Source organism: Trachemys scripta, chromosome 1 (genome assembly GCF_013100865.1).
Source record: "Trachemys scripta elegans isolate TJP31775 chromosome 1, CAS_Tse_1.0, whole genome shotgun sequence".
Lineage (NCBI taxonomy): Eukaryota > Metazoa > Chordata > Testudines > Emydidae > Trachemys > Trachemys scripta.
This window is the reverse complement of record NC_048298.1, coordinates 292,389,783-292,533,961: the sequence shown is the minus strand read 5'-3', so window position 1 is coordinate 292,533,961 and position 144,179 is coordinate 292,389,783. Positions and strand designations below refer to the sequence as shown.

The following is a 144,179-nucleotide window of genomic DNA, read 5'->3' as shown; positions in this document are numbered from 1 at the left end:
CCCTGCGGATCAGTGCCTCCCCCTCCTCCCCGCCGCCGGCCTGCCGATCAGCTCCTTCTCTTCCCTTCCTCCCTCCCAGCACCTCCCACCAGCCACAGAAGGCACTGGGGGGGCAGTGGGAGGAGCGGGGTCAGGAAGAGGTTGGGGGAGGGGGTGGGAAGAGGCGGAGCAGAGGCAGGAAGACGTGGGGCTAGGGTGGGGGCTTGGGGAAGGGGTGGAGCGGGGCTGGGGCAGAGTGGGGGTGGGAAGAGGCAGGGCGGGGTGGAGACTTGGAGGAAGGGGTGGAGTGGGGGTGGGGCCGAGGGCACAGCAGGCATCAAGCATCCCCTGGGATCTAAGTAAGTCAGCACCTATGCACACCACAACCATTATTTGTGAGAAACAACTGACCCGGCTTCTGGACAGGGTTCACAGCTGTGAATCCCTACTGGAGGAAAGTGTCTGCCCCCAGTCCAGAGTTAGGTGCCTAACTCCCTTTGAGGGGTGGGGCTTACGCCACACCTTTCTCCTGAGCATTTCCTACTGGCTAGCTTAGAAGGCTCCCTGCTCAACTCGCTGGCTTTTGTGAATCCCATTCTTAGGTGCCTAACTCTCTCCATGAATAGGGACCCTGGGTGCCAACTTGGGGTGGATTTCACTAGGCAGCAGGGCAGCTAAACATTAGTCATTGCAATGCTGAGTCTAAGTCCCCTTTGTGGCTCTAGCCCTAGAAGCATGCAAAGCTTGTTTCAGCCGGGCCTCACTCATATATCTTTAAGAATAAAGGACCCAAGCCTGTTAAGTGCTGAGGTCCATTAGTTTCCACTGACTCAGTAAGGCTTCAGCATAAAGGCAGTGTAGTCCAGTGGAGCAGGCACAGACCTCTAACTCAGGAGAAGCGCGCTCTGTTCCCAGTTCTGCCACGAAGTCACTGCACACGCTTGCAGTGTATGTCTCTATCCAACCTATTTTACAGCTGGGGAAACTGTTGCCTTCCTTTGAGATCTACAGAGGAAACAGCGCTAGGTAAGTGCTAAGTATCGGTAAGTATTGGTTGAGGGAGAGTGGCCCTTCACAATAGGCACCACCCCTGCACTGTGTTGTCCATCAGCAATCAGGGACCAAGATCAGTATGAAAAGGTAATACTGTTTCTTTCAGTCAGTGAAATAGTCCTAATTGAAAACTGCACTTGACCAGATGACATGAGATGGAGAGAATCTGTTTCAAATGCTAGATAAAAATCAAATGTCACCAGCATTAAACAACTCATCCAATTTTAAATCTGGGTGCAGTGAAATTATAGCCCTCACTGGTCATGCCTGCGATAATAGGTAATCTAACAAAACAGTTTCCATCATAATCCCCTTAATTAAAGGCTGCTGTGTTTAAAAAGATGGGTCTGGATTTAACAAAGGAATGACCATTTGACAATTACATACAGAGTGTGTGCAAGAGAAAAATCATCTCATATCAACAGGTATGCACTTAAAAATACAGGTTCTGCACAGCTAGTTGAGTGTGCACTTACTGAAGCCAACAGAGTTCTGTCCAGGTATGCCAATGACAAATTTGCCCCATTATGCAAGTGTGTATACAGTGTACCACTGTTCAATTCTGTGCAAAACACAAATGCTCATATAGCAGGTGCATAAGGGTAAAGGTGTGGCAGGGAATTACAAGTGGGTCATTATAATGACTAAGTAACTGAGTGACCTTTTTATAAATTCTAAGTAATTTATTTTTCCCTGGAACCATTGCAATGAAGCCATAGTTAGGAGCAAATCAGGAAACAGAGTGCGCCGTTCTGTAGCTATCATAGGCAGAATTTATGAAAAGTCCTCAGACCTCACCACATGCCTGCTGAGATTGACTGTTTAAAGCTAGAATTGCATTACATCCTTTAGCCAAAAAAACAAAAGAAGGACCTGCCTAAGTGGGCGCCACACAAAACGTCTGTTATCCACCTAACTATGGGCCTAATTCCACAAGCCCTGACTTATATATGCAATTCCATTAAAGTCAAAGAGACTATTTTTGTTAGGACTACTCATGGAACTAAGGATTTTGCAGGATTGGGACATAGTTGGATGTGGACCCAATTCTTCCATCCTCTCTCATTTACTTACTTACAAGAGTACTGATAACTCAGGGGGACTATACTCATAAGTACTATTCAAAGTGAACAGGAGTGACAGAAGAGACCCCTGGATTAGCAGAAAAAGGCTTCGAATGGACCAATCACAACAACAGATTTTGGCATCCTTTTTAGCCCAAGTTTGAACAGACAGGTAGAACTAAGGATCCTCCAATCCCCACAGGCTGTTTTTCCTGGTTTGGTCTGAGACTCATTAACAAGGCAGTCTTGGAAAGCTGGCACTGCTTGTGGGCACAAAGGGCCAGATTTAGGCACTTTGAGATACAGATAGGCAGCTAGCGAGATTTCCCCATTGGAAGTTGGGCACCTAGACCGTTTGGAAAATCCCAGCAGGAGCTAAAAAAGGTGCACAGTCTCCCCATGGGGCTAAAAGAGGGATTCACAGAAGCCAGTATACTGAGACTTCTGAACTAGCCCATAGAAAATGCTGAGGAGAGGGGTGGGGCCTACGTTCCTAAGTCGAGGCCAGAGGATTCACAGCTGTGACCCTTGTCTGGAAGTTAGGTGCCTCAGCCAGGTCAGTCCTGTCTCAAGAAAAATTGAGGGGGTTCTGCTGTTCCCACCCCCTTTACCAACTACCCCAGTGGTCACAACACTTACTTGGGATTTGGGAGACCCACATTCAAATCTCTCCTCCACCTGACAGGGTGCAGAGATTTGAGGCCACATTTCCCATATTCTAGGGCAGTACCAGGCTGTTGGCTATGTTGGGATGTTAAACTCAGTCTCTGCTCCTGGAACTGTTTCACTTGGTGTAACTATTGATTGAGTCAATGGGGGAGGGTGTGGAACCAAATGTTAGATTTAGGCCCCTTATTCCCCCTTGTAAGCTCTACCTGCATCTTTAGGTGCCTACATACTTTTGAAAATCTGGCTCAGAGAGGACTACATTCTGTGGGGCTGACATCTTTCACAAGAACGGCATTCATGTTCATTTTAAAAGTAAGTAATTCATTACTTCTTACCTTTGATGGGGAGTGTTATCTCTTCAAAAATGTCTCTTAACATACAGCAATACAGCAGTGTCTCTATAATTTTCCTTGCATTGTACAAAAATCTGACAACAGGATTTCAAAGCCTTCAGGATTTTTCTTTAACCACAGCCCATCAATTAACTTTGTGTACGTATATGCAGTTCAGAAGCAACTGAAGCAAGTTTTAACTGAACATTATTGAATCCATTGTGTTATTTTCTAAATGAGAGAGAAGCAAACACTGTAATTTGGACCTAATGTGCCTTTCCAGACTTCCTTGACAGCTCCAGACAAAAGAAAACAAACATTTTGCTGATGGTTCCCTCTCACAAGTGGACGGGTACTTTTAACATTTTCATGAAAAACTAAAGAGTGGGATTTTCAATAGCACTCAGCACTGGCCTTACTCTGCTCCTGCTGTAGTCAGTGGGAGCTCCTAAAGAGCAGGAGGGATACTGCTGATTTCAATAGGAGCAGATTTAGGCCAATGCTGAGTGCCATTGAAAATCTAACCCTTACACCCTGGTTCTCCAACTGCCTCTGTGCAGATGGTCACCTGCATGGCTGCGTGACAGCTCGGCACAGACAGGCAGGAGGCATTTGCAGACTCAGGGCCTAAAGGGTGCATTTGAAAGGTACCTATGTAGCATATGCAGTAAATCCTTAAAGCTGTGCCTTTAGGAACAGCCTTGAGCAAGAGGAAACGTGTCCTCTGAGGCACAATTCCCTCCTTGCTTACAGGGTAGCAATTTCCTGCTGGCTCTGACCATTCCCTGCCCCCACTCTGAGCTGGAAGGAGTATGCATATGTACTGCTTAATCCTGTGTGCCTACGCCCAAGGTTATTCACAGTCCAATACAATATGAAGACCAGGAGCAATGACTTGAAGCTGGTGAAGGAGACATTTAGGAAACAACTAGATATTAGGAAAATGTTATTAAGGGCAATTGAGCAGGGGAATAGATGGCGGAGTTTCCATCACCCCAGGTATTCAAGAATAGGTTAGATAACAGGCGTGTGGGAGTGAGCAATCCTGTAAAAGTGCAGGTAGTCAGACTGGATGACCAAAGTGGTTTTATCCTAGACTTAGTATTTATTGAGATATGAAAGCACAGGTTCTATGGCCACCAGGGAATTCAGACAATAGCTTTCTGAGTCTTCAGTTTCATCTTCCTTAAAATCCCTTGCTGATTAATTGAAATGCTGGGACTATACACACCAGAATGTTGGCAAGCCAATATATTATTGTATGCATTGATACAACTTCAGTGCACTTCTGAGAAGTGCAAGACATCCTTGGGACCCGCTCGTTCTCATGGGAAATGCATAAAACTATGAAAGGAATTCTCAGTATGTTTATAAATATTCAGAAACTCTATCCTAAAGATTGCAAACCCTCCTCTTTTACCACACTGACATGCCCACAGCCCTCGGAGAGAATGTGTGTAACCACTACATTCTAATCATAGGGAAATCTCTAAATCTAAAAGGCAAAGCTGAATTTTCCACAAGGAAAATAAGCAACATGTACAATCATGAAAAATAATGCAACCAGGGCACCAATTCAAATCACCCATTTGGAGTAAAGGGGCTGTTTGAAAGGGATATAGAAAAATCAGAAGAGGTAACCAACAGACAATGTATTTCTTCGTTTTTCCTAGTAACTACCGGTAATTATTAAAAATACTTGTATAGCTAACATAATATTGGATGTTATTATTTTTAAAACTACCTTTTTTTAAAGCAAGAGTTTGCAACTGCTTAGCGCATGGGCTAATTAGATATTACTTATTGATTCTAATATATCAATATGATGCATTAAAGATACCTGATTGTCATCCCAAGAAAAAGAAGCCTTTTATCCGCAGAAAAGCTATACCATGGGCAGTAGCAGTAAAAATCTTCCCTACCACATTGCCAGGAAGGGTCTTGTTATACAGACACTTGTTCATGGAACTGAAATTGCTACTCATTTTACATAGGCCGTCAATCAGCCTTCAGATAGCTTCAGCCTTGTCACTACCAATCTGGGATGGATTCAGACTAGTGACTTGGTTAAACATTTTGTAGCTCAGAGCCATCTAACCCACATAGGGATGGAGCCACTGTCCACTGAAGTCAATAGAAGGAGTCCCACTGATTTCAGCTGGCATTGATTGGGCCCCATATATTGCAAAAATTGTTAGGAATATCTAACAAAATCCACCATGTGTGTAATTACCATATGGTACTGAGTTCAGTGCCAATTACTTTCTGTAGAGAGATGGGAGAGCAAAATATTTAGGCATGTTCACTGTTGGCAGATCTTTAATTGAAACCTGAAGCGGTAACATCATATTTTCAATAAGGTACTTGGAAGAAAATTAATCTAAGCAGCACTTTGTTTTTCAGGAGTTTCAGCCTCAGTTTCTAAGGCCGAGATCCACAAAGAGACTTAGGGATTGCAACATTTTGTTAGGCCATCTGTAAGTGTGTACAGAGGCCATGATCCAAAACCCATTGAAGGCTCAGACTAAAGGTATATCCCAAATCAGAAAAGACAATAAGAGGACCAAAAGAATGCCACCGTCCCTAAACAGCAGAGGGCTGTTAGAGGCAAAAAGACATCCTCCTGGGACTGTCAACAAGGGAATCAGAAAGATAAGGTTTGTGAGGAAATACCTTTTATTGGACCAACACCTGCTGGTGAAACAGACAAGCTTTTGAGCTAAACAAAGCTCTTTTTTAGGTCTGGAAGTGTCCAGTGTCACTCAAAAGCTTGTCTCTTTCACCAATAGAAGTCGGTCCAATAAAAAAATATTGCCTCACCCACCTTGTTTCCCTCATATTCTGGGACCAACACAGATACAGCAACTCTACAGACAAGGAAATCATACCGATGACATCTTTTGATTGATGAGGTCTTCTGATTGTTTTGACACTGCCCTTCTGGGATCTGAAAGAGACCACCAGTTTTTTTCCCCCCCACAGACACAAGATTGGCGAAGATTTTCATTTCAATGAAGTGAGAAGACTATTTATCCTTCTGTTGTGATCCATCCACCACACCGGGAGGAAAAACTGTCTTTGTCCATTGAAGTGTTGGACGCAAATAGCGTTGTTTATAATTTTGACGACCTGCTTCTCTTTAAATGTTAATCACAGAAATCTCAGAGCAAGTCCCACAGCTGGTGTAAATCCACATAGCATAATTGTCATGGAGCTATGTCCATTTACACCAATCAAGGATCAGACCCTCTGACTTTACCATCCACCAGTGTCACCTCCCTTTTCTTCACAGCTCTCCAGCAGTAAATGTCCCATTCCACAAACAGTTTGGTCTTTCAGTCTGTTACATAGAGAAGCAAATCCCAAAAGATGCCAAGCACCAGCAATTCACATTGACTTTGATATGGGTTGCTGGTGCCTAGGACCTCTCAGGGAACAGGTCATATCCCAGAGATCCAGGTACCATTTAAATCTTCCATTGTCTCCTGTCAATCCTATTTCTCATATACCATGTTGGCCCCATTAGCCAGCACCAGCTACAAAGGAAGTCACAGGGATAAATAAGGGCTTCCCGCACCAGAGCCAGAGGGATCCTCTTTAATCATTGGGCCCAGTGGCCCTCTATTTTTTTCTCAGCTAATGAGTGGCCTCATTCCTAGATGTGTGGGCCCAGCTTCCCTGTGTTCCCAGTGGGCTTTGAGCACTAATTTCCCTGTGTTCTTTCCTTCCAATACTTTATCTTGCTTCATCAACCTTAAGTCACTATTTCCTTTTTACCTTTTGTTTTAATATCCAGGTCTTGTACTTCCAGAATCAAAATAGGCTCTGTAGCTGGACTGAATGATCCCAAGCCAAATTTCACAACATCTATTGTTTGCAACAGAGAGGGGGGAGGGAAAATTAACATTTCTGATAAGCATCATTTTCTTACAGCAACAGTTTTCTTAATGACTGAGTGCCCATTGTAACATAGTCTAGCAGTCAGTAGATCCCATTAGCTCTGTGATTCAAAACTGTGTCATTCACAGCTGCAGATATGCACTGTTGACTCCCCTTGCATGAGTTCAACTGTCTGAATGGTGCAAAGAAATTAAGCATATCTAGCCAAAGCTCTTAATAGCCACTGATGCAGAGTCTGAGCCATAAGTGTTGGGGAATTTCCCTTCACGCTAGAAACACCTGTTATTGTGGCATCCCGCACATGACATATAGGATGTTTTGAACAGTGTGTGTCAGAGGGGAAACTAAGCAATACAAATGTAATTCTACATGACCAAATTAACAACACTAATGACTCATACTAATGAATCTGGTACTATAACTAGTGTCCTATTAAAACACTTTCTTTTCAACTATTTCACAAAATATAGACTATAAACAACCAAAATGCGTTCCCTAGTTCATACCAAGGTGTGTATACGGTAGCAGGCAAAGCTTCCTGAAAATTAGACTTTATAGGACAGATCCTGATCCTCCAGCTTAACCTGCCATCTGAGGTCTCCCTAAAGCAGATGTACAAATTTGGAAGATGGAATTCAGACAGCCAGTTTTGAAGAGTTAGCTCCCAGAGTATAAGCATGACTAAGAACTAAGAAAACTACACCACCACCAAGCTTGGTACTCACTACATTTACAGTTTAAAAGGCATCTTTTTTTCTACTAGCCTACACAGTCTATGGTTTACAGTTAGACAAAAATGTAGGGCATCTTTTCTATTGTCTCCAAAACACAGTGGAAACATACATTGCTGCGTAGACACACACACACACACCCAGCATGTCTTGACTAAGTCCAGGGTCACAGCATGAAAAGCTCAGAATTTTTTTAAAATATAAATATGAAAGAAAATGGCATGAAAATGTTAACTCCTCATTACCAGGGACAGAAAACGTATGCAACTGCACACCATCAATTAAAAAAAAAAAAAAAAAATCAGTGCTAAGAGTGAGTTCAGCCCATATCGTTTTAGAAGATTTAAAATCACAGACCACCAAGAACAAAGACACATCATAAAACACACTAGAAGCCCTCCCCCACAAAAAATTAGACCTAACATTTTTAAAAGCTAACATTTCCTCTTCCTAATCAATACTTAGCAAGCAAAATGGAGTCATGGAACAATTTTAAAATCAAGACTGGATGTTTTTCTAAAGGAATTTTTTCCGGAGAAATTCTACGGCCTGTGCTATACAGAAGGTCAGACTGATAACACTGGTCCCTTCTGGACTTGGAATCTATTTTCTCAAAATTCTTGGAAAGCCCTTTATTCTATAAACAGCCAATAGCAAACAAGCATCAAGGGCATATATCCATTTCTGGACTGCCAGGTTTGTTTCTTTCCTCCACTAGTACATATTGCAGTTCCTAGCTACTGATAAAGCAACTCATAAACATGTGGTTTTACATCTGACTAGTAGAAAATGTAATGAAAGCACAGTGGTGGCAGAAAGCTCCTTAAGAGTAGGGAAAGTCAATTAAATTCATCCCTGGTGTCATTCTTCTAAAGCCAAACAAAAAACCTATACTCAGTAGCACTTCATCACTTTTAAAATGTAGCGTGCAAAGAGACTAACCACAAAGAACTTGGAAGAGAACCTACAGCCAGGCTTAATGCAACTGGCTGAAGAGGTGCAATGAAGTCCATGGTACCCAACACCCACTTGGGATAAATCCAGCCTATACTTTCTGGGCGTGAATGCATTATAGAGACCGCTCCCACTCCCAGTCATGTCAATTGTAATACGTCCAATATATCCACAGCCAAAATCCTCTTTCAGTTCCCGCAAACATCAGATGGAAAGAATCTCAAGAGGCATTATCAGAAAGAATTCACATTGAAATAAACACTTTGTTCTTCCATTTGTTTTCATTCAGACACCTTGCCATTAATAATTATGACAGGGGATGTGATAAATGTCTGCTCAACACTTGTAAGAACAATATACTTTACCAAACACCAGAACACACAGGAAAAACCTTATAATAAACTAATTCTTTCTTTCACTAGTCACTATTGCTGTGAGTCACTACAGCTTTGAATTGCATTACGCTGATTCCTCCAGGAAAGGAGTACGCTAACTCTACTTTGTTTCTTTTAGGTTGATGGAATATTTCATTTTCCAACTTCAACACTATGTTGAAATACCACTCCCTTTAAGTTCTTTCCAAGCTGCATGAAGCTACCTTTTAATAGCCAATAGCAGCTAAGATACCAGAATTACACAAACCAATCCACTCTACGGATGAAATCCTGAGAGTGTTGATTTCATTGAGTCTCATGGGCTCAGCATTTTTCTTGATTTAGTCCCAAGTGCAACAATCTAGATTTAGAGAAAATATAATTCCTGATCCTGCAAGATGCTGAGCATGTTTGGTGTGATGTTGAGTTCCCTCAACTCCTATTGGCTTTGTAGGAAAGGAAATATTCTGAGAACCACAGAGGAGGAGATCAGGAGGATGCAGGATTGAGCCCTTGAAAGAAATCTAAATTCATGATTTCATGGGTAGAAAACTCAGGGACACAGGTCTGTAATTTAATAAATGTACATTAGAGGTTCTGAGGTATTATGGTATCTAAAGGAGGAAAAGCAAATAAGCAGGAGCAGCAAATCTGGGGAAACTCAGGCAGATGATTTAACAATTTGCTCTTAATGAACTGCACAATATGACACTTATATAGCAATTTGGGGTTATTGTCAACAACCCTATCTCCTTGGAGACTGACTTATGCCGCAGAGAAATATTAGATGGGAAATTAAGGTTAACAAAGAGTTTCCTACTGTTGTTCCTGGTAATATGAGCACTTTCCACATGAGTTCTAATTCTGTTTAAATGAGAAAGAGGAAGTGGGGGGGAATCCAAACAAAGGACCTGATTGTGCATCAGGATCAGCATTCACGGGGAACCCTAGTAAAGTCAGACACACACACACACACACACACAGGTGCATGCTAGTGAATCCCGGTGCAGGGTTGGGACCATAAACTAGTTTCCTTTTTCTTTTTCAATGAACATTTTTGACTCTTTTAACAAGCCTCCTGAACGTAATTATTTTTAAGTTTCCTGTGTGTGCCAGAGCTACCTTAACTCAACTGCAATAACTGATTTTCAGCAAGGTCCTGTTTTTACCCAACTGGAAGGGTAAGTTGTTGATGTCCTTGTGCCTCAAACATGTTACTTACCCAAAGTTGCATTGGGCCTGACCTTGACAGGCCACAAGCCCCTAGATCTCCCTTTGCAGACAACGTGATATATAGGTCTTCAGCACCTCTCAGCATGGGGGCCAATGAGAACAGAATGGTTCTGTCAGATATAAACTTAGCTCTCCTGAGATGCCTATCCTTTTCACGTCATCTTTCACAATCCCCCACAGTGTCCTAATGTGAAGCAGCTTAGGCAGTCAGATGAGACGAAACTTAGCAAGAATCACCATTTTTCTTTTAAAAAACGTATCCATCGTCTTCAGCAACAATCATTATTATTATTCCAAACTATAGGAACATTTTGTGCCAGCCTGCGCTAAGAAAACAACAAAGATACTAAGGGTCAATGCTGCAAACCTCTATTCATACAAGAAGTCAATTTGTCATATGAATATGGCTGCTCCAGGAAAGATACAGCACTAAATCCCGGATTAACAAACTCCTCGGTGGGACCCCAGGAGCAAGGTAGAGTTTGCAGGATCAAAACCATACTTTGAAAGTAATGATTGCTCTACTTCTAGGTCAACAAGGGAAATAAAACAAACAAGCATAAAGCAGTCAGACACTCATATTTGGCCAGAGTCAAACAGAACTCAAACCTCTAGTGTATTGAGCGATGGTACAGAGTTCCATCAGAAAATGCTGATCTGGTGGAATTGAAACAGTCCAATGACAGCAGGAATCTTGGGTTTCATTCCAGGCACTGGAGGGGAGTGTGCTCCAGCGGGCAAAGACTCCTCTGCCCATTTTCCAAAAGCTTGACCCCTTTTGCCTCTTTCCCTCAAACCTGTTCCTGTCCCAAGCCTGTCTCTTTTCCAATCCTGGCTTCTTGTTCCAAGTCCCATTCTACTTTTCTACCCAGTCCCAGCCTCCACTCCTCAGGCTTCTCAAACCAGTTCAAGCCTCCTTGCCCAGCCAGTTCTCATCTCTCCCCTCTTCCCCCACTCCTTGGCTCCAGTCACCTTGCCCAGCCAGGCCCAGTTCCTCTTTCCTGGCTCCTCATCTGATCTGTCTCTCCCCTCTCACCCCCTGGCTCCCACTCACAAGGCTCCTCATCCAATCTCAGTCAGCCCCTGCCCTCTCTCAGCTCCTTGACCCAGTCTTTGTCCAGCCAGTCCCAGTTCTACCTCCAAACCCCAGATCCTTGTCAAATCTGTCTCTCCTCCCTGTTTTTCCCCACAGCCAATCCATTTCCCTCACAAGGTCACAAATTCTAGTCTCCTTGACCAATCAGGCCCAGCCTCCCCACCCATCTTGCTGTTTCAGTCTCCTCACCCAACCAATCCCACTCTCCCCACTCCAACTCACTGCCCCAATTTCTTTCCCAACCCATTTCTTTTCCTCCCCTCTGCATTTGATTCAGGTGGCTTCCTTCCTCCTCCATACTGCCAGGGAACCAGCAGGGGGGAGGCGGTCATCAAGATCACAGGAGAGAAAGGTTCCCTGCTCTCCTTCCAGTGCCCAGCCCCAGCCTGGCCTGGAGCAGCAATTACCGGGAAAGTCCTTCTGAGCCATCATAATCCTGATATGGAACATGCTCAATCGCTCTGTGGGGATGGTGCATACACAGCCTGGTTAGCACTAGGAGCTGAGAGAGGGTTGAGCATGCTCATTGAGAATGGAATCTATTTTAGCTATTAAGCTCTAGCAAGTCTTTGCTGAGCATGTGCAAACTGCTTTCAAAGACGTGGCCAAATATAGGCGGATTTTCATGGGGCTAGCAAAAGGCACATCCCTGACACAAAGGCCGTAACCCCTGCCAAAGTTCAAGTCCCTGCTCAAAGTATTGCGGGCACTAGAGCGTTTCAAAGAAAAAGTCACCGGAAGTTTTTAAGCTGGGCAAAATGTATTTTTCCCTAGCCTCCTTCATGGAAATGACACAGCTATTTTAGTTAATGTTTTCCAGAAAAAAATTCAGCCTGAGGCATGGAAAAATTCAGCTCAAATTATTAAAATTTGGCAAAAATTATAAGCAAAACAGGGTCTTATCATGGGGAGTGTGAGGAAACCTTAATAATAGTATCTGCTATCAGCCCGGCCAATAATAAGAATAATAATTTTTAAAGAATGGAAATAGCCTAAAAATTTCAAGCGCATTCATAATAATCTTTGCTACACGTCTCTTTCTTTCTGCTACTCTCTTCCCCAGCCTCTTCCTTCCCTGGTCCCATCGTATTATTAAAAGACTGAAGGCAGACTGGATGCTGCGTTTGTTTGTTTTGTAGGACATGCACTCAAGTAGTTTCCACTACAGCTGGTAGTTTTGTACTACTGCACATTACACAATAACACAGCATTATTCTCAACAGTTCTTTAGTGTTCTATTCTTTCTGAAACAGCCCAAGAGTTTATCGAAATCCATGTGAGAACACAGGAAACTGTGTTTCCCCAACCCCTGAAATATCTCCCTGAGGAAGGAAGGTATATTGTCTTTTTGGTGCTTCGGTTTTGCTTGTGAGCTGGTTCAGTGAGCCTGTTTTTGCACTACGAAAGCAGACCAATTCAAATCTTCTTTGAAAATGCCATGTCGGCAAGACAATGTTTGTGTCCTTTTAATTCATGAAAATGGCTGGGTTTCCAGATTCAATTTAGCATTTCCAAAGACCGTGCAAACATGAGAGCTATGCTGATTTACACTAGCAGAGAATCTGGCCCATAATAAGGACCGAGCAACCTGAAAATGGTTTGTAAAACCCAGATCATCATCTAACTTTATTTTGAGACAGGGAAATGTACTTTCTGCAATTTTTTTTGCCCCGGGACAAAAAAACAGTAAGCTTTTTTCCCAGCATGTAGAAAAATAATATCAACATTCAAATATCTGTGATCAGGTGGTTCTTATAATCTTCAAAACTCTGAAAGTGAAACGGAACTAATGATGATAAAAATGGGCTAAATCTTGAAATCCTGACTCCTTTTTTACTCAGACCCTTTTCCAGTCATTAGGAATTTTGCCTGAGTAAGACACAAGTAAAAAAGGAGTAAAGATATCAAGATTTGGCCCAATAAATAAGATAACTCTTAACAGTTATAAAGTGGTTTACATGATGAAACTTTAATATGTACGTCACCATAACTTCTCCATAGAATTATAGCCTCATTAAGTCAAAATGAGCCTTTTTTTTTAATACCATAAAAATGCTTTTAAAAATTCTTCTCCCCTCCCCTCGTTCTCTTCTGCTCCTCTCCGTCCTCTGCAAACACAAAGGCCGCAATTCAGGAAAGCACGTAAGCACATGCTTAACTGTAAGCATACGATTAAGAGCTTTCCCAAACTAGGGCCAGAGTGTCTCCTTTTGAATCACTCCCTTAGTGGGTTGAAGAGTCCTCCTCTCTCCTTCCTGTCCCACAAGCAGCTCCCTCCGACATTTCCATTCCCAATTTACGTTAGGTACCAAAGACCCAATCCTGCAAGCGCTTATGTATTTGCTTAACTTTAGGTCCAGGAGTTGTCCCATTGACTTCAGACTTTCTCAACAGATCATTGATTTCTCACATCCAAGAAGCTAAGCATGTAAGTGTTTGCAGGATCAGGACCTTAGTCCAGTGTTGTCATTGGGATCTTCCTGTTGACTTCAATGAACTTTGAAATATGGCATAAATTTTTGACAGTGAGAATAATTAACCCATGAAACAACTGACCAAGGATTGTGGTGGATTCTCCAACACTGAATTTTTAAATCAATATTGGATGTTTTCTAAAATTATTATGGGAAGTTCTCTGCCCTGTGTCATACAGGAGATCAAACTAGATAATCATAATGGTCCTTCCTGGCCTTGGAATGTATAAATCAAACCCTCAAAGAATTTTTTTAAGAGCTAAGCCAGTTTGGAGAAAGTTGTCAGGAAAAGCTCAGAGCTTCATCTTGAGAGTTGCCAAAGCCCTTCATTTCCTGATAAAGCTAATGGGTGTTAAAGATGCTCAGCGCTCCATATGAGCCAGCTCTCTGGGTGAAATGTCCTGCTGTGCAGAAGGGGGAAATGACACCTCAGCCTCATACTGGCCCTCGGCACGGAAGGGAATTTCATCCTCCTCCTGTATAAAGTTCTCAATGTTTGGTGACTCCTGAGACTTGGCATGTTCCAGCCTGCTCAATGAGGAAAAGAGAGCACTTAAAAAAGGTGATTTCAGCGTTCCCTTCCTCTCTCTGCAATTCATATAATGGGACACTTTCAGGAGGGCAAGACATGCATCAAGTTCACAGGATGCCTTCTCCATTTACTGACTCAAATCTTAAACAGGATAGATACTTCCCAGCAACAAAACAAAGACTCCATTCCCAGTGGGCTTTTGTACTGAAGATAGCTTGTTATTCTCTCTTTTAGTTTAGATAGATGATAGCATATTTTGAAAATTACATGCAATCAGCTTTGTATTCCCCGTTCAACCTCAGAATACTATAGGGCATGAAAATGTGATGCATTGTTCCAATGCTCAGGACCGGCTCCAGGCACCAGGTTAACAAGCAGGTGCTTGGGGCAGGCAAGGGAGAGGGGCGGCACCTGTGGCAATTTGGGGGCGGCAGGTCCCTCACTCCCTCTAGGACCGAAGGACCTGCCGCTGAACTGCCACCGCCAATCGCGGCTTTTTTTTTTTTCTTTTTCCAATTACCACTGCCGATCACAGATTTTTTTTTTTTCCCTTGGGGCGGCAGAAATGCTGAAGCCGGCCCTGCCAATGCTTATGAAAAAGAATAACCTTTTTAAAGAAAAAAATTAAATACAGGACTTTAGAGTAGGTCCATTATCACTTCAAACTCTCTCCTCTACCCTTTCTGCAAAGGCAAAAAATATACTTTAAAAGCTGCAGAATAAAGGGTGTAGGGGCACTAGTTCAAGACCCCTAGATACATTTTTTTTATACTCTAACAGGGATACAGTTGTACTTTTTAATCCAGTGTCTCTGCTGTCCAATTATCTGAATGCAATTTAGTCTTGGGTGGATTATAATAAGTTCTGCTTGAATGCAGCCAAGATAGAATCATCGTCGTTTGGTATAAGGCCAACAGTTAGGGAGTGGCAGCTTGCTGAAGTAGAATTCTCAGGGTCATTTTGGATTCTAAGCTTCCTACAGTATGTCCAATCTAAGCATGTAATCTAAGCTTTTACCACTCCAAGAATACTGCCAGGATATAGCAGTCACTGTAGGAATTCTTATTTGCTTGCTTATTTTGAAGTAATTCTAATGCCACAAAAGATGCACAGATAAGAAATTATTGGTACACCTGCTGCATAGGACCTATAGCTATTTCATATTCACTAGTTCTCCAGTTTTCAGAGAATCTTCCAGGCTAGATATGATGGTCTTGTCCCATCAGCTTCTTGATTTTGTTGTAAATCATAAAGTGAAGTGCACACAAGTAAGCAGAAGTTCTGCCTTTTTTTTCTCTTTCTTTTTTTCCTTTTTTTTTTTTTTTTTTAATAAACTTTGCCATGTGGAAGATCCTGCCGTAGGCTTTCAGAAAAGGACTCTCTTTTAGTGCTTTTTAAACAGCAATGATAAACTCTGCAATTTAACCAGAATGACACACTCTTTATTATGTGCCTTGGAATATGTGCCTAAGGAGGTGTGAGTTAAAGGGGTAGGAACTCGCTTTTTACAGGGTATTATACCACGAACTTCTATGTAATTTTCACATATGACTTCCTGTAATACCATCAAGTCTCTATTGTCTTCTCCGGAACAAAGTCTGCTACTTTCCTCATTTTTAAAATATACTTGACATTTAAAATACCATCAAAAGCTTTGAGGTTTTCTGGCAGAAGCTCTAAAAGCCTTGCTTCCTGTTACTTCTACTCTACAAGCAGACACACAACACACACACACACACAGAAATTCACAACATTGCCTCACACCCTCCAGCTAGCCTGGATTTTTAGTGGGTGGGAGGGAAGTGACTCTTTTCACTTTCTCTCTCCAAAAATTACATCAATTCCTAACCTCTTTTTTAAAAAGAATAAGTCTTAAAGACAACCTTATTTTGCCTCTCTTGAGGTCCCTATTGCTAGCTGTCAAATGTTGACACAGTTTATGAACTAAATTCTTTGGTTCACTAAATCTACTCAGACCTAACACACATTCTATTTTGGCCAGTTGTCTCCTGTTTTTAGCCACTTTCTAAAGTTCTCCTGCCTAGGAGTCTCCTGAGTTGGAGAGCTGAGGAGAGATTCTAAACTGCACATTGATGGGGGGGGTCCTCCATTGTTAAAGTCATCGTGAGGGTACAGCAAGGAGTTCCCTTGCTAGTGTTTGCGCTCTCTTGACATTTCTGAACTGCTTCTCTTCACAGGGCGCTAAACAGGGCTGTTATGCTGCTAAATTCATGCATGGGATTGATAACCACTTTCAATGGCTACATCCTCAAAGGCCCAGGCTTCAAGCCCCCAATTTATAGAGCAACTTGTTGTAGGTGGGAGGGTGTTCCAGACCTTAGTCCTGGCTTCTATTCTCACAGACATCAAACTTCTCTTGTAGAGTGCCCCAGTAGTCCCCAACACAATACTGGACACTGAATATTCCATTCACAGCCTCCTAAACTCTTCTGAATGACCCATTGTGCCAGAGGCTGATAGTGAAATAACTCCTGGATTACAACCCAGTTTGCTGGAGTGCCTCTCCCCAGAGCTCCGAGTATGTTGATCCTGTGAATAATGGAAGGATCTTGGCAATAGCTTCCACCGGATAATATCCATTTCCTCCCACATAAGAACTCCACTTCCAGCATGAAATATCCTTAGAAGGATATTTTCATTTAGGTAGGTATTCTGCCTTCACAATCAGACCGTCAGATAGGTCCTTAGCCTTCCTCCTTTGTCTTAAAAAGTACTGTGTCCTGGTACACACTAATGGTGAAGACATTCAAGTGGTCATCCAATATTCATAACAGCATTAACCCCCTTTGCAAAGGCTTTGACTGTAAGACAGCCTATCAACTGCATTAATTCACGAATACTGATGAGTCCCTCTGCTCCTACTGTCTGGCCTATGGCAATGGTTGTACCTCGCTGAAACGGATCACTGACATTTTAGATGCCATCTTCCTTACTTCTCTAAACATCTAGCAACATGTTCTGGTCAGTCTCATTTCTTACCACAGACAGCAGCACACTTCAAAACCTTTGCCCTGTCTGGTGCTGCTCATGGCTAGTCTCAGATAAGTAGGCTTGATTTGTGGAATGTCCACCTGCTGCAGGGAGCTAATGTTATGCTTTACTCCTTCCTCTTCAGAGCTCATCGTCTAAGTCCCAGGGCTGTCAAACGCAAACATTTTATACAAATTTTAGTTCCATGAGTTAATGATACAAAAAAAGCTATGTAAATGTTAAGTTTTTGCCAAACTTACTTATCCTCATAGCCATCCAGGTGAACAACGTTTTGTCAATATTCGAGTTCCAGTTCTCAGAGGAGTAGAATCCTTTTCAGTGGGTTTGCGGGTCAAGCGTTTATGGGTAACGGCTACATTTTCTACATTAGAAGAGGCAATTCTGTGAGATATGGGAAATGGGTTAGATTTAGACTAAGATGTTCTAACAGATTCACAAATGCTTATGTTTACAGAAACCATAGTCTGCCGTATACAAAATAGCTACAGTCAGAACATTATTGCTTTTCACAGTTAATAGGGCTGGATCCCCCCCATTCTCTTTTCCCCTTTAACTGTGTCTTCATGTATGACGTTCACTAATTCTGAAAAGACAGTTCCTAGAGATATTAAAAGCAGAACTGCCTCACTACACTTGGCTAGGTTTCTGGTAATGTATCTTTAATTCTGCACATACTGGTAATACATTTATTTATACTGTATATTGTGGATTTGCTATTCTACAGAGAAGGCAATACCATACCTGGTAGAAACAGAAGTAAAGCAACCTTTCAAATTCTTCCTTGCAAATGCTGGATCTTAAGCAGCAATGTGTGAATGCTCCAACCTGGTACATTGGAAACAAGCGCTTGGCCTGCTTGATAAGCTAGCAGCACTCACTTCAGCCTAACAGTATTCCAGCAATAGATCTGCAACTGCAAATACTTTTGAGTTTCTTGACTTACAGTTAAAGACGAAGGGATAGGTTTTATTTACACTAGGGCAACATTTCTCAAACTGGTGTCCCCAGGGAGTCCATGAGGGTACTCCAGGGGGTCCGTGGGCCCAACTGATCAACTCCTCCCGCTCCCTCCCAGCGCCTCCTGCACACAAGGGAATTGCTGTTCAGAGGTGTGCAGAAGGCACTGGGAGGGAGAGGGAAGAGCAGAGACAAGGCACATTCAGGGGAGGGGGTGGAAAGAGGCAGGGAAAGGAGGGGCAGCGGTAGAGTGAAAGCAGGAAGAGGTGGGGTGGGGATGGGGCCTTAGGGGAAGGGGTGGAACGGGGAGCTTGGGGGCCCGCAACATTTTTTAAATCAAAATGGGGGGGCAGGAGGGAACCACTCCACTAGAGAATGTATTTACTATTTATTTTACACTGTCTTACCGGTGAAATGATGACACTCTGCCTCACAATGGAGTTTTATGAGCTGCACAGGCTGATTCCAAGAAGTATCTTTGGGAAACTATTCAAAAAGCTTCAGAAGCATTGATGTTCTACACTCACTAGCTAGAAAAGGCACACCCAGAGGGAGATAAGGTCTTGCCGGTGTTTCTGTCCATGCTCCTGGTAAAACAGAGATTTTAAAGAGGATACCTACCAGGAATGGATTTTTTAAACATTCACTCAGGTTACTTCTCAGCTCTCGAGATTCCATCTCAGTAAGAAACTGAAGGAGAACGAGAAAGAGAAGTTAGATCGGTTATTTTACTTGTCTTAACGTGACTCTATGGAAGGAAACATTCACTGTTACTATTGTAAATTAGGGAGAACAATCCAATTGTTTCACCTGGGTTGAAATGCCACAGAATTACACCTCCGCATTCTAAAACTAGTCTAAAGGCTATTAAAGTTCCATGGCTGACCAAAAGACAAATGTAAGTTTATCTGGTCTCCAGAACACTTTAGGAAGAGGATACTGAAGCAGTAAGAGACCCAAGGAATGAAGATGTAGTTTAAAAGGTATGAAAAAACAGAAGTACCCTAAAGAGATTACATGATTATTTTCAAACAACTATGTGAAATATATTGTGCATTATACCACATAACTCAAAGAACTTGGATCACCATTATATCATCTAAGAGCAGCCGCCAGCCAAGAATCCAATCCACTAACAAGTGGCTGAGCTGCCACATAAAAGCCGCCATAGGAATAGGACACTGTTACTAAGAAAAGTTGCTAGGAACAGAAGACTTCTGGCTGCTTTCTGTACCTCCTGGTGACAGAAAATTGTAGCTTGTGATCAGCTGAGCTAAGTCATTACATGATGTTTCAACCAGTTTTTTCCTTTCACTGCTCACAGGCAGAGGACAGGCTGAACCCAGAATTCCTGAGTGGCAAATAAGCACTACATTTGTCAGTTTAACTTCTGAAAAAAAATATCTTATCAATTGGCTGATCGGCTCCTTCAGTTCTCCTGTCTGAAAAACTTGTACCAAACAGACCTACTCTCCATTGTCTTCACAGAGATGAGAGGGGAAACGTTGGCATTTCAAATAAGAGGGCCTTTGTAATAATAATTTGCACAAACATACTTTTCATCCAAAAATCTCAAAGCTCCTTACAAATGTCTAAAACAAATTAATTAAACTTCCAACCCCTTCTATGAAGGAGATAGCCACAGTCTCTGTAGGAAAACTACGTGGATTCTTTAAAAACATATTTCGGTTGGAAATGAATTGGCTAGAAACTAAATAAATGCTGAATTTGATACCTTAAAACTAGAGCGTTAATGGATTTAGCATCTTGAATTTTTCCAACAAATGCAGTATTATAGCTTAAACTCTCCAAGGCTGTAAATCCCAGACCCAAGATATCAGGCTTAACCTAAGCACAAAGGTCCCCTCAGCATCGGATATACTTCTCACAGGTGCTGAGTTTTATTTTTCTAACCAGCCAGTTCAAATTGAGGACAGTTTAATAAAACAGAGCAAAATATCCCAACAGTGACCTAGTCAAAGTATCATGTGTTGTGGGCATGATCACGCCTTACCACAAAACTATGTTTGAACTGGTCATTAGACAGGAAACTATAACTTGCTGCACCTGGCCACATACCACTTGACTGTTGTGCTGAAGGCTGATTCTCTGAAAATGACATCTAGTGCACAGCAAGCATAGTCCGAGTGACAACACTGTTAGAGGTTCATCAGGTAGGAGGGGTGGCAAAGAAAATTAGGATGGTGTAAAAAAAAAAATCAAAAACTCTCACCCTCCTGGAAGCCGAGTTTTTATCCCGAAAAGAGAGACGTGCCAGAGCCTCCAAAAAGACCAGTAGGGACTTTGTTATTGATATTGAATTATGTAAGTGTAACGCTGACAGACCCTGCTTGTCGGCAGGCAGGACCAAATCTGGGATCTCTGGAGCTAAATGCATGTGCCTCTACCGCATGGCTATTAGCTAAGGCTGTAGAGCAGACTCATTAATCTCTCTCTCTAAGTGGTCTCGGTGCCACTAGACGGGACAGAGCACCACACCCAGGAGGTGTGTGGGTTACATAAGCATGATACGAATTTTCTGAGGTGCCAGTTAGATGTGAAAGCTGAAATCTACCAAATGAGATTTGCCAATTGGATAAGCATTATCACCAGTATCTGACTGGAATTTCATTAGGAAATCTCTTTGTATTGAATCCAGGGCACATTACTTTACTAATTTTACCACTAGGTTCTTTCCCGGTCCACTTTATCTTGGAGAGTATTTTTCAAATCAGGCCACTTAGTTAATCTTAACCAATCTACAAATGTATTTATTCACCAACGATCACATAAGTATATAATCCATAGTTTTATAGATCAAGTGCAGATACACCAAACATCCTAGGCACGTACCGAACGCAAAATACACATGCAGTTTTGTAAGAGATTAAATAGATCAGTGTTGGAGCCCAGCAGCTCTACCCAGTTCTTTAGTACTTCTAATACAGTTATCACACTTCACATAATTCTCCAAAATTTCTAATGCACGCTCTCTTCACCACACACAAATAGGGTGTGATCCATTGTTTATTTTTGTTCTGATCCATTTTTCAAAATACTTCTCTACGTATCACTGGGTCAAACTGCCAACATAACAATTTCTCCTCATTAATCTAATAGCCAGAACACTGCCCAGATTCTGCTGCATATTCCAAACATCCGCTTGTTGAAGTCTGTGACTGAAGCAATTATTTTTAAAATCTGCATCTTGTCCTACTGTCATTGGGCATGGAGAACAATTGATCACCATCCTCTTTATAACAGCTCTTCCCATGTTTGAAAATTATCAGTTCCCCCTCATGCTTTTTTCCTCAAAACTAAACATGTCCAGTTGTTTTAACCTTTCTTTATAGGTCAGGTTTTCCATATCTTTTCCTTATATCATTTTTTTTGTTCTGCTCTGGACTCTGTCCATATCCTTAAAAGGAGACACGCAAAACTGGACACAATATTCCATCTGACACCTCACCAATGCAGAGTAGAGCTGGACAATTTCCTCCTGTGTCTTACAGATGACATTCTTGTTAATACAGCCCAAACTGATATTAGCCTTTTTTGCAACTGCATCACAGCATTGGCTCAGATTCAATTTGTGGTCCACTATAACCCCCAGATCCTTTTCTGCAGTACTACTGCCGAGCCAGTTATTTCCCATTTTGTATTTGTGCATTTGATTTTTCTTTCCGATGTGTCGTACTTTGCACTTGTCTTCATTAAATGTCATCTTATTGATTTCAGACCAATTCTCCAATTTATCAAGGTCATTTGAATTCCGATCCTGTCCTCCAAAAGGCTGGCAACCTCACCCAGCTTAGTGTCATCTGTGAATTTTATAAGCATACTCTCCACTCCATTATCCAAAGCATTACTGAAAATATTGAACAGTACTGGACCCAGGACTGACCCCTGCGGGATCCCACTAGACATGTCCTCTCAGTGAAACATTGCTAACTACTCTTTGAGTATGGTTTTACAACCAGTTTTGCACCCACCTTCTAGTAATTTCATCTTCACCACATTTCCCTAATCAGCTTATGAGCATATTATATGGGACACTGTCTAAAGACTTACTAAAATCAAGATATATCATATCTACGGCTTCCCGCCCCCTCCAGGAACCCAATCAAAGAAGGAAATTAGGTTGGGTTGGTATGATTTGTTCTTGACAAATCCATGTTTGGTATTCCTTATCACCGTATTATCCTTTAGGTGCTTACAAATTGATTGTTTAATAATGTGTCCCAGCATCTTTCCAGGAATTGAAGTTAGGTTGACTGGTCTGTTATTATCCAGGTCTTCTTTGTTCTCCCTTTTTAAAGATAAATACTATATTTCCTCTTCTGCAGTTTTTTGGGGCCTCACTCTTCCTGCATGAGCTCTCAAAGATAATCGCTAAGGGTTCTAAGATTGCTTTCAGCTACTTCTTTGAGTAACCAAGGGTGAATTTTGTCGGGCCTTGCTGACTTGAATACATCTAACATATCAAAATATCCTTTAACCTGTTCTTGCCTGTATTCCCTCCTCTTTGCTGTTAATGCCAATTGTATTAAGCATCCATCCACAGTTAACTTTTTAAGTGAAGACTGACAAAGTAGCCATTAAACACTTCTGCTTTCTTGGTGTTGTCTATCATTAGCTCTCCTTCCCCACTAAATGGTGGATTTATACTTTCCTTTGTCTTTCTGTTGCCCTTCATATATTTATAGAACCTATTCTTATTGCCTTTTATACTCTTGCTATGTGCAACTAGTTTTGTGTCTTCGCCTTTCTGATTTTGTCCTTTCATGCTTGGGTCATTCTTTTGAACTTATCCTTAATTTGTCCATTTCCACTTTTTGTAAGCTTCCTTTTTGATTTTCAGCTCATTAAAGAGCTCCTGATGCATCCACATCAAACCGCCAGAAGCAAAAACCTTGCTTCATTTCTCATTTTAGCTCAGTTATTATAGATATACTGGCATGAATTCTAACTTGAGCATTAACTAAGCATTTTGACACATTATATATAAACCTTGATCCTAAAGCCATGCTTCTGAGAACCTCATAAGAACAGCCGTATGGGTCAGACCAAAGGTCCATTTAGCCCAATATCCTGTCTACCGACAGTGGCCAATCCCAGGTGCCCCAGAGGGAGTGAACCTAACAGGTAATGATCAAGTGATCTCTCTCCTGCCATCCATCTCCACCCTCTGACAAACAGAGTCTAGGGACACCATTCCTTACCCATCCTGGCTAATAGCCATTAATGGACTTAACCTCCATGAATTTATCCAGTTCTCTTTTAAACACTGTTCTAGTCCTAACCTTCACAACCTCCTCAGGTAAGGAGTTCCACAAGTTGACTGTGCGCTGTGTGAAGAAAAACTTCCTTTTATTTGTTTTAAATCTGCTGCCTATTAATTTTATTTGGTGACCCCTAGTTCTTGTATTATGGAATAAGTAAATAACTTTTCCTTATTCACTTTCTCCACATCACCTCAAAAACCATTCCTACAGGAATTAGGTTTCTCTTAAGAAAGCTGGCTGTCATTTCACTAGTTTTACCGCGTAAAAAGGAAGCCTGCCCCTAGTAAAGATGGCTGCCATCACCCAATAGTTCAAATGGCACTAATGCCATCAACTACCCTCAGGAAAGATGACCACTGTTTCACTAAGGGCTAGATTCACAAAGAGAACTTAGGTATTGCAACACCCAATGCCTGGCTGCCCTGCCACCCAGGGGAATTCACAGTCCTGAGTTAAAGAGTAGCAGCCGCCTGTTAGTCTGTATCTGCAAAAAGAACAGGAGTACTTGTCGCACCTTAGAGACTAACACATTTGAGCCTAAGCTTTCACGGGCTACAGCCCACTTCTTCGGATGCATAGAATGGAACATATAGTAAGAAGATATATATACATACAGAGAACATGAAAAAGTGGAAGTAGCCATATCAACTCTAAGAGGCTAATTAATTAAGGTGAGCTATTATCAGCAAGAGGAAAAAAACTTTTGTAGTGATAATCAAGATAGCCCATTTCAGACACTGGACAAGAGGTGTAGGGTACTTAGCATGGGGAAATATATTCAATCTGTGTAATGACTCATCCTGGCTTGCCCTGCATTGGATGGGGAGAGTTAGGCACCTAAGAAAAGGATTCTTAGAAGTCAGCATGCTGAATGGGGAGCCACTTAAGTGAGCCAAGACAGAAATGCAGAGGAAAGAGGTGAGGCTTAGGGCCCAGATCCACAAAGGTAGTTAGTAGGGCTGTCGATTAATCGCAGTTAACTCAAGCGATTAACTCAAAAAAATTAATCGCGATTAATTGCAGTTTTAATTGCACTGTTGAATAGAATACCAATTGAAATTTATTAAATATTTTGGATGTATTTCTACATTTTCATGTATATTGTATTCCGTATTGTAATTGAAATCAAAGTATATATTATTTTTATTACAAATATTTGCACTGTAAAAATGATAAACAAAAGAAATAGTATTTTTCAATTCACCTCATACAAGTACTGTAGTGCAATCTCTTTGTCGTGAAAGTGAAACTTACAAATGTAGATTTTTTTTTGTTACGTAACTGCACTCAAAAACAACACAATGCAAAACTTCAGAGCCTGCAGGTCCACTCAGTCCTACTTCTTGTTCAGCCAATCGCTAAGACAAACAAGTTTGTTTACATTTAAGGAAGATAATGCTGCCTGCTTCTTATTTATAATGTCACCTGAAAGTAAGAACAGGCGTTTGCATGGCACTTTTGTAGCTGGCATTGCAAGGTATTTACATGCTAGATATGCTGAATATCCATATGCCCCTTCATGCTTCAGCCACCATTCCAGAGGACATACTTCCATGCTGATGATGCTCATTAAAAAAATAAGCATTAATTAAATTTCTGACTGAACTTCTTGAGGCAGAATTGTATGTCCCCTGTTCTGTTTTACCCGCGCATTTTGTCATATATTTCCTGTTGTAGCAGTCTCAGATGATGACATGTTGTTCATTTTAAGAACACTTTCACTGCAGATTTGGCTAAACAAGAAGTAGGACTGAGTGGACTTGCAGGCTCCAAAATTTTACAATGTTTTATTTTTGAATGCAGTTTTTTTTTCCATAATTCTACATTTGTAAGTTCAACTTTCATGATAAAGAGATGGCATTACGGTACTTGTATTAGGTGAATTGAAAAATACTATTTCTTTTGTTTTTTTACAATGCAAATACTTACAATCAAAAAATAAATATGAAGTGAGCACTGTATACTTTGTATTCTGTGTTGTCATTGAAATCAATACATTTGAAAATTTAGAAAACATCCAAAAATATTTAAATAAATGGTATTCTATTATTGTTTAACAGTGCGATTAATTTTTTTAATCGCTTGACAGCCCTAGTAGTTAGGTGTCTAATTCCCATTGACAGGGCCATAAATACCTATCTTCACTCAGGAGTCTCAGCCATGAACCTTCTCCTGAAGTTAGGCACCTAAGCCAGGTTGTGCCTCTCTCATAAAAAACCCACAGAAATAGAGCTGCTGCCTCATTATACCCAAAAGCCAAGTGGGTAGAGCAATCACCTGGGATGTGGAAAACCTGTTTATATATCCTTAGACCAAATAAAGAGTGATGCTATAGCCCATTGGCTAGGGTACTCCCCAGGGATATGGGAGAGCTGAGTTCAAATCCCTGTTCCAAACCAAGAAGAAGAGGGTTTAAACCCAAGTCTTCTTCCTCTCAGGTGAGCAGTTAACCACTAGATTGTGACTCATACATTCCCTGTGTGGACCTACTTATCCCAGTCACCTTTTGACCATGCCTACAAAAGCAGGTACCACAGGTGAGATAGGTGGGGGAACACAGAGTTTGAGAATCTTGCTGGGGCTTAAGCATGACGGAGGGCTCAGAGCAGCTTATTAGCTGTGAGGTAGCATCAGGATTTCATCAGTTTTGCCCACATCTTCCAGAAGAAACGTAGGCACCTAAGGGGAATTTAGGAGCCTACAGGGTGAAGCAGCAGCTAAACAGTTGTTTTCAGAATGTCAGTGGCATCTAAATGTTGGACTTAGGCACTGAAGAGGCAGTTAGATGTCTTCATCCTTTTGTGAATCTAGCCATTCCCATCATACCTCTCAACCTTCAAGCCCGCTTATGAGTAACAACCATTCACAATGTGTGATAAGTGACTGAAATGTGACCCGTCTGTTTTGTTGTGTGTCACTCATAACTGACCGATTATGATGTTTTAAAACTGTAACACTTGTTTTAAAGGATATTTTCCCTCTTTGGAAGTCAAATAATTATTTCATAAAGAAAACTGGATAAAATCAGAAATTCCGTCACATGCAACTACACATTCCCATCAGGAGGATCTGAACACAGACTGCTACCAATTGAACAAAAGGAGTAACTATTAGTTTCTTTGTTGTGCAGCCTTTAGGGGTAGATGTGGCACACACTTTGCTAGTGGGTTAGATCACTATTTGTTAGACAGGAGTAACTTATGTGGGTGGGAGTTATGTTCTAGTGGTTACACTTAGCAGCGCCAAGCCTGTCAATATGGTACATTCATTCTGAAAGGCAATGTGATGAGTACTCAGAGCCAATGGTACTAGTCCCATCTCTGCCAGCTATGACTTTGCACAACCTCTCAGTTAACTTACCTATAAAAAGGTTGAAGAGGGTTGATACTCAACTGCTGCTTAAGTGAGGGTATAGGAGGCTTTGCTCAATAAGAATTAGGAACCGCACAGAAATAGAAATAGCAGCGAAAGATGTTGCACATCAGCTCCTGGTTTCCAGCTCAGTATTTGCCTAGACTAAAAGTATAGTCAGATGCCTGATGCATCTGAAAGGTGGTACACATGCAAGCTCTGTAAAACTGGGAGGAAACAGATATACCCTACCCCCCCAAACTTCACAAGGGATACACAAGCATTGTGGACTGTAAACCCTTTTAGGAAAATATTTTCTATGATGTTTGGAAATGCCTAGCACAATGAAGACACTCCTAGAAACGAACAGCAACAAATAATAAAATATTGGAGGTTCTAAAATTTACACACCATGTTTCCAGCTGCCAAGACTCTAACTTTCCACCTTCGGTAATAAAGAAAGATATATCTAAGGAAAGTACCTTTCACAAGCATATTGCTCTTGGGGTTATAGAGCATGGACTGATGAAATTTAAAAATATATGAAAATCCTTTCTGTGTTTTTAAGCAAGAGCCAGCATTGATCAGCTATCACATCCAAGGGTACATCTACACTACAGGGGGGAGTCTATTTAAGATACGCAAATTCAGCTACGTGAATAGCATAGCTGAATTCGACGTATCGCAGCCGACTTACCCTGCTGTGAGGACGGCGGCAAAATCGACTTCTGCGGCTTTCTGTCGGCGGCGCTTACTCCCACCTCCGCTGGTGGAGTAAGAGCGCCGATTTGGGGATCGATTGTCGCGTCCCAACGGGACGCGATAAATCGATCCCCGAGAGGTCGATTTCTACCCGCCGATTCAGGCGGGTAGTGTAGACCTAGCCTCAGAGTAGTGGAAATGCCTCAGAGGAAGCAGCACTGGGCAGAGATCTGGGCAAAGAAAGCCAAGTTTGCAATATATGCAGGAGTTCATTAGCACTGTATTTCCCCCCCCTTTAGTGAGGTCTTGTGGTTTCCTGTGCATAGGCCTGGTGAGTGACAGTGCAGGTTTAGTCCCAGCAGCATTGATTACCGTTAGAGTCCAAGAGTCAGGTCTGATCTTTCTTCAGTAGTTCCTCACACTTTAAATTTCATGACAGGCTAAGGACTGGATAATGGGGCTTTTCCCCCCTTGTGTCTTTATTTCAGTATTTATCAACCAGCTGGTTCAGCTCCAGCATGATCTTGTTAAAATACAAGGGGAAGGGCTTGAACAAAGGATCCAAAAAAATCAAACTCCATCCCATCCTTCATGCATCCACATCATTAAAACGCTTAGGAAGAGTTAAAATTGCTTAGTTCATTGTCCTGAAGACTCTGCTCTTGCTGAGGTGAACTATCAGTGCTATGGGAGCTGCCACCACAGACATACAACTAACTCCAAAACTTCTCTCACCAGCTAACTGTTCAGTAGCTTGGATCACATTCTTTCCAAGGCCCCAGTATATCTGAGACAGTGACTTTAACATCCTGCAAGATGTCAGAGCCATATGCTCTTCACCACGCTTTTTGATATGTAAAATGTGGAACTCCATCACCTCACTGTACCCATTGTATCCTTGGTACAGCTAGTTAGAAAAACAAATACTTCCTTTCTCCTACCCTTTGTTTGTCTTGGCTGTTTAGATATAAATTTGGGGGGGGGGGGCAGGAACTGGTTTTTACTATGTGTTTTTTTAAAGTGCCTTCTACCACAATGGGATTCTGATCTCAAGCGGTACCTCTAGCAACAAATGAAATACAAAACGTAAGAGTTCACCATCACGGCCTGAAAATTGGAGAGAAGACTTGAGGCTCTATCAGTATGTCTCAAATGATTTGTGGCAAACAGCTCTGGCTATGTCCATTCCCCACTCTATAAAAAATGAATAAAAGTAGTGCTGCCAATTTGACCGTTTGTGTCCACACTCTAGAATCACTAAAAGAAAGACAGGCAGATACTTGAGGATTCTAAAGACTATAGTGCTGTAGCTCTTACTGTGTCCACCCTGGAAACAAGTAACCCACATTGGATGCATTTTTACCATCAATGCATAATGGAGGGGGGTGACTGCATTAAACAAACACCTTCTTAATACCTTAGTGTGGAAGTTCCTTCAATGCAAGACTGCAAGATTAATAGGGGTGATTTTTTTGAGGGGGGGGGAGATAGGGAAAGGAGTGTTTGAGAGAGGTCTAACACCTTCAGTTACTAAACCCACTAAACCAACTGTCTGACTGTGTAACTCACACACCTCCTGGGTATGGTGTTCTGTCCCCTCTAGTGGTACGGAGACCACTTAGCGATTAATGAGTCTGCTACAGCCTTAGCTAAGAGGCATGTGGCTTTTAGCTCCTGCAGTAGAAACTCATGCATTTAGCTCCAGAGGTTCCCAGGTTCAATCCCGCCCACCGACAACCAGGATCTGTCAGCGTTACACCTGGCAATAGCAAGAGTTGTGGGGTTGTAAGCATCTTTTTGCACAGGTTCTCAAATGAGAACTACTTGATAGGAACCCACACGGAAAGGATCATGGATCAATAGCCTTTCCCACCTCAAAGAGATTCCCTTGGAATCCTCATTGGAATGGAATGACTGAGGGGTTTCTGGCTTACACCTCTAATGAATTAAAAGCTCACTCAACGGGGAAAATAACCTTTAAATGTTGACCGTCCCATTTAAGGCCCTAAAAGAACCTGGCATGCTTTCAACCAGCTGCTGTTGCAGCTCTGTCCAGAGTCTTCTTTTTCCAGATCTGACTTTCATTATTAGGAAGCAGAATCCTGTGTATAAATGTAATTAAGGAGTTATGTAGCTCCTCCGAATATTTATCTTTTGTCCAAAGCCCCTCACATGTCACCTTGCTCTACAAAAATGGCAATTTTCCTGCCATCTTCCAGCTTATCTGCTCAGCATCTGGGCTTCCTTCTTCATGTCTGTTTTTCCGTGTTCCACAAGAAGTTTGGTGGGTTATCAATTCCTACCCTTAAAAGGGCACAGAAGGCAATCTGACAGGCCATTTCATGATTCAACTTACCAAGTACCATAACTTGCCCAACAAGGCCATCTCTGAAAAGGCATCTGAAGCACTCTATCTTGAATGGGCCAGCAGGAGGTGGTAACTTATTTAGGCTCGTAAGCTGAGAATTCAACTCCTGCAGGGTCTAGTAGCTCCTCCTGGTAACCATCTTCTGCTGGCAGGCCACCTAGGCAGCAAACAGCTCCTGCACAGCTTAGGACATTGTGCCATAGCAAAAGGCAGCTGCCACATGCAACTTTAAAATCTAACAGAAGGTAAGTTCTGCTCTGGCTTAGTTCTGCCTCCCCCAAAAGAGCTAAAGCCCTTTTTGATCCTCAAGCTGTTGCTTGCCTTGATTTCCCAGCCAGCCACAGACCAAAAAGGCTCCCCCCCGCACAGCATGTTTAGTCCTAAAAGGGTGAGAACCTTGTTACTGTGCAAAGACATCCATTTTTGTAATATATTTTCATTTTGCTATACCCTCCTAAGCTTTCAGTACAACTGAAGCTTGTGGAATGATTTCATAAGCAATTTATACATTGCCATGCAATGCCTGAGTGGCATCAAAGTTCAGTGAAACTCATCCCGATGCTTTGGGCAGACAGTGCATGCCCCGTCACGTAACTTGTCTACTGTGAAGAGTAAACATGACTGTTTGGAGGGGACACCTTCTTCGTGGGCTGAAGGGGGTATTACAGATCAGTGTTTGTCATCCTTTTTGATACCAGGGACCAGCATGCTACTTTCCTAAACTGTGTCTGGAAGATCTTGGGGACCGGCACCAGTCCACAGACTGGCTGTTGAGAAACACTGCATAGATGACCATGGAAAAAGGAACTTCGAAAGTTCACAGCCAACTTATGAATGAGCTCTTTGTAAGAACTGAGGTCAGGAGTTGGGGCTGGAACCACTAGATATTTCTTCACAAAGGAAGGAAAACTAATTTCTTCCTCACGCAGATGGAATTCCTCAGGCAGACAGAGGTTGGAGTGTGTCCAAGCCGCTCCAGAGATGGAGCTAGACTCTCCTTGACCACTCAGTAGGGAAAGACACAGGAATAAGCACAAAAGGGACTTGAGGTGCAATCGAAGAGGCAGAGAGATACTGAACCCCCCACTCAGGGAAATAAAGAACCACAGAGGGGGAGAGAGAGAGAGAGAGAGAGAGAGTGTAAGACCCAGACAGCCCATCAATGCCAACTGGCAGAGGGCACACCATCTCATAACTCCCAGCAGCCCTGGCACATTCATGACCCCAACTCGCTGTTGTCATCATCTGTATTTAAAAGGTGTCGTGTCAGGTGTCATATGCAAACTGGTAACACACTGGTCATTAACATTATTGTGTGGTGCACATATGGGAGGTGTACAAAGAATTATAGATGTGTGCCTAAGCCCAGTCGGTCCTACACAAAGCAACACTGGTTTGCAGGCTTGACTGTGTCTCCAGTGTAATTAGACATGGTGAGACCAAAGCCAAGAAAAAGCACATTTACACAGAAGGTAAACAAAGCAATCAGGCGAGCAAGGGGGAGAAAATGGCGAGTTAAGAATTTTGACCAGGGCTGGAGACTGCACCCCCCAGGAAGCCTTTCTGCCTCTTTAGACAGAGTCAGTGAACTTTAGAAAGATACAAGCAAAGGCAAAAAGCCATTTTATTATCCATCCCTGAGGGGACAATAGGCACAGCACTCTTCAAGCCCTGTGAAAGTTGGGTCCCCAGGTCTGGAGGATTAAGGATGCTGATAACTTGGTGTAAGTAAGGAAACTGCTTTAGCAGAGATTGTAACTTGCTAGAATTAAGTTTGAGGCACTAGAAAATGTGTTTTGTTTGTAACCATTCTTTTTCTTTCACTCTCACTGCAAATCACTTGAACCTATGTTCTTTATTAGCAAACTTATTCTTGCTTTATTACAAATGGCTGTGTCACTGTGTAGGTCTTCAGCAAAACTAAGAGGCTGGTGTGCATTCTGGCTCTTTGGAGGCAGTGAACATGATAACTGCTGTGAGGATCCAGTGAGAGGGACTGGATGCTGCAGGGGAGGTGGTTTGGCAGAGACTTGGGTTGGGAGGGGCTGTAGTGCCACCCTGCAAGAAGTAACCAGGGCTCTGAGCCAAAGTTGCACAGCACAGACAGATCCAGGCTTAGAGGAGGCACAACCCCTTACTTGTCTGGATGAACCCCCAAAGAACCACAATGTGTCAAGGCCAACTGTGGGAGATTGTATCAGAGGAAGATGATTAACTCAACAGAGGTACATATGAAGTGGAAGAAGTTTATCAAAGCATTTCTGACCTGTGGGGATGGGGAGAAGTGAAAAGATGGAAATGAAGAGGAAGGAGAGGGAGAGATAAGAGTAGGGAAAAACAGGATCAATAGTTTTTTTTGTTTTTTTTAATTCTTCAGCAGGGAAATTTGAATAAACAAACATTTAAGCATAGCAGAGATTTGAAGCTGTTCACCTGGAACCACCATGTCCCAGGCTAATAAACTTGAGATCTTTGGCTTCAGAAAATTGCTACAAACACCTCTTCTTCCATTTCAGAATTTATTCAGCCACGTGGGTTATTTCTGGATTAAGTACCCTCAAATTAGATTGTGTTCCATTTTTTTTAAAAAAGGTTCTGCTGCCACCCCACTCAGACCCCCTCCCATGATTTTAGGATCTAATCTGTAACGTGCTAATTTAAGAGTAATTCCTTCCTGTGGTTTTATGTAAGTTTTTGTTTCACATTTTCTAAATGTATTACATAATGTTCTAGTACATTAATCACCATCTCATGTCATAGCAATTTTATTAAAAGCTTATACTTACAAATATGCATTCTGAAGGGATTTCAGGAATTTTTGCAATTTTCTCTGAATGAGGCTTGTTGAACCAATGGCAACAACGCTTGAGCTGTGTAAAGCAGCTTCCAGCAACCAAGTCTCTCTACACAATATATCTTGTCAATTCAGGCATGGATTCTTCTTGTGTTTAGTCCCAAAGAGTTATAAACAAGTTAGTTTTATCACAATATGTTGTGATAAAATACTTAACACAGCCCTATTAAGTTACTGTACCTGATACAATTCCAATTCCAGAAGAAATTCCGAAAGATAATTCCCCTTACATGAAGTACTGGAAAATCTGTTAGCTATTTTGCAGTTAGTGTTTGCTTATTAATATGGTATCATCTTGCTGAACTCCAAGACTTGGTACCATGAGGTATTTTTCCACATAAAGTTGCTAATGCCAACAAGATTGTCAAAATGGGATTATCATTATTGAAAATATTAGGCAGTAAGGAATGTAATTACTAGAGTGTTTGAATAGGATAACTGCTAATCACAAGTAGAATCCTGGTACAAATCTCATTTCCAGTATACAAGAAAGGACACAAAACCTTTTTAACATAATTTATATACATTTATGGCTTTATACAATAACAGTAAAGGATTGTTCTTGTGTCTGTAGGTACATCAGGCACTTCTCTGAAAATATCCAAATATGAACTTTAATTCTGCGATGTTACTGAATAAGAGCAGTGGAACACAGAAGTGCTGTTACACCACCCACAAGTAAAATTAGCCATATTTACAAGCCATTCTCTGGTGATATTGCTGGTTTGTGGAACAACCCTCAAAAAGGAGGCTAGTTTTAATGCCAAGTTTTTTTGTTTGTTTGCATAAACCACGCTGCATTTTTACGTAATGATTACAAAAAAACATGACAACATCTTATCTAAAATCAGTTATAAATTAAGAATCCTAGCAATTTCATAATGAAAATATGAACTTCAAATCAGTAAAAAAATAAAAAAGTACTAACATACATCCAGTGGTTTAACAAGTGCAAATTTTATACTATTTTAGAATTGGTCCAATTTTAAGTTCTCTCCTCTTCTTAGGGATGCTCTGTTGACTTAAGCCAATAATAAGCAGTACAACTTTTGCTTATAAATGTAGGCAATTTGTCAGTTTATCCAAGCAGAGCTTTCCAATTAATGCATCTACTACCTAAACACATATCATATAGCTATATTATGGAAACAATACATCTTTATATTTAAAATATCTGAACAGCTCTATAATACAATATACTTTTAAAAACAGTACAAACCAGAGAAAAGTCAAAACCAAAGCTGCATAGGTAAGATCATCTGCACAATTCACAAAGCAATCATTTACAATAATTCTGACAAACTAATTTACTCCAAAAGTTCGGTACTTTTACTTAAAAGAATTTATTACTAGAGGTCACATAATGTTTGCTTTCAAGACAGACAACCTACCCTTCATTAGATTTCACAGTATCCCACAGTTACAAGCAAAAATATTAGAACTTTGACACACAAACAAAATAAAAAGAAAATGCAGAACCAAAATTCCGAACATCTATAAGTATCTATTCTGATAATAATCAAACAGGACTTCCTGCAGCCTATTTTAATTAAGGAACGGTTGCATTCAAGTTCATCATAGCTATAAAAGAAAGAATATATTTGTAAGTTATACAGTAGCAATAAAATTATAAGAGGTAAATTGTTAAATGTAGCATGTTCAGCTCCTGCGCCAGAGGGTCAAATTTCAAAGGGTCTCTCTTTTTGCACACAAAATTGGCACATAAAGGTCAAATAATTATATGTAAGTACTTCACTTACTCTAGTCAATTGCCATTGGAGAGCAAAAATTTTGCACATGCACCAAAAAGGAGGCTCTTTTGAAACTGGTCCCACGGAGTCTTCTGCTCATGCCAGGGCCAAGAGCTGTGGTCACATTTCAGATATCATTAATTTGATAGGGAAGATATTAGACAAATGCAGGCTGTTTTAGTGAACTGCCAGCACTGAGCAAACACTGTAATTAATATCATAGACTTTGTTATGTTTTGTTAATCTTCTCTCTCCTGGCACGTCCCACAAATGATCATGGAGAAGATGGGAGCTAAAATGGGATTATAATCACTTTCCAGTTATGGATCACTTGAAAATAGTACAGCAGAAAAATTCATTTCCATCCCTGGAACGATCGTAAAATTTGCAAATATTGTAAGTGCAAAATAAAAATCCTCAGTTTTTTGGTTTGTTTTTGGTTTTTTTAATATAAACGATGTGCAGTAATCAGTGGCAGGCAGGCAGGCTTACCTTCCCATTCATCCCTCAAAACACAATTTAACTATGTAAATAAAGCAAATATTTACCAAGTAAAGGCCCAATCCTGGAAACCCTCAAATAGCTGTCAATGGGCCTAATCACCTAAAGGTAAAGGTTTGCAGGACCAAAGCCTTAGTAACTAAAGCTATCCCTTCTCCTTAAAACTCTTGTGTTTCTGTAACTTTGCTATTTCACTAATCTTCCCCACTCCCAGAAATGGAGAACAAATATGTCCTTCCCTGAAATGTTATATAATGGACGTTTTATCCCTCATGTAGTTTTATAGTAGCACTTTCAACCCCCCTAAAATAGGGTGTGATGATAAAAATGCTGACAGACCCTAAAACTAATGCTAAATACAAATGGAAATTCTGTCATTTACTTTATCAAAATGTGAACGTTCTTAAAACAAAGATCCTGCTTTTGAGTCCACAAACATTATGAGACCTCCATGAAATAAATACAACATGAAGCACTGTACAAGCATCTAACAATGAATACTTAACACTTTGTGGTAGTCAGGGTTAAAATGGTAATAGAAGCTGATGAAGTTTCTAAAAATGCATATACAAAACCGATTAAATATTTCCTAAACATGAAACGGAAAGTGTCTGTCTATACACATCACTCTTCTGCCAAAAAATATGGGACAGAAATGTTTTGTATTCAAGGTTTTCTCTTTCTTTAGTAGCACTCTAAGGTGCTAAGCACATATCTAAAAATGTTCACTTCATCCAGTTAAAATACTGTATAAATGAAGGTTATGAACGCTGCCAGATTTTAGATTCTGTAAATTTTTAGGTAGGCTATATAGCAAAGTAGACTTTAATTATAAGAACAAAATAGCTTTATAACTATTTCAAATATTCTCTCAAGTCCAACAATAACATTCATTAATCTGGAAATCAGATCCACAAATATCTTTGCATAAATTTACATAATAAAAATATCAGTAACATACCAATTGCCATTTAATCTATTGTTTGTTTTGAACATTTGACTATTCAATGAGCTTAGCTGGATCTTATTTACCAGGCCTCTCTTTTCTCATATGAAATGTGTATCAATTTTAACAAATACAAGGCAGTTCATATAGCTGCAAAACAAAGTCCACATTTATCTCAAATCATCAGTTCAGCAGATGTTAACTTCAATAAAAGTTAAACTTACTTAGGGCATGAGACCACCACAGTATTACAAAAAGTTTATAGTTTTTTTGGACCAAACAGATATTTAAAAAAAAACAATTCTCCATCTACAGCTCATACTGTACAAAAACCGAAAGCACAACATGATGCAAAAGTATTTTCTGTGATTATATGGTGTAGTGAATTTGGCACTTCAGAGTAATGAAATTTCCAATGGCACAGTTCTTATCTACAGCAGCACATAACCTGCAAACACTGGGCAAACATCCTGTACAGGAAAAGTCTGTTTGCTGCCAATTCTGACAAAAGGAAAAAATGAGAACAGTTTTATCAAGAAAACTAAAAGAAGGGCGAAGGACATCTTTGGACTACTTTTCTCAGTTCCTGTTGTCAGACAAGTCTGAAGAGCTTTAAACTGTAGCCTAGGAAAAAAACAGAAAAAACACAATGAAACAAAATACAAAAGTCATCTTCACAAAAAAGATATAGAATACGTGCTCCAAATAGCTCTAAGTCAGACAATAATGAAAACTACCACTTTGTTATTTTATATATTTATTTATTTTACTACTACTGGCTAGATGTCCAAAACTACTACTCTACCTGTCCAAATAAATGCTAGAAGTCTGTATTTGGTATCCTCATTGCATATGTATAAGTCTAATGTCATTTGCAACCCATTAAAAAAGCTAGCAAGTTAGACAACAAAGTGATGGTAGATGCAGGCACATGACACTGGAAACCATTAAAGCTTTAAGCATTTCCAAATCTGTTAAAGCCTGTACTTTTCCTTTAAACTCATTTTCAGATTATTATTTTTAAAATAGTATGAGAATTTACCTTGCACTAACTCCTAGCCCGACACCCAGCTGTGTGTGGTAGTCTTTACACTGTGTGGAAAACTTTGGTTAGGCAACACACTGTCAAAGTTAAAATCTAATGTTTCTCCATCCATAAGGTCATTACGAATAATTGACTCCATGTCACAGTCCAACCGTTCAATTAACATGTCATCTAAGTCACTGGGAAGCTTCTCCTGATGGAGAGAAACAATTCCCACTCTTCCATAGCCATTGCAACTGTTAACAGCAGCATAAGGGTTCATTGTATTCATATGCATTGGGTGACTCATAGGCACTTGTAATGAAGTTTTCACCGTGGACAAACGATTTAAACCTGAAGTATGTGACATGGTGTTCACTGTGTGTGACAAGGCACGACCATTAACTGCAACTGTTGGCTGATTACGTCCTTGGTGTGGGTGGGCACTGGGAGTCATCATTTTGTTGTGGGATGGTTGGTTACCATATGTTGACATCACTGAATCTGTGACCATCAGCACATTTTGGCCCAATACTCTACCACTAGGTTGAGAAACACCAGTATCTACTGATGTCAAGATATCATTGTGCGGCGGAGAATCAGAAGTTAGTAATTCCTTCAGGAGTCCTGCAGGACAGTTATATTGGCTGATCGTTCCATAGCTTGATTTACTGTCTTGAAGAGTTTGCATAGGCATCTGGGGCAAAGAGTTCATGCTAGCTTGAGCATATGTAAATTTTCGGTAGTCTGGATTTGGTGAACCTATACTTGTGGTTGGTGATGCAAATGAATAACCTGGTGTTTGCTGCATCATTGTAGCTGGTGAAGACTGGGTTGATACGGTCAGTGATGTACTAGGTGACAAGAGGTTGAGATTATCCAAAAGATTCTCCATATTTTCAGAATTGCTCATCTCTGAAAGGCTGGGTAGAGTAGAAGCCATTTTGGTAGCTGATGAAGGATATACCATAGAGTGCACATCCCCATCTCCAAGGTCATCTTGTTCTGTCAAGATTGGAGAAAGCCTTCCACTAATTGTACTAGCATTAGAGCTAGTTCTAGGTCTAAAGGTACTCCAGTTATCAAAGTCATCATTACTGTGTGAGCTGGGGCTTGCAGGCCACTTTGAAAACTGTGATCCGGGGCTGTCTCCATTTCCTTCTTGGCCTGACTGAAGGGCTGCCTTTTTCTTGGCAGCTCTTCCTCTGCTTTTCGCGAACTTGCTGTTGTTGTCCATGGACGCTGCTCTTCTCCTAGGTGACTTTCCACTCTTTCCTCCTTCAGGGTTGAGCATCCACCAAGAACTTTTTCCTGTTCCTTCATTCTGCACCCTGATAAACTTGCTGTGCAGCGACAGGTTATGACGAATTGAATTCTGAAAGATAAAATATGGGATAAGAAACGGGCCAGTTCTCTTTATCTCAACATGTAACACTTAAATGAGCAGGCCATTCTAACGCTACTTGTGTGAAAGAGGCTATAAAAATAACTGACTGAATTACTGTACAAAACTGAAGTTTCCAAAACACCAAACTTTTAATGGCTGTACCCAGTATTTTTTTTTTTAGAAAAGGAATATTTTGCTTAATACCCTTAACGTAACCTATATTTCAAAACATTTTTGTGCATCAAAACTCCTTAAAACACAGCCAGTGGCACTACTAGCAGGTTCTGCTAGAAATCCTTATTTACCTGATTTTAACTCCTCCATAGGAGAAAAGAAAAATCCCTTCAATGTTTCATTTAGTTTGAAAACATAAGTGTAATGGTAAAGCTTGGAAGGGTGCTAGTTTAGAAATATACGTATTGGTTCAAAACTGGCTTAAACGAGTTAGCCATGCTTTGTCATATAATTTATCATATGGTTTAATTGTATGTGACATGATAAAAAGAAGAAGAAATTGGCATGTGCCAAAGGCATCAATTTGAAACATGATAAGGACACCAAAATAAGAAAAATTCACTGAAGAACTGGTTCTCAACTTGATTGTACGAGTCCCTGCTAATGCATAGCCTGCATTTAGGCAATTTTATTAAACAAACGTATTTTTTAACCCAGTACATGAGCAACTGTTTCATTTCTATCTATCTATCCATCTCATCACACATACTACCTGGCAGTAATATCACAGCTTCAGGAGGGTTACTGCTAAACAAAGAAAATTTGAATAATTATACTTTTGTGACAAAATATGTATTAACACAACAAACAGTTTATTCACTGGTTCAAAAATTTACCCTTTACAAAAACGCCTAAAAATGCAGGGCCTCATATGAGACTGGATTCATTACAATCAAGTTGTAAAAATGTATTTTTCTGTAATATTTCTTTATTTTAAATAAAACTCAAAAATTATGCTAGAAACATGGGATTGCTGTAAGACAGCAACTACAAGGAAATCCAGAGTTTATTAATATCAATGTTGTGGATAGCACTTTAAAGCTAAAGCATGACCCAGCCTCAACCATACAATCATGTAAGCCCCAACCTGCAAACACACACAAGTAGTTAAACTCTCAGAGTCTATTCACATGCATAAGTAATTTCAGGATAAGGTCTCAAGTTAAACAGATAAAAATTGCAATTGCTAAACAATGAGGCAAGAGGGAAGACAAACAGCAGAAAGGAAACATGACTCATGGAGAGTTAAACTTCATCCTTAAAACCATCTTTTTCTCCTTCAACATTTTAGTATATGAAATTAACCATTCTAATACCCAAAGGCACAAGAGTTAAAGGATGACTGCTCAAATCTTCAACAGAGCCACTGGAGCTTCTAGTCACCTCCTGAGACATGAATGGCTTCAGAAAAGCCACTGACCCCAGGAGATCCAGTGTGTTCTCTGTCTGGCTGTGAAATCTCATGCCATTGATAAGCAATTTTGCTTAGCCTTGCCCAAGGCCCCCATTCCTGCTGAAGGTAAGAAAGGGGTAGCGTGTCTACCTAAATGTTCCTGGTATTCTTCCTCAAATACATGAGCCAAGATCAAGGGGGGGATGAAGCATCAGGTAGGAACCCAATAACTGAGGATGCCACATGAAGAATAGGGGACCACATTCCCAAAAGACCATCCTCATGCTAAGGCCATCTGGCAGCTGGACACTGATAGGTGGAGGACAGACAAGTCTCCAGCTGCACTTTCTCCAGTCCTGACCAACCCAGGGACTTTTTCCCCCTCCATATGCTGCTGCAGGGCCACAGCCCTGTTACAATTGTGGTCAAGCGGGCCTACCCCCAGTTGTGAGCTCAATGGCCAGAAACTGGGTAAAAGCTCAAAATGTTACACCACCTACAACAGTGAGTATTGACAGAAAGGGTATGAAGAGATGCAGAAAGACTGGATTAGTGCAAATTAGAGGGCCTATCAATCAGACCCAAGAACGGTCGTGACTTTTAAACAGGAGAATGTAACTGGAAAAGAATGGATCAAAATTGGTGTGCTGGAAATTAGGCCTAATTGGTGGGCAAAATAAGATCTGAGAAGATGGTTGATTCCACCCATCACCCCCTTTTGAGGTACTTATAGAGAGACTTTAGGGATTAAAATGGCAAAATGGACTCCTTGGGGATTCCTCAGGAAAGGCTGGCAGGTCTCCACTTCACTGCAGGGATTGTGGCCTTCGCTGGTGAGCCGCAAGGGTCCTTTTGACACTCAGACCTCAAGACACCAATTGGGACACCTGACCACCACTGCTGGACCAGCGAGAACCACAGATTGATATATGTGAGATTCTGCTCTGTCCTTCCTTCCCTTGTGTGTTCCTTCCTGTCCTCCTATCTTCTCTCCCCCCCAGCTTTTCAACTGCACCAGCACAATGGAATAAGATGGCCCATCCAGCCCTGCCCAGCCTGAGACAGTCTGGTGAAAGAGGCACCTGACCGAGGCAGCCAGATGATATCCCACAGCAGGGAAGCAAGCCAGGGTCTAGAGCAAGAGTTGTCGTGAGTGGCCTGACAGCTCAAAGCATCTGCCTGTGACTGACCAGCCACCTCGAGACAGGAGAACATCAACAAAAAGTCACATTCCTCCACCTTTACTATCTCTTCTTTTCCCCTTGTTTCTGGTTTGTCAAAGGCAGGAAAAGTAACCACCAGTCACAGGGTCAACTCAAAATTTTACAGGAGAACTAACCCTATCTTCCCCACAAAGGATTATTTCACAAAATAAGAGAATAACCAGTATCGTCTCTCTAAAAACGGAACTTTTAATCACAATTAATCACACTGAGTGGTTAAGCCAAACAACTTCATTTCCAAAATGCTTTATGTTTAGTTTTTTATTCTCTCTCTCTCGTGTATTCCAATCAATACATTTCTAAATTCTGGCGTGACATTTCTAATGTGTTTGCCAGGAGACTAACCAGACCGAGGTCTATGTACTCAAAACCCTGAGACAATTTAAAGTGCTTAGTGTTATACACTGACAGCGCCACGTTAACATTTTGTCTCTTTGGGCCCACTTAGTCCTCTGAAATTAAGACAATCCCCGTTTTCTCAAAGTTACCATTACTCAGCTAATGAGTAAATCTCACTGCCTGTAGCACCACCCAGATGGAAGAGGTTAGCTTGCTGACTTGGTTGAGACCACAGAAGGCAACTTGAGTATTGTCTCTCAACCATCTGAAATCTCTAGCTGCTATGGGACCAGTCAGAGAATTCTTTTTGTGGGGAGGGGGCTCTGCCACATGTTAAGAGCAAATATTGATGTCCCAGCTCTTCAACGCCAATCTCTTTTTATTCAGCTCCTGGGGCCAAAGAAAACAGTTTAAGGAGGGTGGCCTGTTTTCTTGTTGTCTGAAGGAGAAAGACAGAAGCCAGCAAGGGCAGCAATACCTTCCTGGCAATGGCTCTAGCAACTTGGAGCATCTCAAGAGACACACTGCCCCTCTTTTTCCATGCAACGGTGGCAGAGACAGACCTACACGCAGGTGGAGGTACAAAATGCTGCCAGCGAGTCAGCAGTGGCAAGCTCCTCTCCCACACTAACTGCTGGAGATGCTTTCAGGGTCAGTTACACTGAAGACCTTCAAGATTTCAAAACAAAGCTAGCAGTAAGCTGCCAAAGGCTCTGCTGCAAACGTGAGCCGCCTCACTGCTGCAGGGAATCTAGAAGAATTTTAGAAACAAAAAAAGTTTAAATTGTTTTTTTAAAAAGTAAAAAGTAATCCAATTAAAAATACATATCAATATTAATGCCAGAATTTCCACCCTCCATTGTGAAGGGGATGTTTTTGTTCGTTTTAAACAGGCTCTCTAATACGAAATAGTTAGAATGGGGATATGCCCTTCTTTGGCACACTACTTCTTTCATCTCTGATCTGAGGATATGTACTCTAGTTAGAACAGTGGGGATCACCATTTTTTATTCTCATATAAGGGCCCAACCCTGCTAGTGATAATACTGCCTGTCGATGCTGTGTACCTCTTAACCACCATCATCTTTGCTGGGAGTTTAGGGCTCTCAGCACCTTGCTGGACCCAGACTGAATGCCCTTCTCTTTACCACACCTGGCATCTCATCTACTGGCTATAAGCCAATGAGGGCCAAACAACTCCTTTGGCAGTCCAAATGTCACTTTTTGGTTGACCATAAATTTCACTGTTGCCCCTGCAACAGGCTGAACTCACTGTAGATCAGAATATTCAACCAAGGTCTCCCATGTGGCAACAGAGAGTCAATCATTTCAAGTATCTGGATCTCCTAGAAAATCCAGACAAACTCAGTCCTTTGTTACCACTTTTGAGATGTAGCTGAATTAAAGGCTGATAAAATTACAGATTTAGAAATGTTAAAAGAAAATTATTCTGCAAGGCTGTTGATTAAAAGCCTCCTGCACTAGCTCATTTTTATTGCATTTTGTAAACATACTCCATCTTGGCACAGATATAGTGTTTACTATAAAAAAAAGCATCAAACACATAAAACACTAGGCCATAGAAATGCAGCAACATTTAACTCCTCCTTCCCTAAAAAAAAAAAAAAAAAAAGTGTTAAATATTTAAGAAATTACTGCAATTCCTTAGTCATCAAAAATGTTATAAACTGGTATTATTGTACTGAGGACATTTGAGGTCACTCTGAGTAACAGAGCTGTCTCCTAACTTTGCCAACAATAAAAAATTTTTTCCTAACAGGAAAAAGTTTGCAGCACAGAGCTTGTTACATAAATTCCTGTTTTTCACACAGCCAGCAGGACATTAAAGAAGCTATGATTTACTAACTTGGAAAAAGTGTTGAAGAGGTAAAGCTTGTGAAAATATGCACTGCTGTTAAATGATGTTGTGTCTACAGACCTTTGCCAGACACAAACATGACTGATAAAAGTATAGTTTCAGCAATGGAACTTGGCAGCAAGATGAGCAAGTGTGGTTGTCAAGATTCAGAGGCATTCATTTCTGAACCACCAGCCAAGCTCCTATGAATAGCTATTTTGCTGCAGATCACTTTAAAACTGTTTTTTAAAATTTAATTTGAAGTCAAACCTTTAAACTTGATTTGAAAAACATGAAATGCAAATTGTATTTAAACTGATTTTATGTGCAAAAGCTAAGTATGCAAGTTAAATTTCAAAGCATACGAACTGGAATTTTATCAAAAGCTAATTATGAATATGGTAGGACTGCTGCCACCTGTGGGGTGCTCCTTGGGATTGATTCTATATCTGTGACCCTAAAAGAAAGTTAATGAAGTCTTCAGTTCTATTTGACCTTTGGGGGAAAATAAATAAATAAATAAATAAACCTGGCTCCGCTGTATTTCAGTATAGACTATGGTTTATGACTGTGCTTACCATTATTTACTTATTTGAGAGTCAAAGTGTACAACTGTAATTAACAAATACAGTACTGACTTTGTAATTAGCAAATAGCAGCTAATAAAATGTAGGAGGACCCGTGGAAGCTATTTGTTTCTGTCAGTGAACACATTTTTTCAGCTATAATTTACTTCAACTAATTTTAAAATGAGGTAAAAATCTCTCAATCTCCCCTCCCCTTTCCCCTGTGACACAGTGAGTTCAGCTGCTAATATACTGAATTTAAGGCAAGGATACGAATGTGTTAAAAAAACAAGCAATCCAAAATTAATTGGCAGATGCCTGAAAACTATACCTTTCCTCATTTTCCAGACTTCTCTAAAGGGAGAATACGCCCTCTCCCCACCCACCCCCCTTTTTTTGGGTTAGATTTCACATTGTTTGCAAAGTAAACTGTTCTCTGAAGTCATATTTTTTGTTAACTGGGTGGAGCAAGGGACATTTGAGAAAACATCTCCACTGCAGTATATCCGGATTAATAAATATGGACAAGCCTACAAGCTTAAGAGAAATATGTACAATTAGGTTGGTTTTATTTTCTCCCTACTGAAAGATGATGCAAACATGGGACTGAGAAGTAGGAAAGATAGGTAACTTACCCAACAAGAACTATGGTTCAAGGTGTTATCAATGTGCATCTCACTATAACCACGCGTGCACCTTATGTGCATAAGATCGAAGTGTTTTGAATAGCACTGGCCATTAGAGCTGTGCATGCATCCTCTGCCTCCTCATTGTATCTTACAAGTCCATAAACGGTGGGGCAGCCACAATCCTTCCTCAGTTCCCCTCACAACCGTCAGTAGCCTGACCTAGACAGGAATGTCTCTGGGGAGAGTGATCTCTTCCTGTTCCTAGAGTGCACTGGAGATCGGCTGCTAGAAGAATGTGAAGGGCAAATCCCAATACATCCTGTAAGGCCCCAGCAACATGCCATAAGGATGCGGCAGACTTGTTTGATATTAGCTAGTTGACGCCATTCCTGATGGAGCAGCAACAGAGCCCCTTAGGGAGACCCCATGGGTCTTTCAGTGATGCCACCTATGGATCTCAGATGAGAGGGTTATTTGCCCAAAGGAGGTGAGTACATATGCCTTGGTGATCAAAGGAAAGAATAGATTTCCTTTTGAGGTGGCACTAAGGTATATGGTGCTCTCAGTACCAGGATCTTCACTGGTACCAGTAAGTGCCTACGTATCAAAACAGAATCCTGGTTCTTGTAGGAGCATATCAAGTAGCCTTGGTTCAGGTGTAGGCGCTGATGCTGCATCCTTGGATCACTGACACTGGGGTTGGTGTTGGAGGCATTTTTCTGTCCCGCAGACCACTCTATCACCAGCTCTCCATGCCACCCAGTGCTTAGTAGTTCTCTCCCGTGAGGCCTTAAGAAGACTGACCATGTGTGAAGGCACTGAGCGACACCTGGATTCTCTGCTTCGGTGTTCAGTGGCCTCTCTTGGTGCTGGACTTCAGTAGTGGAGATATCAGCATCTGTTTGGTGCTGGTGTGGTCTTCTCTGCTGGTGGGTTCTGCTTTGGTGCTGGTATCAGTGCTAATGCTGGTCTTCGGTGTCATGTTTGCCAGATGGGAAGCTAGACAAAGCTGGTTTGTCCAGTACCAAACCTCTGGTGACTTTCTCTTCTCCATGTGAAGAAACCTCATAAATTGTTCCAGGAGATTAAGTTTTTGGTGGCACTGGAACAATTTTTTATAGTGATTGTGCTGAGAGCCATTGAACCAAACTGTAAACCCTGCATACAATGGAAACCACTTCAAGTCAGGGCGTGCTGCCGCCATCACCCCGAGTTCCAGCAGCCTTGTGTCAACCTCACATCTTGTGACTTACACGTTCTCACTATGAACAACAGGCATACTGAGCATCTACTCATTATATGGGATGCTCCTGGACAAAACAGGCATCTGCTGAGCTCATTTTTCAGTGGGATTAATCTGTCACAGGAAGGCAGGGCTTGGAGCCCACATGCTCACCATTTGCCATGTTGAGGTGTCTTATACAGAAAGTCTTATGGTAGAGTAGGGGAGCCTGACCACCTAATTTTTAGTCCAGACAGATCAAATTCATTCGCAGCAGTTCTTCATAGATGAAACAAAAGAGTTTTGAAGGAGTTTGGGAAGACGTAGTTGAGGCTACAGGCTAGCAAGTTGGACACTCGCTCGCGTCTGTGTGGCTGCCGTGGTTAGTAAGAAGGAACTGAGGGTCACAGCTGCCCTGTCCATTAGGCCCTCCCACAGAAATACAAGGAGGCAGAGAGCGCATGAAAACCCCCAATGGGCATGGCTCTTCAAAACACTGATCTCGCATGCACGTGCACCTACCGCAGGATCCACACTGACACTCTACAAAGAGCTTCAGATTTCTAATTCCACATCTGCCACTAACTCACTGGGGGGTCGTTGAGCAGGTAACATAGAAACCTCACTATCTCCAGTTTTCCAATTTGTAAAACTGGGTTGATAACATTTTCCTATTTGTCTCACAGGGGATGAGGAAAGGATCAATGCAAACACGCTAGAACTGTAAAACATTATATAAGCATTAAGTATAACAGTAACGATATAGAATGTACACACATGCAAATACAGAGAAAGGAACAGTAATGCATCCATTCCAAACTCATGCCGATATAATCCTGCTATCATGTCATACTTACTTATTTCTATAGTGATTTATGTAGATCATCCAAATTAGTGCAAATTAAACCTTTATAACTACTCTTTGTATAAAAAGGATTCCCAGCTTCATACTGAGTGTAATATGAATATATTGTACACTATGTACATGAATATTTGCTAATATATCGTTTTACTTTTAATGAGAATAAGATTGTGCTGGAGGGAATGTAACATAGGACAATCAGAATTATTTGCGGTAAAGGCACAGTAATGATCGCTAGAGACATTTGTGAGATATAGAAAGGCAGTCCCCTCCATTAAAAAAACTCAGCCTACATTAAGATTTAAAATTAAATTTTGTGCAAGCTTTATAACAGCTACCATCAACACAACTACATGGGGAAAATACCAACAAATACTACAGAGTGGTGAATGCTGAAGATTCAATTAAAGAAAATTAATCTTTGATTATATAAAGTATCCAGTTAAGATACTGCATCCAAACAGACTTTGCTTAGAATTGAGATTCATAAAATATTGAATTAGGATATAAATAAAAACAGACTACAAAAGATTCGGAGATTTGCAGAATAGCTGTGAAGGATGACACTATATATTAATAAAGTAGCAGAATAATGATCCAGTGCGAGAATCCCTAGAAATCATTTTAAAATATTGTTCCACAACTATTATGGGAGACTAATGGGTGTGGCTTTTTTGTTTTGTTTCTCCAGACGGCAGGAATGATTATGATCACTCAGACAAAAATGTTAATCACTAATTTCCTGTTTAACAGACAGCCTATTTCACCTTTGCCACTCTCTCCAGTTACACCCAAGTCATCACAAATAGAGAGTGTGGCACTGTTTACAGAAAACTTTTTTTTTTTTTTTTAAGGCAGCTTCACTGAAGTGTTTTAGCTCCAATTAACATGCAGAAGTTCTCATGTGAACTAAATATATCAATTCTATTTGACTACAGAGGACTCTTAAAATACTAGAAACACCCTCCAACCCAGAAGATGCAAGAGAGTGGGAGTCTAATCTTAATGTATGCCTATAAAATGAGAAACATATTGAAAACTGAAAATAAAATGTCATTACTTTGTCTTTATTATGTTAGGCTAAGTTAACACTGGGAGGGCTTTCGGGAAAGGAAAATCATAGGGTTTAAAAAATAGGCCATCACATTAGGGCTTTGGGAGTAAACTCCCAGAAAAATACAAGTTTTTGTTTAGGCGCCCGTATTAGGTGAAAGGTAACTACCCGGGAGAAAGACTGATGTAGTAGCTTGTCATCTCTCTCTGTAGAGATAGAGGCTGTCCCCAGTTGGGGTCTTCTTTAGGCTACTTTGGTTGAAAGTCAAACATTTTGCTTTGAGGTCAATGCAGACTGACCTGAAAATTCTCCTTTATTGGAGAATCAGGCACTCCTGGGCCTGGTACCATCTGCCTCTGGAATTGGTTTTCCCTTCTGCTGTACCTTGTGGAGAAAGAACTATGAAAAGACTCTTTGATCTTATAAAGCAGCTGGTGCTCCCTCCTGTGCTGCCTAGAGGAGGAGAGTGTCTTTTTATTCTTGTTGGAGGACTCTGCCATTACCATGTCCATTGACTCACCAAGCAACTTTCTTGTCAGTGTATTTTCCTGACTGTCATAGTTCCATGTATGGAGCCATATACACCTACAAGATACCATGTGGTACCCTACCACTCTAGACAAAAAGCAAGGAGTCTCTATGGATGCATCTGATGTATGAGACAGCAAATAATTGTCTGAGTGGGTCTCAGTCTGTGGGTCTTCTCACCTTGTAGAAACAATACATCCAGTAGCACCTATCTCCATGCTAGAACCTCTCTGCAAAGCATGTGGATGCCGATGATGCTCTTGAGGCCGCTAACGTGGACCCAGCTTCCTCTCAGGGATGAGTCCCCCCTATCCTGCCTGTGGAGTCCTTCGGAAGGAAATCTCCTTCATTAGGAATTGCTGTTTCCTTTACTAACGATGATAAGGTTCCTTAGGTAGGGTGACCAAATGTGAGGTTACATTGGTGAACACTGCGGATCCTTTGTAGCCTGTCTACTGCAGCATTCAGATTACTGAGAGGCATAGTTGCCGACTACATGGGTGCTCCGGGGCTGGAGCACCCACGGGGCAAAATTAGTGGGTGCTCCACAACCACCAGCAGCCAAGCTCCCCCCTCCTCGCCTCCTTCTCCCCTCCCAGTGCGTCCTCCCCTCTCCCCGCTGCCCAACAGCTGTTTGGCAGCACTTAGGACTTTCTGGGAGGGAGGGGGAGGAACGGAGACAAGGTAGGCTCAGGGGAGGAGGTGGAGAAGAGGCGGGGCAGGGACTTGGGGGAAAGGGGTGGAATGGGGGTGGGAAAAGGTGGGGCAAGGCAGGAGCAGGGGAGGGTCGAGCACCCACCAGGCAGAGGGGAAGTCAGCACCTCTGCTGAGAGGTTCCCACTGTGATCAGATGGTATCCTCCAAAGCCAAGTGGATAGGACAACAAAAGTCCTAGTCTGACAAAGCATTTCCTCATTTTGTGCCTGCCTTCTCTCCAGAGCCAGGTCTCCAAGTGATCTGGGGTACAAGAGAACCAAAGGCACAAGAGATGATGTGCAGGATAAACTGAGTCAGATAGTTAGCCCTCTTCCCACACAGTCTTTCAGTTAAGGCTTTTTTGGGGGAGGGGGGTTAATACGTGGGTACTTCAGTGCTTGGAATGGGTGGAATTTGCAGATTTGGAAGATGGATTCATGGTTGTTGTTTTTCTATTTAGCCATTAGGCCCTGGGTAGCACCTCTGAACTCTTAGATTTTCCTAAAATGATGGTAAGGAAAAGGGCTGTGACTCAGATTGAGATGGCCTACAAATATTCTTTGGAGGCTTATGTGTTTTTCCCCATAGAATGTGGCACTTTACGTTGGGCCCACTGTGGAGCTGTTATAGGGGAGAAGGGGACAGATTTAAGATGCACCCAATGATCTGTTAGGGGATCCCTCCATGTCTCAGACTTGGCCATTTCATCCTCTCTGGGGCTTTTCAGCACAGGCTCTCTGGACAGTACCTAGTCCTGAAAGAGAATGGGCTGTCTCCCCTGTGGTCAGAGATATAGAAGGGGCAGTCCCTGAAAGGATTAGACTCCAGATTTAGAAAACTGCCTGATTGGTGGGAAAGCTGGTCCGCAAGATGAAACATCCAGGGAAAAAACAGATGGGCCTAACCAGGGTACGTGTGTTGGGTGCCTCCTGGTCTCATCACAGCTTTGTTAGGGTGGGACTGATGCTAGGATCTGGCAGACCTGCAGTCTACAGCAGTGGCTGATCATGCCATCCCTGTAGGCTTCACAAGATCCTTCAATCCTTTGTCCATCCTCAGAGCACTGTTTTCCCTACACCAAGTCAGCCACATTCTGCTGTTGCCTGTGAACTCCCTTGTTGAAAGGGACTGTGTTCACTGTGCCTTGGCCAGGATCGCAGAAGCACAAATATCCACTCTATTACTGGAGAAGTGCAAGAAGAGCAGATTTTTTTCCCTTGAGCATGTTAGCTAAGCATACGAAGCCAGATTATACTACCAGTATTCTGGGCAACAACCAGGTATGCTGATGCAATTGTAGTTTGGATTGTCAGAGTCCTATACTTGTCTTAAGTGGACACAGAACTGATGGTTGATAGCTATGCATCTTAATATTGCTGCCATCATCTTTGAAACGGCCTTTGAGATGTGTTTAGTTTTCAGTTCTCCTGTGTGAGAAACATTAACTTCCATCACTGCTTGTTTTTATGACATCTGTTTGTATAACACTGTGATGCTCTGTAAGCCTTGTGGAAAAAAGTGTTTATATCATTGACTCTAAACAACGTTACTCTAAAGCATGTTTGTAAGGGTTCAATGGACCTTATTCAAAGGAGACAGAATATTATTTGTCAAAGCTAGCCGTGGCAAGCAAGCAGAGGGCAGAAAAACTAGTAGATATTGTTTTTTCTCCCTATCCCAATTCTGGAGAAGGTGGAATCTCATGACTTCATTAATGTAGGTTATACAGCACGTAGTAAATGGGAAACAAATTTACTGGTTTAACTCAAATTCCACATTAACACAGAAGTGCCTCTGCAAGCAGAGATCACTTTTAACTTTAGTTTTTGGTTTTACTTTCCCTCCTTCTCCCACAACCGTTTACCTTTTACCCACCACAAAACACACAAAAAAAACAACCTTTCCGTTTAAAAAATTGTTACTGTGAGAATTTAAATACAGAAAGTCAGGACGCTCAAGGATCTCACAAAGTTAATTAAAATGCAACTTAACTGATAAAAGTATTCATAATTGCAAACGATAACATAAAATACTATGGGCACTCAAGCTGGACAAAGCTAATGTGGCCTGGATTCCTTTACTTTTGCATTTCTTGAATGTGTGCCTACAGGTGCAGGAGAACAGTACACACATGCACACGTCACACACACACGCACACAGATATCACTTCACCCACCTCTGGAACGAAATGCAACTATGGCAGCTGTTGAACAGCCTATAGCAACACTAGGCCTACCAAAAAAATCTTGACAATGGTGTGCTGTGACCACTGCTTTTCATGCTGACCAGTGCTGTCTCGTTATTTCCTTATGCTCCCCTTGTCCATTTGTTGTATCTATCTATTTTCTTTTATCTTGTACTTAGATTGTCATCTCCTCAGAGCAGGCGCTGTGTTTCTGTTGCATTTGTACAGTGCCTAGCACAGTGGGGCCCTGGTCTAAGACTGGGTATCCTAGACACTGTTGGACCACCACCACCTCATTCTAAGACAGGAAGAGAACACTGCTTTATGCAACTGAATCTGCAAGAGGAAATAGACTGAACAGAAACAGGTATATAACCAGGACACAGGCCAACACCCTATTCTTGCAAAAACCACCACAGCATGTTTAATATCCGGAGGTAGTCAGGATATCAGTCGTCAGCTTCATCTAAAAGAAAGCATCTCCAACGGTGCAGAATCCAACACCCAACTGGAGCAGTGATTCAAAGCAAAGACAACCACCTTACTCGAAACACCAACACTGCAACCTGCAGCTTTGTGCATTTCTCTTGAAGGTCTCCCATAAAGTTACTGACTGGGCCCAATCCCAAGGTGGTATGGATACAAAACATGGATATTCTTTCAGCCCAAAGTACCCAGTTGTTAAATCTATGCCTTTTTCTGTTTACCTATTTAAAACTTATACATGACAACATTCTAACTTTTAAAACAAATTGTGAACTTTGCTGTAAGATTCATATTCCAACTGCCACGTTTGAGCCTTGAGCAAAATATTTTCCCCTTACCGTTTAAACCAGCAAATTATACATTTCTGAAACAGTTTCAATGGAAATACTGACAGACAGTTAAAAGGCATCCTAACGACCCAAAAGACTAGTTGGTTTTTTTTGTTTTGTTTTTTTGTTTTTTTTAAGTATAAAAGCACAAGTGTCAAGGCCTTACAACTATTCATCTCCTTCTGGCAGCTATTTATTTTAAGGATTCCAATTTTGTTTTTCTCTTTTGTATATTTAAGCTAGATATTTAATACAGAGTTTAAAAGACAGCCAAATGGTGACACATAAGATCTCTTCAAAGAGACAATTCACACACTGATTTGTTTGGAATGGGATACACTCATTTTTAAAAATGTAGAACTTCAGATTATCACAATGTTATCTATGAGAACTGCCATTTGCAACAGCTTCCCAGGATATTTTAAGGCCTAGATGAGTATCCTAAAAATAAACTTGAAAGAAAAAAAAGGAATGCAAGTTTTCTGTAGGTTTTGTTTTTAATATTATTTAAACAATCACATCTAAAGGTAAACTGCTCTTTATAGAGTTACTGTAGCAATTTTCCACTACTGTATCATTAGTTTACCCCTGCACAATGTTTACAAACACGTTCATATCCAAGCATTCATTGAACAGCTGGAAGAAAAAGGGCCATAGATTATGGTCCATGCTTTGCTTATTTTATTATTTTTAGTTTCAAAGATTTGGGGAATGTTTCCAAATTTGTCTTGCTTTAAAAATAAAAAAAGAAAAAGTTCCCCCCAGGAACGCAGAGTGTTTTCAAACATTTTGTTTGTTGATCATTCATACATTCATAAATTATTCACAGTATTTGGCAGGCCATACACCTTTTCTGTTTTAAAATGTTTATTTTTGTTCCTTTAGGTTATTGTTTAGGCCTGGTCATAACATCTCTGAGGTTGTTTTGAACAGCAAAAAAGGAAATAAGCAATATCTGAATGTTTTTACAGTGGGATATAACCTAGCGGCTAAGCAGCAATACAATGCCTATTCAACAGAAACAAGGGTGAAGATAGTAATATTAACTAGAAAGTGACAGTTTGTAACACTAAGAAGGCAGAGTTCTAAGAAATATTTTAATACACAGTACACACACAGAATATATGTATGCATGCATCTACACATACTGCATATGTACCTTTAAGAATGTTCAAGTCGGTGAAGTCATTGTCTTAATGCAATGCTGCTTTGCAGACACGTCTCCACTCTACTTCCCACTACCTTCGTTTGCAACAACTAAACACAGTTTAAAGCCATTTGTTTTTTATTACTTGGCTCCCAAAGATGGTATTATAATAACAGGCACTTTTTATTAACACCGGAGAACAAACTAATTATGTACTCTAGATCTGTTTTAAAAAAAAATCAAAGTACAAAAATGCAATTGGATATAGCTGAGTAAACTGTGCTTTTGTATCACTGGAAATAAATATCTTCTTATTGGTCAAGTTGGAATTGATAGGTATGCCTACCAGTATACTATTCCTAAAGTTATGGTGTTCACACCCAATGCTGCTAAATACTTGTTCATACTACAGAAAATCTGTAGATCAGTTTTAGGGCAAAAATATCAATTGCATATGGGTTTAAGTGTGGATTTGCAGAATAAAGAGCTTTCCCAATTTAGTTACTATTTTCAAGGATAAACATTCGAATCATTCATGTAGGTAAATCCAGCTAGACAAGCCATCAAGATGGCAGTCTAAAAACTCCATGGGTCGGACTTTTTGTGGGTTGTTTAAGGGAAGGAGACACTGATAGGTTTCCAGCTTTTTCTGCAGTTTGATTATGAAACAACAAGAGGGACAAAGACTGGCAAATCATCAATGAAGAGAGGGATAGCCTTCCATTCTAAAGAGAGTCAGATTTACAACCTCGTTCAAAAACATGAGAGAGTTCCACCCCACCCTGTCACCCCTCCAAGCAGACCAGTCAAGAGAATACAAAATAATGGGGAAGAACCCTCCAATTTCATTAACTGCTTTGCTTTAGTCAGTTTTGAGGGAAGCAAGATTTCTCCAGAACTCAAAGGAATCAGTTCCAAAATAAGTTTAAAACAATCATCACTTAAGAGGCCACACAGCCAGAAGAATGCAAGACATTAGTTTCATCTAAGGTATAGTAACCTGCTTTTGTTGGTTAAGAGAACAGGATGTAAAGATCTTAATTTAAAAAAAACAAAAACAAAACAAAAAAACCTTACTTTTGGATCATCCCAACGTGAGCCTCAAAAAACCCATTTGCTGGGAAGAAACAGGTTTTTCTGCTATTTCATTTGATAACCATTTGACTCCCCAAATTGAAGGACTCTACAGACTGCCAAAATGAACTTTTTTTTAAAAAAAATTACTGATTATATCACAGCAGAGTATGGATATCCAAAAATACCTTTCTTTTGGAACTGGAACACATTTAACTAGCTTGTTCAATTCATCTGCCTAATACTTTTGGCACAGCAGACAGCATAAAGGCTTGTTATAAAAAATGCAAGAAGTTAGCTAGCTAAAACAATGGAAAACTTATGTGAGGGTGCAATCCCTTGCATGCAGATTAATTAGAAGATATAATAAATCTTTTCCATCTCTAAATTTTATGATGTTATATAACCTTTAATAACTAGTAATCAGAGATTTGACTGGGTCAAATTATTAGGAACGGGAAATAAGTTTTCCTATGGATATTGTCACCTGCATCTATTCATGAGGTTTTCTGGGGCTATATAGGATAGTTCTAACATCCATCTTTGCCTCTGATCTGCCCCAATTCTCTAGGCATATTAAACTGGAGAGAGCAGCATTAGAAGAATCTTAGGAACATAGCAGTTACCATGCCAGATCATACCGATGGTCCAACTAGTTCAAGTATCCTGTGTCTGACACAGCCAGTACCAGATTCTTTAAAAGTACTAAAAACACCATGGTGGATAATCATGGAGTAATCTTTTGTTCACAGGAGAAGTATTATTCCTAATTCTCATCAGTTAATGATTGTTTTATGCTCTGAAGCATGAAAGTTTATCTTAACTTAAATCGTCGATCCAACGTAACTGAATACTCTTCATTATCTCAACTGTCTGATTTGAAATTTCAAGGAAAAACTGAGAACAACAATCTTGTGAGACAGGTCCTGTAGAAGAGCTATTTTTAAAGATTCAGTCTTTTTCAAAAGACTGTGGGAAGGCTGATTTAAATGAGAAGGACATGGAATCTGCTAGTCAAAGGCTTAGCCATTCTGTACTACAAGTTACCACAAAAGAAGCCATGCTGCCTTTTAATGGTGTAAAAATGCCAAATGATAATGTAACCCACACACCTTCTGGGTGTGGTGCTCTGTTCCACCTAGTGGCACCGAGACCACTTAGAGAGAGAGATTAATGAGTTTGCTCTACAGTCTCAGCTAACAGCCAGTTGGCTTTCAGCTCAGGTGGTAGAGGCTCACGCACTAAACTCCAGAGGTCCTAGGTTCCATCCTGCCCACCAATGACTTGGATCTTTCAGTGTTACAACACTTGACTGTTGTGCCAAAATACAGCAGCATTCAAATCTACCTCTAACTTTTAAAGTTTATTGTTGCACTTGGCTTACATTGCTTCTTGTGTCTGGCTTACATTTTTACACATTAGATTCACTGTGCACAGATACCTTCGGAGTGGGGGAGACTAAATGTACACCTCTGTCTGCCTTCCTCTTTGCCAGTCTCTCCATCCTCTGCCTCAAATGAGGCACTTAGAATGGAGCTTAGCTCCCCCTCCCGCTTCTCTCCGATTATTGCTTCTGTACCATCAAATCCAGAATCCCACGTATCCATATTGCCAACCCCAAACATTCAAAAAATTATATTTTAAAAAATAATACATGGGGGGGTTACTTGCATTCTGGTTTTTGAGCTTTTATGAATTGTGTTTACAAACTTTTCTCTGCAACCACCAGGTCTAGAAATGTACTTTATTACAATGAAAGTGAAATTCTCATGTAGTCAAATGATTTCAGGAGCTGGGGCTTTAGGAAAAACACCTAATAAAACATTGTTAGGCTCACACTAACATCATGGAAACTGGCAACATTGCTTAGGGCTTCCCAAGGAAGGCAGACGACAGACAGACGGAGGGCATCAGGGGTCCCTGTATAGTTGGTTTGAGAGAGGGGAAAAGCAGCATTAAACTTAATGCTAGGACATCATATAAGGAGGCCTTGAGATATGAGGGTCAAAGTTTGTTAAAAACCTTGTTTAAACTTGTTCCGGAAGGACATCTGAATGATTTTCCAAGGAGAATTTTAGCATCCCTACGTTTACTCTGCTGACTAAGACTACAGAAGGCTGATCTATCAATAGCAATCCCTGCTGTAGGGCTTATTTCGAAAAGAGACAAGGTAATATCTTTTATTGGACCAGCTTCTAATGATGAGCTTCACTCAGGTCTCTTCAGGTCCATGAAACTAAAAAGTCTCTCTCTTTTACTACCAGCAGCTGGTCCAATAAAAGATATTCCTTCACCCACCTTGTGTCTCTCATATCCTGGGACACACATGGCTACAACAACGCTGCAAACAGTGGAAGATATCTTATTTCAAAAACATATTTTAAAGTAAAAGCTAGAAACATCAGCATCTCGCCCATTTTGGTCAATTTTTGCTAACCTCTTTGAATTGGAGAATCCTTCAAGGATCATTTAAAAGAAAGCACGTGATAAAAATGAAACTTAAGGCTACACATTCAGCCTTTGGGAGAGTTTTGAGAAGCATTTAATCTCAGTTTAAATACTGTTCCAATTAAATCAATTTCTATATAGTTTGGCTGACTGGTTTAAACATGGCTTTGCATTGTCCACATTGAAATTTAAATTTCTTTCACCTTATGAATAAACTTCTCAGAGACCCAGTGACAATATGCTTGTCTCCTAACATGATTAAAGGTATAATTCAATCTTGTAATGCAGCTGAGACCTAATTTTTAAATGGCCCTTCAACCTGTGTTACTGCCTCGGTTTAGACAATTTGGGGATATCATTAGGTACTATATATGAAAAAGGGGTCTTAAACATGCACGTGAACTATCATGTTTTAATTAGGCTCTCTGACAACTGTTTTTAATCAGTACAGACATCCCTTTAGCATCCCTCTAGCTTAGAGGCTACAGAACGGTTTTAACCATTTGATTTCATCCACATTTTTTCTTCTTTACACTAGAAGCCAGTACAGTAAGAACCATGTTTACACTACATTTGAACACTATTCCCAAACTTTGCTAAAGGTCAGTGTGGGAAAACAAGCTTAAACCAGATTTATTTCAGTGAGCATTACTGCATTAAGATGTCAATGTAGCGGTGAGTCGCCTACCAATAGATACTTGAAAACCGTTACAGAGTATGTCAAAAAAATAAAGCAAGAAAGTTTAATTAAGAGTCTAGCACTAGAGAAGGTGCATCAGAAGTGTGCAAATGTGCATTTGAGAACATTTAGGGCATTTAACTTTCAGTAAAAGCTACTGTCAGGAGTTTCACAAAAAAAGGTGAAAGGGACCATGCGCCATGAAAAACCAAACAGTTTTACTAAAAATTTAAAACGAACTTTCCAGTTTGTGAATTTTTGTCTGTTTTCTGCACATGCGCAGAGGAAAGCGTGGGAGAGACAGAAGTGATGCAGTGACTGAGCTTGCTGAGGAATGGATGAGTGGTCTGGAGATAGCTGGGAATGGAGCACTGGCTGGGACTCGCAGACTTGGCTTAAGAGAAAAGGAACCCAGCTCTCCTCAAATAAAAACCACTATTTTCCTAGTTTGGAAAAGAGAAAAAACCTGTTCCCTTTCTCCCAAATTCTTGTTGTTTCTTGTTCCCCTCTTCCTAGTGCTTTTCTCTGTGATCTAGTCTGCAGGGCAGGGTCCTTGTTACAGCTGCCTCAATGGGATGAAACCATCCAAAAATTTAGAAGTAAACACTTAAATTTAGAAAGCGACAGCTTAAAGAACATAGTAACAACTAGCAAACAATACTGCTTTTGCAGGGTCAAGGCACAGACCCATTCTCCTAAACTCCTCTCCTTCTCACTTCTGACAGGCTTCATTCCCCACTCAGGGCAGGCAAATCTATGGCTAGAGCTGTTTCTGTAGAGACGCTTGATAGTCTTTAAAGTCTGGAGATACTGTAAAGCAGTGGTCACCTCCCAGTCGATTGCGATCTCAGGTGGTGAAGGGCTGCTGCTAAGACAGGTTCCCTGCCTGCCCTGGCCCCACACTGCTCCTGGAAGCGGCCATTGTGGTCCCGGGGTAAGGGGGGCAGGGGTCTCCCTCCACACGCTGCTCCTGCCTGCAAGCGCCACCCCCGCAGCTCCCATTGCTCAGGAACAGGGGGGTGATGCTTTCAGAGAGGGGCAGTGCACGGAGCCACGTGCCACCCCCCCGCCAGAGTCAGCACCCTGTACCCCCTCCTGCACTCCAACCCCCTGCCCCTGTCCAGGGACCCCTCCTGCACGCAAACTCCCTCCTAGAGTTTGTACCTCTCACGACCTCCTACACCCCAACCCCCTGCACCAGGCTCAGCCCAGAGCCCCCTCCCACACTGCGAAACCCTCGGCCACAGCCCAGAGCCTGCACCCGCTCCCCAAACCCCAACCCCCCGCCCAGTGAAAGTGAGTGAGGGTGGGGGACAGCGAGCGATGGAGGGAGGGGGGAATGGAGTGAGTGGGGCGGGGGTTTGGGGAAGGGGCAGGACAGATCCTGGGTTGCCCTTAAATTCAAAAAGTGATCTTGGGCGTAAAAAGGTTGGAGACCACTGCTGTAAAGTGTCACAGCAGACAAAGGCAGATTCTAAATTAGGAAATATTCCTGACAAATTTTAATGTCTCACATTACAAAATATTCCAATTGTTTATAAGGAAAAGCTGCATGTGATAGCCATCGAGACACCTCACTCCATCTTAGAGAGAAAAGCTCAGTTCTGCTACAACCTGCTCCATGGAAAAGACAGGTGACTGTGAAAGAAGTGCTTGATATAAAAGCAATGTAGCAAAGCAACAACAAGAAGGCAGCCTTTTAATTTGTAAGTATTAACATCTAAGAACATGCCACTCAGTGCTACAGTGTGTATAACCAACTTCAGTATTCCTACTTTGAAACAATCTTAAAATTCACTTTTGCTACAGCCATAGTTTTAAATAATTTTTGACTATTGATATATATTGAATTTTTGACCATGTATAAGCTATCTTTTGATTCTAGGAATTTTTCAACATAAAGCCCAGCAACTTAACAAATGTGGGTAAATTTATTTCTTAGCTCTGTACTAAAATATTTCTAACATCTTATAAATCATTGTTTGGTTCACATATGCATTAACATCGATATTTATGAAATTTAATGTTGCCCATTAAATATGTCAATATGCCCTATGAAAAAAGGCACTTTTATCCAAGGGAAAAATATAGCTTTAATTACATGTCCAATTGTCAATACCTTTGACCTTGCTCCTGAATATAGGTATTTTCATATACAAGGCCTTCATTGTCAAAGACTACATTGTCCAAAGGTAAATTTGACCTTTTAACATGCTGTCAAACTTAGTGTAAGTAATTCCAGCCAGAACAGTCTAAAGATATAAATATTATAGGATTATCTACTAACTAAAATTCAAAATGTATTCTAACAGCACTGTACACTAACGAACCTTTCATACGCTACCAGTTCAAAATTATTCAGATAATGCAGGTAGTAATGCAATTAGAGTATGCTGCACGATACTCGATGCAGTGTTACAGAAGTGGTATTATGGCTTCAATCACACAATGCTTTACTATTTGTGTGGTGTTTTTAATAAAAAAAGGTATTACCAATAAAAATCTAGAAAAACAGTGATAAATTAAATTTAAAAATAAGTAAAAATGAGGAATGGAAAAACATGCTGAACAGATCCTTTCAACCACAGATAGCATTAACTCAAAATTATTCAGAACATATATCAACAACTTACTCTACACTGTAGTTTGAAAGATGCCGTTGAATAAAAGTACTTTCCAACCATTAAAAATGCCATCACCATAAGTTTTAACTGCACAAAGCAGTGCTTAACAATTTAGGACAGGAAGCAAAGATTAGCATATCCAATTAAACCTACAGAGAGTGTTCCAGGTAGGCTGAATTATAATAACCCACCTTCAAATTTGGCCAAGACCAGAGTTAACACTTCTATTCTTTCAAGTAATCTCATGGAATTGGAACAGATGTGTTCTAGACCAATGTTTCTCAACAACCAATCCATGGACCGGCACTGGTGCCTGGTATCAAAAAGGTTGAGAAACACTGTTCTAGACTGTTTTAAATTGTATCAGAAGCACATTGCACACTTATGCCTTGCTGTGGCACTAGTTCCATAATGATAGAAGGAAAAGAGTGCTGTCTTCTCAATCAAATACCATTTCCTAGGACACATGGAGTTTTTCCTTGACTTACCATTCAGTTACTGACCTGGCAATAATGCTGCTTAACTTGTGAGGTGGTAAGAAGCCAGACCATTGTTCCTAAAAACAAACAAACTTGTTCTACTAAAGAGCAGCAAACTAAGAATTTACACCCACTGTAGTGGCTTTGACACTGAAGGGCTATTTCTTCTTGACAAAAGACATCTGGGTTTCTCTCTATTAGGAGCTTCATTGAGTTGGAAATTAAGATTGGAATATTTTTAGTTATTAATTATGTTTACTGCAGTAGAGTCTAAGGGTAACCAAAGAATTGGGCTAGGCACTGTACAAACACTGAGTAGCAGAGAGTCCCTGGCCAAAAGATCTTACAATCTAAATTGAAAACACAGGCACGGGGTCAGGGAAGGCGTGTAACACAAGCAGAGTAAACTATGTTCAATTATTTCTTTTTTTGGAGGGATGGATTTTGGTAGGAGGGGATAAGCTAAATGGAAAGAAAAGAGAAGGTAAAGAGGGTGAAGTGACAAGGCAGGGGAGAAGAAGGTAAAGGGAGCAGGTATTGAATTACAAGTGAAAAGACTGAAGAGGGGAGAAGGGAGAAAGTTGGAGCAAATAGTCAATCAGTACAGGGCAGAGAAATTCAAGTTTTTGCCCATATCATCATCTCTCTGTAGAAAAACATACTTTTCTTACACCTGCAGTTGCAACTAGCCAATTAAGTTTTCTAGCTCATTCCCCTTTCATAATGTCTCAAACCAATGTCTGATGAAACTTTATCCCAATTTACATATTTGCCAAGTTTACTTAAATTTGACTGTAATGACTGTCAATTCTACATTAACACTGAAAAGCAAACACTTTCCAGGGTAAGTAGCAGCATAAATGAAAGCTCATACAGATTGCTTGGCTAGTGACAGCATATGACAAAATAATTTTTAAATAATTTTATAATAGATTCTGGGCAAAATATTGGCCACACTGAAGTCCATGCGAGTTTTTACCATTTAATGGTTTATCTACGAGGCCTCAATGCATGTTTGAGACAATGGTGTAGGGAGAAGGGATTTAGGTTTATTACAAACTGGGGAACCTTTTGGGAAAGGAGGAGCCTGTAAAGGAAGGATGGGTTCCACCTAAACCAAACAGAACCAGGTTGCTAGCATGTAAAATTAAAAAGGTTGTAGATAAGTTTTTAAACTAGGGGCTGAGGGAAAGCTGACAGGTGCAGAGGAGCACACGGTTCAGACAGACCTACCCTATGGAGAGGATTTATTAAAGGGGTTCCTCTATATCCTATGAAAGAGGAGAGGATAGACATTAATTAGTACAGGTAGGAACTGAAGTGAAACAATCAAACAAAAAAAGTTCCATTCACTTATATTACATGAAGGCAGACTACTAAAATATTGCCAACTGTTGTAAGTGCTTGGATACAGATGCTAAAAGTCTAAATACTAAGATGGGTGAACTTGAGTGCCGGGTATTAAATGAGGATATAGATATAATAGAAATCACAGAAACTTGGAACAATGACAACCAGTGGGACACAGTAATACCAGGGTACAAAATACATAGGAATGACACAGTAAGTCAAACTGGTAAAGGAGTGGCACTCTATGTGAAAGAAAGCAGAGTCAAATATAGTAAAAATCTCCAATCTGTACCACAGAATCTCTACAGATAGGAATTCCATGCTTGACTAATAAAGAGTACACCTCTACCCCGAGATAATGCGACCCGATATAACACGAATTGGGATATAACGCGGTAAAGCAGCGGTCCGGGGAAGTGGGGCTGAGCACTCCGGCGGATCAAAGCAAGTTCGATATAACGCGGTTTCACCTACAACGCAGTAAGATTTTTTGGCTCCCAAGGACAGCGTTATATCGGGGTAGAGGTGTATAGAATTAGGAATATACAACTGACCACCTGACGAGGACAGTGACATGACTGAAATAATCAAGAAGATTAAAGAAGTTATAAAAACAGAAAACCCAATAATAATGGGGAATGGAGATAGTTGCAGTATTGACTGGGAACACGTCACCTCATGATGGGATGCAGGGATAAAATTTCTAGACACCACTGATGACTGCTGCTTGGAGCAACTAGTCCTGGAACCACAAGAGAGTAGTAAAGGCAATTTTTGATTTAGTCCTTAAGTGGCACACAGGATCTGGTCCAAGAGGTGAATATAGCTGAATCACTAGGTATAGCAACCATAATGTAATTAAATTTAATATCTTTGTAGGGAGGGGAAACACCAAAGAAACTGCAAAAAGAAGAACAGGAGTACTTGTGGCACCTTCGAGACTAACAAATTTATTAGAGCATAAGCTTTCGTGAACTACAGCCCACTTCTTCATATGCATCTGAAGAAGTGGGCTGTAGTCCACGAAAGCTTATGCTCTAATAAATTTGTTAGTCTCGAAGGTGTCACAAGTACTCCTGTTCTTCTTTTTGCGGATACAGACTAACACGGCTGCTACTCTGAAACCAAAGAAACCCACCACACTAGCATTTAATTTCAAAAAGGAGATCTACACAAACATAAGGAGGCTAAATAAATTGAAATTAAAAGAAACAGTCACAAGAATGAAATACCTGCAAGCTGCATGGAAACTTTTTAAAAATACCATAATACTACCGTTGCTCAAACTATATGTATACCTGAATTAAAAAAGAACAGTCAGAGGACCCCAAAAAATGTTACCATGGTTAAACAATGAGTAAAAGAGGTGGTTAGAGAAAGACATCCTTAAAAATTGGAAATCAAAACCTAGTGAGGAAAATTGAAAAGGAGCATAAAAACCTCTGACAAGTCAAGTGCACAAGTACAACTAGGTAGGCCAAAAAAATTTGAAGAGCAACTACTAAAAGACACAAACTAACAGAAAAAAAAGTCAGTACGTCAGAAGCAGGACGCCCGCCAAACCAAATCTGCGGGTCCACTAGACCATCAAGGTGCTAAAGCAGTGGTCACCAATCGGTCGATTACAATCGACTGGTCAATCCTAGAGGATCTCCCAGTCAATCGCGATCTCTGGTGGCGCAGCGGGACTGCCGCTCAGACAGGCTCCCTGCCTGCCTCAACCCCACGCTGCTCCTGGAAGTGGTCAGCACGACCCTGGGGACAGGGGTCTCCCTTCGCACGCTGCTCTTGCCTGCAAGCATCACCCCCGCAGCTCCCATTGGCCAAGAATGGGAGCTGCGGCCAATGGGAGCTGTGGGGGCGGTGCTTGCAGAGAGGGGTAGCGTGCAGAGCCACGTGCCACCGACCCCCACACACACACCAGGGGCTGCAGGGGCGTGTTGGCCCCTTCCGGGAGAGGTGTGGGGCCAGGATAGGCAGGATAGCCTGCATTAGTGGCAGCCACGCCACGCCACCAACCAGGAGCCGCCGGAGGTAAGTGCTGCCTGGCGGGAGGCTGCACCGCAAACCCCAGCCCTGAGCCCCCTCCCAAAGCCAGAACCCCAAACCAGCCCAGAGCCCTCTCCCAACCCAGCTTTTGTAAAGGGCAGTCATGCCTGACCATTCTATTAGAATTCTTTTAGGGTGTCAACAAACATGTGGACAAGGGTGATCCAATCAATAGAGTGTACTTGGACTTTCAGAAAGCCTCTGACAAGGTCCCTCACCAAAGGCTCTTAAGCAAAATATGCAGTCATGGGATAAGAGGGAAGGTCCTATCATGGATTGGCATCTGGTTAAAAGATAGGAAACAAAAGTTGGGAATAAATGATTCGTTTTCCACAGTGGAAAAAAGGTAAATAGCAGGGTCCCTCAAAGCTCTGTAATGAGTGCAGTGCTGTTCTACATATTAATAAATGATCAGGAAAAGAGGGTAAACAGTGATGTGACAGTTTACAAAAGATAATAAATTACTCAAGTTAAATCCAAAACTGACTGCAAAGAAGTTACAAAGGATTGGTCCACACTAACCCCCCACTTCGAACTAAGATACGCAACTTCAGCTACGTGAATAATGTAGCTGAAGTTGAAGTACCTTAGTTCGAACTTACAGTGGGTCCAGACGCGGCAGGCAGGCTCCCCCGTCGACTCCGCGTACTCCTCTCGCAGAACAGGAGTACCAGCGTCAACGGCGAGCACTTCCGGGAACGATTTATCACGTCTAGACAAGACGCGATAAATCGATCCCAGAAGATCGATTGCTTACCGCCGGACCCGGAGGTAAGCATAGACCTAACCAAAGAGATCTCACTAAACTGGCTGACTGGGCAACACAATGGCAGACAAAATTCAGGGTTGATAAATGCAAAGTAATGCACATTGGAAAACAATCTCAACTATACATACAAAATCAGGAGATCTTAATTAGCAGTTACCACTCAAGAAAGATCTTGGAGTCATCATTGATAGTTCTCTGAAAACATCTGCTCCAGGTGCAGCGGTAGTCAAAAAAACTAAATGTTAGGATCCACTAGGAAAGGGATAGATAAAAAAAAACAGAAAAATCTCATAATGTCATTATATAAATCCAAACCTGGAACACTGCATGCAGTTTTGGTCAACCCCTTTCAAAAAAAGGTATATTAGAACTGGAAAAAGTACTGAGAAGGGCAACAAAAATGATTAGAAGTATGGAATAGTTTCCATGTAAGGAGAGATTAAAAAGATTGGGACTGTTCAGCATAGAAAGAAAACTAAAGGGGGATAAGACAGAGGTTGATAAATGCATAAATGGTGTGGAGAAAGAGAATAAGGAAGTATTACTTACCACTTCACATAACATAAGAACCAGGGGTCATCCAATGAAATTAATAGGCAGCAAGTTTAAAACAAACATAAGGAAGTACTTCACACAATACAGAGTCAACCTGTGGAACTGGTTGCCAGGGGATGTTGTCAAGGCCAAAAGTATAAGTGGGTTAAAAAAAGAATTAGCTAAGTTCCTGGAGGATAGGTCCATCAATGGTTATTAGCCAAGATGGGCAGGAACAGAACCCCATGCTCTTGGTATCCCTAAACTTCTGACTGCTAGAAACTGGGAGTGAACAACTGGGGATGGATCACTTACTAAATGCTCAGTTCTGTTCATTTCACCGGAACCATCTGGTGCCGGCTACTGTTGGCAGACAGCATACTGAGCTAGATGGACCACTGGTCTGATACAGTATGGCCATTCTTATGTTCTCTGTGTTTAGGACATATGATTAACATTAAACATATTATATGTACGCTGTAAGGGCTGCGGCATTGAGTCAATTTTTCTTTGCCAGTACTTCAATAAAACAAGTTAATAAGCTAGCATCTCTCATTTAAGAAGAATTCATTTTTATGTTAATTGTACTATGAGCATTCTGGGTGGCAGAAAGGAGTACAAAAGCATGCTTACATATACTCAAGTTAGAGAGCAAGAAAATACCTGGTGACCATGAAGTCAATTATGATTAAGGCTGCGAGTTTGTCACGGAGGTCACAGATTCTGTGACTTACCGGGATCTCCATCACTTCTGCAGCAACTGGTGCAGCTGGTCCAGGGGCTGCCTGAGGAGCTTGGCAGCCCTTGGGCCAGCCACACCGGCCACTGCTGGGGCAGTCTCGAGCCACCCCCCCCCCCAAAGGTCCTCCCCAGCAGCAGCAGGAGTTTGGGTGTGTGTGGGAGGGGAGGCAGGCTCTGGGCAGCAGTTACCTTGGGAGGGTCTCCTGAAGAGACAACATGTCCCTCCCTCTTAGTTCCTATCTCCACGCCTTGCCTCCACCCACAGGCGCAGCTCCCACAACTCCCATTGGATGCAGTTCCCGGGCAATGGGAGCTGTGGAGCCAGCGCTTGGGGCAGGGGCAGTGCACAGAGCTAGGAACAGAGAAGGACATGCCGCCACTTCCGGGGGAGCCGCGAGGAGCCAGGTAGGGAGCTTGCCAGCTCTGCCAACCCTCCCCGCCATCCCCAGAGCACCCGTGGCACCCCTGGGCCGCCCCTCCTAAGGTTTAGCCACACAGGTCATGGACATGAATTTTTGTTTACTGCCCATGACTTTTACTAAAAATACCCAGTGACTAAAACTTAGCCTTAATTATAATGCATCACGCATAGAGGAGAGTGGACACTTAGCTAGCCAGTCTGGCAAATTCTGCAGAGTGATTAGAGAATCAGAGAAACGGAGCTTGCGTCTCACTGCTAGAAACATCTCTTCCACATCACGGCGTTAAGAAATGTTGGAGGGTAGCATGGAGAAGCTTGATCTCATCTACCACTCATTGCTAAGCACGGCTGTCTGAACAGTACCTGCTCTGTGACGTAGGGAGAAAGGGGAATGGTCTGACATCTTTGTCAAACACTAAAAATGCACCTTTTTCAATAATCTGGGGAAGGGGGTTCAAGATTTGCAAGCAACTTCCTCCAGCTTTAAGAAAACAATGAAATGTAGGGAGGTCTGTCCTTATAGAAAATGCACAAAAATAGGTTTAAATTAGGAAAGCAGCTGTTTCAAACTCAGTCACCCTTTCATCAGTAACAGGACTTTAATTAGTACCCATCTGCTTCCTGTTTTATACTACAAATCTAACTTTCACCTGTTCAGCAAAACATGAAGAGCCCCCGTTAAACTTTATAATAAATAAAAATAAGATTAAATTGATTAATTGTAAGAAATTATGTTCTAGACACTGGACTTCCATGTTCTTAAGTATTAAATACTGTAGTTTATTAAACTAAAAGGGACAAAACCAAAATTATGGAACTTGAATTTTTACTAACCGGCATTAATATATGTTTATAGTTATTATACCACATGATTAATAAGTATTAATGAAGCAGTACCTGAGGACCTCAAACAGGGGTTATGAATGTTTCACGTATCTGAAAGATTAAATTTTGCACATATTGACGGCTTCACTCTCCCCCTGCCCTCTAACTTGGGAGTGGATTTTCAGACCCTGCCAGCTAAATAGAAGAACCAAGAGAACAGGTAAACTCCTATACTAACCAAGAAGAGTGTGTTTATTTTCACCAGTAGCAAACAGTTTTCCTGTCATCACTTCTGTTAGGCGGCTATCCTGTTTCACGATGTTCAGTTGGAGATTCACAAAAACGTAGTTTATTTTTATGCCTGCACTTTGAGATGTTCTTACAATTATTAGATATATAAAATATAAAAATCCAAACAATGGAGATGCACTTTCAATCCATCAAAATACGCATAAATATAAACTTCACTTTTAAATTAACATATATTCTACCTTCACCATAAACTCGGGTGGGATGTGTGGGTTACACTAAGAGGCCTTGGCAGAACCAAAAACTTTCAAGAAAGAAATGACTCCTCAAAACAGTCCAGTGGAACTTCAGCAGTAACCAATGAATAACATGATACACTACTAGCAATTACTGCCTACACCATCCACTTCATAAATGTGACAACCACAGAGTTGCTAACGTAAAACTGGATGTGAATGACAAACTGTATGTAGCAAAGCTTGAGTGAACACAAGTTTAGATCTCTGATTAGAGCAATTCATCCAGTGTTCTCAAAGCAATTTACAGTTAAGCTGTACAACCACCAAATTGGATGTACATATTGTCTCCATTTTATATGGGAAACTGAAGCAAAGACTTGCTTAATATCACACAAGTCAGTTGCAGAACTAGGTTTACAACCCACGAGTTAAGACTCTCAATATGCTTCTTTAAATGCAAAGGGTTATACACTAGGCAACTATATCAAGCTATATATTACAATATCATTGCCTGATAGATGCTGGACTTTTGTCACCTTTGTCCATTCTCTGAGAGGATGAAGGAGAACGAAGTCTGATGATGGAAAAAAAGCTCTCTCATCACAATGCTAACAAGAACAGAAAGCAACAAGAAAGGGTGGAGTAACTGAACACCAAATGTTTGAGTCCTGGATTACTCCCTAGAAAAACAGATAGAACAACCTATATCTAAGTATTCAAATTGGTGCAGCACAATGGGTACCACAAAAATGAACTGTTTAGATTTTGTTTACCGCTAAGGTTTAAAGACTGTATTTAGTGTTCTACTAGAAATACTACTTAGTGATTTTAACTAAAGATATTTCCATGACATCTCAAGCAGCATTTCAGAAAACTTCACCCAGGACTGAAATTCCAGATTGTCTCAAGAGCATATGACAAAATATTTGTACCAGAAATTCTGGCAACATATCATACAGATGGATTTCTGAAAAATTAGCATCTAAGAATAACCCACTCTCAGTTCCAAATATAAATATTTAATCCAAACAAACTGAATGTTCATTTAACGTGGTGCTACAATCTCCATTCCAATCCCCCCTCCACACACACAGTGCTCTTGCTAACCACAAGCCTGAGCTCTTAATTAAAGCTAAATAGAAGACACACAGGAAAGCAATCTAATCCAGCCACCCACCAGAAACAAATTCACAAAACAAAAGAACAAACAGAAAGTCTACACTAAATATCAGGTAGCTATTTTACCCTCATTGTAATCTCTGTCATACATCATGAGAGCCCCCGAAACTGGTCATTCCTGATCTTGACATTTCATTCTGTGGGACCAGGTACCATCTTCACATGGACCATGCCACTAAATAAATTCTCAGAGTGATTTCACATACAAACTGAACAAAGGTGACAAAAATTGGCCACAACAGGCACCACACAGGATGTCTCCTGAGCATGTGGGTGGACAGGCAGAGCAACAAAAAGTGACAGTTTGTGCTGGTACCCATTGCGCCTCTCACTTCTGGATGTCCGTGCATGCGGAGTTCTGTGCTAGCACACAACTACTCTGCAGACAAGCAGCCAAAGGGTATGCATGTGCTAAGTCTAACTTTTCAGAACCATAAAAGTCTTAACTTTCCCAATTTCCTCAATCCTGCATGTTCATATGTATAATCTTTATGTTCCATTAATTAATAGTTTTGCATCAACAGTGCATCATATGAGCTGAGGCATGAAAACATGTCACAGTTCTAGGGCTGGTCACCAGAGCATGACTGAAGAAGACTAAACACAGATGTTTAAGCAAGTTCTTGTATACCGTTTTCAGGGTCCAAGGTTAGCAGAATTGTACAGACAAGCTTTTAAAGTCTTATTTAGAAAATATAGTGGAAAGTCTTTGTATAATTCATCTAGAATTTTGCTACTTGGTTCGTAGATTAGATCTGTTTTGTTTTGGTAGTTTGTTTTTTTAACTACTAAATTTTATATATGCAGTAAGCCAACCTTACCTAATCCCAATTTTTGTTTGCAAAGCTACTAAATCGAAGGGGATTCCAAGATATGTTGAAACAAATAGCAAGAGAGCAGAAGATTGTATTTTAAAACAAAAACATTAAATACATGCCAGACACCCAATATATATGAATTCTTACCTTTAGTACATCTTATACCAGTAATAGTTGTGCTTGACAGCAGCTAACTTTTGTATACATTATTATTATTATTATTAGCAAAAAATATTTACACAACGCTAGAAAATATACTGTAGGAAACAGCCATGGATTGATCAAGGAATGGTCTAGGTAACTTACAGGAGTTTTTCCCATTCTAGGATTCTATGAAAAAGCTACGACCAAAATTTTCAAGCTTGGCACTTAGACCAAAATTTTCATATTCACGTCTAAATAACTGTCATGTTACATTTGCATACAGACTTTTTAAAACGAAATATGGATGAGATGGAAGGAGAAGTGAAACAAGAACTGCAGAATGAGATTTCTTGATAGGAAGAGCATTACAGTCTGAGGCACAGATGTTAACTATATGCCATTTTTTCCTTGTAGGTTTTGTCTCAATATTGACCTAGTCAAAACTTTATTTAGCCTGTGAGATGATCACAGGCAGTATACAGGCTAAAGATTTGGTTGCATTCAACAGAGCCCAAGGGAAAGAAATAACAGGAACAAAAACCAAACCTGCAATACATCTATGGGTGTAATACTTTATATATTTTACCCTTACTTGGGGACTTAAAATTTGTCAAAATTAAGTCTTAGGTTTATACAAAAATTACTGATATCATCCATTCCTACCACAGAAGCAACCAAGGATTCTCCAAATTTGACCCCTGCACCTGTGGAACTCGTTGCCAGGGGATGTTGTGAAGGCCAAAACTATAGTGGTGTTCAAAAAAAGAACTAGATAAGTTCATGGAAGATAGATTCATCAATGGCTATCAGCCAAGATGGTCAGGGATACAATCCTATGCTCCGAGTGTCCCTAGCCTTTTATTGCCAGAAGCTGGGAGTGGACAACAGGAGATGGCTCACTTGAGGATTGCCTGTTCTGTTCATTCCCTCTGAAGCACCTGGAATTGGCCACTGTCAGAAGACAAGATAGTGGACTAGATGGACCATTGGTCTGGCACAGTATGGCCATTCTTATGTTCTCAATTTATGTTGAGGACATATGATTAACACAGCACTACTGAATATATTATATGTACGTGATAAGAGCTGCGGCATTGAGTCACTATTTTTCTTTGCCAGTACTTCAATAAAACAAGCTAATAAGCTAGCATCTCTCATTTAAGAATAATTCATTTTTATGTTAACTGTGCTATGAGCATTCTGGGTGGTAGAAAGGAGAACAAAAGCATGCTTACATACACTCAGGTTAGAGAGCAGGAAAATACCTGGTGACCATGAAGTCAATTACGATTAAGGCTGCGAGTTTGTCATGGAAGTCACTGATTCCATGACTTTCTGCGACCTCCATGACTTCTGCAGTGACCAGTGCGGCTGGCCCGGGGAGAGACACTGGCTGCTGCTGGGGCAGTCTCAGGCCATTCTTATGTCCTTAACTGTTCAAACTTTGTTCTCTAAAATAAACAGAGTATGAGGTAATTCCTATTTATTGAATCTCAATTTTGCTCTTGTAAAGTACACTTCGAAAAATATCACAACTAAATTTTTCTTTGTAATTCTCAATTATTAAGAATACTTAAGAACGTTAAAACAGGCATTTCGGAGCCTTCAGTGTATCAGTAGCCATGATGATGAAGAGCCATTAGTAATCTAGGAGGCCAATGACACTATTAAATCAGAACTGTATAACATAACATGGCGGAAAATGGTCAGTCAGAAATAACTCCCTATTCAAAAGCAATATTTAATATATTAAGGAAATCTGTGACTGTATCTGATCACTAAAGTAGCATGGAATTTGGTTTATCGCTAATAAAACTCCTACACGCAGTGGTAATGGTGAATCTTTTTGCTTTCAAATGCAAAACGTGCTTTCAAAAACAATTAAAAAAAAATTCATTTGCCAACACTATTAATTCCATTAATCTTTTGGACACTTCAGTTCTCACAAGAACGTTAGAAAATTTGTGCATTTCTGCTTTAAGCTTGTGACAGGAAGCTAACAAGGTGATGGGTGCAGTATAAGATCATCATCTGTTAGTATTTTTATTTTGGCTTGTAATTATGTATAGTAATCACTTTATCATATACACCGTGTAGATACGGAGAGAGTAATGTTGCACATATTGAAATTAATACACAGAAAAAAAGCTACTATAACCTTTATTACTGCTAGATCTAGTATTAGGTTGGCAGCAGCTAGGAACTTTGTTTTCATTTTATAAATATAATCAGATTAACAGCAGGACTGAATACACAACAGAATTATTCCAATATATATTACAAATCATACTATTTTCTCTCCTGTTGGCCTCAATATTTGTTTGATGCCCCATTGAATGCTGCACACAATTATAAAAATAATAAATCAATCAGCCATATTGAAATCAGGCCACTCCAGCCACTGTTCCCTTCTCAAATCGGAGCCCAGTTGTAGCAATTTACAGGGATTTGGACCACATCATCTGGGTAAGAAAGATAGCCAAAGAGGGTTACTACACCAAGTTCCTCCAGGCCCCTTAACACCAGCATTTGCACTTTGAAATTCAGGACCTTCTGGACAAGGGAGCCATTTGCTCAGTCTCCCACCCCCCAGGTGAAAGGTGTCAAGGATTTACCATTAATTATTATCTGTACTACCATAGTGCCTACTAGCCCTAGCCATAGACGAGAGCCCTAGTACTAGGTGCTGTACAAACACAGAACCAACAGACCATCCTTGCCTCACTCAGAGATCCTCAGATTGCAAGCTAAGGCAAAAGATGGATACAAACAAATGGGGAATACAAGGAAACCATAAGACAAGATTGGTCAGCATAATAGACAGTGGTCTCAACACACCAACAGCCTACCTGTTATCCAGTTTTTTTTTTATAGGTATCATGGAAGAGGAGCATTTTAAGGAAGGTTCTGAAGAAAGATAATGTGTTAGTTTTGCAGAAATTTACAGAGAGCTCCTCTCAAGCATGAGGAGCACCATGGGAGAAAGCACAAAGGTGCTTGGTTGAAAAACTAGTAAGTGGGTGATGGCGGCTGCCATCCTGGGCTGATCTGAGGTGGGAGTCAGTATCTCAATAGTGAATGTGAGCTGTTAGGTAGAATGGGGGCAGGTATTGAAGGACTTTGGAAGTGAAGACAAGTAGCTTATGTTTAAGGTGACAGAGAGGGAGAGCCAGTGGAGAAAGGCAAAGAGGGGTAATAGGGTCAAAATGAAAGGCTAGGGAAATGTTTTTTGCAACAACATTCTGAATCAATATGAGAGGGGCAAGGCTGCATTTATCAAGGCTAGAGAGAAGGATGAAAATGCATGAGGTCTTGTGTCCCCTGATTTTTGCTAATGCAAATTTCAAATGGAAACACCTTTAAGTGTAGTCTTGTGTCCTTTTCCCAGAGTAATTTTTGTTTCTTAACTGAACTATGGGACATCTACCTTCATGTCCCCATCCACATGGGCCATTGGCACTTTCCCTTCTTCCCCTTAGGTGATCAGCATTACCAGCTTGTCTTCTCTCCTTCAGTTTGTTGTCTACCCCTTGGTCTCCATGAAGATCCTGATAATTCTGATAGTCAGAGTTCATCTATAAGGAATATACTTATATCCCTATCTTGAATGACAACCTGATTTGAGCATTCTCTGTACCCCTGCTGGAATGGTCATGGGACAGGATGCTGTAGAAACTGGAGTCTCACAATTTCCTAATCACTTGGAACAAGGCTTCCAATTACTACAACAGAAATAGAACCAGGCTCCAAGATATGGCCTCTGAACAATTCCTCAAATATTGATTCACGATTGCCTGAGCCTTTCAAGGCCAAGTAATTTAGGTTCTTATGTATGCGAGGTCTGAAACTGAGAAAACAACAGATAGTTGTTGCTAGTACTGTTCTAGCAGTTTCCACTATTTCAACTATTGTGTGGATAAGACTTAAGTTACCATAGAAGACCCAAACAGCTATGAATATGTATCTGAGGTGCTCTGTTCAGAAATGTTAGAGGTCCTCTCTCTCAGCGCCCATAGAAACTTCCACCATCTGAAAGAGTCTTTTGAAAGAGATTAGAGGTAAGTTAATAATCAGAACATCTAGTACTTCAGTCTCCAACCTGAAAGGAATGTGCTAAGAAGAGACTGCCTGCTGAGTAATACTATTCCTATTAACGTGTGGCTGCAGGACAACTTTATGGTCCCAGGATCTTGCTTTTTGACAAAAACACACCACAAGACTGCAACAGAAAAAGTTTATATGGCAGAAAAATATTGAAGTAGTAGACAAATCAACTGATTTTTCAGATAAGAGAAGGTTCAATATAAAACTGTATGGGAAGAATGCAAATATTAACATTGCAAGAATAACTGTCTTGTGAACAACTAAAAAGCTATATAAAAAAAAAAAAAAAAAAAACTAAAAAAAACACCCACTTTCCAAAGTATTCTGACAGGAAAGTAAAAGCATAACAGAAACGACCACCACTAGCCAAAGAAAGACATTACAATCGGATGCAAATTCTTAAGATAGCATAATCCTTTCTAATGATGTCTCTGCCTAACAAAGAATAATTCAATATTTGATACTAAAAGGTCATACATAAGAAAGGTCTATTTTTATCTCATTTTTCCTTGATGTGTTCACATTTATGTGCTGATGCTGCTAGATAGAGAAAGTAGTACTTCCATCCCCTTCTTGAGTTTATCATTAAAAAACAGTTTGGGACAAATTCTACACTTAGAAAAGCATGGAGCAATTCCCACTAGCTACAATGGTTTTGAGAACAGAATATAGCCCATAATGAAGAAAAGGCAAGTAGCAATTATAAAAGCATCTTCCATGAACTCATTTTCTAGCAAGGAGACCTTCAAGGAAGAAAATCCATTCAACACTAAAACAGCAGCAACTCTCACTATATTTTCACTTGAGCACACGATAGTCAACTGTACCACTCAAGTTTAGAAAAAAGTTATATCATTTTGATTAGCATCATTTTTCATCTTTGAGGAACCTAAGTGTAGAAACTCCTACTCTACATTTGAGAGAGAAAACTGTATCAGTTTTTAGAACTACTGACACTCTGTAGCCTTTCCCCATACTTATTATGCTTTCACTTCAAATTATTATGAATAGACACTAGAATACAATCTATGATTATATGATTATAAAAAAAAAGAAAATAAATGTATTTAATAGACATTTTTGGTTAATTATATGACTGATAATATTCCACTCAAACTGTGGAATGTTCAAGTGTCATTAGTGGAAACAGATAAGAGCAACTCTGTATAAACGCAAAAGCTTGTCTCTGTCACCAACAAAAGTTGGTCCAATAATAAATACAGTATTACCTCACCCACCTTGTCTCTGATTTTTTTTTTAAATGTAAGAGTGCAAGGAGTTTAGTAGTATCCTTTTTTTATACCTCCTGTGTATAACTTTAGAGGTTGCTAGAAACTCAATCCATTGCCTTTCATTACAAGTTTTCATTGCTCGATAATGGATGGTATTAGTGCTCATATATACCAAGAATTAATATGGAACAATAAACAAACTGGGCTGGAAAAGGTAGAGTAAAGAGTAAAAAAGTTTGGCTGGAAGAACATCTGGATTTTCCTAGATGTTTACCAAGAGAAGTGGCAAATACTGAACAATAAAAAGTAATTGAGATTTAAAAAAGTCAAGAAGTATGGTTGAAGGCTTTTCTTCTTCTAATTCCTCTGAAAGGAAATTTGTATTAAACCTCAATTCATTACTTCACTGCCAAAAGGGATTTTTAAAATATTTTTTAACAATTGCTTTCCTGTAGACAACACAAATGCATAGTGAATTCTAGATCTCCTGCAAATCTGTTTTACATCTTAGATATAAAATAATCAGATTCCTGTTGTCTCAAGCTTAAATAAAATCACTTCATGCACATTTTGTTTGTAAGAAAAGCCAGGCAGTACCTATGTACTACTAGATGGTAAACATGACCACCTGGTTCTTTCATAGAAGTCTTCACATTTTGTGTAACAGCCAGTTTGAACATTTGTTAATCTAAAATACTTGGCATATGGCTGAACTAACAATTAAACAACATCCTGATAAGGCTGTTGTGAGTTTATTATAAAATATTTATATTGCAGTAGCATTGATCAAAAAGGGAGCTTTGTTGTACCAGGTATTTAAGAGGCACTGAAGTACACAGGGTCACTGGTCCAAAATACACCACACACCCAACTCTCTAATGAGACAAGCAATGCATGACAGATGGGAGGATTCTATGAAATATACAGATTTCATATACGTATACATTAACAAACATGAAGTTTTCCCCCAACTGCTCCTTAGCCCAGCCATTAAACACAGAGATTTCTTGCAAGAGATTACATCAGAAATGAGTCTTGAGAAAGGATTTAGACAGCACAGAAAGGTGGTGTGTAAGAGAACACAATGATGTTTATGGAAAGAGTTCACCAGTTTATCTTCTGTAGTTCATAATTTCACTGTATATTAGAAAGACACCCAAGTATAGAAAGTTATACTCTGATGGCAAGAATTTTGCCAGTGGAAATTGGCTGTTTGGGAATAAACAGCTAAAGGAGATTAACTACAGTACCCATATCAGATCTATTTCCTGCAAAAATTCTTCAAAAGCACAGCAAGCCATTTTCACGTGCATGCCATGCAGTTGAATTTTAAACTACCATTCATAATAATGCAGACTGTTTTGCATGGAAGCTTACAGCTGAATATTATTTATGGTGAAGCATCCAATCAGATTTGTGTGTGCCTTATACAAACCATTTTGTTCCCAGAACACCCCTGATACGCTTAAATGCCGAGTGAAATGTGAATACAAGCACTAGAATTTAATGTAGCAGAAACTGCTATAGGACTGAGCAGAAGCCTAGGAGTGAAGTGCTTCATGACCTATTTCAACATTTTTAAACCACATGGGTGCCTATTTTACATTGTAGGACTGTTGACAATTAAAGTACAATTAATAAAAGAGCAAGCAGCAACCCCACAAATTATAATAAAAGAACATAAAACGTACACTGTAGATGATGAGATAAGAATGGGATGATCTGTTTTATCATCCATCAAACAGCATTTCCCACCCTGAAAACTCTCCTACAATGGCTGGCCTTGACAAGGTTGGCCTACAGAGAGACTGACCTGGGCTATTTCAGACAGGGAAGAGGAAATTAGCAGAGAACACTAATCCAACAGTCCATAGTCATACAGCATTAAAGAACCTCTGCAGATCTCAGGTGTAGTATTATGGAAAAGGAGGGATGGTCTCTCACAGAATGGCCCTCCTGGCCTGGGACCTGCCCGATTCACTATCTAGTCTAGGGAAAATGAGAGAACCCCTTTGCCTCAGTGTATCCATCTGTAAAATGGGAATAACTGCTTAGCTACCTCAAAGTGGTGTATAATTTTAGCAGATGCTGCCTCACATCCTTCTTTATTTCAGAGCCTTCTATTCCAGCCACATCGTCATATGGGATGGATATATCCTCCTGCTTCATTCTAAATACAGAACAAATATCTCACTATTTGATAAAAGAACAGGAGTACTTGTGGCACCTTAGAGACTAACAAATTTATTAGAGCATAAGCTTTTGTGGGCTACTGCCCACTTCTTCGGATGCATATAGAGTGGAACATATATTGTATGTGTGTATATATATCTCCTCAATATATGTTCCACTCTATATGCATCCGAAGAAGTGGGCCGTATCCCACGAAAGGTTATGCTCTAATAAATTTGTTAGTCTCTAAGGTGCCACAAGTACTCCTGTTCTTTTGCGGATACAGACTAACACGGCTGCTACTCTGAAACCTGTCACTATTTGATGTTACTATCTGCATCAAACAATGGATCTCAGCCTGACCTAGGGTTCTTTTTGTTCTTAATGTTTTTAAAATATCTTTTTATTGTCTTTAACCTTATTTGCCACTGATATTTCATTGATTCCTTTAGATTCCCCTTGATTCCTTTAGCTTCCCCTATCAGACACTTACTTTTTAAAAAACTAACATTCATTGCCATTAACTTCTCCTTTTTTCCATTCTTTATACAGTGATTTTTTTTTAATGTTTTATTTCTGCTTTCACCTCATCATCTTTTAGCCAGGATGTTTTTTTGACCAGTAACTTTTTTCATGTTTATGGAATTGTTGCTTTTGAGACATCCAGCAGGATGCCCTTGAACAAGTTTAAGATTTTTTTAATAACTTTCCACTTTAAGTTTTTTCCCTGTTAGTTATGCCAAAAATAGGTTTAAGCTTGGGGAAATTGGCCCTTTTAAAGTTTCAAGTACACGTGTTACTAGCAGGTTCCATATTCTGTTTGGACAAAGAACGTGTAACAAGACCAGAACCATGGGTACTTAAGCAACTGCTAATTTTTAGTTCAGTGATTAACTCATTGTCCATTAGAACTAGGTCCAATGTTGAGTTACTCTGTGTTGTGTGTAGGATTTCGTGTTAAGAAAAATCAATTATTTTTAGAAATTCTAAGGAAGTTTTGCTATTGGCCACATGAGATATCCAGCAAGTGTCCCCCCTAGGCTGAAGTTGCCCAGGTCTGAACATTTTCAACTCAACAGGCCCAGATCAATTACACCTAAAAGTCATAAAGGAAGCAGCTGAGGAGCTCTCTGAACCACTAATGTTAATTTTTACCAAATCTTGGAAAACTGAGGAAACTCCAAAGGATATTAGGATTGCCAAACTAATTTCAGTATTTTGAAAGGGGTAAAGGGATGACTCAGAACTATGTACTGGTTATCCTGATGTCAATTCTGGGCATAATAAGCAAACAGTTAATTCACTCTATCAACAAAAAATTAAGAGGCTAAAAATATAATTAATACCAGTCAGCATGGTTTCATGGAATGTAGGTACTGCCAAACAAACCTGTTATCTTTTTTCAAAAAACAAGATTATGGGCAGTTGATAAAGGAACTGCATTGATATGGTACACTTGGATTTCTCCAAGGTGTTTGCCTTAGTATCATGACATCTAGACTAAAAAATTTCCATTATATTGAATTAACTGGGCATATAACTAGATGGATTAAAAACTGCTCACTCTAAACATAGTTAAGCTATCAATGAGTGGGGCCGTTAAAGGAGTCCCTCAGGGATCGGTTCTTGGTACAATACTGTTCAATATTTTTATCAATGATCTAGATAAGTTTACAATGACAAAGATTGGTGGGGGAGTAATTAATGAGGACTGAGTTACTGTTAGAGTGATCTGAATTGCCTGTATAAATGGTTATAGTCCAACAAAATGCATTTCAATACAGCCAAATGCAAGGTAATACAACTGGAAACAAAGAATGCAGACTATACCAACAAGATGGAAGACTGTTTTGGAAAGCAGTGACTAAGAAAATGACCTTCTAAGTCATTGTAGATAATTGTCTCCATATGAATTCTCAATGCAATGCTAGAGCATTAACAGGGCTAATGCTATCCCTGGACATATACAAAAGTAAATAAGTAAAAATAGGGAAGGGATATTGCCTCTGTACACAGCACTGATAAGACTACTAGAATACTGTCCAGTTCTGGTCTGCACACTTCAAGGAGGATGGGGGGGGGGGAACTCTGGAGAGAGTTCAAAGTAGGGCCACAAAAATTATTCAGGGCTAGGAAACAAGTCTGAAGATATGAGGCTTAAGGAGTTCAATCTATTCATCTTATCAAAGATAAGATTGAGATGTGACTTGATCCCTGTGTATAGTTACTTATACATGGAAAAATATCTGATAGTGGGAGGCTTTTCAACCTTGCTGCCAAAGACATAACAAGATCCAATGGCTGGAAGTTGAAGTTGGACAAATTAAACCTTGAATTTGGCAACCTTACTGCAGTTGCCTAGCGGTAAAGGTAATTAAATACTGGAACAGCTAACTAGGGGAGGTAGTGGACTCACCATCGCTTGGAATCTTTAAACATGTATTTTTAAGATAAGAAATTAGATATTTTTAAAAAACATGTTTTAATCCAATTTCTGCACACAAAAAAAAAATTGTGGCCTGTCAGACAAGATGATCAGAGTGGATGCTTCCGAGAGTCTCTGAATCTTTGAATGAATCTCTGAAAAAGGAGTTTTAGTAGGAGTTGTATAGCACTCTGATGTTAAATGCCTTAAAAGCACTACACGTGATTAACATTTCTTCCTTTGTAGCAACACCAAGATTACATAGCAAACCACCTTCTCAGCATAATAATGAGTGGCTACTTTTATATTTCCCCAAGGACTTCATTTTAGCATGGTTTCAGATAACACTTTTCAAGGCCTGAAGAAACTTACTCATACAGCAGCTAGTAATCTCTAATTGGGAATGGGGTTTTTTGTTGGTTTTTTTAAAAGAGGGTAAAGGAGGAAGTGGGGATGCTGAAATCCAGTCAAGTGACTTTCATCAATCTAAATTATTCAAATTAAAACTAATTAATTCAAATTAAAACAAAATTAAAAATAGAGTACTTAAATATATGTTTTAAGCTGCTTTTTGCATGCCATGCATGCCATAACCTAACATGAAGCTTTAAGTATACAGTAATCCTATGCATTTTTTACAATTTGTACTCACAAGCCAGTTTGCTGATTATATGTGAACTTTGTCCTGTTTGTGGTGTGTGTGTGTGGTATGTATTATATATTTGCACAAGCCAGTCAGTCATCTTACACTTTTTTGATTTTAGGATTTGAGATAATGTATTCAAAAAGATCATTGTTACATCATTTTGCTCAGAAATGCAAGTCATCTAACATGCCACAAATCCTCATCACTAAATGTACAGTGCTTCAGTATAGCCTGCAGAATGTGCACAAGAGCACCTCTTATTTCATCATTCTTCTGTTTTTAAATTTCAAAACAGAGCATCACTCCAGATCATCCCCTTCATATTTTTTCCCCCTTTTCTCCCACTCATGGAGTTCCTGTCAGTTCCCTCTAAGGGATATGGGATTCTTCCCTCCCCTTCCACCCATGAAACTCATGGATTTTTGGCACATCCACTGGGGGGGGCCAGGGCTGTGTCTCAATACTGCGACCTGTCCCAACATCTATCCCAGTATCTCTATGGCAACAACTCCATAGCCAAGCTGTCACAGGCCTCCTCACTGACTGCTGCCACCAAATCTTCCCTTGAGATCACAGGTGCTGGAACTAGAGGTGCCGGGGCTGCTACTGCACCCCCCGGCTTGAAGTGGTTTCCATTATATACCAGGTTTACAGTTTGGTTCAGTGGGTCTCAGTACCCCCCTACTATACAAATTGTTCCAGTGCCCTTCTTGAGGTTGTTTTAGAGCACCCGGGTGGTAGTGAGGAAAAGGAGCAAACTAATACTGAGCCTAGCAGCACAATCTTGTATTTCCCGCAGGTTTGTCTGGGAGAGGATGTGTCAGAGTAGCTATGTCTCTTAGATTCCTGGGAGGGATTGGCATGTGGAAAGGGAGGGATGATGCAGCAGAAGTTGCACACCTATATCAGTTTCACCAAATCTGAAACCCACTGCTCATGGAGGCAGAAGCAATTTGGTCCATGTTTCTACGAAACATTTGCTATGACTTACAGCTACTCACTTATACAGCTGAAATTGTTCAGTAATGAGTGCACTAAACAGGATCTTTTTTCAGTGGTATATACCTTTAGAAAATCCTGGTTTGAAGTTCTTGCAGACTATACAGAGGCAACTTTTCCTGTCTCTCCTCATTTTTTTTTTGGAGGGGTGAAAGGTAATATGGTATACTACTGGTTGGGTGGGGAAAGGAACTAGATATTCACAAATATACAGTCTTCATCCGCCTACTCCGTTTTCTGTTTGTAACTTCACATTCTGTTTTTATTAATTTTCTATGTGTATTTATAACTTCTGAAAATGCTAATAAAAAATCACTAAAAAAATTCCACTAAAACTGATCCTTCTGATGGTGACGGAGTTTAAAATTTGTTTATGTGGGTACTTAAACAAATACAAAGTTGCACTCTCATAAGTTTCTCTACAGTATTTCAGTCACTGACCTCTTGTCCCCCCCCCCCCTCTCCTACTGCAATATCCTGGCCCCAAATGAGTATGTTCTCATACGTTTTGATAGTTACTTTTCGATGTTTTACGGCTGACTCAGTGGGTTACTCCAACCAGTGACAGGGAGGGTGGTTTTCAGTTCAGCCTAGCAAAACAAATGCTTCTTTCAGAAGTTCTGGCCTGGTACCACCTTCCTGTTGACATATGTGATAGAGGCCAAAGTCTCAAAGCCATAAAAACTAGCAAGATCAATTACCTGAAGTAACAGACGGCATGGCATGCAACCCATATTTCTATATAATTTATTCAGAAGATCATTTCTTTTTCACGTTAGCAGTCCGATATCAACTACTGATTCAGACAAGCTCCAAATCCATACGACTAATATCTGTAGCCATATGTGAATGCACATAGTCAACATTTTGAAAAATAATTTATTAAAGTAATTTATTCAAGACACATTTTCCCTTAGTTTTCCCACCAATTATGATCCTAAAAAACAGACTCGCTGAATGGATCTACAAATTAACCTATTATAAAATTAATGAGGCACAGTCTTTTTTTTTTTTTTTTTATAATAAGAAAAAAGCCCCTGTAGCCGAGAAATGTGTTCTACAACAAGAGACAGCTTCTGCCAATGGTCAAATCCTGAAGTAAGTCAAATCTTTAGAGAACACACATCCAATTGTGAACACACATCCAAATGTCAGAATGTTATCCTTATGCCACAGAACAAAAGATTGAAAAAAAAACACAGATTTATGGCTATGTCAGAGTTTAATAGTTCTGTGCTGTTGCCACCTTCTCTGATTGTCCAGGAATGTCATTTTAGGGGAAGGGCTTAAGTTCAAAGGCAGGTTCACACAGTAATTAATTGCTCAAAATAGTGTGATTAGACAGAGTCAATATGTATTTTGGTATGGTTTGTGAAAAGATATTTGCTTTTTCTGGACCACGATGGGCTGACATCGTTGTTGTTGTTGTAGAATACCTTTTGGTTGAAAACATTCTTCCTAGAAAGATCGTTCAGAGTAACTTATCATCTGGGTTTAGTGCTAATATACAAATATTGTCCCCCCAACAGTAGGCTACTCCATTTAATATTCCTTAGGCCATCTGTTTATTTCCTGAACCACAACAAATTAAAAAGAAGGTATATTAGATAAGTTAGTTCTTGTGGTGTAAATGCAAACTGCCTAAATCTGAAAGCCATCAAGTGCTCGGAGAATGAAGAGTAACATTAAACTGTATGTATCCAGAAGGTCCACTAGTTTTCTCAGAAACTGTACCACAGAGCAAATGGCTTAGAATGTATACTGATCATCTTCTAAAAATTCTACCCAAAAAAAAAAATCTAGTTTTTAAACCACATTTAAAGTTTTAAAACAATGTTATATTAAAGCATTAAAATGTGACAAAATATATAGTTTTTATATTTAAAAAGCTATGAGCTAATCACATTGAAGCCTAATTGTATATATGCCGAGCACATGTACAGTAGAATGAAGCATCAGCAGCAGATTCCTGTTTGATAAATGTCAGATTGTTCCTCTTCATCATGCATTATACCACCTTTATAGAAATTGGTTTCAGTACTGTAACTAGACTATTTAAATATCTAGAATTTGGTCTCTGCAACACAAAGTTCTCCCAATTGTAAAATATAGGCCAAAATTTTACACACAAGCAATATATCAAACCAATATCTTAACTTCTGTGTGAAAGGCAATTATTTGCACTCCTGTTTTAAACATATAGGATACCTTTCTAGAAGAAACATTTATTTATTTTTATCTCATGGGAGATGAGCAGATTTTGGAAATCTCAGGAAGGAGCCCTGGAAAGTGGGCTAAAAGAACTGCGATAGAGTGGTTAATAACTTGATCTGGTAATGGTGACTTAAATGGGATTGAAGAGCTGCTCTGTTATAACCTTGTTTTACTCTGGGGATTTTAGAACCATTGTTTTTACTACAAGGAATCTGTGAAACTTTATAATCAAACAAAAAAGTCTGAAGACACAATATTCCTTTTCATGGGTCTCAGAGGGGAAACTGAGACAGGTGCATTTGTTGTGCTGTGGCCTTCCACTGAAGGGCACTCCAGGTGAGGTCTGCCCTATCACAGTAACTAACATGCTGTACACTACGAGAGCAGGTAACTTCAATCTCTGACTGTGTAAATTTCCTTCACGTCCAACCTTCCTTCCATCTCACTTATTTGACTAATTGTTTTCCTACATCATGGAGTATCTAACCTAGCATGTAATGTTTCTTAATGATCTAGGAAGATATACCCATGGCACTGTATGAATAAATTCCTTCATAATGCCATGGGAGGTTTTATAAGACACCCAGAAAAACTAGAAAAAATAAAAGTAGTCTGTGGTGTAAACATGTGGTTGTGATTATTTGGTAATCTGTAGATAGGATTTATAAATTCTGTGAGAGATTATGAATTCTGTCAAACTACAAACTCCCTTTTGAATGGGCAGCCTTTTGCTTTCTCTGTTTGCCTTCATATTGGGCTCAAATTCCAAAGGCTGGTGGCAAAAGAACAACAATGTAGTTTTGAAGTTAAGGACTCTTCCATTGCAAGGGAATAGCTCTGAACAAAAGATTGGCTCCCAACAAGGAGAACAGGTTTTTCTGATCACCTGATGAGGCTGAGTAGGATGTCACCTGACAAAAGTAGGTAAAAGTTATAAACAGGGAGGAGCTGATTTATCTGGGTCTTTGACCATTTTATGTCTAGCATGGGAGGAAAGAGAAACAATGAAGGATGTATCGGCTGCATGAAGCAGGATACCCTGCCTCCCTTTCTGAACACAGAAGTCCCCCCTTTCCTTCCCCACCCCCACCCAGCAAGGCAAGGGGTGGAGCTATTAAGGGGCACTGCATTTACGATGTTTATGTTTTATATGATCTATACTCTCTCTGGTGCTTTCTATGATAAATTAAAAGAGCAGGAATGTGTTATACTTGAGCAAAGTTTCTCCATGTGCTAAATGCTTCACAACTACGGCATGGCTCCAGAGAGAGTAAACCAGAAGCTTCACACCTTTCAGGTAGAGTTCTGGGATAGGGTGTGTTTACGTTAGGGGGCATCTGAGGCGTCAGCCCTGTGTCCAGAGGGGTTAGGCAGTTGGGCAGCAGGTTCCAGCTCTCAAAAGGGGGTGCCAGACAATGGTTCTGCACCCCAAGAGTGTGCCAAGGGACCCAAAATTGGAGCGGTGGTCTCCATTCAGGCCCCAGAGGTTTAAGACACCCCAGGATCCAGAGGCTTGGATTCCCCTCACTGCAATCTAGTGGGTGGCCAACAAGGTGGCACCACACTAGATTTGTGACAATGGCATACAATCAAATATGTAAAGACTGACTATTTACCTTTGCAGACACGCCATGACTGAAGTAGTATCAAATGACCCAAGAGAAAGAAAGGGTACAAAGAAAGAAAAGGCAAAGGAAATACTACTACTCAACATGAAGGGAAAAAGTACTTATTTATCTCTGATGTTGACCCACAAATTGCAGCTTAACAGCAGTACATATTTAGTAAAAATTCTTTAGAAGGTGCTGTTTTGACAGCATACTCACACTCACATTTTCTTCATCTCTGAATAGTCTAAGGAACTAAGATTGCCAAAACCAGCGCTAAAAGGCATGCAAATTAAAATGCAGCAAAGAAAGTGTTGATCACCATCTACCTCAGAGCAAAGATTTTAATACAAAGATCTCAAACATACAGAATTTACAAAGTGGACCTACTGAAGAACTCTTCTTTCTGGCTTAACTGTGTTACTCTAGATGGCTCAATGGGAAATCTGCATTTGATTAAGAAATCAATTACTTTGGCCCCAATGTTGGCAGGCTGTAGGAATGCTGTAACAGCAGCGCTCTCAACTCATGTAGGCAGGGGTAGAGAAAGAGAAGAAATAAGTTATACTGATTAATAGTGGACTCTATAGCTAATTAAAGAATAGTGTTACACAAGCGCACACAAAAATCCTGCTTAGTCCTCTAATGAAGTAGACAGTGGTTGCACAGTGGCCATGAAAGCAAAAGGTATAGTATAAGTTGATTCTACAGGGCCTAACCTGTTTAAGAAGGCGGATGACAAGAAGATAGCTATTATATGCACAGAAAGTTTTACTGAATTTAAATCTAATATTTTCCGTTTACAAGCAAATGACAACTGGTAATTTACCAGGAGATCTAGTTTATACTATTCAATATTCAGAAAAAGAACTGAGTGTTTGGGTTTTTCCCTTGCACAAATCTGAGAACAAATTTAATTCTCATGGAAGTGAGAACCTAGCCCTGTGCAATCTTCCTCACACAGATACTCCTGGATCTTGCAAATATAAACTCTATCATGAAATTAAAGTGGTCTGTAGTCTTCAGAATTGTCAATCAATTCTTCCATCTTCAGTCTGTTTCCTGTAAGTAACTTTAATCTTTTGTTTTAAAAGTACACAGCTGCATATGAATCAGACTCCATTTGTCATCCATTAACAAAAATCACATAAAAGGACAAAAAAAAAAAAAAAACACACCCTCTACTCAACACAATAGTCCTTCAGTTGTGGAAACCTGGGGACAAAATAGATTGGGTGGCAAGTTAAAGGACATCATCTGGACCAAGCAATTTCTGGACTAGTTAGCCATATCCTCTCAGAAAAATGCAAAAATTGGAATTGCACTGTTATTGCAGGAAGGAATAAGGAAATACTGGCAGAACTACTCTACCTGCGAAAGCTGGTACAGTACCTTTCTGCACTACATTTGGATGTACTCAGTACTATCACGCCTTTTATTTAATGACACATGAAGGACCCCCAACAGAGAGAGATAAAATTGCCTGAGCAACTACATTTCTTTCTGAGAGCGCCGAGAGCTATACTCAGTTGCCTTGAAGAATCTCTCATGAGGGATACTACCAAGTTCTGTCTAACTACTTCTCCTGTTCAATGTGTTAGAGTCCATTAGGAGGCATAAACTCGAGTATGCTGGGGGCACCAGGTAATATATCTCCATCTCTATGAGATGCCAAAAGAGTACATCAGCAGTGGTGCTTTAGCCAACAGCAACCTGGGAAGAGTGTTCTGTTACATCCTCCAATATGGAACTCAGTCCCTTTCTCACTCCCCACACCCTGTTTTCCAATAGAACCTACATTTGCTGAACCTTGCAGATGGCCTGAAAGTCATCAGTAGCCTCAGGTGGTTTTTAAGAAAGTGGAATAAGAATATATGGGGTAATTAGGCGAGAGATTGCACATTGTAAAAGGTGCATCATTTACTGGGCGGCGGGGTAGGGGGGGGGGTGGAGAGTGGATTGGCCTGTCAAGTACTCGTGTTCTAGGCATTTTTATCCTCAGTATGTATATTTTAAACTTACTTGTATAAATACCTAAAGCAACAGGGCAGACACGTAAATCTGAAGAAATAAATATAGCACCTATTATCCAGAAAGTTACCGAAGTTCTTTACAGACATTTAAAAAGGGATCCAATTACTTGCCCACCACTGAAATACAGCTCTCTCCAAGGTAAGGTAAGGTAGTAGCCATTCTGCACTAATACTACATAGCCATTTATAAGAATGAAAACGAAGCTTAATTTCTCCAGTTGAAGCTACAGGGGGAATTCTAGGCAAGCAGAATGTAATTATGTAATTGGAATTAGGCCAGGATACCAGGGTTAACACTGTGTACTTACAAAAAATGTGTCAAGGGATCTTGCAGTGACCACTAGGTGCCATCTACTGAGTCATTAGTGCCTCTTCCTGTAGAATCTGGGTTTTCCTTGGAGATCTCCCATTTACATACAGATCAGGCCCAACCCATATTAGTTTAAGAACACAGCACACGACAGTATAGCCAGAAGTATACCTACTGGGGTCACTTTTAAGAACAGTAAAATAAGTATGAATTAAAAGAATGAAATCTTTTCCTATAGTAAAAAAAACTGTAATGAAGGCAACTTTCTATTTGGCACCACCTATAGTAAAACCTGCAAGCAGTACTTATACAATAAGATGGTGTTTAGGACATTCTGGCAGAAAATCTAAAGCATCCAGGTTGTAAAACCCCGTAATAAGTAGGTAATCCTAGCTTGGCGTCCAAGTTGCTGCCCTAACCTGTTCCTTATGATTATGATTTTAAAATGTCTCAGTGTCAGCAGGTTCATTGTGAGTCAGAGCTGAAATAATAAGTGGCTTATTTTCCATCCTGATGGAGGAAATACATCACGGCTCATTGTGGCTCACTTACAGAGCCTGTTTTTTACAGGAAAATGTAAAAATAACTAAGTCATTCTGCCTTACTGCTCTTATTTTTGATTAACAAAGCCCTTACTACAATCAAATTAGAACAGAAAAAGCATGTTTTCAATATGGTCCACAAAAACAATATCCAAGAAAAACTGTAGAAGAGCAAATGGCATAAACAGTCAAGAATATTAAGTCTGTGATAAACACCCTCTTCTGCCAAAATGACTAAACTAGTCAACCAATGTAAACAACAGACTACTTCATTTGAAGGGAAAACATAAGACCTGATCCTGCAATCTTTTACTCCAAGGAGTTGCTCTCTCTTTTTTTCTAACCTAGGCCTTGATGAGATAAATACATGCTAAAAAGTTACCCAATTAAATGTTTGCAGAATCAGGGCCCATGACTGCGAGTTCCTCAGGGCAAGGAATGCCTGTTGCTAGGTGTTCATGCAGGGTACAGCATAAAATAACCCGAATCCTGACTGGGGCCTTTGGGTGCTACCTGAAATGTACCTGTTCAGCAACAACTCCTCGTGCAGAGATTCCCAGAGAAATTTACAGTGTTTCTCACATATAGAAGGGAAACTGGACAATGCACCAAAAATTGGTCTCCAATTTACTACAGAAGCATATATAACTAACATATATATTAGCAGTAGTAGTACAATTGTATTTATAGACTCCAACTAAAATAGAAAGGATTGTGCAAGGATCTGCATAGAGATCGGACAGTCCCTGCCCCAGAGTTTACAGTCCACATAGACAAGATAGACAAAGGGCAGGAGAAAGTAAGCATCATCATTTTACAGGCAGGGAACTAAGGCACAGGGATTAGTTGATTTGCTCAAGGTCACACGGGAAATCAGCAACCGAGCCATGAGCTGAATTCAGATCTGCAAGGCTCTGCCCTATGCTTTAATGACAAAAGCAAGAAGGGGGGAGGGGCTTTAGAACAAATTGATAAATTTAACAGTAATAAGTCACCAGGACCAGATGGTATTCACCCAAGAGTTCTGAAGGAACTCAAATATGAAACTGTAGAACTACTTAAATGTAGTATTTAACCTATCACTGCAACAAACCTCTGTACTAGATGACTGGAATGTAGGTAATGTAATGCCAAATTTTAAAAAAGGGCTCCAGAGGCAATCCAGACAATTACAGGCCAGTGAGCCTAACATCAGTACCAGGCAAACTGCTAGAAATTATAGTAAAGAACAAAATTATCAGAGACATACATAAACACAATTTGTTGGGGAAGAGTCAACATGGCTTTTGTAAAGGGAAGTCATGTTTCAACAACCTATTAGAATTCTTTGAGGGGGTCAATAAGCCTGTGGATAAGGATGATCCAGTTGATACAGTGTACTTGGATTTTCAGAAAACTTTTGACAAGTGTTCTCACCAAAGGCTCTTAAGCAAAGTATAGTCATGGGATAAGATCAGTAATTCATAGATCAGTAACTGGTTAAAAAATAAGAAACAGAAGAGTAGAAATAAATGGCCAGTTTTTACAATGGAGAGAGGTAAACAGTTGGGTCATCCAAAGTTCTGTGCAGAGACTTGTGATGTTCAACGTATTTGTCTGAAAACGGAAGTGAGCAGTGAAGTGGCAAAGTTTGCGGATGACAAAATTATTCAAGATCGTGATATCCAAAGCTGACCACGAAGAGCTAGAGGGGGAATCTAACAAAACTGGGTGACTGGGAAACAAAATGGCAGATGAAATTCAGCATTGAAAAGTGCAAAACAATTCACACTGGAAAAAATAATCCCAACTACACATATAAAATGATGGGTTCTAAATTAGCTGCCACTCAAAATACATCTTGGAGTCACTGTGGATATTTCTCTATAAACTTCAGCTCAATTCATAGCAGCAGTCAAAAAGGCTGACCGAATGTTAGGAACTATTAGGAGGAAAAAGGATAGAAAATAAGATGGAAAATATAATGTCCCTGTATAACTATTTTGCACCCAAACATTGAATACTGTGTCCAGTGCTGGTCACCCCATCTCAAAAAGGATATGGGGGAAGTGGACAAGGTTCAGAGAAGGGCAACAATGATGACCAAAAGGTATGGAACAGCTTCCCATATGAGGAGAAACTAAAAAGATTAGAGCTTAGAACAGAGACAACTAAGGGAGGATACGTAGAGGTCTATAAAATCATGAATGGTGCGGAAACAGTGACTAGAAGTATTATTTACCCTTTCCCACAATACAACCAATAATAGGCAGCATGTTTAATACAACAAGAGGAAGTACTTTTTCACACAATGCACAGCTAACTTGTGAAACTCATTGCCATGGGATGCTGTGATGCCCAAAAGCATAACTGAATTCTAAAAAGAAATATGTTCATGGAGGACAGGTCCATCAATCGCTATTAGCCAAAGATGGGCAGGGATGCAACCCTATGTTCAGGGAAACCCTAAACCTCTGATAACCAGAGGCCGGAAGGGGAAGAAAGGGATATATCGTTCTAACTGCCCTGTTTTGTACACTCCAACTGAAGCTCTGGGACAAGCCACCTGGAGAGACAAGATACTGAGCTAAATGGACCATTGGTCTGATCCAGTATGGCTGTTCTTAGGTTCTTAACCACCCTCCCCTCCATATTATGATTTTTGTAAATAGACAATTTATATTTTCTCTGTGGTACAATCACCTGCAATATAAAACTTTTTTTTTAAATCTACAATGCACATACTACAGTTGCTTTTATTCCATTGTGAAAATATAGCATTCATGTGAAGATAAAACCACATATTTGTATCTCATACTGTATTTAAAAAATGCTTGTAGAACAATGTGTGTGGAGCTAAATAAAAAGGATCATGTAATATTTTATTTCAATAGCTAATATTTAGAGAGTTGCTTTTCCTCAGCTCTCCCAACCCTAATCATTGCACATAAATCTACAGTACTAGCTTTAGAGAAATTAAATGAGGCATTTTTAAAATCTAGTAAATGAAGTCTGATGGGTTTGGGGTTTTTTTTAGAAAAAATAATCAGATTTTTTTGTTTAAATTGGATTTTATTTTATTTAATTTTTTTCTTTTTAAAAATAAATCTGTTTAAAATGAAATCTGAATTTACTACAAAATATGTTGTGGCCTAAACTATTATAATCTCTTAAAACATTTAAACAAGAAATAATTATGCTGAATACATGAGCTTCTATCAAAAACCGAGTTAAGTCTGCTTTTCTATATAATGAAAGATGTTTTCCCCCAGATACTAACTTTCCGGTCAAGCTTTACAAATGTGGCACAACAGCTCATGTACTGTATTAGGGGTTTGTTTTATTTAATAAGCAAAAAATGTATATGCTGTTTTGTATGTTTAATTAAATTCCAGTTACCATCGTAATGCAGCTTGACACAAATCATGAGCAAAAAGTTAATTATATTAGCAATATATCATTCACCATTTTCTAACATAGTAAAAATGTACACTTAAGAATCTGAAAATATTAAGCTACATACTTGCTTCAATAAAAGTATAGTTGTAATGTACCCTCCTAGCCAACAAAAATATATCAAATCTAGTGTAAAGGCTGTATTTAGTTTAAATCAATGTGTTTTAATGGTTACAACAGTTAATGAAAATGCAGTTTTCTGTAGAAAATTACCAAAGTACAAATGGAAAAGGGACTAAAATCAATTATTTAAATTTGAGACTTTCCACTTGATTATTTAAATCATTATTTAAATTTTTCCACCCTGGAGGATGGATTACAATCTACTAGTATGGAAGGCAGTAGGGGGGAATCCTAAGAGGCTTGTCTCTATTAAGAGAACAGAATTTTGGAAGTTGGCTGGTAAACTGGAAGTTCTCAAAGGAGAAGCAGAGGCATCTAGTAGGGTACAGTAAGTATCTGTTAAGTCCTGTCTCCATTAGTGACAGAATAAATAGCCCAATAGTGAAACATACAGAGGATCCTTAATTGGGAGGAGTTCTGAGTATGTCAGATATACCACCACAAAGAGACGCAGAGATTAGAAACGTGGGCAGAAAATGGAGACGTTCATCTTCGGGGAAAAATATGAGCAAACAAAATCTGTTTGAGGTGGGGAAGGTTGAGAGGAAAACACAGAAAGCAGTGATGCCAAGTGAGACGTGATAAGCAAATATATCAGTTTGCAATAGGATGTGGCCCTATAAAAGAAGGGCCAATGGAATTTTAGGCTGCATATATTGGGGCATCACATCCCAGAGGTATTCATCCCGCTGCACGCTGCTCTAGCGTGACTGCAGCTGGAATACCAAGTTTAGTCCTGGACACTTTTTCACCAAGACGACAAGTTTGAGGGAGTTCAGAGGAAAACAGGCAAGCAGTTAAGGGGCTGAAGGGACTGAGCTGAATAAAGATTAAATAGAGAATAAGTAAAACACAACTTGCTTAAGTGACAACTCAGGGTTGGGGCCACTGCCTACTAAAAACAGTCCCGCAGGTTATATACATCAAGATGCAAACATCAGTATTTTCAACAACCTCATCTTATTTCTACAGCCCTCATTTCCCCTACATGTTTGTCCACACATCACTCATGTACCTTGTCTCAAAATCTGAATGTAAGTTCCTTGCTTGGGATGGGGACATCTTTTATTTGTCAGACTTAATGCACTTCTACAGTGCATACCAAACATTTTAAGTTGAAACATATATGAAGTGTGCATATACCAAGGAGGGGGTGAAAATATTTAGCATAGTGAAAATACCAGCAATAACATGAAAGGTAAAAGGAAAGTAAACTCCAGCCTCAATGTAAACTCCATAGCTCTGCATACTTAAAATATACTTACATTTAGGGCAGTGTACAATAGCCAACCATCCAGCATTGAATTGCGCTCTCTAATATCTATGACGGTAATACCATATGATGTGAAGTTTATACATTTATAATGCTCACTGAGAAATGGCTTAGGGCTTGTCTACACTACCGAGTCTTTGCTATGTAACTATGTCAGCAAAGCACCCTATTGGAGACGCAGCATATGCTGACAACAGAAGTGTAACGTTACAAACTGCTACCATTACAATTTGCTACCAGTAGTAGTTACTAACATCTAGGTGTTTTTTCCTGCCCTGTCATAATTAGCTGTCTCTGTCTTTCCCAATCTCCCCTGGTGCAGGGGTAGCAAACTGTGATGAATGGAGGCACGCCTAATACAATTTGCTAGCTCTTACCTTTCCCCATCTCCTGATGCAGGCGGTAATAAATTCTGGTGGTTGGGGGGTACTCCCATTACCATTTACTACCAGAATGTCCTAACCACCACCTATAGTAAAACCTGGTTCGCTGTCAAACTGGAGGGTATTTCTAGTGGGATCCTGCACAGCTCAGTCCTGGGTCCAGTACTAGTCCATATTTTCATTAATGACTTGGATAACCGAGTGGAGAGTGTGCTTATAAAAATCTGAAGACGACACCAAGCTGGGAGGGGTTACAAGCACTTTGGAAGACAGGACTAGAATTCAATGACCTTGACAAATTGGTGGATTGGGTCTGAATTCAACAAGAAGAAATTCAATAGAGACAAGTGCAAAGTACTTCCTTTCCTCTGCATAACTACAAAATGGGGAATAACTGTCTAGGCAGTAGTAATGAAATGGAACTGGGGGTTATAGTGGATCACAGCTTGAATAAGAGTTAACAACATGATCCAACTGTGAAAAGAGCTAATACCACTTGGGGTGTATTAACAGGAGTCCAGAGGAGAACAACAAAAATAATTAACAGTTCAGAAAACCTGACCTATGAGGAAAGATTTAAAAAAACTGGCTGTTTAGGCTTGAGAAAAGATTGTTAACAGATCTCCCCTGAGCTTTCTTCCAACATGTTAAGGGCGGTTATGAAGAGGACGGTGATCAGTTCTCCATTTTCACAGAAGGTAGGACAAGAAGTAACGGGCTTAATCTGCAGCAAGGGATATTTAGGTTAGAGATTAGGGGGAAAAACTAAGTATAAGAGTAGTTAGGCTTTGGAATAGGCTTCCAACAGAGGTTGTGGAATCCCCACTATTGGAAGTTTTTAAGAACAGATTAAATAAATACATGTCAGGGATGGTTCTAGGGGGTAGTTGGTCCCGCCTCAGCCCAGGGGACTGGACTTGATGACTCCTCAAAGTGCCTTTCAGGCATACATTGTGCATGTTCTTATGATGATCAGTCACTGATGTCACAGGGCTGTCTTCAACAGATATATTTATACCATTTCCCCCTCTTGAGCTTTGATTAGCTCAGCTATTAGGTGAGGAAACAGAGCGCGACCTGCCAAGTGCTGGCCTACAATGGAAATATCCTATGCAGCTTCAGAAACAAAGACAGATCATGTCTAGTAACTGATACACCATATTTATGGATGTTTCTGGGTCAGGTGATGTGTCTGTGTCAGGTGATGTGCTGAGACACAACATCACAATGTTTCAAGTAAGCTGAAAATATTTTTTGTTTCAGCCTATCATACTGTCTCCTCACACTTTTATAGATATTGCAATAATAGACTCATTAATATTACCCTCATAATGTAAGAAAGATGTAAACACAACAAATGCTGTGTTTGTAAGTTACATTTTCTGGGGAGCACATACTTAGTACAAGATAAGGTTTATATCAAGTGTGGTTACCAAACAGGCAGATGCTGTGATCAAAGAGGAATTTTTACAGTTTAAGCATCAAAAACATGGTTCAATTAATTAACTCTAATAGGACAAGAGTGCCATCACTTTATATGCATTAGCCCTGTAAAAATACAATGGAGACAGGGCACTTTAGTGTCTCCAAAAGGCAACCAATGCAAAAGAGTAACAGGATAATTCATCTTAAAAAGAAAATCCTTGATTTTGGTAGTACAGAACAGTAAGCTTGTCAGAATGAAGAACATGACTGAAAACCTATCATAACAAAATACATAGCATACATAAAAGGCTATTGAATTAAAATATGCAAATAGAAGTATAAACAATTCAATAGGAAAAACATTTATGAACAAATGAAGCAATAGAAAAACTGCACTTCAGTGTTTGTAGGATGGAGAATTACTTATAGAAAAAAGGACTGTTAATAAATTTTCAATTACAAAGGCATGAGGAAATAATATGTTACTGGAAGTCCAAAATAGTACTGAATGGTACAGGAATGTACAACTGTTTTAGGTATATGGATTCTTTGAGAGAGGTAACAAAAAGTATGAAGTTAGTGTGCCCTAAAGGCTCAAAAACAAAATGGCAAATTAAAAGAACTGTATTTATTTATTTATTTTAATTTCATGACTTTTAGGTTCATAACTCATGATCTTTGAATATTTGTGGTTGTCAATCTTTACCTTTGAGAAAGATTTCATACAAGACAGTACAGTACCCTAAAGGCCAGATTTTTAAAGGAATGTAGGTGACTAGTGGGATTTTCAAAAGCATCTTGACTCTTTCAACCTTTAAAAATCTGGCCAATAGTGACTATTTGGGAGCCAAGGTCTACCCAGAAGTGGTGACATGTGAAAAAGGACGAGGGTGCAGGATAGAGAGGCAAAGTAACAGTTGACAAAGGCAATCCCTGTTGGTGGATTATAGGAAATTGAAGCATTTTTGTCATCAACCCAGGAAAGTCAGTCAGTCTTGACGTCGTATGATCCCAAAGAATAAACTTGTGCATTAAAAAAAAATGAAAAAGCAAAAAATTTAGAATTAAATACTGATGTCGGTACACTAGAAAGGCTGAAATGTGATTGCTGATGCTCCTAGCAGACAAGAATATTTTCAATGATTATTGCTATAAAAATATCAATTAAATGGCATAATACATCTAGCTGCACGTTGTTAACGAAGATAAATGAAGTGCTAAGAGTATTAAAAATGACATTTTAAAAAGTAAATTAAAGGAGTGATACTCCATTTACAGTGGCTTGCAAGAAAAAGGCAGTACCCTTCAGGAAATCAGAACAGCAGATAAGAAAACTGAACTGTAATGAGCCTTTATACAGACACAAACTAATAATGAATGGTTAGTTGACTTGTCCAGAGATTGGGAAGAATTGTGCTTTTAAGTTCACAGCCCTGGGAAGCGCATGATGAGATGAACCATCCCTTAAGGGGGGGAAAAGTCTCTCTGCTCCCCAACACCCCATTTTTGCAGGCACTAAAGATGGTGCATCCCATCTGAGGTAACTGTTACCCCCTCTGCCCCTCCCCATCCCAGGGATTTCCCCTCTGCTGCTATCTTGCAGAGCTTCAACCCCATTCTCAACACCAGCTGCTACCCATCCCTGATTTAGCCCCTCTCTCCTCTTTCCCTGTCTCCCATTGTTAGATCTTCCTGTGCATTCAGTTTGGCCCCTGCAACTCCTGTGAGCAGCAGGGAGCACATTGCTATCTCCAGGAAGAACAGAATCAGGGCAACAGCTTCAACAGATGTTATTGAGCATGCTCGGTACCAGCAAAGCACAAATTCTGACAGTCAGCAGATTGTAACATTACACAACACCCACCTACAGCAGTTAGGGATGTGACTTTTTTCACACCTCTAGCCAACAAAGCTACATCAGCAAAAGTTTGTAGCATAGAACAAACCTTCCATTCAGACTACAATCAACTTTGCATGCAGAAGAGAGTCATGTACTCACACCATAACTATTAAATAAAGGTATTTAGGAACAACGTACAATAATGTATTCAAAATATAGATGTAAGTGTAAGATATATTCTCCTGCTTTTCTTTTCAAGTTCTGCAGCTCCTCTTGGCCAACAGCAGCTTGTAAACTGACATTCTTAAAGCTGCAGAAAGGCATTATTTTCAATTGCTTGAATAAAGTTTCTTCAGTTCTTTAAACATTGTTTAATAAGAACTCAAATTTATCATGACCGCCGAAACCACAAGATCTTTTGGGTCACAGTGATCAAGATGGAGAGCCACAATTGCTCTGGGGGGGCTTCTCTCTCTCTCTCACACACACACACACACACACAAAATCAATCCACCCACCAACCTACCTGTACCATAGCTTGTTGACATCTCCTACTGCCTTTTAGCTGAAAAAAAATTAACAGTTCTGGTGTTCTCTATCTACCCCTGTTAAGCCATGGCAACCCATTAACTCTAAAGCACCCATTCAGAAGGAAAGATGATCTTGTAGTAAAGTCACAAGATTTTTTGAGTTCTATTCCTGGTTCTACCACAAACTCCTTATGACCATGGGAGACTTAACCTCTGTGCCTCGGCTTTCCCATCTGTAAAAATGGGGATAGGAATACTTCTAACTCAGAGGGGTGTTCAGGATAAACTAATTTTTGTAAAGCACACAGAGGTCTTTTAAGACATTCAAAGTATCACTTACTCATACACTAAGTCACTATTCATACACTACATACAAGCCAAAATAAGTGAAAATATTAAAGTGTGACACTGATATAGAAAAACTATCCAAATGCAAAAAAGTATCTCATTCTGCTGAAACTTATCAACACAAATTCTGTAGAACATTAGAATGACTATGTAAAAATGGTACCTCACACAGGAGATCTGCTCCTTTTGTTTAATCTTAGTTATAGAAACCTACTGCTCCAACAAAACAAATACGTTTTTAACTACTCCTTACTCCTGTTAGCTATAGCATTACTACATTGCTATGGGAAAGTGAGATGCATTCATTTCTGACTTCTGGTTCATGAAGAGATTTTTTTATTTCTAAAATGCATAGAATTTTATGTGGAAGGCATAGACTGTACTCAAGGAATTCCAGTGTCACTTTAAAGCCACTTTTCACACTAGAACCACACTTTAAAGGAGTAATAAATCAAAGAAAGATCAACAGAAAGTGAAGAAAAAATAGCCAGTGTTCATAATAGAGAGAAATTTAGAGTATGAGAATTTGCAAGCCCAGTACAGATACATGCCAATTCATTTTAGCCAAACATTTACCATTTTCTGCTCCATCCTTCAAATCTCCCCAAGTACACGATATTTCAGAGTCAAGACGTGTATTTATGTTATAGTCTGTCCTCCATTTTACAGATTTTTAATGCTGGCGAGCACAGATATAAGCAGACATATCGCAACGCTACAGATGGCAAGTCTTATTTAACTCTTAAAACAAAAGCTTGCTGCTCTCCAGTTGGTATTGGAGTTCTAAATCTATTTTTGCCCCAGACCAGGGGTGAAAGTAAGCAGAAAGTGGCAGCCAGTACACAGCTGACTGTACCGGCAGGGCCGATGATGTGGGGGATAGGAGGGGAGAAGAGAGAGACAAAAAAGAAAGCAGCCCCGGGCCCAGCGATTTAAAAGGGTCCGGGGATCCTGGCAGCGGTCGGAGCCCTTGGCCCTTTAATTCACTGCCGGAGCCTTTAAATCACGAAAGGGCTGGCTGGGGGAGTCTGGCCCCAGCCCCACCCCTTCTGCCCAAGGGCCTGCCCCTTCTGGGGGGCCCAGAGCTACCGCCCTCTCCCCTCCTGTCCCCGCCCCCAAACCTTGTCCAGGACCCAGACTCCCCTGTGTACCAGTAAGTCTGTTAAGTTACTTTCACCCCGGCCCAGACAGAATACAAAACTGAAGTATGTATATTTATTTTAAAATAATTAGTATTAGAATACTTACTGCACAGTCATTTGTCTAACAAAAATTGTATAAGATTTGATTACTTTTTAATTTGAAATTGTTTAATACTCACCCTTTGTTCTTTCACTCTCAAGTGCATTTAAAACATACTATTGAAGCTTTTATGGTTGTAGGTAAAGGCTGTCTTCTTTAAGGGCTTGTCTATACTTACCGCGCTGGTTCGGCGGCAGGCAATCGAACTTCTGGGTTCGATTTATCACGTCTAGTCTGGACGCGATAAATCGAACTCAGAAGTGCTCCCCGTCGACTCCGGTAATCCTGCTCGCCGCGAGGAGTACGCGGAGTCGACGGGGGAGCCTGCCTGCCGGGTCTGGACGGCGGTAAGTTCGAACTAAGGTATGTCGACTTCAGCTACGTTATTCACGTAGCTGAAGTTGCGTACCTTAGTTCGATTTGGGGGTTTAGTGTAGACCAAGCCTAAAGAATAGTGAGAGTACCACCTATAGGATTTCCAACAGTTTCTTTTCCAAAACTATTTTCCATTATGTAACAAATTAAACGTCTTTAAAATGTTCCTCCTGACACACACTGTTCTTCTTTACAAGAAAATTTTACTTGCTTGCTTACAATGACACAGAGTAGGGTCTTACTAAGCCAAAACTGACCAAAAGCCCCCAACATCATATACCTTATGTTCTGCTTGTCTATATATGATACAACATGCCAGTCACTGTTTAGCTCAACATATTTCAAAATTATTTCTCACTTCCTCCACCACATTTGCCAAGAAAAAAATTTTTTGCTTTCATTTTTAAAAGCCACACCTCCAAGTTGGGGGGAGGGATTTTTGCCAGTGAAATATTTTCAGATTACCAGAAGACTGCACTCTTAGCTCCTTTGTTCTAATACTTAAAATATTCAGCCTTTTAGGCTTCCTAACTAGCACCAAATAATTTACAGTTAAGTACATTCCTCAGACCTGTTCTGAGAGCAGGAAAAGTTGCAACTGACAGCTGTCATGACAATCTCTGGATTCAAACAAATGCCTGGTGATTAATGTCCATACAAAGCATGCACATGTGACTAAACAAGCATTTTGCAATTCTGTGACAGAGCATAAATTTTAGTGGTTTCGGTTTTTTTGCTCCATTAGCCTGGTAATGGAGATACGAAAGCAATCTGAGAATTGTATCTGTTTTGAGGTTATGATCATTTTAAAGTATGAATTGCTTAATCTTAAAGTTAAGAGATTGTGCACACAGTCCTCCAGGAACTGTATAGACATACTGTTAGTCCTGCAAGCTCCAGACTACAGACCTGAAAGTGGCACTGTTATTTGGTACAGAAGTTTGATTGTTCTTCACTATTTCCTGAATCTCTATGTTTAATTTATAAAACACCCAGGACTTCATGTCTATTTTCATTTCCATCCCCTCTTAACCAAGAGCGTCTCTCACCACAGCAAGAAGCATGTTGAACAGGCTGAATGATTTTCAAATACAAAAATTAGTGAAGTAAAAGAAACTGCTCTGCTAGTTGAACCAGCAGAAGAAAAACACTAGAGCAGGTCTTACACATGCTGTTTGGAAGAGGACAGTGTCTCACACACCAGCTCACTTTACAGTGACAAACAAGGCTGCCCCTTCTCCTTTTGTGGCTCTCCAAGGTCAGAAAGAAGATTTTCAAAATCTAGCTGTACTCATGCACAAATGAATTCCATCAGCTTTATAGTGATGCTCTTTAACTGGGCTAATGATACAAAGGGGAAATCCTAAGTGGCCAAGAAGTTGTCCACTTCCCTTAGCGCTACTATCCTAGTTGAACAACACTAATGAAAACTTTGTATGTGTTGGAAAAGGAGGTCCCAATCATTAAACAGTAGGAAAATGTATTCCTGCTTATGTGAAAACTTCCATTCTTTGAGTAATAAAGTTCACAAATCAGTTACAATGGGTGGAAGCAGAATCAGATCCGTCAGGCACCAGCAGCAGCCCACATCCTGAAGTTCCATCCAGTTGAGAACTTCCATAGCCAGGATAACTTAAATCTACTGTGGGGGGGGGGGACTGCAGCCTGCCAGCTGAGCCTCCCCACCCCCACCCTCCAAAATGAGTCCCGGGGTGGAGAGCGGAATACACAGACCGTTCTTTTTGCCTCTGGCCTCTCTCAGCCTAGCTTGCTCATTGCCTGAAGAATGCAGGGGCACCAGCCCCTACAAATGCCTCGGAAGGAGAAGTGGAGCTGAGGAGATGATGTCCCTGGCTGGGAATCAGTCATATTATTGAACCAAACTCTTAATCTAAAAATGTGAAGTGAACTTTGGAATTTCCCTCAAAACAACTCTGAGCAATGAGGTCTGGCTGAGTTGCCTACCGCTGCTGGGATAAGAAAAAAAATGGAGGGACCTTCAGTTGGTGGGATAAGACAGGTCTGCTTCTGCACCCAGCTGCAAGCAGCCTGAAGTACCCATTGTAACGGATATGTGGACACTATTATGAAGAATAAGAATGAGGAGTACTTGTGGCACCTTAGAGACTAACAAATTTATTTGGGCATAAGCTTTCGTGGGCTAAAACCCACTTCATTAGATGCATACAGTGGAAAATATAGTAGAAAGATATATACAGAGAACATGAAAAAATGGGGGTTGCCATACCAACTCTAACGAGACTAATCAATTAAGATGGGCTATTATCAGCAGGAGAAAAAAAACTTTTGTAGTGATAATCAGGATGGCCCATTTCAAACAGTTGACAAGAAGGTGTGAGTAACAGTAGGGGAAAAATTAGCATAGGGAAATAGAATGAAGAATGTAATTACCGGTCCATAATTTGGGATAAATTTAAATTTATTAAACAAAAAAAGCCTAGCCCCACAAATTATTTAAATACATTTTTCTAAGATTCCTTACCTATATTTCAGTTTAGATTACAAATGAAAATTTAAAGAACTTTCTCTGTGTCTTTATTTTTAAAAAACATGCATTTCACTGAGCAGGTTTCAGAAGTCATTCACGGGTTGTTTCACTTACAGGTTGTTACACCACCACCACACTGCTGCTAAGACCGGGCTCACCAAACTACATACGAATATTTAAGCGTGAAATGAGACAGAGTCCTGTGGCACCTTATAGACTAACAAAAGTATTGGAGCATAAGCTTCCGTGGGTGAATACCCACTTCGTCAGACGCCTGATGAAGTGGGTATTCACTCACGAAAGCTTATGCTCCAATACTTCTGTTAGTCTATAAGGTGCCACAGGACTCTGTCACTTTTTACAGATCCAGACTAACACGGCTACCTCTTTGATAAGTGTGAAATGTTTTTCAGTTTCAAGATTTAGTTCATAACAAATTTTGCAAAAAAAAGGAACAGTTTCACAAAATATGCTTAATTTCACTTCCATGATAAATCCACACTCATATATGTATGGTCTCATTGTTGAAGGAGCACAAATTCATTTTAATTATTTAATTAAATTTGAGTTTTGTCTGACTCCTGTTTCAGCCCTTCAAACAGAGAACGACTAGTCATTTGCTCCCGTTTACCCCCAATCCATAATACAAGGCACTCAAAACTAAAATAACAAATACAAAACAAAAAAAGTAATGTGTTACAAAATATGAAATTAACCTGTGGAACCCAGGGCTGCAGGATAATTTGAGGCAAATAGTTTGTGATTAAAAAGAAATTTGATATTTTTATGAACAGCATCTGCTGTTACACTAGTTAAAATAAAATTACAAGTGTTAATAATCCATTTGCTTCAGGGCATAAATTCATCATCAGCTACAGGAAGTAGAGCTTTCCCCATGCATCAGTTTTATCTGTAGCACAACTTTTACAAATGGACAAACAATCTTAGCTTTTCATTCTTGGTAATTAAAATGGTCCTGTTTGATTGGGAGAAGAAAACACAGCCGCCAGAGTTTTATAAGCTTTGACAGAATTAATTTTTTGGGTTTCTCCAGCCCAAGTATGCACTCTGTATGTGGCTGTACACTCCACTGGTATGTGCTGGTGTTTAGAGTGAGATATCAAACAATAGTTTTTAAATATGGTTTTGAGGTACATCGAACAGTGTGTAGCTAAAATCTCTATTAAAAGTTTAAAATGTCAATAAAACATTAAGTGACCTTTATTAATATTTTCACATATGTATAAAGAAAGGCATTCAGTTAAGTCTATTTATAAGGAAATTAGAGCTTTGAGAAAATGAAAGTGAGGGGGAAAAGTTTAAAATATTACATGAAAATTCACTTAGCCAGTATTTTTTAGAAGTATTTAAAGGACTGATATTATATGCCGTTCTCTCTGAGAAAACTGCTAGTGTCACAAAGAACAATTACTAGAACATCCAGAGAGAAGGGAAATCCCTTCTCAAGATTCCTCAAGGTTATGAATCCATACTTTCTAAGACATTCAGCAACTTCTACTTGCAATTTTGGTTCCAAAGACTTTGTCAAACTTAGCTCTTCCAACCATGACTAGCATCTATAGCACTGCAAGACTGGCTGTTCATTGAAACATTCTGTGCCTGGATGTCTGCTACCTCCAAAGAGCATAAAAAGTATGAAGTAACATGTATCATGATACGAGGTGTAGCTGTGAAAAAGAATGAACTGGCAATTAAATTTGAAAAGTTGTAAATACTTTGTATAAGAGAGGCATTCTGAAGAAAATCTGCAATTTACTGGCTTTGGGGAAAGGTATGGCCGATAAAATGATAATCAATATTTAAATAACTGCATGTTAGAATGAATATACATAACTCACTTCAGAAGTGGTTTTCCCAAACAGGTTTAAAAAGTTCTAAGTTAGAACAAACCTACACAGACTTCTGTTTATCCTTTTGGCATATTAAACTGAATTCAACAACCAAAAGGATTAAAGAAATTTAAAATCCCAATCTAGAAGAATCAACACTTATCTTATATTTTAAAACAAGTATTTTGCAATGTTTTATTTTAACTAGCAGAATAGATAACGTAGGCCCAATTACATGTGAATCTCAATTGAACAATCTCAGTCTTAAATTTACCATCATCAAAAAAGCAATTAACCCTTAAAATTACCCCAATATCTTACTATTTAGAGTTTTAACAGAATGTCAATGTTGTTTCTCCAAGACAGAAATATTTAAAATACTGAGGTTTTTTGAAGGGCTTTATTTATTGATTGATTAAAGTCTGTTAGCTTTACTTCACATAATTTTCAGTACAGCTCTGGGTATTCGCAGTATCCTGAAGAAAATTAAGCAAAAATTGGGATGGACACACAACAATATAGTCCAGGGGTTCTCAAACTGGGGGTCGGGACCCCCCAGGGGGTCACAAGGTTATTACGGGGGGGGGGTCGCGAGCTGTCAGCCTCCATCCCAAACCCCACTTTGCATCCAGCATTTATAATGGTGTTAAATATATAAACAAGTGTATTTAATTTATGGGGGGTGGAGGGGTGTCACACTCAGAGACTTGCTGTGTGAAAGGCGTCACCAGTACAGAAGTTTGAGAACTACTGGCGTATAGTCAAAAAATGTAATGTGTTAACCAGCACTTTCATAAAGTGCAATGTATTCATTACTCTTTGCCTATGAGAAACACTACCCAGATGGTATTACCTTTTCCTATAACAGTAACTGACTAGTACTCTGTCACCAGGGCTGGCCCCCAGCTAAGTCTCTTCTAAGGAGAACCAGCCAATCCAGATCCACCTGTGCATAGTTAACTGGATACATGGCTGAGCAGCAGTTAGTTAGTTAAGGAACTCCCAGGGCCCTAAAGGGTTATGAGGACTCAGGCAGGAGCCCAGAACACAGAGGAAGCTCCCAGGGAGAGCGCTTCTCAGGAAAACTGGGTAGGAAGCTACACCCAGGGGCATCTCCCTAGAGAGCAGAAGCTTCCAGAGAGAGGAATAGCCTCAGAATGCAGAGAGAGAAAGCTCAAGAGGAGACAGCCTACACAACTCCCCAGGAAGGGAGGCCTGGGAGACACCATGAGTCAGCATATGAGAGACAGCAAAGATCCAAGCAGCTGAGAAGCCTGGGGACTTATAGCAGAAGGAGAAGGCTTGTTTACATATGTTTGGCAGTTGATTAAATAAGCTAGACCCCACGAAGGGGCATTGTTCACTGTATACAAGCCTCATTGAGCATTCTGAAAGGCCACTAAGGGAAACTGAGGCACAGACCCAATTGTGTTTCCACACCAGGGCACTCCGGAGTGAATTCCCACCATAACATACCCATATAGCAAAGTGTTTAAAGCAGTGGTCACCAACTGGTAGATCGCCATCGACTGGTTGATCCTGGAGCCTCTGCCAGTTGATCACGATCTCCTGGTTGGTGACCACTGCTTTAAACACTCTGCTATATGGGTACGTTATAATGGGCATTCACCCCTCCACCGCTAAAAGTCCGGCAGCGCAGCAGGGCTAAAGCAGGCTCCCTGCCTGCCCTGGCCCCACACTGCTCCCGGGAGCGGCCAGCACACCCCAGGCCCCGGGGGAGGAGGGACAGGGGTCTTCGCACACTGCTCCTGCCTGCAAGCACTGCCCCCGCAGACCCCATTGGCCAGGAATGGGGAACTGTGGCCAATGGGAGCTGCGGGGACAGTGCCTGCAGGGAGGGGCAGCATGCAGAGCCACATGCCCCCCCTCGCCCGAGGTCATAGGGGTGTAATGGCCGCTTCCAAGAGTGGCGTGGGGCCGGGGCAGGCACGGAGCCTGCCTTAGCCCTGCTGCGCTGCCAACCGGGAGCCACCCAAGGTAAGTGCTGCCCAGTGGAAGCCCGCACCCTTCTTGCGCCCCAACCTCCAGCCCCCTCCCGGAGCCACACCCTATACCCCCTCCTTTACCCCAACCAACTGCCCCAGCCCTGTGCCCCCTCACAGAGCCAGCACCCCATACCCCTTCTTGCACCCTGAGCCCCTGCCCCAGCCCTGAACCCCCTCCCAGAGCCAGTACCCCAAATCCCCTCCTGTACCCCAACCAACTGCCCCAGCCCTGAGCCCCCTCCCAGAGCCAGCACCCCATATCCACTCCTGCACCCCAACACTCTGTCCAAGCCCAGAGCCCCCTCCTGCACCCAAACTCTCTTTTCCAGGCTCAGCCTGGAGCCCCCTCCCACATTCCAAAACCCTCGGCCCCAGCCCAGAGCCCGCATTCCCTCCCAAACCCCAACCCAGTGAAAGTGAGTGAGGGTGGGGGAGAGTGAGCAATGGAGGGAGTGGGAATGAAGTGAGCGGGGCGGGGCAGATCCTGCGTTGCACTTAAATTCAGAAAATGAGCTTGTGCATACAAAGGTTGGAGACCACTGGTTTAAAAGTTACTAGGCTAAATTCTGCACTCAGTTATACTTTTGTAACCCCACTAGTTTTAATGGGGTTGGATAGATATAGCCAAGGACCAAATCAGACCCACAAAATGTAAGTAATTTTACTTCTTTAGGCCCTTTAATATGAAGGACCTAGAAGCCTTGAAGTTGGAAGCGTACCATTTTGGAGATCCTGTTAAAAAAATGATCACAGTGCAGTCTGCTGGTCACATTCGGACACAATGTGGCCTGGAAACAATATTTTGCACTGTAGAACGTGTTTTCATGTGTGCTGCCTTCTGAAAAGCAGTTTAGTTGTTCTTTTAATCTCAAGCACCCAGCAAATATGAAGACACCAGCTCTCATTTACTCCTATTGCCAGGATTAATATGGACAGGAGCAAAGAATGGGGACAACAGAAATAACGCACAGTATTGCACTAAAAATTAGTAAATACTACAAGTTAGGTAAAGAGTCAAAGTGCAACATCAACTAAGACTCAGCCAATTTTGGATGGTTATAACTAAGCCTCAGTTTCTAATATTTCCAAACAGCAATATCTCCATTGCGGATAGGTCAAAATGAAGCTTCAAGGTTAGAAGAAGTGAAAAAGTTGACTATCTGCATCATGTAGCTTTAATAAACACCTTCCCCATCAAACCTACTTACCTGCCCAAATGAAAGAAGCAATAAAGTTGTGTCTTCCTGACCACAAAGGGGAAGAGTCAGTGGCGCTGTTTTCCAGAGAAATACAATACAATGTAGGAAGTCACAAATTAAGTTACAAGTTGAGTGGAATGTTGAACATTCATATACTGATCTGACAGGCTAGCGCTCAGTGCATTCAACTGAAACGATCATTTATTAAAAATATCTATATGCAATGCTTTTTTCTTTGTTTTATTCTCATAGTAGTAATTGCCACACCTCAGGACATTTTCTTTAGACAGGTATCAGGGGGTAGCCGTGTTAGTCTGTATCTACAAAAACAACAAGGAGTCTCATGGCACCTTAAAGACTAACAGATTTATTTGGGCATAAGCTTTCGTGGATAAAAACCTCACTTCTTCAGATGCATAGAGTGAAAGTAATAACTGTGAAAGAGTGACAGATGACTAAACTGCCTAGACACTGTGCCTCAGACTAAAAACTCCGCCCAGAGGGCCAGTCCTCATGAACTGATTTCTGCATTTGTTATTGCTCAAGTAAAAATGGTCTTTTCTTCTATTCTTCATCTTTGGAGGCTGTCTGATCAATGGCCAAAGCCAGTAATACTGCTATCCCAGTTGTTGTAAAGAATGTGTTAGCGCTCTTTGCTAAATATTCTCCTCCTCCCCGCTCCCAAAAATGCTATTTCTATGCATGTGCATACTACTATTATGCAGTCAGGCTAACAGAATACGTATTGTGCAATCACTGGAGGCAATTCATATCTGTTAGAATATGAATACCCTTAATTTTACTAGAGGACTGTTCAGTTCTTGGAGCACAGATTCCCTTGGTGGTAGAAATTTGAGGACAAGTCTATTATATTGATAAATGTGGATATACGTGTTCAAGGAAAAAGGAGTGGTGGGGATGAGGGGGGGGGAGATAGGTGAATGTTTAGGTTTTTAACTTCAAACTAGGGCTCAAAAGTTGTTCATTTTATCATGCAAGTAATAAAGGAGGACACGCAGTTTTTGCAGTCAGATTATGTCTGTATTTGAAATGTAATAATTTGTTATAACTCAGGCTATGGCTACACTACAACTTAAGTCAACATAAATTATGTCACTCGGGGGGGGGGGTGAATTAGCCACCCCCGATGACATAACTTATGCCAACTTAAGTGTTGGTGTGGAGAGCACTATTGGCGAGAGAGCTTCTCCCGACGACATAGCTACCGCTGCTTGCAGGGTCTAGAGAATTTAAGCCAAGGGGACAACTCATAGAATCATAGAATATCAGAGTTGGAAGGGACCTCAAGAGGTCATCTAGTCCAACCCCCTGCTCAAAGCAGGACCAATTCCCAGCTAAATCATCCCAGCCAGGGCTTTGTCAAGCCGGGCCTTAAAAACCTCCAAGGAAGGAGACTCCACCACCTCCCTAGGTAACGCATTCCAGTGTTTCACCACCCTCCTAGTGAAATAGTTTTTCCTGATATCCAACCTGGACCTCCCCCACTGCAACTTGAGACCATTGCTCCTTGTTCTGTCATCTGCCACCACTGAGAACAGCCGAGCTCCATCCTCTTTGGAACCCCCCTTCAGGTAGTTGAAGGCTGCTATCAAATCCCCCCTCATTCTTCTCTTCTGGAGACTAAACAATCCCAGTTCTCTCAGCCTCTCCTCATAAGTCATGTGCTCCAGACCCCTAATCATTTTTGTTGCCCTCCGCTGGACTCTTTCCAATTTTTCCACATCCTTCTTGTAGTGTGGGGCCCAAAACTGGACACAGTATTCCAGATGAGGCCTCACCAATGTCGAATAAAGGGGAACAATCACGTTCCTCGATCTGCTGGCAATGCCCCTACTTATACAGCCCAAAATGCCGTTAGCCTTCTTGGCAACAAGAGCACACTGTTGACTCATATCCAGCTTCTCGTCCACTGTGACCCCTAGGTCCTTTTCAGCAGAACTGCTACCTAGCCATTCGGTCCCTAGTCTGTAGCAGTGCATGGGATTCTTCCGTCCTAAGTGCAGGACTCTGCACTTGTCCTTGTTGAACCTCATCAGGTTTTTTTTGGCCCAATCCTCTAATTTGTCTAGGTCCCTCTGTATCCGATCCCTACCCTCTAGTGTATCTACCACGCCTCCTAGTTTAGTGTCATCTGCAAACTTGCTGAGAGTGCAGTCCACACCATCCTCCAGATCATTAATAAAGATATTAAACAAAACCGGCCCCAGGACCGACCCTTGGGGCACTCCACTTGAAACCGGCTGCCAACTAGACATGGAGCCATTGATCACTACCCGTTGAGCCCGACGATCTAGCCAGCTTTCTATCCACCTTACAGTCCATTCATCCAGCCCATACTTCTTTAACTTGGTGGCAAGAATACTGTGGGAGACCGTATCAAAAGCTTTGCTAAAGTCAAGAAATAACACATCCACTGCTTTCCCCTCATCCACAGAGCCAGTTATCTCATCATAGAAGGCAATTAGGTTAGTCAGGCACGACTTCCCCTTCGTGAATCCATGCTGACTGTTCCTGATCACTTTCCTCTCCTCTAAATGTTTCATAATTGATTCCTTGAGGACCTGCTCCATGATTTTTCCAGGGACTGAGGTGAGGCTGACTGGCCTGTAGTTCCCCGGATCCTCCTCCTTCCCTTTTTTAAAGATGGGCACTACATTAGCCTTTTTCCAGTCATCTGGGACCTCCCCCGATCGCCATGAGTTTTCAAAAATAATGGCTAATGGCTCTGCAATCTCACCCGCCAACTCTTTTAGCACCCTCGGATGCAGCGCATCCGGCCCCATGGACTTGTGCACGTCCAGTTTTTCTAAATAGTCCTGAACCACTTCTTTCTCCACAGAGGGTTGGTCACCTTCTCCCCATGCTGTACTGCCCAGTGCAGCAATCTGGGAGCTGACCTTGTGCGTGAAGACAGAGGCAAAAAAATCATTGAGTACATTAGCTTTTTCCACATCCTCTGTCACTAGGTTGCCTCCCTCATTCAGTAAGGGGCCCACACTTTCCTTGATTTTCTTCTTGTTGCTAACATACCTGAAGAAACCCTTCTTGTTACTCTTAACATCTCTTGCTAACTGCAACTCCAAGTGTGATTTGGCCTTCCTGATTTCACTCCTGCACGCCTGAGCAATATTTTTATACTCCTCCCTGGTCATTTGTCCAATCTTCCACTTCTTATAAGCCTCTTTTTTGCATTTAAGATCAGCAAGGATTTCACTGTTTAGCCAAGCTGGTCGCCTGCCATATTTACTATTCTTTCTACACATCGGGATGGTTTGTTCCTGCAACCTCAATAAGGATTCTTTAAAATACAGCCAGCTCTCCTGGACCCCTTTGCCCTTCATGTTATTCTCCCAGGGGATCCTGCCCATCTGTTCCCTGAGGGAGTCAAAGTCTGCTTTTCTGAAGTCCAGGGTCCGTATTCTGCTGCTCTCCTTTCTTCCTTGTGTCAGGATCCTGAACTCGACCATCTCATGGTCACTGCCTCCCAGGTTCCCATCCACTTTTGCTTCCCCTACTAGTTCTTCCCTGTTTGTGAGCAGCAGGTCAAGAAAAGCTTTGCCCCTAGTTGGTTCCTCCAGCACTTGCACCAGGAAATTGTCCCCTACACTTTCCAAAAACTCGCTCCCGTCTGTTTAGAGCAGCTACACTGGAGAGCTTACAGCGATGCAGCTGCACCACTGTAAGCTCTCTAGTGTAGCCATAGCCTCTGTAATAACATTTATACACCTGTGACCTCCATTAGGATGGCTTCACAAAGCCATCCTAATGCATGGAAAGAAAGCAAAGTGGCCTCTAATTAGGAATCTAATTACATTTTGGGTTCCCCTTCCCCCCCAAAAAAGGATTTTTTTTTCTCTTTCCTATGAACTCCTAAGATCTAGGTTCAAATCAAGTTTGAATCAAAAGATCGAAGTTCAATTTGATTAGGTTAAAACAATTGTGTTCTTGCCCTAAACTTTCCTGGACATTGGTCTAGCCCAGAGATGGGCAAACTACTGCCCGTGAGACCATGCTGCCTGGCCCTTGAGCTCCTGGCTGGGGAGGCTGTCCCCCAGCCCCTCCCCTGCAGTCCCCCCTTCCCTGCAGCCTCACCTCGCCGTGCTTTCAGCGCTCTGAGCAGCAGGGCTGTGAGCTCCTGCCAGGCTGCACGGCGGCACAGCTGGCTCCGGCCGGGCAGCACGGCTGCCAGTCCTGCTGCTCTGAGCAGCATGGTAAGGGGGTAGGGAGTGGGGGGGGGGGGGGGGGGGTGGGGGGGGGGGAGGGGGGGGGGGGAGGGGGGGCAGTCCCGGGGGGCCTGTAAGGGGGCGGGGGTGTGGATAGGGATCCGGGCAGTCAGGGGGCAGGGAGGATTGGATAGGGGATGGGGTCCCAGTGGGCAGTTAGAGGTGGGGAGGGCCAGGGGACAAGGAGCAGAGGGGGTTGGATGGGTCAGGGATTCTGAGGGGGGCAGGAAGTGGGAGGAGGCGGAGGCCAGGCTGTTTGGGGAGGCACAGCCTTCCCTACCTGTCCCTCCATACAGTTTCAGAACCCTGATGTGGCCCTCAGGCCAAAAAGTTTGCCCACCCCGGTCTAGCCAAAGCCTCCATTTTGGCACAAGGCAGTCTTGGGTCTGGTCTATGCTACCCGCCTGAATCAGCGGGTAGAAATCGACCTCTCGGGGATCGATTTATCGCGTCCCAACGGGACGCGACAATCGATCCCCGAATCGGCGCTCTAACTCCACCAGCGGAGGTGGTAGTAAGCGCCGCCGACAAAAAGCCGCAGAAGTCAATTTTGCCGCCGTCCTCACAACGGGGTAAGTCGGCTGCAATACGTCGAATTCAGCTACGCTATTCACGTAGCTGAATTTGCGTATCTTAAATCGACTCCCCGCTGTAGTGTAGATGTACCCTTGGTTCAAAAGGCCCAGGTCTAGATTAACAGAGAAGAGGCAATTTGAAATAGTTGGAGACTGCGCTGTGCAGAGAACCCAGTCCCTGCACCATACCTGTCTCTAGCAGATTAATCCTTCATGTTCATTAGCATCAAATTCATGCAGATTTATTTATTTTTTAAGAAAGCATTCTGTTATCAGGACTGCTGACCAACTAGAGATTTCACATTAAGGAACCTAACTAAGAAATCTCTTTCTGAACTGCTTCTTTATCATGAATCTTCCACTCTACCTCAACTATTTACTTTCCTTGCTGGAACAATGAGAAAAAAACAAAATGCTTTATTGGAAGAACATAAACAGAGATCAACCAAAAGCACAATATTTTTAAGACTCGCCACCATAAATATTCTACTTTAAATAGTCTTAACTGGTATATATTTATCACTAGATAATTAACATACTCCCTGTAATACATAACAGGAAGTCTTATTCCTTCCTGTTACCTACAGTATATCAGTGCCAGATACACATGAACTGCCAGAATATTTGCAAGCTAGTCTAAGAACTAAAAGTAAGTCTTTAAGAAAACTCCAGCCAACTTGAAATCCTGACGTAAAAGGGCTATTAGCTCATAATTCAAACTCTTAACAAAAAGGAATTGGTGAACTGGCCTATTACTAGTCAATGAACTAATATTTTAGTGGCCAATCTCAAGTCTCCTTAGAGTGAAAAGATTTAGGTTCACCCTGGCACAAGCATCTCCCAACTGTTTTTCCTTCTTCCAAGGTTTGAATCTGACAATGGCCTTGGCTACACTTGCAAGTTACAGCGCTGTAAAGGCTCCCCCAGCACTGTACCTTACTCCCCGTCCACACTGGTAAAGCATTTGCAGCGCTGTATCTCCGTGGTTGCAGCGCTGCACGTACTCCACCTCTCTGAGAGGAATAGCGAATATTGCGCTGCCGCTGCAGCGCTGCGGCGCCAGTGTGGCCACCCAATGCGCTGTGAACGGCCTCCAGAATTATTCAGCAGTATCCCACAATGCCTGTTCTAGCCACTCTGGTCATCAGTTGAAACTCTACTGCCCTAGCCACAGATATTCAGCCATGTGACCGACCCCTTACGTTCCCCGGGAATTTTAAAAATCCCCTTCCTGTTTGCTCAGCCCAGCGTGGCGTGGAGTGCTATCAGCGAATCTTTCCAGATGACCCTGCCTCCACGCGCCAAGCAAGCCCCAGCATGGAACAATGGCGAGTTGCTGGACCTCATTAGTGTTTGGCAGGAGAAAGCTGTATAGTCCCAGCTGCGCTCCAGCCGTAGGAATTACGATACCTTTGGGAAGGTATCAAAGGACATGATGGAAAGGGGCTATGACCGGGACGCCCTGCAGCGCAGGATTAAAGTGAAGGAGCTGCGGAGTGCCTACCGCAAAGCCCGCGACGCAAACAGCCGCTCGGGTGCTCCCCCCGCGACCTGCCGATTCTACAAAGAGCTGGATGCGATACTTGGGGTTAACCCCACCTCCACTCCGAGCACCACCATGGACACTTCAGAGCCGGTGGGGGGGGGGAGGGGGGAGGAGGAGAAGGAAAACGGGAGTGATCGGGGTGTTTCCATCCGGCCCACCACTGAATCCCTGGAGCCATGCAGCCAGGAGCTCTTCTCGAGCCAGGAGGAAGGTAGCCAGTCGCAGCGGCTGGTACTTGGTGGAGGACAAACAGAAGAGCAGGTTCCCGGTAAGCGTTTTTTTTTTTTTTCCGGGAAGGAATTTTTTCGGTGCGGGCTCTTTGGGAGAGGAGGGTTACGCATGCATGCCTAGATGCGGAATAGTGCATTGATGTGGTTTATCGCATCGCGGTAATCGGCCTTGGTAATCTCCTCGAATGTCTCATCCAGAACGTGGGCAATGTGCTTGCGCAGGTTTATCGGGAGAGCCACCGTGGTCCTTGTCCCAGCCAGGCTAACGTGTCTGCGCCACTGTGCCGTGAGGGGCGGGGGGGGGACCATTGCTGCACACAGGCAAGCTGCATAAGGGCCAGGGCGGAAGCCGCATTGCAGTAGAAGACCCTCCCTTGCTTCCCAGGTCACCCTCAGCAGCGAGATATCATCCAAGACGAACTCCTGTGGAAAATGTTGGGACAGTGTTCAGTGTAGGTGTCCCCTGAAGCTGTTGGCTCTCCCCAAGGCACAGAAACCCAGAGGACGGTGCAGCCCTGAAACAATCAGTCCCCCTTACTCACTATTTTGAAGCTCCTGGGGGATGTGTGCGCTCTGTTTCGGCAGGAAAATTATGCTATTGTGTAGGCCCTGTGTGTTTTCTACTCCTTAAGTGGGGGTATAAGTGTCTGGTTTTCTACTCCATAAGTGTCTGGTATAAATAATGCTGCCTCTGTTAAATGTTGCGTTTTGCCTATACAGCTGCATCAGCCTTGAAACCTCAGTTGTCCCTCTTATCGCCTGCTCAGAAACTGCAAAGACTCAGGAAGAGATCTCGAAAAAGCAAAGAAGACATGCTGCAAGAAGTGATGCGGCAATCTATTAAAGAGAATGAAAAAGCACAGGACTGGAGGGAGAGAGAAAGCAGGATCCGCCAGGAAAACGCAGCGCACCGGCCGCAAAGCACCGCGCACCGGCAGCAAAGCACCGATGGGCTCATAAGCATCCTGGAGCGCCAAGCAGATGCTATCCAGGAGCTGGTAGCCGTGCAGAAAGAGGAGCAGTACCGCAAACGCAAAGGCCACCCCCCCACACAGCCCTTGTCCCAAAACTCTTTCCGTTGTGCCCCACTGTCACCTCCAACCCACTTTCCCCAACTTCCGTGTTCTTCACGCCACCCGCTGCCTCCAGTATCTTCATCACCCAGCCCTGAAAACCACGACCCTTACCCTCTGCACTCAACCCCCATCACCATGCAGTATAGCTGTCCTGAAGTGCAGCACTCACTGCACAGCACACCAGACAGGACATACGCAAATCTGTGATTGTACTGTTCCCCACTCCACCCCCTTGTTTCTTTTCAATAAATGGATTCTTTGGCTTTGAAAACATTCTTTATTATTGCATAAAGTAAAAGACTCCTTAGCCCAGGAAATAAACAGGCACTGCAAGTCTGCTTGTCTGCTAAGACAAGATTGGAACTACTGCACTTCACTCCCGTGCAGGGCACCAGATATCACTGCTGGTTTTCAGCCTCAAATTGCTCCCTCAAGGCATCCCTAATCCTTGCAGCCCCGCGCTGGGCCCTTGTAATAGCCCTGCTCTCTGGCTGTGCAAATTCAGCCTCCAGGTGTTGAACCTCGGAGGTCTATGCCTGAGTGAAGCTTTCACCCTTCCCTTCACAAATATTATGGAGGGCACAGCACGCGGATATAACTGCGGGGATGCTGTTTTCGGCCAAGTCCAGCTTCCCATACAGAGATCGCCAGTGGCCCTTTAAACGGCCAAAGGCACACTCCACAGTCATTTGGCACTGGCTCAGCCTATAGTTGAACCGTTCCTTCCTGCTATCAAGGCTCCCTGTGTAGGGTTTCATGAGCCACGGCATTAACGGGTAAGCGGGATCTCCAAGGATCACAATGGGCATTTCAACTTCCCCTACCGTGATCTTCCGCTCTGGGAAAAAAGTCCCAGCCTGCATCTTCCTGAACTGCCAAGTATTCCGAAAGATGCGTGCGTCATGCACCTTTCCGGGCCAGCCTGTTTTAATGTCAATGAAACGTCCACGGTGATCCACAAGCGCCTAGAGAACCATAGAGAAATAGCCCTTCCGATTAACGTACTCGGATCCTAGGTGGGGTGGTGCCAGAATAGGAATGTGCATCCCATCTATTGCCCCTCCACAGTTAGGGAACCCCATTTGTGCAAAGTCATCCACTATTTCCTGCACGTTACCCAGAGTCACAGTTCTTCTGAGTAGGATGCGATTAATGGCCTTGCAAACTTGCATCAACACGATTCCAACAGTCAACTTTCCCACTCCAAACTGGTTTGCGACCGACCGGTAGTTGTCTGAAGTTGCCAGCTTTCAGATTGCAATAGCCACCCGCTTGTCCACTGGCAGGGCAGCTCTCAATCTCGTGTCCTTGCGTCGCAGGGTGGGGGCGAGCTCCTCACACAGTCCCATGAAAGTGGCTTTTCTCATCCGAAAGTTCTGCAGCCACTGCTCATCATCCCTGACTTCCATGACGATGTGATCCCACCACTCTGTGCTTGTTTCCTGAGCCCAAAAATGGCGTTCCACGGTGCTGAGCATGTCCATGAATGCCACAAGCAATTTCGTGTCGTACACGTTACACGGCTCGATAGCATCATCAGACTCCTCACTCTCACTGTCATTTTGGATCTTAAGGAATAGTTCGACAGCCAAATGTAAGGTGGTGGCGAGACTCGTCAGCATACGCCTCAACAGTTCGGACTCCATTTCCCACAGACAGATCGCGCTGCACAGAAACCATTGAAAGATGGCGCCAAAGGTGGACGGAAACAAAGGGATTTCTGGAATGCGAAGCGATGCATCACGGGACATTGGGACAGGACCCAGAATCCCCCGCCCCCTTCCCACAACCCACAGCGCCTGAATGGGAACAGGTGCTCTGTGGGATAGCTGCCCATAATGCACCACTCCCAATAGCGCTGCAATTGCCGCAAATGTGGCCACGACAGTGCGCTGGGCAGCTGTCAGTGTGGACAGACTCCAGCGCTTTCCCTACTCAGCTGCACGAAGTCAGGTTTAACTCACAGCGCTGTACATCTGCAAGTGTAGCCAAGGCCAATGATTCAAGGGGGAATTATTGATGGTTGCTCACATTCAACAAATCAGAGCTAGTAATGTTAGACTCTGTTGATACTTCAATAGCTGCAAGAAAGAACTTTTTTTTCTTTTCTGATTTTAAAAAAAGAATTAAAAGTTCCTCTTTACCCAAAAATCAGATACCTTGACTGGAAATTAAAAGCACTAATTTAAGAGACCTAGGACTACAGTAATTCCATAACACAATGATTCTAAAGCAACCCCTCTAAAAGTAGTGAAACTGGGTCCCAAACACTAGAGAAATTTTAATATATTAATTCATTGAGTTTGCAAAAAAAACCCACTTTATTTAAGGGATTGATTTAATCTGGCATATACAAATTGCACCCACTGTAGGCAAACTAGGACTCTTCAGCCCTGATTCATTACTGCATTACTCCAGTTTTACTCTGAAGTAGCGCCATTGTAAGTGTTCTCTTTCTCCCTTCAGCTGTTTAAAATAGGCCAAAATGTGCCTTCTGGACTAGCAGAGAAGTGATGTCTGACTCTAAATATACTCCAGTGGCAACAACACTTTACCAACTTGCAAATGAAATTTGGGGTGGCTTTAGCTCAATCACCACTTGCAATTATCTTATTCGCTTTATGGGCATAGGAAGACAGCCTTCTATAGCGTAGTGGGTAACAAATCCAATGCCTTAATCTCATTACTGATAGGTATGCAATTCATGTAATTAAAGTCACCTAATTTAATCCACTTCCCTTTAAGTAAACAAACATTTCTGCTGATCTTGCAGGATGTAAGCTCATTTGCACAATAAATGCAGTCTAACAAGTCACCATATTTAGAACAAGTTGCTTCAGTCTTATCTAACTGCCTAGTTTAAACGGATAATTACTGGAGTCAAACCTGAGAGAATTAAAGAATTTGCTAACTTGTGTTGTAATATGGAATCACAAATTCGCACTATCAATGTTAAACCCAAAATCTGATCGGATCTATGTAGTTCTATTACCTATTTGAAAAGTTGATGTAATCTGTATTTGAACTACTCTTTTATATAACCAATTCTTGCACCTCAGCACTCCTAAGACACTCTCAAAACCCAGCATGTATGACCATGGGAAAAGTTTCTTTACAAGATGTTAAATAAGGACTGTCACAAGTGGTCTAGCAGTAAGGCAGTCTAAATAATAAAACACTGATGAATTCACTATTAAAAAAAAAGAAATTCTATGTACTTCATAAAACCTATATGAATGCAACGTTAAGACTGAGACTAGGCCAGATCCAGCAGATCAGTAGAGTACAAGGTGGGAGGAATGAAAAGGTTCCTTAAGGATCATGTCGCTCTTTCTTGATCCAGCTGCTGTTCTGTAAAAGAGCCTGTGTGCTGGATTAGAGCAGCATAAGGACTGAAGAACTGATCAAATTTAGACCAGCTGCATGGGGCAGAAAACACAGCTGCAAAATAACAGGGTATAACTGCTTTTCAGGCATACCACCTTCCCCCATGCATGCTTCTGTATTACAGAAGATGGGGCAAAAGGGAAAGGGAGTGCCATCAGAGCTGCACATTGCCTATGTCAGCAGAGGATCAGCTTTACATTGGAGTGATCTCCCCACACCAATTACTTTAGGTTATGTGAAGCAAAGTAGCTGCACTGCGCCATCTGGCCCCTTTAAATAAAAGTTCTAACTTTGTACAAAGTTATAGTTTCCATGGAGAATAAAATGGCTGCTTGCACATATAAATATTTCATTACTGTCTATCTGATTTCCCCAATGCTTTCTACATCCATTATGACAGCGCCTCTGGTTGTTGTGGGAACAACAGCTTTCAATTCCTCCCCCCTTTTTTTGGTGGGCAATTAAAATCTCAGTTTTTGCACTGCTTTAATAGTGTTTTTGAGCTTTTAATACCTTTCAAAAGAGAGAGAAAGAAAAGGGCAGTGACAGTGGGATTTACACAGTTCTTTCACATTTCAGTGCCAGCACTGGGAAGGTCTAATATGGGAGGACTTCTGAATAATATACTGTCTTCACGTATTGCAATATCTAATCACTTATGCAAGTGCTTCTATGTATTACAGTGCACAGATATAATTTAGTTTCTATACTCTGCAGGAAAGAGGCCATCTTTAGCTTGTAAAGCAGATTGTGGGGTTCTCAAAATATAAGTCTGGATAAGTACTCTTGTAAGGAAATGTACTGCACATGCACAATATACTATATTCAGTACATGTATGTGAAATTTGGAACTTAAACTGCTTGAATTATGTGAGCACAAGACAGCCGCAATAATCACTGAAAACATTACTCTGTGCTGTTGCAAACCAAACAGCTGAAAGGATTTTCTAGCTTGCCCAAAAATTAATTTCTAGACCAACAACAAATATTTCAGAAACATTTCAGAGAAGTTTCAGCCCTAAATGTCATCAGCCATCGGCTTAGAATGAGGAAACCTTCTCAATAAAAGCAGCAGCAGCAGCACACGTATGATACACCAACAACCACTTAGCTATTCTCTTTGTAAGTTGTAACTTGCAACTTACAAAGTTTAAGGAGTACTGAAACATAGCCAGGTCTTCTCATTACCTCTGTTAAACCTCATTTTTTCCTCCCACATTATTCAGCAATAAGCCTTAACTTTTTCCTCTGCACATCAAAATTCTAGGACTAATCCACTCCACCCAGCGATGCACGCAGTTCCAGCAGATTTTCAGCAAACACTTTTCAAACTGAGCCTCTTGTCCCCTGATGTATCCACAAATGGTAAAGTACTTCAAAATCTTTAGCAACTATCGCAACAGTGTTTCAAATGGAGCAAATAAACCCACCCCTTAAGCATCTCTCAGATTTTAAGCAACTTCATGACACGTAGTTTCTTCAATATTCATATAAAAGAGATCTAAAATAGATACCAAGACTAGTGAAATCAAAAATCTGCAGCAGTCTCCAGTGCAATCTTAGCATTTGATTTCATTCACTGTATCCTCATTTATGACCTAATTGAAAGCTACTAAAAAAGCAGTCATGTTACATTGCACCAGGGCTAACACATGATAGATGCACATTACAAGCCTAAAAGACAGCTACACAGCAACTTTGCTGGATGAAGACTCATGAATAACTCAGCAAATATATTCTTTTCAGTAGGTAAAGTGCAGTAAACAATATTTAAATACAGTCCAAACTAGTGAAATTCTATATGCAGAAGCATAAATGCAGTTCTCCAATACATGCATGATTGTTCCCCTGTGCATTTTAGATATAATAAGTTCAGGCTAGTGTGGTAAAGGGCAGAATTCTTACCACATCAAATTCAACTGCCCTGCATTTTAATTCATAAATAAAAATTCTACACAACTCATCAATACTCTAGTGTAAACTAGCAAATGCTAAGAAAGTCACAGTTAACTGCTGCATGTATGACTTAACCTGAGGTCCCTCCTGACTTCAAACAGACGCCTATCATCAGCTCAGAACCGCTATTGTATATAATTTCAGAAAGAAAGAAAGAAAGAAAGAAAGAAAGAGTATTTACTAGAAATATTTGGTATGTCTTTGTATTAATTAGCTGGCAGGATCAGTACCTGCTATACTCAGAGTTACAAAATCACTTCCATTAGAACTCCCTGTTTTCACATTTTTTCCAAAACAAAAAGGTGGCTGAAGACTGAAGCTCAGCATGGTCATAACCAGTGTCCTGTGTATTTTGCAATTCCATTGCCATGGAATTTGTCAGCAATTATGCTCTCAAAGCATTCATTTAAAAAAGAGTGTCTAGCATTCATGGTTTGTAAAATAACAAGGCAGTGTCATCTTGAATCTGCAGACAGCCTGAAACAATAGTTCATAGAGGCGTGAACTGCCCAATTTATCTCAATAGTGTTGACTCAAATCTAAAGAACACTGCCAATTATTTTACTGTGGATTATTTTATCAGAAACATCCAACTAAAAGCTTTATCCCACCATCTCAGATTGCCTCTCTTACACTGTCCCGTGTGCCAAAAGCCATAGCTACCAAAATCTCCAGTTCCCCTGACAACTTCTACAATGCAGTTAATACAAAAATCTGGAGCATATTAAAAAAAAAAATCAGAAAAGGACATAACCAAACTGAATGTATTATAAAACGGCCACACCACAATGGCTAACATACAGATTGCCTAATTTTATTTCGCCATGAGAGGATGACAGAATCATGGGCTTTTACCACAAAACCTAGGTCCATCTTACCACAGAGTACATGGGCATGGGGGGTGGGGAGGAGACAAGTAAGGTAGGAAATAAATAAAAATGTTAAAGCACTTTAAAAAAAAAAAAAAAAACACTTAAGAGCATGCTCAATATTCATCTCTGATTGTTAATAGATGCTAATGAAAGTATGTTCCCCTTTAGGATATGAAATGCATGTTCAAACTGCCCAGCCTTAGGAGAGGACTTGCACAGGGACATGTGCTGCTGCTGCATTAACAGTTTGTATAAGAAAGATTATAAGCATTAATGAAACACACACAGGAAAATCCACACCAAAACCAACCTGCTTTATCAAGAAGAGAAATTGTGATCTTCGACTGTATGCAATTTTGTTGCATTCACAGTATTCTGCACATTTTAGGTTCGCATTCAAGATTTAATCGGAAACATTAACTCGAGCCACCTTGGACATACACACTATGTTCCAGTCTTGGTTTGTTTTTTTACTTAATCATATACCTTAATATTACATTCATATATATGGCATAAGGGTAAAATTTAAAATATATAGGATCTGTAGTATGATCAAATTAACATTACTGTCTGAATTTTTAATTTTCACATTCCTGACTTCCTGCTACTTTAATTCTGTGCAACCTACAGGGGCCTGATAATTTTTTTTTTTAAATCATACAGAAGTGAGGGTTTTTTAAATCTACTACTGTTACAGCTGGTATAACTAAAAGATGGAAAAGCTCTTTCATGTGCATTTGACAGCACATGAATTTTCTGTCCATTAATTTCATTGTTGCCCCAAAACAGTCAGTTTTGCGCCTATCTGTGTGGACCTTTAAAAATACTGTTGTCTTCTGTTGTCTGAAACAGAATAGGAAAATGAGTTTATAAAGCCACAGAAGTTGGCAAGAAGACCTCAGACCTGAAGTCACTTAATTCTTTTTTTTTAAACCGAACTAACTAGCTTTCAAGTTGCCAGAATCATTTTAATATTACATTAAACTAACCTGTACATCCGAGATACATATACATCCCTTTAAAACAAATATGCTATTGCCACATAAGTTTGCCACAAGTACTAATTCCCAAAACTGGCTTTATTTTCCTGATCATAACATCTCAGCACATAAATAAGAATGCAGGCACTCTTCTATACAGAGCCTCTCACTTGAGTCACTGGGTTTGAATCTTGCCAATTAAAAATAGTGAAAGTTACTACTGAGAGCTATTTAGTGGCTTGTATGAAATGAGGTGGCAATGGACAGACATTTATGGCTATGAAAGATTTATTTTGACATCAGACCAAATATGTTTATTTACAATATGTTTTAAGTTGGCAGAGTCCCTCTCACTGAAAGTTAAAGACATATAGCAATGCATGATGTTATCAGTCCACGAATCACTTAGGAAAGTATCAATTTCTATCGCAAAGGCACAAAGTTAGATACCTACACTTCTTGTATTATGACTGTTTGAGCATGTAACAATTCTGCAGTGTAAATTCAGTGTCTATCAACTAGAATCCTATCACCTTCCATATTAAAAAAAACCTACATGTTTGATAAAACCTATTTTAAATACTTCAGGATGGAATGTATTTTTGTTATTTCCAGTTATTCAGATATCAAATTAAGGTTTCTCAAATTTTTGTAAAGTGCTCTGTACTCTATTTGCAAAAGGCTTTTGAAATATTTAAGATTGTGTTATGTGGCTTTTCAATCAATACCACACCCTAGAATCATCTTTGTATAGACACTTATTCAATGATGAGTTAGTCAAGACCACTACAACAATTCTTATGGATAAAGACATTCAACTTAGCATATGCTTTGGACTCACCCTATCAGGCATACTTCCACTCATACTTCTGCAACTTGCTATCATCTAGTCTCATTCCTATAGCCAGGACAACAGGTAAATCTAGGTGATCAAGCCTTCACTAAGCCAGAAGTCAAGAAGGTGTAACCAGTGATGCAATCTTAATAATCTCCACAAGACTTAAATATACCCAATTTACAGCGAAAGCCATCAAAAGTTAGTAGTATTTTCTGTTTCAACAGAACATTCTGTCTAAAGAATTACTCTGAGGATATCTGAATGTTGGTAGGGTCAACTTTTGGCTTTATTCCATTTTCAAAGGCTGAATAAAAGAACTAGAGCAGCAAGTGCTGAAAGAGGATGTGATAGATGTTCTTTATAATTAATCTCACAACTGTTCTGAAGTAAAACAAAGCTGCACATCATGCAGTGTGTGCACACCAGGTGTCTGAGTTTATATAGGATATCTAACCAAAAATCAGACTTATATGAGGAAAAAAGTTACCCATAGTTATTTCCCTCAGAGGTAAGTCCACTGCCACCACAACAGACTCCATTTCTTAACCACATTCTACCCTTATCCGCATAACTTGGGTAAGAGATTGTTTTGACTGGAATAGTACCATAAATCTTTGTGCTTCTTCACAACATACTCAGTAACTTTCTTGTTATCACTACAACAGATCTTGGTCTTTCTACAATTCTTTTTAAGCAAATATGGTTATCAACAGTGTTTGTTACCGTTCAATAGTACAAAAGGGTTTAGTAAAGAATGTTTAGGCTCTCCCTTTGTTGCATGATTCATTCAGAAGAGTTGATGAGCATGTGGGCACTGGTTTTTTGAGGGGGGCTGGCAGAGTTTACATTTCAGACTAGAAATTCTCAGGAACTCTACGCAGACTACGCACACATATAACTGAGATCAATTTTACCTACTTTAGTAAAGGTTACTTAAGTATGTACTTAAGTACAATTTCTGTGTAATGTAAAATTATATTGCCTTTCGCTTTCACATTCCTTTTATTCACAATATGGAGATGAAGTTTTAACAATCAAGAAATATATCAGACTAGACCTGGACTCTGTTTATTTTCAGTACCTGATAGATAAAGCTGACCTAGTTAAACTGCATTTTTCACTAAAAGAATTTTAACAACTGAAATTACAATTTGGTAGTTATAGAATCACAGACACTTGAAACTGAGGAGACATATTCAGTGACCTAAATAATCAGTTACCAATGCAGAATATCATAACTAAGGCTGAAGGCACTGGAAATTAGATCTTGTTTAAACATTTCATTCTGAATTTCTACTCAAAACAAGGTGTGTAATTTGACAGCTCACTACATTAGGTTTATAATTGTAAAAGCATCTAAACTCTAACAACAACAATATGGAAAGTTTTTTTCAGACATTTTACCAAATAAGACATGCAATCCAAGTGAGAAAGAGGCAACTATACTATACTGTGTATTGCAGGCCATAAATAAATGGACCCAAGACCATTACAAATTTTGTCAGCAAAAGTTCACCCTCTAATCTATATTCAACCTTCCTAGTAACACTCCTTTTTCAGGGCCCATAACTGACTGAAATTTAGAATGTTTTAATTACACCTAAAAAAAGTCCACTGATTACAATACTGTACTAAAATAACAGATCCTGAGCCAAAAAGACCCTTATTCAAGCTTAGCCATTGATTCATCATGTTAAATGAGGCAAGTGACTTGAACTCCTTGTGCCTCAGTCAACTCAGCTATAAAACTGGTTAAAAGCAAAATATCCTAGAACATATTATGGTGGAGCAGACTGCATGAGGGTTTTCAGTTCAACAGGATTTAGATAACTAACCCTGAAGTGTGTGTGGGGGGGGGAGGGGGGTGTAAAAAAGCCTCCACCTACTACCTAAGCAAGAAATTAGGAATGACTGGATGTATAAGTGGTTAACCACTTTCCTACCACCCTGTCAAAAATATGCACGAGGAGAAAAAGGAATCACAGTGACTTATGCTCAAGAAGACAGTACAATAAACATTAAAAAAGCCATACTTAAATAGGGGTTCATAGACTATGACAGCCCCCAAAACCCCCAAACATTCCACATCCAACAAAGTAACAGTAGCAGTTTTTTAGTCTATAAACAAATGTTGGGAACAGGAAAGTCTTAATTTGAGAGCTAAAGCTCTGTAGGGCTTGTTAAAACAATGCACCACCAAAAGTAATAGAATACAAAGTAATTAGTTAGTGACATTCTTTTTAGACTTTCTAGTTTTTTAAATACTCCTTTACTCAAACTGAAAATGCACTTGACATAATCTCAGTCTATACCAACCGACTGCACAACCACCTGAAAGATCTCATTTTTAAATGCTGGTCTTTCTGTTAAGCTTGATCATTCAAATTTCTTCACACACATCAACCTTTAGGTTTCTTAGCTCCTACCGGTAAATTTAGCAAAGTATTGTCCTTTTGTTTTTGTAACTTTCTACTACAAGAACTCTGCAGGATGCTGTCTACCTATAAAAACAAAAAATGTTCCTTTCCGAATACCATATCCCGCGGTAGAGGGGGGAAATTTAAAAGACATTGTTTGGATGGACAACTACCCCAATATTTAAAAAGCCTCAAGTATTATCTAAACTAGAAACCCAAGTACAATGTATTTGGAAAAACTGATAACAACATTACATTACAACATTGCAAAATTCAACTAATAGTGACTGAAATTATATTATGAACCAGCCAGAAGAAAACACTAAAACTTGTAAAATACTGTGGAGGTATCAAATTAATTCCTGTGATGTAACCCACTGCGTGGGGGGATTTTTCTCCCTTTTTAGAGGCAAAAAAACAGAAGGCCTCTTCTAAAAATAATCTGGTAGGTAGTGACAAAACCCTTTATACCTCTGTCATGAAAGTATACAAAGCAAGCTTTATACAGCATCAAACCAAAGGTTAACTTCTTTGAAGTAAATTAACTGTTTAAATATTGTCCCCAGTAAAGACTATGGGAAAGGGCGGTGCATTAATAATCAGTGTATTCAGACAAGTAGCACTTTGTAATCCAATTCAAATAGACAGTTTTAGAAAAGATGTAACTGATTAATATAGCAGGTTGACTAGCCATCATTAGAGCCAATGGCCGACTTTTAGAGTTGCTGGTGATGTGTGAAGTGACAGAAAGGTCAAGCAACTTGCTAAAGAGAACATGTCCACTGTTGAACAGCTTTAGAAGTCTGAAAGACCAGAACTCTTGGCTGTTTGTTATTATCATCACTCCCACCCTGAAGCTGGAATCAGAACTTGATGCACAGCCAGTGTGTGCTTGCTACCCCATTCCAGCCTGTACAAGGCAGAGTAGCAAATTCTATGATCAACAGGTCATCTAGCAGTCTGCTACTTCTAGACAGGCAGCTTTCATTCTGAGGGAAACAGTGTCCCGCTAATTAAAAAAACCTGTAAACTAAATTTAACAAAGCCATTACAATGAACACACAGCTCACTGGGAAAACATGCAGTGTTACTATAACCCTTGTCCCGCCTATGTCCCTTCCCCCGTTTTAGTTTATGACCCTCCCCTCCCCTATTTATTGGGTCATGTCTGAATTTAGACTGTAAATTCCTTGGGGCAAGGACTTGTCTATTTGCTTCTGTGAAGCATATATCAAATGCCTGAGCACATAATGAACAATAGGATGAAAAGTTGATTTTATATGAAATAGCACTAGCGCTACTTGCTCTAGCTAAGCTACCTTTAAAAAATGGCAAATTCCCTCAATAAGATCAACTGCAATTGAAGTCTCTGTCGGAAAGGGCTCTGTACTCCCCTACTTACTTACAGGGGAAGGTGGTGAAGTGGGTGAAGGGCGCTGCCATGTGTTTTAGGACTGGATCTGAAGCACGAGGCACCGGCCCTTTAAATGCATTGCACACATGGACAGGCTTGAACTTTAGCTCCACACCGGGCACAGTACAGGCAAAATGAGCTAGTGTCTGCTGCCCTGTCGCCCCCAGCACGTGGCACCCTAACACTGCGCTTCTCTAGCTCTCCGCTAGCCCTTGAATCTCTGTCACTTTAAGTTCGTCCCAACTCTGCAAAGGGAAATGACACAGCGAGTCTCCGCAGCCGGCTGGCTGCTAAGTTACAAACCCGGCACAAGCAACTTCGGCTGCCCTTTTAGGCAACGGGGAAAGTGGCAGGCACCCCCTCGCCCCCGGGGACAGCCGCAGACACATGCAACCTGTGACAACGTAACCCCTGCATCTCCCCTTTAAGCCACGTCCTCCTGTCTCTTACAAACTCTCGGGGGGAAGGGGGAAAAGAAACACTTTTTTAAAGTATTCAACCACATTGCAAACCGAGCCAACCTGCCTAAGCTCCGGCCACCCCAGCGGCAGTGAACAGCCAACGAGGGCAGAGGGCAGCCTGCAAATCACTACGCTGCCCTCTAACTTCGTGCACTTCACTTACGGGGGCGAGGGAGCAGAATTTGCAGCGCTCTGCAACCACCCTGCTTCCCCTCCAGCTCCCCGATCACTAGAGGGTTGCAATGCTCCGCAATCCCCGGTGCACCCTAAACCCAGGCACGCACCCCGCTAGCGAGGGGCCGGGTGTGCGCCGCACCGCCCGGGAAGGAGCTTCCTGCCTCCCCTGAAAAAAGCGAGGTGGGAAGAGACAAGTGTCCCCACTCCTCCCAGGGTCCCGGGCCGGCCAGCTCTCCCCACGCCCCGCCGCCTCACCTTCCAGCCGGCCGAGCTGTTGCTGTCGCCCTTATCCTTGAAGTAGGGGACGCTCTTGACCATCCACTCGTAGATCTGAGACAGGGTGAGCCGCTTTTCCGGGGCGCTCTCGATGGCCTTGGTGATCAGATCGGCGTAGGACAGGTTGCCCCAGGCGTTGCGGCGGGCCGAGCTGCTCTTGCGGGGCTGGCCGGGGATGGGACCCGCGGACAGGGCAGACACCGGCGGGGGGTGCTGCTGCTGGAGCGGCGGTCCGGGCTGCTGTTGCTGCTGGTGGAGGCAGCCGGCCTCCTGGCACTGGAAGTCCCCGCACAGGCAGCCGCCACCGGGAGCGGCCCCTTCTGCTGCACCCGCGGTGGCCGGGGGCGGCGGCGGCTCGAAGTCTTCGCTCTCCTCCAGCAGGCTCAGGTTGCCGATGAAATCGACGCTGACCGCCGAGGCAGAGGCGGCCCCGTCGGGCTGCCCCCCGCAGGACGGCGCCGGGCTGGAGGTGGCCGAGCTGGACGGGTTGAACTCCGGTCTGGGCAGGGGCCAGGTGCAGGAGCGGGGCCGGGGCAGCGGCTCGAAATCGGGGTCGATGTCCACGAGCTGGGGCGCTTCAGCCATGGTGGTGGTGGGGAGGGGACGGGCTCCGGGGGAGGCAGCCGGGGAGGCTGCGGGCAGAGAGCCCGCAGGAAGGAGCGGAACGGGGCTGGAGGGAGCGCAGCGCTCCCGGGGCGAGCAGAGGGGGGAGCGGGAGCCCCGGGCAGGAGCCCGGAGTAGGGGGAGGGAGAAGGACACTTAGCTCCGCCACTTCATCAAGGCTCCCGGGGAGGGTCGGTGCTGTCCGGCTGGGGCACCCGCCAGCGCGGCCGTGGGGTCCGCGGGGCTCAGCGCGGCCGCCAGCTGCAGCCTGACTCACTCCCCCGGTCGCGCAGCTGCCTGTTGAGTGTACGGGACGCGGCCGTGGCAGCAGCGACTCAGCGGCGGCCCGGCAGGGACTTACTGGAACTCCCGCCCGCCCCGCAGCCGCGGCGGGGCCCGCCTCCTCCCCCCTCCTTCGCCATGTGATTGACGGGCCCGCCCGAGCCAATGGGTGCCCCACGCCGCTTAGGAAACGATTTGCCTGTCGCATTATGCAGAGGCCAATTTTCCATGAGGGTTTCGTGTGTGTGGCTGCTGGTAAGTCAGAGTGTTTGCCTGAGCCTGGCTCGGTGGTGCGGTGCCTGTAGCCGGAGCAGGCAGCAGGGCTTGTTTACTACAAAATGAGCAGAGAAGCAGCTTTGGAGTTTGCTCCAGGGTTTTGCAGCAGCGGGACTCGCCTGGCTGCAAGAGTTTGTTTTGAGCTCTGTATGCACATTGCACTGATTCCTAGGCGGGCTTCCCTTGGACTGCTGCCCTGTAGTCGTTAAGTGGCAATTATCACTGCAAGGTATTCAATTTATTGCGTGCAATCGGTTCTCTGGGTGTTTCCCCTATCGCTCAGGTAATAAAACTAAATGACAGGAAGGATGGTCTAGGTTAGGGAGTTTGACCGGGGCTCGCCAGACCTGGATTTGATTCCCTGCTCTATCACAAACCTAGAGCTGCTGCAAATCACTTATCTGGGCTCCCCCTATATATGCTGCACCCCCTGGCTTGAAGGAGTTTCCATCATATACAGGGTTTACAGTTTGGTTCAGTAGCTGTTAGCACCCCCAGTGAACAAATGGTTCCAGCACCCCTGCTTCTGTGTAAAATGGACGTAGCAGTGCTTCCCTGCCTCGGAGGTGTGTTATGAGGATTACAGTAATATATTAAGGAGTGTGATATGCCGTGGTGGGGGAGCTGTGTTGGTCCCAGGATATTAGAGAGACAAGCTTGGTGAAAAACTGAAGAACCATTTACTACACCTCATGTACTCCAAATGAGTCATCTCAGACAAGAAATCATCACATGCACCTGCCCATTGGAAGAAAACAACCAGGAAACTTACCTAGAAATCATGTAGGAAACACAAAACAATTATCCACAGAAGTTGGTCTAATAAAAAATACCCACCTTGTCTCTTTAAGGATTGTGAGGTATTCATGGTAATGGGAACTATACAAGTACCTAAGGTAGATAGGAAAAGACATGCAAACATAAGCACGCACATCCTCTCTCTATCTGTGGCAATTATTTTCTATCAGATCATTAGTCTGCTAGGGTAGCTCCTACTTTCTCTTAACATGTGAGGGATTTTGTTGTCTGGCTTTATTTTGAAAGGGAAAGCTTTCCCTGAGCTGAGAGCTCCTTAATGGACAATTGGTTTTAGGGTTGATAAGAGTCGGCATCCAACCCCCTCAGAGAGAGAATTCCTGCCAGCAGTGTTGGACTATGCAATGTCTGATCTGATGGACACAGACGGCTTCTGTTGCTACCACCGTCTATCCTGGCTTTGGATTTCTCCCTGACCACATGGAGATCCAGACTACTTGCTGTTGCTGATTGACAGCTGTAAGCAGCAACAAGGCCATTGAACTACTCCACCCACCCACCTGACATACACATAACAGTCAACATAAGCTTAAGAGACTCTTTGCAGTCTTGTCAGTCTGAGCCAGCCCTTCATTTAGAACATACAAAAGCATGATTTAATGCCTTTTCCTCCTGCACACAACATCTATGGGATAAATTAAAAGACAATTCTTCCAACACAGGCAGATGTTCTGTTCTTCCTGACAACCAGTTGTTGCTCAGTAGTAAAAGCAGCCTGGGAGAAGTGAGGATCAAAGTGATTGCTGGTGTAACTTCACCATCTTCCCTTTTGGCCAGTGTACTTTGCCAGGAGATGTGAACATTGACTTAAGTTGCCTCTATTTTTGCAGAATATATATTTTATATCGTGTTCCAGTACATGACTTTGAGATAATTACATTTTTAAATTAACAATTAACACATTTAATACTGCTTTTCTCAGCCATGGCCACATAACTTAGTAGGGCTTTACTCTCCCCTCCCAATTAGACATCGGTTCCAGGATGTACATACAAAAGCCAGTATGTTCCAGGGAATGTAGAAGTTTAAGTTCTATTTAAAATTAAAGATGTTTTCTTATAGAGAAAAGATCACAAAGGATGATGCATGACTGCATTTCAACACTGCCTACAAATTGGCAACTCCAAATTTTAGAAGATCCCGTTTGTCCTTACTAGCAGCAGTACATTTAAGAATGTACTTTTGACATGGAATAATAAATCACAACTTTCACCAGTAGCAGCTGACAGTTCATCCTTAATTCTTATAATTTTATGTTTATATATTGAAAGAGTGTGAGCTTAATGGTCCTTACATTGTAATTCCTTGGTTTTGCTGGCAAAAAATAGGTTTCAAATCCTACATTCTTGGATCACAGCTACTAAAAAATTACCTTGCCAGCATTGCTGCCCTTCACCCATCCCTCAGACACTGAATACTATAGTAAGGGAGGTATATAAGTACCTAAAATAGGTAGTTGAGCATTGTGGCTTCTTGTTTCTTTCCAACTGTGTTTTTTCTAAATAAATGATTAGATGTAATACAGTACAAAGCTAGACACTTAAAACATTACTAACCCCACCACTCAGTGTTGAATCTCAAGGAGCCCACTGAGACAGGGTTGCTTTCACCTTCCAGCCAGTAGATCTATTGCCCTTATCTTTAAATCAAGGTGGGCAATGTTTTTTTTTTTTAATGTAGCTCATTGCTCCTATAAAAATAGATTTTGATCAGGAAAAACAATAATGAAGTCAGTAGAGTTAAGCTAGGTGTGATGGGGTGTATCTACCTGGCACTGACCCAGCTGGGGTCAACTGCACGCTGTGGGCTGAAGAGGCCATGCCCCCTTGCTCTGCTAGGCATATTCGACCTGGAGACAGGCTATAAAAGGGTGTGGCCCAGCTCAGTTTGTGCTGGCTGAGGAGAAGAGTGGATACCTGTTGCTAGCTCCTGCCAGGGAGTGGCTGGAGTTACAGACCTTGGAGGCTGAGCCAGTGGGATCGACAGCAGAACCCCTGCTAACCCTGGAGGACAAGAGTGAGCCAGAAGGCCAACATTCCCAGGAGAACTGACAAAGCAGGAACCCAGGGAAAGTGACTGTTAAAATAGGAAACTGAACCAAATCATGTATCACTGGTTTCACAGGCCCTGGGCAGGGGCCATTGGAGAAGGGTGGGCCCAGGTCCCCCTACCATGCCCCACACATTCCGCAGGGCATGGGCACTGCTCAAGGATTTTGGCTCTTAGGCCAAGCTCCCCTGAGAGCAAGGGCAGCCCCAAGGACTCTGGCTTAGTAGGCAGCACTGCCCTGCTTTGTAGACTAGGATAGTAATATCTACTCTAGCCATTTGAGCTGGAACTCATTACTTGTCACACATGACTGAACACTCCATGATGGGGAGTATCTATCTCACAACTACACTGGGATAGTTCAATGGTTTGAGTATTGGCCTGCTATATCCAGGGTTATGAGTTTAATCCTTGAGGGGCCATTTAGGTGTCTGGGGATTGGTCCTGCTTTGAGCAGGGGGTTGGACTAGATGACCTGCTGAGGGTATAGATCCTGATATTCTATGATAACAGGAGGGTAAAACCAGTATAAGACTAAATTTAGGCCTACCGTGTATAATTTGTACAATATACCATACATTCACATATAAACGTTTGTAGTTTAAAAACTCTTTTCAAAATGTATGGTGAGAAGTGAGAAATCCAATCCAATTTGTAACCGTATGTGTCATGTTTATTTTCCAGAATGACAAAGGTGATTAAACCTTATTACAGGCTGGCTGCCTGTCAAATTTCAGGGTTTATTTGTTTTTAAGTTGTCATTTCTGAATTATATTTACATAAAACCAGTACATTTTAAAATATTTTTTTAAATTCTATAAAAAGAAAAATAGTCCCAACTCAGCCTAAAACCTTCCATGCCACATTTCAGTTTGGAGAAGAGTTATTTAGCAGTGTTACACAACATTACAGTGGTTTCCTGTAGTAAGAGAGAGCACCCAGATTTAAAGAAGCAAAGATGACATAATGAAAAGAGAGGAAAACTATGGTGGTGTGTTTAAGAAACAGCATCTGGACTTGACATGTTTAGCAGGTAGTCAAAAGTCTATGCAACTATGAAAATATAAATAAAAAAAGCTGTAAAATAAAAAATTATCCATCAAAATTATAAAAAAATTGAATTCTCCCAAGCTTACTTCTGTGTTGATCTTTCTACCTTGACCATTTTACAGGATTAACATTGCATTTTCCTATCAGGAAAGCAGTTACATTGTTGATATTGTTTACCTCCTCTTCTGTCAGATTCTTTGTCATGTTTGTGCCACTTGTTATTGCCACACTCACTTCTTGGTCAGATCTTATCAGTGAACATAAATATAAAATAGTTTGTGCTGCCTGTTGTTAGTGGGATTGTTGAAGTATGGCCAAGGCAGATACCAAGAAACAAAAATTCCAAATTTCCAAAATGCTGCATTTTATTGACAATTCAAGGAATAGACACAAGGAACACATAAGACCGAATACTGCATCATTAAAACCAATGGGTGTTGGACATATTACATACTGTAAATTCCACTCCATCCCCACAGATCTTTATTAAGAGAATAAAGACCTATGGGCCAATCCTGTACACTTTCCTCAAATGAGTAATCCTTATTTATGCAAAAAGCAACAGAGAGTCCTGTGCTTTTTATAGATCCAGACTAACACAGCTACCCCTCTGATACTTATTTATGCAAGTAATCTTACTGGCTTCAACAGTGTGGGCTGTCTAAATAAGAATTACTTATGAGAGGCCCCAGTTTAGAAAAGCATTTAAGCAGGTGCACAAGTGCTTTCCTGAATATGAGTGCTTTCCAAATCACAGACTAAAAAAAATTGGAAGGTATGGCCCCTTCACATCCACCAATTTAAGAATTCAAATACCATTGTGACACAAAACAATAAATAATGTTAGCCTCTAACCCCAGTTTTACAAAATTACTGAATACTTTCAGGGAAACTCTCCCACCATCTAAACAGCCTCTTTTGGTTCTACTAAAGGTGCAGCCTTGTTCTTTGTCCCAATACAGTTTAACACAGAGACTGCACAGCACGAGACATTACAGTACCAGGTTCATCCCATCTCCCACAATGCCCTAAATGGTGATGGGTGCACCACAATTCATTTTCTAGTCCTACACATTCCATTCCCAGCCATTCTCCTTTATCATCCACAGCATCATCTCATATTTTTCCCAGAATAAATGGCTGAAGATTTGTTTTGTATTGTCATTTTGGGGGCTCACAGTGGCATAAAGCATAGTCTTCTATTCACATGCTGAACACTGAATTATGCAGTAACACCTGTTTGAGGCAACCAAAATTAAGGGTCGAAGTGGCATTCTTTTTAATACTGTACATATAATTTAGTTTCTGAAGTTTTCATCAGATAAGTGAGGATTATAGTCAATGGAAAGCACTGTATACAGTGCATATCTCCTTTTTTGTATATGTATTTTAAAAAGAGTTATTTTAATAAAAGACAGAAAATAGAGACAATGCCAGGTATCATAAGTGCTGCGGTGCTACAGAAGGGATTCATTTCTGGAGGAGGGCCTGGTGCATTTTGCACTCCTCCCCCCCTCTGTTCCCCCTCCCGCCTCAAGTTTCTGTCAGAGGAGAGTAGCTTCAGTTTGTGATCAAGGATCTATGGGATCCTGGGCAGCAGAGATGCCGATTCAATGCTTACCTAGCTGTTTAAATGCCCCAGCCAGTGCCATCCACTTTGGCTTCTCCCCTGGCTGACTGAAGACCTCTTAACAGTGCAAGGTTTGCAGATGTCCTCTGTCAGTACAACTCCCATTCAGAATATCTTTTCACAGGCAGGGGCCCTGGCTTTTAGTTATACTAGCAGGAGCCAGTGTAATCCAGGGCTGAAATCAGCCCTTTATGTACAATACATGAGCAGAACATCAAAAAAAGCATTTTATGTCACTTAGGAAATGTGTGATACATTATTCCCTTCTCCTATCCCCAAGATTGTGAGGTGGCTAGGTGTAAGCTATGCTACGGTGTCGGTCTGATCCAGAGGTGCTGGAACAGTTTTCATAATGGGGGTGCTGAGAGCCATTGAAGCAAACTGTAACCCTATATATAATGGAAACTACTTCAAGCCAGGGGTGCTACAGCACCTCCCCTCCCCCCCGCACCCTTAGTTCCAGCACCTATGGTCTCTGAGCCATCAGTGTTGAAGTGGTCAGAACACTGAAGTTTGACTTAAGTGGGAGTATTGTGGAAGTAAAACAAGCAGAGTTTGGCCCATTAAGACTAATATTTGGTTTAATTTAAAAAAATGTATTTATTATTTACAGCAGCACCTAGAAGTCCCAGCGGAGATCAGGTCACTGCATTAGACACTGTACAAAAACATAGGAAACAACAGTCACTGCACCAAAAAGCATAGAACTTAAACAGACATGAAGGACAAAAAATTCTGCTCTCCATTACACTGGTGTAAATCCAGAATGAATCTGTTAAAGACAGTGGCACCACCCTGGATACTAAATTAGTACTAGCTGCAGAGCATGCTTGAAATGTTTGGAGACAGGTATCACTATAACCTAGAGCTAGGGAAATAATGCAAAAAAAAAAAAAAAAGGTTTGGCAAATATTTGTTGATTAATTCACCTTAGCAATGTTCATAACTTATTTGTATTCCGTTTCTGCAAACAATTCAAACAAATTTTACAGGCAAAAAAATTTTACGGGAAGAAAATTTCAAAGTTGCACCTTTGAATACCCACAGGAACCAAATGTTAAGTTCACACATACAGGTATTCATACCAGTCAAGGATGAGAAATAATAACATGACCTATTGTGACTAACACAACTCAAATTTCCACTATACATAAACAATTTTTTTAGTAAAAAACTAAAAGAATATTCATTGAATGAACTCATATGATGAATACATTTGAGGAAATCACAATCTGCTCATATGCATGTCATGAGCAGAAAAAGAAGCTAAATCAACCAAATAAATTGCCATCAGTTATTCTCTCAGCTCTACTATAAACCATTGCAATCTGAACTCAATATCAAACATTTTAAAAATATATGAAAAAATGCTAAAAATACATAGCAATTACATATGTTGTTTACTGTGGACCAATAAAATAAACAACAAAAGTAATGCCTGCATAGTTATATCCCTTTTTAATGTGTCATGTGCAATCATTGACTCAGTGTAAAAGCAGGAGGTAAGAGTTTATCAGGTTTCAGTTTTGACAGAATCATACGGTCCACCCATATGCAAAGGCCAATCTGCCCAGGAGTAAACATACTATGAATAGTGTGTGTATTTTCCAGGGTATCATGTTTCTGTTTTGTCGTATATATGAGCCATTATAATATTCTCTCACATATTACATTCAACATTTTAAGTGAATTCATCATTTGTTTTTTTCCTGATATATTGCTGGAGGAAAAATTGACTTGCATCACATGATAGCATTTGTATATTAAATAATTGTATGTTTAAGCAATAAACTAAAAACAGGACATTTGACAGTTACACTATAATCCAGCGGTTCTTGTTCCTTTTATCCTGAGGAGGCTTCATGATTTAATCCAATGCAGTGCTCGATAATTAGTTTTTACTTTTTCTCTTTACTTCATTGAAAAAAAATGTTTTCTACATGTCTGTTTTAAGAAGAATAATTTTATACCCAAAGTCAACATAGAGGCCTGTGATGTAATACAGGTTCTCTTTTAAAAAATTGACCAGGGTTAGGTTGCCTTAATTACGTCACTCAAAGATGTGGATATTTATAGCCCTCAGTGATGTAGCTAGGTCAACCTAACTTTTAGTGTGGACCAGCCTTAGTTTTAGCAGTACTCACTCTGCTAATAGTCCCACCGAATTTGGCCCTTAGGCTTAATTGCTTTCTGGAGCAAGGTCTTAGTTTTCATTCATATGAATTACCTCTGGGGATTTTTCTTCATATCATTTTGAAATAATGAAATTAATATTAAAAAGAACCCACTGACATGCACAGTAGTATCTGTTTATGATGCCCCATTTGAAGGAGTCTGTGAAGCAGGGGCAACAGATTTTGCCTAAAAGTGCGGGGGCCACAAGGCCCTGCCTCCTTTCTGGCCCTGCCCCTATCCCCCCTTCCCTCTGAGGCCGTGCCCCCTGCCAAGCTACAAGTTGGATCCTGGCTCGGGAGCCCAGGCCCCTCCATCTCCCCAGGATGAGGGGGCTCAAGAGCAGCCCCCAACCCATGTCCCTGCCCCCGGGCTCCCCACCCAGGGCAGGTGGAGTATCTGCAGCCCCCCACAGCTGCCCACACGGCTCTTATTTCGACCTGGCTCCGGCTTCCAGCCTGGCTCGGGGGCTGGAGAGCCACCTGGACAGCCGTGGGGAGCCACGGACCCTCCATCTGCCCTGGGCGAGGGGCTGGGGGTGAGGTCATGGGCTGGGACTGCTCTGGGACCCCCCCTGGCCCCGGCCAGGTGGAGGGTCTGTGTCTCCCCACAGCTCCCTGGGCCACTCTTACCCTGGCCAGGCTCCAACTTCTGGCCTGGTCGCGGGCAGGGCCTCAGGGGGAAAAGGAGGGGCAGGGAGCTGGGCTCGGTCAAAAAGTGGACAGGACAGGCCCGTCCACTTTCAAAAAGCGGGAGGGCCATGGCCCCGCGTCCCCTTCGTCTCGGCACCCCCCGTCTCGGCACCCCTGCTGTGAGGTTAGATTCACAAGGGAGACCTAGACATTACATCACAGCATGCGACAAAACATTTAGTGCATAGTAGCAGCGTCCACGTAGCCAGTTAGTGCATAGCAAGCTAGTGTGCTGTAGATTTATATCCCAGCTTGCCACGCACTAAATCTCCATGTAGACAGGCCCTAAACCCATGAAAAAAGAGTAAATGTTTTAAATTTATCAGAAGATTATTATTGGAATTTATCTTTTAAAATTATATTAAAGGAAAATTAAAGAAATATAAAGAAAATATTGACATAAGGTTTTGGGTCTCTCGTGGGATGAAGTAAAAGCAAAAGTGTGGTGGTGTTTCCCAGCCGGGGGGAGGGAGGTGGGAATCACCAAACTGGCTTGGGGAGACCTGGGACAAAGGAAGGGATCAGTGTTGTTGGAGAAAATTGCAGAACCATTCAGATCCATTCAACCACACACACTGCAAAAGTGCTGCTGGATCTGAGATAATGCAGCTGGTGGCTCCTTGAAAAGCCACCCACCTTCCCTCTCTGCCCCCATGGTGGCCACTAATGTAGCTGTCTGCAAAAGCGGTGTACGTATTCAAGACTGAAGGCTCAGGCAGCAGCCAGCCTACTCAAGTTTCTCTTCTGTTCTCCAACGGCCCTCAGTTCAGCTGTGGGTTGCACTAATGGACTCCCTTCATCTGTAGCTTTCTGTGGAGTGGCAGAATAGGAAGGATCAGAGCTAGCAGAGAAAGGGAAACAGGAAGAGGGGTAGGAAGGGAAAAAGCGAGCAAAAAGATAAAGAGGTGGCAAAGGATTAAAAGAATTCACAGAAAGGAAAAGATGCCAAGAAGGAGGGAAAAAAGAGCAGACAGAAAAGTGAGACAGAAAATGGATGGAAAAAAGATGGCTGCAACTATGCCAGAATCTGAAACCCCCTATTTGGCAACCCATCCACATTCCAGACCCATGGCAGCTTTTCCATCTTATCTGGGACCTTGGCATGGGCGGCATATGAATCCTCCATTTGGGGAAGCTGCGCACACCTGGAGTGCAGCCCCACCCCAAGGCCCACCCCTGCTCAGCCTCCTCCCCCCAAATCCCCGCCCATGCTCCCTGAGGCCCCCTGCCCACCACTTGCACCTTTTTGCCTCCTTGCCCGGCTCCCCTCACCCAACCCCCCGCTCCAGCCAGCCGGCCGCTCAGCACTCGCGTGCCCCACTTCACCTTCTTCCACAAGGCCCCTATGTAGGCAGAGTGGGGATGAGAAGAGGTGGAGCCTCAGGGGGAAGAGGAGGAACGGAAGCGAGGCCTTGGGGCAGGGTCACAGCCGAGGCACCCATCCTTTCGGCGGTGGCATACTCCAAAGGAGGTGGGCCGGCTGTTTGGGGAGGCTTAGCTTCCCTGGCCTCTTATACCCACTGCCTATGGACCTTGGGGACTCCTATGCTGGAGCAATGTGGACAGTGGCAGATTAACATATGCGCCCATGGGGCCCGTGCCCAGGGCCCCTAGCCAGTTTGGGGCCCCCGCAGGAGCGCCAGAACCTGGGTAGAAGTGGAGGGACCACTGGCATTGGAACTGTGGCCCCACCTCTTCCCCTAGAGCCCTATCCCCTGGCCAGGACAGAAGCTGGAGCCGGGCCATGGTAAGAGCCACCCAGGAAACTCGGGCCGCTGTGGGGAGCCCTAGACCCTCCACCTGCCCTACGCGGGGGCCAGGAGGTCTGAGAGCAGCCCCCAGCCATGTCCCCACCCCCTGGGGCACGCTGCTGCCGGTGGAAACCAGGGGCAGGGGCTCTGGTCCGGCCTCATGCCCCCTTCCCAGGACCTGCAGACATGCTTTGCAGGGAGAGGTGGCCCTGCCCTGGCCTGGGAAGTGGCGGGGAGCCCTGGGAAGGTCACAGGCAGTGAGGAGCTGGGCAGGGAGGGCTCCTCTAGTGCAGCTCCAACTGCTACTGGCCGGGCCTCGGCTGCCGCCCCACTCCACCTGGGCTTGCTCTGTGCCTGAGCCCGGTTGCCACTGCCAGGCTGCCCCCGCCAAGGCAGCACCCACATGCAGCAATGCTCCTCCTGTTGCCTCTGGCCCAAGGCTTGCAGTCTCCCCCCAACTACACCCATACTGCTGCCACTCTGTGCCTGACTGAGGCTACTGTGCCCATGCTAAAAAGTGGGCAGGCTTGGCCCTCCCAGTTCTGGCACCAAATGGTCTTTGTGCCCAGGGCCCCAATAAATCTTAATCCGCCTCTGAATGTGGAGGCAGTGTACTGCAGGATTCTGGAGTCGGGACAATATTGGGTAGGGCAGTGGATGACCTACTGTTGCCAGTATTGTCTTCTACTGGCTCCATGGATTTCTATGTGGAAATCCAATTGGGAATTGATGGTGCTTTGAGTTGAGCTGCTGCAAAGGAGACCCAGCTAATTGCAGGGCTTTTTCAGGAGGAGCCATGCTAAAGAGGGTGGGTGGAGCCAGCAAAACTGCACAGATGACTCATCCTGTGTGTCCTTTCTTCTCAAATCCATAATACCCAAGACTCTTCCCACCTCAGGAGATAATTGCCCTGAAACTGCACCAGTTTAATTTCTCAGAGTTTCCTGGCCACTTTCCCCGCCCTCCTACTGATTTCTCTGAGGGAGGGGACAATGTAGCCTATAGCCTATAAGAACTTCGTATATCTGATGATGGTGCTGGTGCCAAACGAAGGATCCCAGTGGGTGGTAAACCCAATTACACTGTGGATTAAAGATTTAAGATGAGCAGCCCTGAAAGAAGCCGTTTACAACAAAAAGAAAAACATTAGAAAATATCATGCCGTCAGGGTCTAATTCACAAAAAGAGATCTTGGGACCTGATCCAAAGTCCACTACAGTCAATGGGAATCTTTTCATCAACTTTAAAGGGCTTTGAATCAGGTATGTAACACGAAAGCAATATGCTTCAACTGATACAATAAACGCAGTGTCTATTTCATGGGCCAAAATCACAGCTGGTGTAACTAGATGCAATTCCCCCTCCTGCAGTGGAGTAGCCAGCCCTAGGTATTCATTTGGTCCCTATTCTAATGGATCAAATTCATATTCTTCCCGTCAGCTGTGATAGCGTCTCTCACACACCTGAGCAGATTAATAAATTATCTGTTCTGGGGCATCCTTCAGTAGTTATTATGCTTCCCTGGAAAGTTTCATTTTGTTTCTCATTCCTTACTTACCAGTGAAGCGAAAGTCCCAACATTCTAGCCAAAATGGCCTCTGATAATGATACAATGAATGGCTTTGTTTTTATATTTACAAATAAAGAATCTGATGCAAAACTATAGATAGAAGAATAATTAAATCACAGTGCACTAGAAAAAATAGCAATGCTTAATGCTTTCCGCTTTAACAGCACTTTTCATCCAAAGGTCTACAAACACATTGTAAACACCAAAGCAAAACCATCCTTGTGAGGTACGAAGAGAAGATTATATATATTTTATATTTCCTTTTCATACCTCACAGGGTGTGGGGAGGGGATAGTGTATGAAATGCAGTAACTGTTCAACAGTGCATAGCAATAATACTACCCAACGGTTAGGTACAGGAAGTAAAGAAGAATACCACATACATTTGAAAATGTAAGAGGTAAGTTAGGTAGCCAGGATGTAGTTTTATCTGAGTTGGAATTTGACCCAAACACTAGGGTTAACATTCTCTTTTGAAAAGTGCCATGGGATCTACAGAGCAGTTTTTAAGTCTACTGCTATTGTGTTCTCTTTTCATAGGTGAAAGTCCCATTGACATCTATGGCAGTTTCACCCAGGAAGTGAGAGCTAACTATCAGAGCAGAAACCCGTTGTGCTGACATGAGAGAAGAAATCTGTACTTGGTTCACAGCTCCAAATTTCTACTTTTTTGGTAGAACTGAGATGAGAATTGTAACATCCTTTTAATGCAATTCCTTTAGGGAATGTTGTCAGCCCTTTAATGATTCAGATTTGTTTTGATTAGAATTAATAATTTACTATATTTTTTCATAGTCTGTCTTAGTTTAAGTATACATCTGCCTTGACTGTTTCTGGATAATTCTGGTATCAATGAGATTTTTTTAAAATCAAATTAAACAAAAAGCAAAATCTGCCTGCTTCAAAATATTGTAAAGATAATTTTTATAGCATTTTTTTTAAACAGGTCATCAAATTTGAGTGGTAACCATTGTGTATTATTTAACCCAATTGCTGAATAACTCTGACCCATTTTTTAAGCACCTACTGCGACAATAAAATTGCTACACAAGCTTTAAAAGAATAAACCTCAATCAGCTTGTCATCACATAACTTTCATAACACCTTTGGGGAGCAGAAATAAACGGTTAAAAGGAAAGTTAGCTGACTCATTTCATGAGTAGCTGGTGTTAGTACTAGCAGCTTGGAAGTTAACAGATAAAAATGTTATCTAGTAAACTGTAAGATACTTTTAACAATTAGTGTACATAGTTATGTACAAATTAAGTTCAGTTAACTCTGTCCTAAATTTGTATGCAATTTGTATTAGATAATACTATTCTGATAGCCTAATTGAGGTAAATTAATAACTAGAAAAAAGAGTAAGAGAGCCTTTTATTTTCATATCTTTTACAGAACAATTTTAGTAAATTCAGAATTCGGTTACTCTTGACTTCATCAGTGGAGTTACTCCATATTTACACTGCCATAACACAGAGCAGAATTTCTCCTAGAGAGTCTGGATTCATTGCTTTATTTCTATTCCTGTTAAAAGCAGGGGCCGTGCCATTTTATTTTACACGTACAGTTCAGTTTCACAGTTAAAAAGGATTCAGGTCTCTTCATATAGATTTCGGTTTGCTCTAACCAGCCAATTCATATGTGTCACCTGAAGTATCAGATACCAGAGATTATCCCTCGATTTGTTATTCTTGATTTGTATGTAGTAAAATCACATTAGCATTTGTGGGGTTGAAGAATTCTGTCAAATGCCACAAAGGGGAGCCATGTCTTTCCACAGCCAAATTAAAATAAGCAATAAGTCTAGTCACTATGCTACAAAGCCTCTCTGAGGAGAGCCACAGAAACAATTTAAATTAGTCACTGCTCTATACTGCCTAATTATGAGTATCAAAGTGAGAAGTGTGTTAAGACTTAATGTGCTAGGTTTTTTTGTTGCCCCCACAACTTGTGTAATCATTAGCCCCAGTGCGGAATGGATATCAGATGCTACGAAAACAGAAAGCTAGCATTTTACCCACATTATTCCTGTGTAAATCACTACCAAGGTGCAGGACAACAGCAAATCAGGCCCTCTCTCTTCAAAATGTGAATTAGAGAAAAATGAAAGGTGTGAAGGGAAGTGCACCTATACCCCTTTGGTCTTACTTTTGGTGTACCTGGAAATAAAAAAGTCCAGAAGAAAGCCATCGTGTGAATTTATTTTTTGTATATAGGCCTACCCTTTAAGTTTGATTCTGCCCGCAGTTACCCCAGCTTACACCAGAAATAACTCCATCAAATTAAAGGCATTACACCAGTGTAAAACGGGTGTAAGGAAGGAGATAATCAGGCCCTATACTGTCAGTGAAGCATAACCCCAACCACTATTCTGGCTTTTGCTAAGCCAGATCTTCCCATTGCTATATCAGCCCGTGCACACATGCACAATTATTGTGACCTTACCTCCACATCTGGGCACTTGTCTCTCATTCTGCACTGTAAGGAGCAATGCAATGCAATCAGGAATTTGTTTTTCATAACTTAGCATATCGTTGTAGAAGCTAATGCAAAGGCGCTATCTAGGGTTGCCAACTCTCTAATTGCACAAATTGCTCTGCCCCTGTTCACTCCATCCTCCCTCCCTCTGTTGCTCGCTCTCCCCCACCCTCACTCACTCGCTCATTTTCACCGGGCTGGGGCTGGGCTGCAGGAGGGGGTGAGGTCGTCGGCTGGGGGTGCAGCCTCTGGAGTTGGGCCAGAGATGAGGTGTTTCGGGTTCAGGAGGGAGCTCGGGGGTGAGGCTGAGGGGTTTGGAGTGTGGGAGGGGGCTCCATGCTGAGGCAGAAGGTTGGGGTGTGGGAGGCAGTACGGGCGCTGAGATGGGGCCAGAAATGAGGGGTTCAGGGTGCGGGAAGATCCAGGCTGTGATAGGGAGTTGGGGTGCAGGGGGGGTGAGGGCTCCAGCTGGGGATGTGGGCTCTGGGGTGGGGTTGGGGTTTGGAGTGCATGAGGGGGCTCCAGGCTGGAGCCAAGGGGTTCAGAGTGCAGAAGGGGGTACCAAACTGGGACAGGGGGTTGGGGTGCAGGAAGGGGTTCAGGGTGCAGGCTCTGGGAGGGCATTTGGGTGCCGGAGGGGGCTTGAGGCAGGGGGTTGGGGCATGGGAGTGGGTTCGGGATGCAGGCTCTGGGAGGGAGTTTGGATGTGGGAGGGGGCTCGGAGCTGGGGCAGGGGGTTTGGGTGCAGGAGAAGTTTCAGGTTGCGGGCTCCAGGCAGCGCTAACCTCAGATGGCTCCCCGGAAGCGGCAACATGTCCTTCAGCTCCTAGGCAGCTCTGCATGCTGCCTCTCCCTGCAGGCACTGCCCCCAGAGCTCCCATTGGTCGCAGTTCCTGGCCAATGGGAGCTGCGGAGCTGTCGCTCAGGGCGGGGTGGGGGCAGCACACGGAGCCCCCATGGCCATTCCTCTACCTAGGAGCCAAGGGACATGTCGCCGCTTCTGGAGAGCCGTGCGGAGCCAGGTAGGAAGCCTGCCTGCCTCACGCCAACCGGACTTTTAATGGCCCAATCAGCTGTGCTGCCAGGGTCCCTTTTTGACCGGGTGTTGCAGTCGAAAACTGGACACCCAGCAACCCTAGCGCTTTCCGAATGTGCAAAACTGTCATTGTTGCTCGTAGGAGCCAACCAGTGCCTCATCATGAGCAGAGCGTCATGAATCACATGATGCATGTCTGACAAAACAGAAGTGGGAGTTTGTACTTAGAACCTATATAATGCTTTTCATCTTCCAAGGCCTGTCTGATTAATCCTCACATTACACCTGTGAGGTAGAAGTCAACATTCTTATCCTAATTTTAACAGGTGGGGAAGTTGAGGCAGCTCCGCTGCAACCTTCCCAAAGCCATGGAAGAAGTCAATGTTAGAACTCATGAGTTTCTGGCTCCCACTCGTGCTCACACCAGTAGACCACACCTTTCTCTCACTACAGACACTGACTGATGCTGAGTGGTAAATGAAAGAGCATTACCAGTTAGTGATTCCTTGGAAAGCATGCAGTTAATAGAGTTTTACAATTAATAGAGATGTGATCAGCGTGACCAACCTAGTGGCCTATTGTTAGTGCTCTGCACTGACAACTGAGAGAGAAGGCCTTGTGTCATTCATTGCCCCTCTCCCCCCCCCAGCAATTAGGGAGCAGCACTGGTTGACTTTGAAAGGAGTTCATTCTAATCTTCCTCATCTAGAAGAAAGGTGGCTGTGACACTAGTCTCAGGGGTAGCAGTGATGAAAGCAGGGGGATATGAGTTCTATCAGGTCTCTGTGAGGAACATAGAGGATCCCAAAGAGCAGGTAGG

At 41.6% G+C, this 144,179-nt stretch overlaps 1 protein-coding gene across 1 annotated transcript; it reads right to left on the bottom strand.

Annotated features, from left to right (window-relative positions):
* Positions 1–35,839: 35,839 nt before the first annotated feature.
* Positions 35,840–127,907, bottom strand: FOXO1 (forkhead box O1). Its single transcript, XM_034758564.1, has 3 exons — positions 126,934–127,907; positions 37,161–38,517; positions 35,840–36,742 (listed from the first exon to the last, which is right to left on the bottom strand). Exons 1-2 carry the CDS (start codon positions 127,537–127,539, stop codon positions 37,174–37,176), a joined length of 1,950 nt encoding a protein of 649 aa, XP_034614455.1. The 5' UTR covers positions 127,540–127,907; the 3' UTR covers positions 35,840–36,742; positions 37,161–37,173.
* Positions 127,908–144,179: the final 16,272 nt, after the last annotated feature.

Excerpts from the sequence above, each read along its gene's own strand:
- FOXO1 (XM_034758564.1), bottom strand. The coding sequence starts at position 127,539 with ATGGCTGAAGCGCCCCAGCTCGTGGACATCGACCCCGATTTCGAGCCG. Across the intron at positions 38,518-126,933 it reads ACAGCTCGGCCGGCTGGAAG|AATTCAATTCGTCATAACCT; the intron begins GTGAGGCGGCGG and ends TTTATCTTTCAG.